We start from the raw sequence: 144179 nt of genomic DNA, 5'->3' as shown, positions 1-144179 counted from the left end.
GTTGCCTTCCTCTGCACACATTTCAGCTAATCAATATCCTCCTTAAATTGTGGCGCCCAGAACTGGACACAGTACTCCAGGTGTGGTCTAACCAAGGCTTAATACAGTCGTACCTTGGTTTTCGAACTGCGTAGTTCGAGAACATTTTGGCTCCCAAATGCCGCAAACCCAGAAGTGACTGTTCCTGTTTGCGAACTATTTTTGGAAGCTGCACATCCGACGGGGCTTCTGCAGCTTCCGATCGGCTACAGGAGTTTCCTGCAGCCAATCAGAAGCTGTGCTTTGATTTCCAAACATTTTGGAAGTCGAACAGACTTCCGGAACGGATTCCATTGGACTTCCAAGGTACAACTGTACAGTGGGACTATGACATCCCTTGATTTGGACACTTTACTTCTGTTGATGTTGAAAGATTATGTCCCCACTGTGTTAATGGAATTCTATTTGTGCGACACTGGATTCCGCATCATCACCACCTCCTCACTGGTATACAAGCATGCTCTGTGGTGTGCTCTGTCAGATTTAGTTTGACCTTTCCACCACTTACACTCAAGTCTTCCATCTGTTTGATGTTCTTCAACTTCACAAAAATCTAAAAAATCTCCAAAACAGTCACAGGGTGGATGCAACCCATCAACTGCTTCACTCAGTTTCCTACTGACCTATTCCACCTAGCCACAAAATAAAAGCAGCAGACAGCTTTGTGCACTCTTCATTAATGAACAGTTGGTCAATCCACAGATGCATGGAGATGCTCTTTGTGGCGTGAATGTAAAATTGCAGATGAAGTTACAGATAATAATGTTCTATCTTGTTAGGAAGAAGAAATAATCACCTCAGGCAGTATCTAAAGAAGTAGTGAGAGTCCATGACCTGTTAACAGAAACTGAAACCTCCCCATTTCATGTTTTTCGAAGTGAGACAATTAAAGGCAAATATGTAAGAAAAATAATTGGCCTGCAAGTATTTTAGTTTTAACTAGGGGACTGTTATGCCAAATTACCGTACATACAACCAAAATGTATGGTTATTGAACATTTGCTATTATCTAATACTGTATACTAGGGAATTCCCCCAACAGAGAGAGGTACCAATGACAGACAGCTATGTTGTTGTTGCTATGATTATTATTTATTATTTTTATTCTAGTTTTAGCTATAAAGAGAATTCAAACAGATGAGATGTTTTTTATTTTAATCCAAGTGCTAAATTAATGAGTACTTTGAAATTTCCCCAATTGTTTAACCATGGGATTGAGTACTTCCTTCCTTCTGACATGCATTTCACATGCCAAGTTAAACCATTGTTAGGGCCATCCAAAGATAGCACTTAACAAGTTCCAAAATGTTGTTTCAGATCATGGCTTAAGTGGGATCCTATGTTAGCTCTAACTGTAATTAGCATGGCTGCCAATGTAACGGGTAACTATGATTAAGCCTGGAAGTGGAGTGAGAATAAATACTCCAGAATCAGGGGGCAGAAAGACTATTCCATTTGACTGCATGGTTAAGTAAGTAATAAGCAGTGATAAGTCTGAACTGGCCCTTTCTCGCAATGTATTATGTTGTATGTTAGCTACTTCCACAAAGGAAATCATAGCACAGTTTCAGACAAACTGGCCATTCAAAAGTCAAACTCCAATACTTTCCACCAAATAGGGCCATGTGGCTTGAGCTTCTGAAAACAGATAGTCCCACACTCTCACTCTTCAAGCAGCAATTATCTGTAGCAGAAGTGGAGGAAATGTTTGCAACAAAAATGAATAGATTGCATCACTAATTACACAATGAAAATCCAACATTATGCTTACAGGTATGGTATCACAAACAGCTAAAGATAGTGTTAATATTGTCATCTTAACACTTCATTTCCCTATAGTTCTAAAACAAGTATAGAATGCTGTGTATGTAGTAACAATGCTATTGGTGTGATAGCATGGTGGGACTCAACTTCACAGCTGGCTGGTGGAAACTAACACTTGTGTACAAGATTCAGCAATACTTTTTAGACCCATGCCCAAAAGGTAACTGAAGTATGTATTAAAGCACTAATCAGATACACAATATGCTACTAAAACACACAATTTATTAACCTGCTCACGTAACAAGATTAAATTTTGACCAGTTACCCCATTCAAAACAAAAAATATTCAGCAGCTTGACATTATTCCTTATAATTCTGAAATGGAAATATGCATGTGGACAAAGAGGGTGCCCAATCAAGCTCTGGGAGAAGGTAAAAGCGGGCTACTGCCAGTGTTAGAAATTCAGATATATAAGCTAGGTACCAAATGGCACCTTAAATCTAGCTTACAGTTGCCACAATGGTCTATTCACTAGAGGATTGAACTAGATGACCCTTGGGGTCCCTTCCAGTGTTAGAAACTCAGATATATAACCTATTTGCCAAACAGCACCTTAAACCTGGGCTGTAGTCGCCACAATGGAATGTCTAGGTGCTGTACCCCTCAATGGGATGGTGATTTTAATTAATTCCATTTCTATACTGCTTTGTATTTTGAAGAACAAATCTCAAAGTGGTTTACAATGTATTAAAACATCAAATAAAACAATCTGGAATAAAACTAACTCAACCTTCAAGGAAAATATTTCTACTACTAATGTATTATTTTTACCCCGCTCATCTGGCTGGGTTTCCCCTGCCACTCTGGGCGGCTTCTAACAAAAAATTAAAAATACATTAAAACATCAGTCATTAAAAACTTCCCTAAACAGGGCTACCTTCAGATGTCTTCTAAATATCATACAGTTGTTTACTGTACTTCTTTGACATCTGATGGGAGGGCGTTCCACCGGGCAGGTGCCACTAACGAGAAGGCCCTCTACCTGGTACCCTGTAACTTCGCTTCTCGCAGTGAGGGAACTGCCAGAAGGCCCTTGGCGCTGGACCTCAGAGTCTGGGTTGAACAATGGGAGTGGAGATGATCCTTCAGGTATACTGGGCCGAGGCCATTTAGGGCTTTAAAGGTCAGCACCAACACTCTGAATTGTGCTCGGAAATGTACTGGAGTCAATGTAGGTCCTTCTCTAAGTGACATTTTGCTTTCCCCATTCGCCAACCTGGCGTCCAAAGATCTCCATATGGTCGCAACTGGACTCACACCAGTTGCAAAACGCACCTGCCTAATTTCGAACACTGGACTCCCTTACCAGCACTACAATTCTATGATTCTATGATGTCAATTACACTGCTTGCCTCTTACAACAATTCACGTATCCCAGTATGCATGAATGAGAAAAACACACAGTGGAAATGGTATTAACTATGGACTAAGGCACAGGTTTTTAAACCATGGTCTGTGAGAACCATTTGGGTGGCCTGTGGAAAGGCTGAAGCACAGTGAAATATACCTATAGCTGTGATGATGGAGGATCCCAGCAAGGGGTCCATGATTCGTGCAGCAGCATAGAAGCACAAGACATGCCCAGCCCTGCAGAGCTGCCTAGATATAAGCCACTAATCCAAATTTCACTCTCACATCAAACCAGGATGCTTTATATTGGGAACTGATACCAATATGCTTAACAACTATTCAAGAATGAATATGGACATGGAAATAAACAAACAGCATGGATACTGGCTGGAAAAAGCTACTGAGCGAGAGTGCAGAACTCTGAGAAGCATGGACATGTTTGTTCTCTATACTTCTTGGCAAGCAGCAACAAAAACTCTGCTCATTATACAAGGATTCATTTATCTCAAAGCAAAAATTATGCAACAGTCTGTAACTATTTGATGAGCATTTCATTAACATGGCCACAGGAATGGATTACACCTGAACAGAAGGAAAGCAAAGGACGTAGGTTTCTGAGGTAAGTCTGCAGCTGAAGAGGCAAATAAGGACAGGTAGCACAAAACCATTTATAAACAGGGGGAAACAATGGTAGTTGCTAGCCTACCCTGCTACAATCCCAGACACATTCAGTAGATGACTTGATAAAATGAGTATAAAACCAGATTCAGTTGCCTGCAAGAAGACAAGCATTGTTTTTATTTATATTTCACAATTCTCAAGTCTTTCCAAGTCATGCTTCAGTTCTCTGTAAAGCCATGCTGCATTCCAACACATTTCTTTGCTTTCGGGACATAGCGTCTCCATCAGAAAAGGACCTTGCACTCTGATTTCACAGTGAAAGAAAGGACTTGGACAGAAGGCATCAGAAATACTTTGCACCCCGATTTTAAAATATATTGGCAAACACAGGTTTTAAAATAACTAGGCCCCATAACTTAAGATTCTAGCCCCCGTTTTACCTCCATGAGGCAGTATGCTTCCAAATACCAGTTGCTAGAAACCATGGGAAGGGAGAGTGTTCTTGTGCTCAAATCTTGCTTGTGGGCTACAGGCATCTGATATGATTACTGTGAGAACAGGATGCTGGATGGGCCACTGGCCTAATCCAGCAGGGTCTTATGATGTTCCTACTATTTATTTTATGCTTTTAAACTAGTGTTAGAAATGAGCCAGGTGAGTTTTGCGACTTGCGTTGTGTCCAACTGCAACCATGTGGAGATCTCTGGATGCCAGATGGGCGAATGGGGAAAGGAAAATGTCACTTAGAGAAGGATCTGAAATATTTTCCTTGAAGCTTGAATCTGTTTTATTCTGGATTGTTTTATTTTATATTTTAATGTGTTGTAAACTGTTTTGAGATTTGTTCTTTAAAATATAAAGCAGTATTGAAATGAAAAATATTAATAATAAAAAATCCCACCAGAAAAAGAAAGGCACGTAAACATTCCGCTGTGGCGACCATAACCTAGGTTTAAGGTGCATTTAGCAATTAATTTATATATCTGAGTTTCTAATACTGATTTTGACTGCTCTCTCAATGGCACTTGTTATTATTATGATGTTTCATTTCTATGCCATTTTATATTTTAAAGAAAAAAATCTCAAAGAGGTTTACAACACACTGAAACATGGGCTCCTTGGAGAAAAAGGTGGGATATATAAGCAATAAATAAGCGCTTCTGCTTAGGAAAGCTGGAGAGGCCAGCCAGATGGAGATGTCAGTCACCAACTTGGCATCCAAAGATCTCCATGTGGTCGCAATTGGACCCGCACCAGAAGCAAAATGTACCTGGCGCCTGGCTAGTTTCTAACACAACTTCTCTGCCAGTGACAGAAGCAGCAAGAAGGGCAGAAAAGTAGTGCTGGCAGCAGCAGGTATGGAGACAGCAGTATAGCAAGGCAACACTTCTCAATAAGCTGAATAGTGGAAACCATATTAATGGGAAAGTATTTACCTTCTACTTTAACAAACTATACTATAACACAATCACAAAGTGAAATATATAAGTACAGTAAGAACCACTTTTTCCAAGACTATATCTGAATGAACTTCTACCTAATAGATTTAAAACAGATTTAACTACTCTTGCCATATAGAGACAAAATTGAAAGCAATCTCCTTAAAACTAACTTACTTTGAAATAAATTATACTGATTTTGGTCGCATTCCTCTGATTCTATGCCAAGGCTTCCTGCACGGAGATCAAAGATAAGCAATTCCTATAAACTAAATACAGATTAGGTACCCCCGCCCGTATGGGCCAGTCGTGTCCGACTCTAGGGTTGTGCGCCCATCTCACTTAAGAGGCCGAGGGCCAGCGCTGTCTGGAGACACTTCCGGGTCACGTGGCCAGCGTGACGAAGCTGCTCTGGCGAGCCAGCACCAGCGCAGCACACGGAAATGCCGTTTACCTTCCCGCTATAAAGCGGTACCTATTTATCTACTTGCACTTAGGGGTGCTTTCGAACTGCTAGGTGGGCAGGAGCTGGGACCGAAAGACGGGAGCTCACCCCGCCACGGGGATTCGAACCGCCGGCCATGCGATCGGCAAGCTCTAGGTGCTGAGGTTTTACCCACAGCGCCACCCGTGTCCCATAAATACAGATTAAGAAAGCACAAATACTAACTCTTTTGGAGTCGAACTGATCATTTATCTCATTGTACAGACGACAAAGCAGATGACAACTGAAGAGGTATACTGGGTCTCATCAGCAGTGTTAGAAACTCAGGTATATAAGCTCATTAAACCAAAGTTTCAATTTCAGTCACCAAAATGAAATGTCTAGGTGCCATTTTTGGCCAAGGCGGCTCTGAAGTCTTTTATTTTTGTCTTTTTCAAATGATGGATTGACTGTGATTATCTGTTAAACATCTGGCTAGTTCAGATGACAACCTTACACTAGGTTAAGAACTTTGAGAACTCACTTTATCCAGAGACAGTCCACATATACGGTAAAGGTACCCCTGACCATTAGGTCCAGTTGCGGATGACTCTGGGGTTGCATGCTCATCTCTAGGCATTTGTCTGCAGACCGCTTCCGGGTCATGTGGGCAGGATGACTAAGCTGCTTCTGGCGAGCCAGAGCAGTGCACGGAAACGCCGTTTACCTTCCTGCCGGAGCAGTACCTATTTATCTACTTGCACTTTGACATGCTTTCGAACTGCTAGGTGGGAAGGAGCTGGGACCGAGCGATGGGAGCTCACACCGTCGCGGGGATTTGAACCACCGACCTTCTGATCGGCAAGCCCTAGGCTCTGTGGTTTAGACCACAACGTCACCCACGTCCCTTAGATATATGGACTGATACATATTTTTCTTAATGTTGACAGACCAGGGCAGTGGGGGGACAATCTACAACAATTACGTGTAACATTGTTCACAGCTCCTGCCCAGGCTGCACAGAAAAAGCACTTTGGTTCCATAAATTCATTCTGATTGTGCAGATATAAGTGATAGAATTCTACAGGGTGGGGTATTAGTGTGTGAAAACAGTCAGGATCCAGTGATCCCTAGGCATGTACCTCCACATGATGGAGATGTCAGAAACCATCCTGGCACTTGGCTAATTTCAAACACTGCTCACCAGCTGCACTTTATATACTACAACAACCCACCAACCTTACAATTTTGGTGGCAGTTCTTAGTGATATGACAGACTCTGTGCAGGGACCGTTTAAGAAAAATTATGGGCAGATGCTTGAAAGTATGGGAAAAGCTACTTTTGAGATAGTTTTAAGATAGAAATGGAGCCATTCATTGACCATGAACTCATCAAGGTAATGGAAATATTGGTTATATACTTACAACACTGGAGCAGCTGATGAACAATGTAAGTCCAAACAATTAAGGGATAGAGTTCCTCTAAATCCCAGGATCTCAAAAACGAGCAAGAAAGTGCCTCAGAGAGGCATAGTGTCCAGCTAAGCTTCCCTTAGTACTACTACTTTGGGCAATACTGGCACTTTTCTCATTCATGTGGCCTTCATTTTACTTCTGAGCCAATACTGTCACGGGGTGAGACTGAAGAAAGTGGTCAAGTAGCTTGGCTGGGTTCTACATGTGTGGTTAACAGTTGCTACAGGAGAAACTCTGGCAGGGAAAATAAACTGGCAGGGCTGAAACCCACCGCAACTCCTACAACTCTCAATTATAGTGCTTGGTAACTGGGATAGTCTAACTACTAAGCTTCGCCCCATAATTCCTGGAACAACTTACTGATCAAACCTTTGTGTCCTGGCAAGATCATCTGAATGACTGCTCAGCCAGTCTCTCCCACTTTCCTTTCCCACTTCTCCTGATCTTATACTTCTGCTGACTACTACCTAGACTGAGGTTGCTTCCTGATGCATTCCTCGTTCTCATTTCCACCTCTCCTTTTCCTTCCTAGAAATGTATAATGTCCAGAACAATTAAAGTTATTTGACTCCTTTAGCAAAATAAAATAAAAACGTATCCTTTAGCATATAAAAGTGTGCTGTTCAGTATACTGAAGAAAATTACTAGGCAAACATGATTACCCAGAATTAGGACCGCCATTTGATTACGGCTTGCTTCCAGGTAAGTACACACAGGATTGGAGCATCAAAAAGATAAATAGCACGAGTTTTGTAGCAGTGTATGACCTGGTTTGTGTTTCAGTTAATGCTGGTGCATGATGCTCAAAATTCCTATTTTGCTCCTCCCCACACTAGGACCAACAAACCACAAATCTTGGCCTATTGTGTTGTCTAATCCAGGGCTTGTGGTTTGCACAAAGTACAAGTGATAGCAGAGTTTGTTCCTAGCTTACTGTTCATGGTGTGTTTTGGGGAAACGAACTAAGAGCACAGGTTTAGACAACACGTGAAGCAAAAGCTTGTTTTTATTGCTCCCACAGTCATGATCAGGAACATGAGAGCAAACAGTCTCCACTACCATGCTACTAGTGACATCAAACCACTTTGTTAGCAGCACCAAAGTGATCTCCACAGGGCAGTGTGTATGGAGATCCTGGGCTGGGCTGCCCAGAAGTCAAGACCTCCCCCCCAATTGCACCCTTGCTGATGTGGTCCACAGGAAAGCAGAGCAATAGCTTAGCTGGAGGAGTTGACAGAGGAGGCATACAAAGCACCATCCAACTGCCTGGATTTGGGTAGGATCTACTCTTTAGGCTTTTTTCCTCCCGCAAAGCAGGAGAGCTTTATGATCAGAGTTTTCCTTCTCTGAGACAGGCTACCTTCCCAGGTTGACAAGCCCCACCTGCCCCTCACTGCCCTCTACAGCAGGTGCAGAAACTGCATTCTTGACCACTGTACCCACTACTGCTTTTGTCCATTCAATTCACATGTAGGGAAAGTCCCTAATTCACCTAAGGGTTGAGACTCATCAGCTACCCTCACCAGGTTTAGCCAGCCAATCAAAGCAATTCCTGGGAAGCAGCTGCCGCCGCATGCTGACAGCTTCTAGGAGCCACTGGTGAAAACTGAGTGCAGGGTGAAGACCAAAGGTAGACAAACTACCCCAGAAGGAGGACAACATGTCTCTCACCAGAGGTATTACTCCTCCCCCAACATCCCCTATACCCCCATACATTAAACCACAGTTAAACATTTACTAAGGTTTAACATTAGGTGTGAACACACCTTTCTGGTCTGAAGCAGGCATAGGCAAACTCTGGCCCTCCAGATGTTTGGGACTACAATTCCCATCATCTCTAGCTAACAGGACCAGTGGTCAGGGATGATGGGAATTGTAGTCCCAATTTATCTGGAGGGCCGGAGTTTGCCTGTGCCTGGTCTGAAGTAAGAAGTGAAAAGGACAGTCATAAGGCAGAGGCCATGTCAAAAAGACAGCTGTTGCAGGGTACTTGCTTCTACTTATCTCCACACTATTTCAAAGGTTACAAGAAGAAAGCAGCATTTCACAAGCAAAGACGACCATTTGTAGTACATGAAAGTGTTGCATACTCTATACAGAATTGTGTCTTGACAATACAAATTGTCTTAAAACACATTTTACTCATTTCTTTAAAAACCTGATAATTTTGGGAACAACTTAAAAAAAAACAACTTCAAACAAGAGAACTGGGTGGAAATGCCTTATGTGGGAATGTACCATGCGTAGTTCTCATGATCATACCAGACTGGGACATTGCTATTTAATCATAAGGTAAGAATTGGAATGGCCCAGGTGCTTTGATGGATACTTAAATATTTAAACCACTGAAGATTCAAGAAAATCCTTCTTTCCCAGCCATTTATTTATTTATTTTCCCAGCACCCACGCAAAGCTGCAATCGTATAAGTAAATCACATGTAAGTTGTGGGTCTAGTACATAGAGTTTGACAAACTCAAATACATGAAGTCAAAAATCCATATTCCTAAGACCACCACTAAGTTCCACGTAAAGATATACAACTGGTAGGAACTAAAGATGGATTTACACTCTTAAGTAACCATACGTTCTGCCAGAACAGTACTACAGTAGACCACCTGTTCTGAAGACTCCTACAGTTATGGCTGCATGTGCCGTCAGAGGGGTATGAGTAAGGGTCTCCTTCAAACCAACGAGATTTAAGAGGGCTACACAAAAAACAGCAGAGTTCAATTTATCAGATTATTGTGTGAACTGAATACAAACTACAGCATTATTATAATTATTATGTTACGTTTGTATACTGCCCTTCATCCAAAGATCCCAGGCCAGTTGACAAAAGAAAAATGCAAAATGACAACAAATTCCATAACAAATCGGCATGTCAAAAGGATGCACTTTAGACACACTTCCACATGCCAGCAAATTCCTAGAATGCTGCTAATGCAGACTGAACTACATCCCTACCTGCATATAAGAACTCAAACGTGCTTCAACTGTATCACTGCCTCACTACCAGCCCTTTGCACTAAACTAAAGATAGCCAACGTGATGCGCTCCGTATATTGCTGAACTACAATTCCCATTGCTGACCATTAGACATTTTTATTTTGGCTAATATAACCAAGCGAAACCTCAAATAAATAAAGGAAATAAAAACTAAATGATTTAACCTGGGGAGATGGGAAATACAAGAAATTGTAGATTTGAATTACACTGTACACTGGCAAGCATACCTTTACATCGGTGTTAAAAACTGAGATATGAAAGCTAGGAACTAAAAGGCTCCTTAAACCGAGGTTATGGGCGCAACAACGGAATGTCTGGGTGTGCTTTTTTATAACAAGAATACAATACAAATGAATGAACTTCAGCTAAAATATTAAGTTCATTTTTCACACAGTCTAGTCCTCCCCCTGCCCACCCCCCTAATATTAAGAGGGTCTCTTCTCCAGTCTTCAAAGAGTAGCAGGAAGTGGGGAGGCAGAAAAAGATCCTCCTTTCCTTCCACTCTGTAATTTTAATTTGAAATCTCAGGTGCAGTACTGCCCCCAGAGCTCAGAAACTGCTTGCACTAATGAAATTCCATCACAAAATGTGCCTAGAACAATGGGAATTTCAAACACTGTTTCACCTATATCATGTCTACTTTGTGCATTATATTTTTCCTATATAGACATGCTGACAAAACACGTACACTTTTGACTTTCAAAAGTCACGGCTTTATGCATTCTTGAAAATATACAAAAATTATAAGTGTTTATGAAGCAAAATGGGCAGTTTTTATATAAGAAAATGTATGAAGCAGCTTTTGCCTGATGCACAATAATATCAAAGGCAATACAACCTTTGATTAGCTGGAATTCTGTAGCTGTACAATTGACCATCTTGTGTAGGCAAAGCCATAGTGAAATTTCATGTACTGTGAAAGAAACTGTGACCATAAGAAATGTTCTACTGTGATGCTAGTTTAAGCTGTTCCTCATGCATAGCTGCATGCTCCATGGAGTTCAGATGCAATTTTAAAGTCTAACAACCATAAACAAAAATGGCTAGTGGCCAATCCAAACACTCCATAATTTTTTTTTTCCATGGAAGCAGGTAATTTCCTTCCACATCATTATTACATGGTCCTGGGGCAGCAGGTTCACTTTCAGCAACCACTGGTATAATGAAAGGAATAAAATTTTCCTCTGAAAGCAAACAAATTTATTTGACTGTCCCACAGATAATAATTCACCCCACAACTATTATAATCTGCTGCAGGTGAGAGAAGGGATAAAGAAGAATCAGGAAGAACTACACAAGAGCCAGGAGGTCATAATACAGTGATAACTGCTTCAAGAACATATCTGAGCCCAGCCTCCATATAGTTGGGACTATTGCAGCTGTTGGGACCAGAGGGATATTAATTAAATTGTGATAAACTTTCTTGTTCAGTTCCAACTTTACTAAAGCACTGGCAAATGCATTCTCAGGAAAAAAATCCTCTGCAAGAAACCAAGAGGGGAAATTACCATCATTACAGAGTAATAAAAACAACAACTGCAGGTCAGGTTAGTGTGAGACTCTGCCTATGTAATAGGTTGCATGCTATATCCACACTGATTTACTGGACAGCACAATTCTAAGCTTGTTTATTCAGAAGTTCCACTGAATTCAATGTGGTTTACTCCCAAGTACGTTGAGTTTGGACTGCAGCCTTCACCTTGAAATGCACAATTTAGCATTTTCAGACTTAGTCTCTATTTCACTACTGCAACTGTATAACTTAAAGTGAATAATCACTTTGCCCCCAAAGAAGCCTACTAGCAACGTTGATCAATTTTTTAGGGAAATTGTTATATACTTTATTAGATTAAATTAAAATTGCAATAAGACAAGCATTCAGCTAAAAGAAAGCAAGGATGACCGCTGATTTTATCATAACACGCACTATGTATATGAACACTTACAAAAAGCATCCAACATTATATAAGGACCCATCTATACAAAAACCATTATCACCACACACAATCACTAAATATCCACTTATGTTACTACTACGTGGCCACTCTCTGCGGACTAAATAAATTTTTTTAGCTTTGCAGTTGTTCTAACAAACGGTAGTCTGTTCTAATCATGATCCACTTCTACCTAGTGAAGCTTTCCAGACCTGCTAAGAATGCAGCCCTCAAACCCCACCCCACTAAAGGCTCCTCATATTAAGTGCAGGGTTTCTACTGGACCACCCGTCTGCGTTATAATCCAAATCTACCGTTAGATCCCACTGAACTACATGGCACCGCTTTAAGGCTTTTGTTGATTTGTTGACTGCGGGGGCAAAGGTTGGGAAGGGAGAAAGAGCCATTACGTGTGGTCCTCACAGAGGCACAAACAGCGCGCAGCCGTTTGTACGTACTTAAATCGGGCAGTTAAGGAATCGGCCCCCGGCAACGCTCCGAATCGGGTCGCAAGCGAAAGATCCGCTGCTGCCTCTGCACACCGTTGCCAACTGCGGCCTTGTTAGGCGGGACGCCGCTTGCCGCGCATCCTCCGGGCCTCTCGCTATCAGGCTACACAACAGGAAGCCAATAAACGTGCCGGTCCCGAGCCAGGAGACCAGCCGGCACAGCCCCCCGCCCCGCAACTCGCAGGGGGCCAAGGCACGGCCAGACCCGCTCACGGGGGGAGCCAGGTGGGGGCGGCGCCGGGCAGGAGTAGCGGTCGAGCCAGGCCTACAGGAACCGCAACCTTTGGCAGGCAGGGCACGGAGCGGAGAGGCGGAGCCGCCTGCCTCGCGCGCGCCCTGCTCCGAGGAGCCGGTCAGACCGGCGCCCTCTCGCAGCGGAGCCTCCGCTAGCGCCGCCGCCGCCGCTTCCCTCTCGCCCGCCCCGCCGCTCTCCCTACCGGAGCCGCGGCCGCTACTACCGCCGCTTCCCCCTCCTGCTCGATGACAAAATGGCGGCGGCAGGAAGTACCATCAGCACCCGCCCCGCCCAGGTTCGCTTACTGCGCCACCCGCGCACGGGATCCGGGCGCCCTCGGCGGGAAGGCCCTCCGCCGTTTCGAATATGCATCCCAGCCAGCGGAAGGCCCGATGTGCAAGGGCGGCGCGAGGGCCGCCCACAACGCACCCCGGCCTCATAGCGGTACAGGCGGAGGGCACGGACATACTTACGGCAATCACGTACCCTTAAAGGGAGCAGCGAAGCAGCGCTTACGGAAACGGCGTAGCCACCATAAGCCTTCCACACCACCTACCGCAATCCGCGTAACCGTGCGAAATAGCGAGCCACATCTTGTTCCCGATTAACCCACCGTGAAACTTAGCCGTCCACCGCGAAAATGCAGAGGGGAGTGGGGTGGGAGAAGTCGCCCTGCTCACGCGCGGGCACGGGACACCAGGCAGCGTAGGCTGAGGAGGCTCGCGTAAGACCTTTGCGCAATAGGCCTCGACGCAAAAAGCGTAAGTCGCCTGACGCAACGGTCACATTACGCAATGCGGGTTACGCCGACAAGACAACGTAACTGAACAAGGAGAATACCAACCCCCGCAGCCTCTCCCGGCCCGGCCCAGCTCTTACCTGACGGCGGGCGGAGAGCCGGAGAAGGCCGCGTTGTCACCAGCCTCCTACCAGACCAAATCCAGCAAGGCCCTGAGTGAAGGGGAAGCGCCGCACTCCGTAGGAAGGGTCGGGGACCACGGCGAACAGACCAGGGCAGAGAGCGACGGGCAGCGGGACCAGCAACGGCGGGGCTGCACTGACCTCACCACGCAGCGCGTTACGTCACCGCGCAACAAGCCACGCCTCGCGCAGGGCACAGGACTTCGAATCCAAGGTTCCCTTACCTCACGGCCACGCCCCTTCGAGTAAGGAGCCCTCCGAGTGGGCGCCGGGAGGAGCGCTTCTCAGTCCCGCCAGGGAGACGGCGCGTGAGGGGTATCGTAAGGCAAGCGGCAGACGGAAGGAAGCCGCGTCGCCGCCGCCGCCTCGCGAGCGAATTATGGTGCTTGGGAGATGGGGCTTACCGCCCCACAAAGGTGCCGCTTGCTCTTTGAAGAACGTAGGAACTGCCGCTCTTGTCTCCAGTCCTTCCCCCCGCGCGCACAGCACAGATTCCCGGAAACGTGACAGAACAAACTTTGCTCGTTAGAGTTACAGATAGGTAGCCGTGTTGGTCTGCCATAGTCCAAAAAAAAAAAAAAAAAAGGAAGGAAGGATTTTTTTAATTTTGCTCGTTAGAATGCACCACATCCCCGTTTCTGATCTCGCCAGCGGGTCCAATCCGACCCCGAGGATAAATTTGCTACTGCCAACAGTCAGGCAATTAATTGCCCACGGAAGCATTTAGCAAAAACTACTATCGTGTCACATAGCTCTCCTGCTTGTTAGTTCGCTGACCGGCTTACTTTCGAGCTCTAAGGCTGTTGGTGCTCGATAATAATAATAATAAAATATTATTCCTCGGGGCTGGGAATTCTGTGGCGCTTCACTCTGCCCGGTTGCACGCATGGGAATGCGGCGCTATGACACATAGAATATACCAGCCTTTCAGACAAAAGCAAGCCCTTGGTGCACCACCAGTCCCGAAAAAGATGCTAAATACACATTGGAAAAGGCGACGGGGACCAGTTTCTTCTCTACAAAACAACCCCCAGTGGGAACCTCATCCGCAGAATAAGCTAGGCCCTTGCTCTTCCCAGCTCGTCCGGATTCTTTCAGCAGACCAGAAAGGAAGATTATAGAAGAGGGAGCCTTTGTTCACCTACTGGAGCAGAGGACTTGGATCGTAAGCTCTCATCTTTGATTCACAGCACCTATGGCGACATGGGCAAGCTGCCTTTAAGGTGGAAGCACATCGGAAAGAACCCTATCTATTTTATACTTGGTATTTCCCATGCATATATATGGGTGGGGGAAGAGAAGGCTCGACTTTTAAGCAGGTGAATCGTTCAGCACTCCCTTTCTTCCATGTATTCTGAAGCAGGAGGTCAATGATACCTATAAAAACAAGGGCACACCTAAGCATAGCCTTAGTTAAAGGTAAAGGTAAGGTAAAGTAAAGGACCCCTGGACAGTTAAGTCCAGTCAAAGGCAACTATGGGCTTCGATGCTCACCTCGCTTTCAGATCGAGGGAGCTGGCGTTTGTCCACAGACAGCTTTCTGGGTCATGTGGCCAGCATGACTAAACCACTTGTGGTGCAATAGGACACTGCGACAAGTGCCAGAGCACATTGAAATGCCATTTACCTTCCCTCTGCAGCGGTACCTACTTGCACTGGTATGCTTTCAAACTGCTAGGTTGGCAGAAGCTGTGACAGAGCAATGGGAGCTCACCCCATTGTACGGATTCAAGTTTTAATACCCTCAAGCAACACAGTTCATCTTACTTGTTGTAATAACTATTAAATGAATGGAAACTTCCCAGCTGCTGCTCTCGGGTAATAGGGCGTGTAGTGGACAGTGAGAAACATTTAATAGGAAACAGAACAGTGGCCATTTAGTAGCAGGAAAAGATCACAAGGTTGCCTATGAACTGTTAAAAGTATTGCTAGCTTTAGAAATGGGATGACCTTCTGCGTAATTCAAGAAAGGTGGCATCTGGGCTGCTTTCCAGACTAGAACTACAGCAGTCGGCAGCTATATCTTATGCGAAGGAAAGTGGCAGCTTACAACAAAACCCAGAAGTTACTTCAGCATTAAAACATTTGGGCTGCTTTCCTACATCCAGTTACTTGAGAGTAAGGTGGAGTAGTGGTTAGAGTGTTAACAGTGCTATTTTTCTATATATAAAAAAGAGGTGCTTGAACTCGCCACGAACGCCTCCCTTGTTTCTCTTATAATAGCAATGGCGCCCACCTGAGAAGTGCTGGAACTGAGTTCTGGCTGGGGAAAAAAGCTCTGTCAGATTAGGACCAGGTTTTAAGTCCCAACTCGGCCAAAAATGTGTGCAGCAGTAGCACACTCACCAAACTGAGTGTGGCCAGTCACTATCTTGACCCAACTATCTCACAGGGCTGTTGGAAAGATGAAATGGGGAAGAAGAAAACCTTGAGCTCCTTGGAGGAAAGGAGATATCTAAATGCAATAAATAAGCCCCATTAATTTATTTGTACCCGAGCGTACAAATAAAATAGGAGTGTCATGTCTACTGGTGGTGGTGGATTAGAGATAGGAATGCATATGTTAATGAGGTAGGTTATCTGTAATACTGGAATAGAACACTAATGCACCTATCATAGGAATTTGGGGAGCTGTCATATATTGAAGCAGATCATTAGTCCATCTAACTCAGTAATGAGTTATGCTCACTGTGTGCTCTCCCACTTACAAATGCTCCTATATAATGGGGGAAATGTTACCTTAGCCAGATAAGTTATGTGGGCTTTTTGTGTGTGATTTACAGTACAGTGGTACCTCGGGTAAAGTACTTAATTCGTTCCGAAGGTCCGTTCTTAACCTGAAACTGTTCTTAACCTGAAACTGTTCTTAACCTGAAGCACCACTTTAGCTAATTGTGCCTCCTGCTGCTGCTGTGCTGCCGGAGCACAATTTCTGTTCTCATCCTGAAGCAAAGTTCTTAACCTGAAGCACTATTTCTGAGTTAGCGGAGTCTGTAACCTGAAGCATATGTAACCTGAAGCATCTGTAACCTGAGGTACCACTGGAGTTGTAAGTTCCCTCACATATACAAAAGTTAACTGCTAGTGAAGACCATAAATTGAAGCTTAGCATATACAGTAAATGTCATAGCACCACAAAGAGATCTTTATAACTAAACAGTCTGCAGGCAATGAGAGAACCTGGTCTGGAGTTGAGAGACTGCTTTACCCACAAGATTCTGCAATAAATTAACAGATAAATGCTAATCATTGACTACATTCAGACAAATTTTCAAATTTGTAAAGAACATGATTGAACAATTATTCTGCTCCCCCCTTTCCAGCCAGCACCTAGCTCTAATCAAACGGGTTTTTGTCATGCATGCTTCATTACTTTGATGACAAAAGCAGACCCAAGGAAAACAGAGTCTGATTTGCAATATACTGTACTATACAAAGCACATGCCAAGGAGTGGTCCATCACAAAGGAGTAAAAGGAGTGTTCTGCTCTCAAGGAAGGAGAGGGGAACAAGTAATGGTTCATCCCAGGCAGGCCCATCGTGTATATGCACAGGCAAGCTTAGTCTCAGTAGAGCACCAGCTGTTTTGGCAGGAACCTGTTTTAACCTGTATAACCTGCTGAGAATGTCCACTGTTTAAGGTTCAACTGCACAAAGATGATTTTGTTATAGATGCAAAAGCTGCCCTCATGGAGGTAGACTACGGGGCGGGAATTACTACTTCTTAATGTGAAGTGGGAATTGACCGATTACACTGCTCTGAACTATGGCTGCAGTTACTTAAGGGAGGATCGCTCACTCTTCTATCTTAGCCTGATTGTCATGTAATAATTGGCAATTCCTTCATGCAACTTTCTATTGTTACCATTCATTTTATTCAGTGATAAACCATTAAAGTGCTTATTGAAAAAGAACGATTTGTGGTGAAATATAAGAATGGGAAGTTGCATGAATTCAAATAATGGTATCAATATTCATATAGGAAGCTTCCTTATACCAGGTCCAACTATTTGTCCATGTAGTAAGTACTGTGCTGACTCTGATTTGCAGCAGTCCTCCAGAGCCTTGGCTGAGACTGAACCATTTAACTGGAAATACCAGGGATTGAATCCGGGCTGTTGTGTGTGTGAAAACACATGCTCTACTACCAAGTGTCAATGCAAAGATAACTTCTAAGTAGTATCAAGTCAAAGTAGTGGGATATTCAGTTGAATGTGTCATATTCCCATCTTCTGGGAGCAACTTCCAGTTATTTGTGCTGTGTGAAGCAGTACTTTTATTTTTGTCTGTACTGAATCTTCCACCATTGTAACTTCATAAGGATGGCCCTGGATTCGAGTATGATGATGGATAAACTTTTCTGTCAACCTTCTCCACACGATGCATCATCTTATACACCTAAATCATACCCCAGCTTTTCTCTAAACTAAAAAGCCCTGAATGCTGTAACCTTTCCTTATGAGGACTTGGATAATTTTGGTTGTCCTTTTCTGAACTTTTCCCAGCTCTATAGTATCTTGAAATGAGGAAACCAGAACTGTATGCAGTACTCAAAATGTTGTTGCAGTTTTATTTTCAACTCATTTCCTAACGATCCCTGGTATGGAACCTTTGGTATCAGCCACAAGCCCGACTACCTCACTGCTCACCCTGGCTCTAGATTATCAATGAATGATTTTGATATAGAAACTGGATTTAATATTTATTCCTCTCCTTCAACCACACAGCAGAGATAATTTATTTTCCTTGTATGGTAGCTCTGGCATTAGCGAGTGTGGGATGTGTGTGTTCTAGACAGCAGTCAGTCAACTGCTCTTCTAACATGAGCAATAATGTGACCACATTGTTAAGACAGCACATGTTTTGGAGCCAACTAAATGTAAGATACCAGTTTTCAGTTTCAGAAGTTTATTTAACTGCTAAGACAAAAGACCGGGGTTGTTGTTTTCTTTACAAATAGTGCTCCATTCCACTCTTAAAGCTTTAACTATGAGCATCAATCCTAACACTCACAAATCTGCTTTTATTTTGCTGGTCTTGGTACTGCTTCAATACTCGCAGGGCAATATTTGGCAATTCACTCCATGAATGATACGTTTGTGATTTTTATTAAGAGGATGGAGATTCAGTGGTGGTATAACTTTTCTCCCTTAGGCTATGCCTCTGTACCAGCATAATGTACAAGCTGCAGCTTGCTAGCCAGAAAATCTGAAATAGTGCTCAGTAGAAATGATAACCCCAGTGTGATACACAATCATCTTGGTGCTTAAAAACAAGTTACAGATGCTGTTTTCATGCAATATTGCAAACTGGATAAAGAAAGTAACAGTTTTCAAGGCAGCAAGTCTTTTCTTTAGGAACTTAAATGAGCAAACATTTTCACAAGCAAGAACACACACACACTTAACTAATCTACTCCTTCATAAAGAAGAGGCCAAATTTCGTTTCCAAATTAAGCTATATTCCTTCAATACTGAAAAATGAACACCTGGGAGGAGCTGAATGATTAACAACTTTGCTTTTTTTCAAATCGTATTGTTCATTCTACAATGAATAAGTCATCAAACCTTTCTTGGGGACCTTCTACAACAATGAAGCACAAGACTGCTTCCATAACAGAATAGATAAATTCCTTTCTTCAAATCAATAACAAAATTGGCAGCACCCTAGAAATGCACATACAGGTACTGCACTGACATAAGATTTTTTTCCAGGGTGTATGGGGGGGGGGGGAGGGATTATACAGCTAAGCCAGTCAAAATCATCTTCATACAATCAATTTATACAATCATTTATATGGTCATTCCTATTGCAGCTCTGCATTTGCTACAATAACTGGTTCCTCCTTGGTGTCACTATTTTCAGCTGTTGCCATTTCCGTAGAGTTCCCTTCTCCCATCTTCAAATGCTCTTGTTCCTCCACTTGGCTTTCTGCTGCTCTCACTTCAAGGCTTTTTTGAGGATGGGCAGACAGTCCCTCTGTTGTTCCTACTGGCTTGATTCTCTCTTTTTCCTGCTCCTCCTCCTCTGCAGATTTATCTTCAGAAAAGGTTATAGTAGAGCAAGCTCTCTCATCCCCTTCTGGTTGAGCAGTTTCACTGACTTCAGTGGTTGTGATCTCATCTGCAGCACCCTCTTTTCTCTCTACTGCAGCACTTTCTGTAGCCTTTTCAGCTTCTGCCCCCTCTAAGGCTCCAGAGTCATCAACCTCTTGGTCAACGTTTTCATCTGTAAATGGGTCCTCACCCTGACAAAGGGAAGAAGCATATTATTACTTACTCACAAAATTGTCTGAACCTCCCTTAGACAGCCTCATACCTAGAATGCAGAAGTTTACAACTGAGTGATTGAAATTTGAGCACCCTCACTTCAAAGCACAATAGCCTTTCTTGCCTCAAACAACTTAACAGACTACATTTTTGCTAAATTCTTTCACATGAGCCTGCCAGCACCCTAAAGCCTGTGGTACTATTTGGAAAGCTGACAATGTGTCTGCCTCACAGGAGTAAGATTGGAATGCACTTTGCTGCAGTATATTTACTGTAGCATCAAGAGATGTAATTCTATAATAGAAAAATCCAGTGGAATCTTAAATAATTTTCAACACACCTTTTGAGCCTTCAGCTTAGAGGCAGAAACTGTTTTTAGGAAATACCCAGTTGAATCACAGCTATGAAGTGCTCAACTCTCTCGCCACACTATTCAACACTAGCAAGTCTAGATGCTGACATATGGCTATAAACCAATGATGGGTAGTCATACATTTTTGTGATCTCATTAAGCAGAACACTCTTTGTGTCCAAGAAACCTAAGGGAATACTGGGAACCACTCATACAGCAGTCACACCAAACTCATTCAGACTGAGGTCATGGCTTGTCACTGACCATATCAGGGTCAGTCCTCTCTTTTGCTCTTGCTAGAATTTCTGTTCTTTATTAAAGGAAACACCATATGGAAACAGCAGACACACTAGTGTTGTTCTGCTGATTCTCAAAACCAATGTCTGTCATGTACTGGGATTAAAACCATTCTCTCCCCCACCCCACCCTGCTTTTGTGGATCACTCGTGGCTGACCTGCAACTGATGTACAACGGAAAGGCAGCATGCCAGTGCAGAAATCTAGCCCTTAACCTGATCAAATTCAAGTGACAATTTCTGAACCATTATACTCATGAGGCACATGAGTTCCAAGTTCTCTTCTTGAGTCCTGCTTTTGCATCTATATCCATGCAGTCCCAACCCACAAAAATTGGGCCAGATACAGTACTGCCAAGGATTTCTGCACCTAGCAACTAAACATTTATATTTTATGACCCAGTTGGAGACTAACTGCCTCCATGAAAGAAGATCCATGCAGGTGAAAGACAAGTAGCGCCATCTTCTTTGACTGAAAATCAGCCAACCAGCTTTATTCACTGATGTTCTGTAGTTTCAGAGCTCTAGGCTCTACCCCGCGATTTGGATGTGTCCATTAATCGCCAATTAAAGGGGTGGGGATTCAAAGTCAAAAGCTTCCTCAGGAAGGGCAAGGTGCCAGCATCCTTTAAGGGAGGAAGTAATATGCCAATGTTCAAGAATAATTTCTTGATGCCAACTGCATCACCCTGCCTCCAGCCTTCCTTTCTTGGGGAAGGTGCTGAGAAGATTTTTGATGGGGCAGCTCTGGCATTACCTGGAATCCTCAGATTTCCTTCACCCCTCTCAGCCTGGTTTTGCACCTGGGTATGGTACGGAGACTGTGCTGGGTGGGTCGAAGATCTCCTCCTGCTGATGGACAAAGTTCAGGTGTCCATGCTGATTCTGTTAGACCTGTCGGCAGCCTTTGATACTGTTGATCATGAGGTGTTGCTGAGGCACCTGCGGACCCTAGCAGGGGTAGACGGAGTTGCGCTTGAGTGGTTCCATTTTTTCCTCCGAGAGATCCCAGAGGGTGGCACTGGGCAACTGCTCATCTGCCCCAAGGGCTCTCTCATGCGAGCTACGCAGGGTTTATTCTGTCACCCCTCTTGTTCAACGTGTATGAGAGGCCGCTGGGGGAACACAGCCTCAGTAAATAGGCCATCAGTGTCAACTACAAGCTGATGTGCTCAGCTTATTTTTTTCACTGGACCCAGAGAGCAGAGTCTCAGTTTTACTAGTGTCTGTCTAGCAGAGACTAGTTAATTGGCAGAAACTCAGTCTGGTTAAGACCGAAGTGTTGCCATAGGGACAGAGCAGACATGTAGAGGAAATGACAACATCTGCTCCCCCATTAGTTATGGTTGCCATGAGAGGGTCCTGTTGAATCTTGGGATGCTCCTGGATTCCCAGGTATAGGAGCAGCCAAACTTGTTTCTTTTCGTCTTCACCTGGTCAGATGGCTTCAGGCTTTCCTATCAAAAGTGGAACTCACCAATTACATATGGCCATGTATGCTACATCAGAAAACCCTCAATGGTCACACAGGAGTCTCCACATGACCTGCAAATACTCATCAAGGCTACCACACTTCCCATTATTGGCTCATCACATCCCTGCTTTGGAGATAAGTGGCGTCTTTTCCATTCTCAGCAGGGGAAAAGGCTAGTTTGATTTACAGAGCCATAGTGAAATATTTTGGAGAGGCCCTGTCTCACTCATGTCATGCACTGTCCAACAGTTGAGATCAGATCACCTGATGTCAACTTTCTCCCACATGTGATATTTGGAATAACACTGGGACTAACAAAATTTGCTTTGACTTTGGATGCTGTTCCCAAGTTAATTTTCTTTAACACGAAAACTGAAAACTCATTAGGGAAATCAGCATTACCTTTCTACTCAAGAAAGTCCACTCCATGCTGTGAGCAAGAAAAAAATGCTTTTTCTCAACCAACCAGATAAATTTTCAAGTGGTGCTTAGGTTGGGCACAATGCTCCCCCTCAACACAGCTATATTTTATATTAGCAGAGGGTAGCCTGAGGATAGTATTTATTTTGCTAATTAATCTAGTTGTAAGCAGCTATAAATTTCTTCTATACTGGCCACGTTAACACATCACAGTAAGCCACAGTAAATGGTTTGCCATAAAAATGCAGATCCCTAGTTTAGCATTATGCCTGAACCTGGGATTGTGGTTTGTTTCACTTCTAGCAAATCAGTGTGAATCCAAGGTTTGTTCTTGGTTTCCTAATCATGATTTGTTTGCTGTGAAATAAACCATGACCCCAGGTTTGGACATAATGCTAAACCAGGGACTGCCATTTCTCGCTTCTGCTTGCACTGCTTGGGGAGGAGTGAATGAAACCTGTATATGCATTCATTTTAAGCCTTTTAACTACAGTTTAGTGTAATGTGTGAATACAGCCAGTGTCTGCTAGTATGAGTATCCAACACATCTGGGAGGAGTGGGAGTGAATGCTAGAGAGGAAGACACTAATCAAGGCTCAGATTATACATAAGAAAGCAAAGAAATAATTTTGCTTCCCTCCATCTTATGTGAAAAGACACATGCAGCACACTCAGCAATATTACTGTAATGCTCTGTTGAGGCCAAGCTGAAGCTCCTGCGCTCTTGCTCTGTGAAAAAGCAGGACTACACAGCAAACATCCTGCTTACTTACTTACCTTGAGGTACTTTTCTAGCATTTTCACAATGTGCTTGCTATTCAGAACACTCTTAGCTACGTGGAAACTAGCCTTCTTGAAATGTTCAGCTGCCATCTAGGAAGTGTAGAAACACAAGTCAATATGATGCCGAAGTAGAAAATAAGAATGCTGCAATTCTGGTTATCTTCCTTATTTTACAGCCATCACTTTTGCGGCACTATGCACTCAAGACTTTGTAAAAGAAAAAACACTTAAGAGTAAATATGGTCAGTGAAAAGCTCTTGCCATAGACTTCCTGGTGATGCTTCTGCCTAGGCATTTTCAACTTGCGTTATGCTGGAGCTAGGGTTTTGTTCTATATTTGGAGTATTTCTATAAAATGACGAAAACAAAAAACAGCTCTTCCTCCAGCAGAAGCTTCTGCTGAATTGCAGTCCCTTCAACAAATGGAATAGCTTCAATGAACAGAAGGGCAACTCTGGATCCAATACACGGTAATCAAAATGACGGAAGTTTATAAAAAGTGAGTATAGGACAGGAAACTAGAATATGCTTTATATGAACTAATAGATTTATTTGGGCATCTTTACTACCAAAGGGGGCTTATTTCACTATCAGAAGTGTAACCAAAACCGAAATGAGGTTTCTATAGTGCTTTTATCCAACTGTTTATATTTAATAGTGCTTTACTGTATTGATATTTCATAAGGGAAACTTAATACATACTGCATAAGTACAGAACCAATTTGCACCTTCTCTTCTTACACAATGAAGATACGTTGGCTAAATTTTCCTTCAGGCCAAAGTAGAAGCCGTTATATCCAAGTTTCAGTTGTAACATGGCAAGTTACACATGTGTCATCAAACTATTCAAGCATCAAATGTAGGTGTAATGTATGTAGCCTATGTATTCCTCTATTCTGCCTATCACTGTTCCTAGCCCTATCACAGACTTACCGTATTTTTCGTCCCATAGGACGCTCCGTCCCATAGGACGCACCTAGTTTTTTTGGGGGGAAATAAAGGAAATCCCCCCCCTTATTTCCCCCCCAAAACCAGGTCGGGGAAACCGAACCAGGTTGAGGAACAGCGGGATGGCGGCGCTGCGCCTCCCTGTTGTCCCCCGAGCTTGTGGGGCTGGCCAATGTCTGCCCGGCGCGCGGGGCGCTCTGCTTCAGGGTGCCCCACGCGCCGGGTGGCAGGCTGCTATCCGCAGCGTGGGGAGCCCTGCGGGGAACTCCTGCAGGGCTCCCCATGCTGAAAATGTCTGCCCGGCGCGAGGGGCGCTCTGCTTCAGGGCGCCCCTCGCGCCGGGCGGCAGGCTGCTATCCGCAGCCTAGACAGCCCTGCGGGACCTCCCGCAGGGTTGCCTAGGCTGCAGGTGTGTTCCCGAAGCGCCGGGCGCTCTGCTTTCAGCACGCCGGGCGCTCTGCTTTCAGCACGCCTGGCGCTCTGCTTTCAGCGCGCCCAGCGCTCCGGGAAGCAGGCTGCTATCTGCAGCCTAGACAGCCCTGCGGGACCTCCCGCAGGGCTGCCTAGGCTGCAGATGTCTTCCTGAAGCCTGGAGAGCAAGAGGGGTCGGTGCGCACCGACCCCTCTCGCTCTCCAAGCTTCAGCGAAAGCCTGCATTCGCCCCATAGGACGCACCCAGATTTCCCCTTCATTTTTGGAGGGGAAAAAGTGCGTCCTATAGGGCGAAAAATACGGCAAGTCTTTCAGGGACTATAAGGAAAAATCAAGCACTGTAACTTTACTCATACGCCAATAAAGTTCTCCTCTTTTGTAGCTACAGGTGTCATTATTATGGTCTCTCAAACTGGAAAAACCATGCATATTATTGGCACTTTTTAAAAAGTAGAGTGTACATAAAAGAATGTTTTGCTGAAACCTCACGAAAGTGGTCTGATAGTTTTCATATTTCGAAAAGGAGATACAGAGACACTCATGCCCTTGAGCTAAGAGCCATGACTCACCCAGAAGGCATTCAAATCACCTGCACTTGCTTTTCCTATATAGTGAAATAATTCTTAGGTTGAGTCCCAGACATAGGAGAGGAAAGGGGGAGAGATTTTATGATGGCCATCAGGCAATGCCTTGCCCCACCCTCCAGCCTAAGAGCCTTCAGAATGGAGTTGCTCCCACAGGCATTATGTTTAAGTGTCCTTTAGTGAACTGAATAGAGTGGAAGATTATGAGTCATGGAGGTGGTGAGGGTGTGTATGAATTAATCAGTCCTAAGATAATTTTTAATTGCTATTTTGCTAATGTTGCTAATATTGTTTTATAGATAATGAATATTGTGAATCCTATAATATGCTTTTTGTTGTAATTGTGCTGTTTAGCTTTTTTTTAGTTCTTTTGTTAAGTGTTTTATGGATTTTAAATGTTTTATTGATGGTTTGTAATTGTTTTACTGATGAGTTGTTCATTATTCTATATGCTTTATGTTGCTATTGTGATTTTCTATTATGTTATTGTTATTTACTGTTTGTAAGCTGCTTTGCAATTTTTGTGAATGAAAAGCTGCACAGAAATATATTTTAATCTATGCTATACTATCATTTATTAGCAACCAAAAAGCAGGTTAGTCATGCCTTCATAAATAATTTTTCAATTGTAATTGAGAAGCAAATCCCAGATTTGGAAAAAGTGTCAGGTATGGAATAGTGATCAGTCGAATAATTTCTAAGCCTGCATTACTAAACACACTAGCAAGTAAGCCCCATGCAGTTTGTGGGACTTGCTAAGCAAGCACACATGGATTGCTTTCTAAATCAATGCACTTCATTAATCAATCATATAGAAAATACTAATACTGCTTACTCTGCGATTCCTGTTGTGATCAACAGACCTCAGGTGTCTCTGGAGAAGATGATGTTGTGCAGGAATTAGCATATCACAAGCCATACAATGAGCAGCATCTATCTTTTTAAAAAAGTGCTCCTGGCCAATTCCTGAAATGGTACAAACACAAATTAGATGCACACAACTGAACATAAACTACTAAAATGGTGTAGTATGTTATTTCTCAAGCAGTTGTTTTGACACCATTCCCAGAAATTGGCTACATTAATCATTTTAAGCATACAAACTAAGAAACAGTTGGTCAGAGAAACTAGAAGAGAATTCAAAGGCCGATGCAAGAAACTCACTACAGCAATAATGGTCATGCTATTAAAAAAACCCCAGCTGCTACTGCAAAACTCCTCACAAGCATTAGCTCGTCTGTCCCTATAACATCCTAGGGCAACATGACCCAAACATAGGGGCAACTATTACAATAATGGCTATAACCTTGTTTTTTTGTCGAAACATCTCTGCTCTTAATAACTGGGTACTCTCTTCCTCACAGCAACAGTTAACAGCCTGCCTAATCTATCAGAAGGTGGTGGACTCACCTTCACTGGAGATTTTTAAGCAGTGTTTGTATGGCCATTTGTCATGGATGCTTTAGTTGAGATTTCTGCACTGTACTTTCTAGGTGGTGGATTGAGAATTCTTAATAGGGTTCCACTTACCTTTGAAAGGATCTGGTTTTTGTTTTGGACCATCCTTCTCTGTTAGCTCTTGTCGGCGCTTCCCAATTTTCTTATTTCTGTTCACTATATATTTCTGGGGATTGTAAAGGAGAAAATACGTGTAATCAGATAAGTCACTGTCTCCAAAACTGAGTAAAAAGTCCAGCTAGAGGTGACATTGCAACTATACACTAATCACTCAAATTAGTGATCTCCAATCACTATGTAGTTCACTGGATAATGGCTTCTTAACAGTTCTGTTTCAATCTTTCCTTCACACTTTCAGGTGGGACTCATCAACTTAAGCCCTAATGACCAAATAGTTAGACACTGCTATCCAGAAACATGCTGCATGTAACAAATTACTTGATAGTAACTTGACAAAAAACCTAGTTCAGGCTTTCTCAACCTCGGCCCTCCAGATGTTTTTGGCCTACAACTCCCATGATCCCTAGCTAGCTGGACCAGTGGTCAGGGATGATAGGAATTATAGTCTCAAAACATCTGGTGGGCTAAGGTTGAGGAAGCCTGACCTAGTTTAAGAAAAACTTACAAAAATAACCACTAGCAATTCTTTGGGCATTAATCGCAATTACTGGATAGCAGAAGCAGTTCAGTTACCCGATAGTTGTTTTTGTTCACAACCTAAAATCCCAAATAAGCATACCTGCAGGAATTCTACAGTCTTGTCAGGCAGTTTGGTCCCAATGTATCGCAGGACCTCCTTGTGAAATTTGCTCTGTAGATGCTTCTCCATTTCTTCATCATCAAAGCTTCGGAATTTACATACAGAGCAAGCAAACTGGATTCTAAAGGAAGGCATTGAATTTGATTTTTAGTACACATTATTTGTGAAATTCATTACATGAAAAATAAATTCCATAAACTCAACTATTGTCCTAAGAAACTTTCTGTCTACCAGATTCCTTTGCTGCTTCAATCTAGGGTTGCACTGTTTGTTTATTATAGCAAACTATGCATAACTTTGCTACAATCTATTTTCATCTGGAGTTTACTAATATTTTGAAATTATCTTATAACAGCAATATCACAACATTAACAATGTAAGTTTTCATCACACAACACAAGAGTGCTGTAATTCTTAGGTTCTATCCACAGGAGTTTCCATATACTAAGAAAGCATCACTCCTGAAGAGCAGTCCATTTCAACCAAGTTTTATAAAACAGGCATAAGACATAAAACCTTCTGGACCTCCTTCACACCCCTGCTTGACTCATGTAATCCACCATTCTTCTTCCTCTACCCATGCCTCCAGGCCACACACACATGGAAAGGAGAAAAATGGGGGGGGGGGGAGGACTTGCCTTGACAAAACTACTCTAGGCAATTAAGGTTTTAAAGTTTCTCAAACTGAAGTGCCATCCTTAGAAACCACACACACACAAACACAGTTATGGAAATACTGAAATGCAGTATTAGTTGATATAACCAATTAACCTTCCAGAAGAGCATCTGCCTGTATTACAGAATTACACACATTTTGGAAGGGAGGCAGAAGGAAAAAATGTGTTGAGCAAGCCTACTTAATCTGGAAACAACCAAAGATATAATCAGCCTTGTAGACATGTATGGGATGCAAGATGAAGTATTTACATTTTGATAAATACAGAACTTTGGAAGTGGGTAAAGGAGGACAGAGGAGTCACATAAAACACTGGCATGGGCAAGTCTCAGCTGGCTACCATTAAGCAACCATTATTTTAATTAAATTATTAATTTCTACACTACCTTTTCAACTAGGTAGCCCAAAACAGTTCACAACGATATTTTCAAATTCTTACTATTTGTACATTTTATTAGCAATTTAAAAGACAATGTATGAAACTAAATTTTACATAGCAAGAGCCATTTGTTTTCCTTGAGCTGGAAAGCAAACTTGCAGGGTGGCAGCAAAAAAATTACTTTTGTAGAAAGAGACAGCCCAAGAAACTTTAGTGCATATTCCTGGAGAAACAACAGAATGTTCTCAATTACTGCAGCCATATTTTGAAAGGCTACATATAATGTGGGTTTAATTTTATGTATGAAGCAGGAATTTAAGTTAAAATGAATTTTAAACCAAAGATGTTTAAAGATGTAAGAGTTTTAATCTGTTCAGTTACCTGTCCATAGCACGATCACGCATTCGATCCCTCTGCCTCTGCTTCTCTTTTCTTTGTTTTGACTCTTCATCATCATCATCATCATCAATGCCATCACCAGATGCTACAGAAAGTTAAATTTAAGGCAGTTCTTTAAGAACTAACGTTCAACTGCATTACAATGTCATGGGATGAAAATATTGTACCTTCTAATCTCTTCTCTCCTCTTTCTTTGACTTGCTTTTCTAAGGGTCAATTAAAGATCTACCATGTGAAGGCAATAAAAAAGCACTTACCTCTATCAGTGTTTCATATGGCAAGTGTAATTAACAAATATTATTTACATTATTCATTAAATTGCACTTTTTCAACACAGCCATAGCCTCCCTCATGATATACAACATAGGCATGAGGGCTATTCTCATAAGAAATACTGCCACAGTGAAACTGCTTTCTGTTAGTCTTCATGCTTATGTCAGTCCTCTGAATGGTTCTTAGCTAGTGCAGTGGAAGAAGGTGGAGTGGGGAACAGTTACGCTCATATCCCTAGTCAACTCTGAAGTTCACTGGGTTGCCTTGGGCAAGTTAATCTCAATCACAAGTCAATCTCAATCACAGGTTGAATGGACACTAACATTTCTCTCTGAGCTTCTTAGGAAGACAAGAGATACATAATAAATATGTTGTAATAAACAAACAGTAACAGAAGCAGAAAACTGAAACAATGTAGTCTCAAAAATAGTAATGTATGTTTCAACAACACAACACACACTACAACTATAAGAAATACATCGAGATGTGTTGAAACAGCTGGGTATACCTATACAGTTCACTAATATCTTTCTTTATGTTTCTATCAAGCTAAACAAATGGCCCAGGGAATGGAAACTGGTTACTGAACAATGAACAAACAGCAAAATGGCATGTCAAATTAAGTGTTAAGTGCAAAGTGATGCACAGTGAATTTTAAAAGGGGTATCTTCACAAGAGGAAGTCAAAATTGTCTGCGACTATCCAAGACAGATCTTGGAGTTCTTGTGGAAAGCTCCTGGAAGAATCAACTCAATGAGCTGCAGCAATGCAAAGGGTAATCTATATCAAATTACAGTGGTACCTCTGGATGCGAACGGTTGCGATTTGCTGCTTCTGTGCATGCGTGTGACGTCATTTTGAGTGTCTGCGCATGCGACGAAACCCGGAAGTAACGCGTTCCGTTACTTCCGGGTCAGTATGGAGCGCAACCCGAAAACGCTCAACCTGAAGCAACTTTAACCCGAGGTATGACTGTATTATGGAAGTACTGAATATAGTAAGAATCAGAGTATTATTCAAGTTTGCAACAAAGCCATATTTAAAGGAATGTTTTTGACTCATCTCAAAAACAGTATTAAAACTGCAGAAGGTAAAGAAATGAGCATTTGTGATCACAGAGTTGAATCCCCTACAAGGTTGGGGGAAGCTAAAGAGTTAAAAGTTTTTTTAGCAAATAAAAGGAATTAAAGTTCAGAGGGCTGGCAGTTTACATAAGGCTTACTTCAAACTAAGCCAACCAATGGCCATAGTGTAAATGTGCTGTCTACAGAGTCTCTTGTCTCTGTCATGATGTATTAGCTAAGATTCCTGCATTGTAGGGGGTTGGACGAGATGACCCTTGGGGTTCCTTCCAACTCTAAGATTATATGAGAGGTGGTTTCAGCCACTTTCCTGCTGCTGCATTGCACAGGGCTAAGCCATGGTCCAGCTTAGAATATTGTCCAAACTCGGCCTTCTGGTTAATCTTGCTCCATATGAAATACAAACTGTAATCAAGATTTGTTCTTAGGTTTACACCTTATAAACCACAAGCCCAGGTTCAGATGATATACTAGGGCAAACTATAGCTTAGCTCAAGGCAGCACAGCAGAAAAACACCAGGTGAGGAGCCCAACAGCCATGTTCTCTTCTTCTGGAATCCTCACGCATCCATACTAAGTTACAAAAACCAGCTCATAATATGTAGATAATGCTAGAGCTTGGGACTGAAAAGAGTAGATTTTAGATTATAGTATTTATTTACCCAATTAATATGTTATGGAATTCACTATCACATGATGCAGTGATGACTATCAGCTTTAGATGACTTTAAAACAGGAATTATCACTAATTTGTTGAATATTGGCAAGAAAACTAAAAGAAAAAAAATAAAGCTGAGGATCTTAGATATAATATTTTCAGTTTTCAGAGACATCTGGCTAGTCACTGCTTCTAAGGAAGATACATGAATGCTACAATACTATCTCCCCAAAGGCGTTAATATTGATGTTACAAGTTTTTGAGTTCAAATTAATTTTAGCCGGTTGCATCTACAGTGGTACCTTGGGTTACAAACATAATTCGTTCCAGAAGTCCATTCTTAACCTGAAGCATTCTTAACCTGAGGCGTGCATTCCCTACATAGGCCTCCCGTGGCCCTGGAAGTGGATTGCGTTCATACTCCGGGGCAAAGTTCGCAACCCGGGACACCTACTTCTGGGTTTGTAAGTTTGTAACCCAAAACATTCGTAAGCAGGACTGTTCGTAACCCGAGGTACCACTGTAATGGCCTCCATAGAAGATCAGAATGGAATTCCTACCCACTCCACAATCCCTCACAACTTTCAAGTGGAAAGTTAATATAGGCCTGCCAAATGAAATAAACCCTACCTTTCCTCTTTAGATCTTCATTGCTTCTCTCATGCTCCTTTAAAAAAAGGGAGAGAGGGATTACGTAAAGTAATTAATTCTACATCTCTTAAAAGCTCAATGTAAAATATGTCAGCAGTCCAAAACATTCATCACTTTAAATGATCACTTCTGAAAATCCAGATACTTTTGAAAAAGTTACTTACACCTTTATCTCTTTCATCTCCTGATTTGTCCTCTCCTTCACCATTATCTGTCAATACACAAGACACCGTTCAACTACTGCGAAAAGTTCATTTTATTTTACAGTCTAAACATAGCACTCTTCTGGGATCATTTAAAGTGGAAGTCTGGTTTCCATCTGCTGAGAAATTTACTTGCTAGCATATATTTCCCAACTCTTCTCCATCTTACTACAGAGATGCAGGCCATTTATTTATTTGGTGAACTGTAACACTGCTGTAAAGTACTATATTTTATAGTAGCACATCAAAGAAGTAGGATTTATAATGACATATTTAATAAATGATTAGAATACAAATAGGTTGGTACCAAAGCAAAGGATGATAAAACAGGATACTGGTCCCTAGTGTAACAAAATCAAAATATTACCATTGTCAGAATAATCTCTTTCACTTTCTGTCTTTGTATGTTTGCTGTCTGGTTCATCTCCACTTTGGGATTGTTTCCGTTTGCGTAATCCACTTTCAAAATCTGAATGCCCACCAAAACGACCGCGGAATGGTCTCCTCTTTGGCTAGAAAGAAAAAAAGAGCAATACATGCTTGGCCAGTTTGTTGGCACTTGCCAGGAACCCCAGACTGCATTAGTTTCCTGCTATAAATGTCCTCTTTCACAAAAATACATTTCATGCATTTCCTTAGTAAAGAATAAAGCCCAACCCATGCACCCAAGGAACACCCATATATCGCTATCTCACAAGCAGGCATTTTTTCAAACAGATCATCTCAGTTCCAAAAAAACAAAAACATCACTATTCTGTCAATATCACTTCCAATTATTGCAATGAAAAATAAAAATAAATGGTGTTATTTTAAACATCCTACATAAAAATAAGACCATCTTCTCTTGTTGTTAATCACTGAACCAATCTGATGATTTACAACTACTGAAACAGCTATAAATGCAAGAGTTCCTAAGGTTACTGTGCTAAACTTACTCTGCCACGTGATCTATTGAAGCCATACGGCATGTTCCCAGGAAACCTTCCCATTCCCATTCCTTGCATTTCCATCATGCCGTAATCATAATCCCCATAGTTGCCATAGTCTCCGTAGTCTCCATAATCACCATAATCTCTATACTCTGGGACGAGTGCTTGGGAAAATAGTGATGGAAGCCGGTTGGGTCCAGGTCCTTCCATATTCCTTCCACCCATGTAATTCATCTCATTCCATTGTGCAGACATCCGTTCTGTACTTGATGGCATGAAGTGGTCACGATTGAAAGTGTTTAGGTGCCCTCGATTCTGGGCCCTCCCTCTGGCAAAGCCATAGTTGTTTCCTCTGTTGCGGGGCTGATCTCTGCGGTCACCAACATTATCATAGCGGCTTCCAAAAGATTCATTCCGATCTGATCCAACTTCATTATAGTCATAGCTGGTTCTGTACAGGTCACGATCAGGCACAGATGCTCTAGAGTCATAGGACTCATAAGACTCAAATCTGAAAGAGCTGTATTGCAAGCAAAGAATTCAGTCAGTAGTTTTAGAGGACTTGACAGGTAGCCCAAACAAACTTGACACAGATAAAAATTTGCATGCTGGAGGCCCTCTGAAACTTTATTTGCTTCTCTAAAAAGAAGGGGAAATAGCTTAGTGGTGTAGTACATGCTTTGCATGCAGAAGGTTCCAATGTTTGGCATCTCCAGGTAAAAAAAGACAAATAATAGGACTGAGAATGACCTTTACCAAAGAGCCTGGAGAACTGCTCCTATTCAGAGAAGACAACAATAAACTAGATCGATCAATGATCTGACTCTGAATAAAACAGCTTTATACGTTCACTGTATTGGAATAAGGAGCAATGCATTCTACAACAAAAGTAGAAGGAAACAACCTATCTTTGTTAGACAGCCAGGGACCCTTAAAAATTATGACAATATTTTCTATGTATTTTCTATGTGGTTTCAAGGCACTATTATGAAAACCCTGTTTGAAAATCTCTTGTGGCACACATCTGATAGCTGATGCCTCAACAAGAGAAGACAGCAGACCCTCTCTTCAACAGGTTGCCTTCTTTTGCATGAAAGCTTTGTCATCAGAAACTATAGCATTTAACTGTACCAATGTTAAACTACCACCTACACATCAAGTAATGAATATTGTTGTACCAATTCTTGTTTTTAACAAATTGAACAAGAAATATGTTTTTCAGAGATGAGGAGAATCTTTAGTTTACCTTCCCTGATCTTCCATGCCTTCCCCAGGACCACCGCTGCCTTCCTTTGACAGCATATCCAGACGCTGGTTTATTTTTGCTATAATGGAGTCAGAGTTTTCTGTGCCCACTGCCCCACTACCGTAATTTACAACTGGCATGCGAGAGCCCATCTCAGCACTCATTGTCATGTCGGTAGCTTTAGAAGCGTCCCAGGTAGTTGCAGCAACACTGGCAGCATCATAGTTGTATGGGGCAGCTGTAGTAGAGCTGCTGGTTTGGGCACCATAATAATCATAGCCTTCATAGCCTGGAAAAAAGGAAAGACAATAGTACAGTAAAAAGGGGGCTCTGAGTTTCAACTGTGGATCTTATCTATGGAAACCATCACCAAAGCCAACACTCATACACACCTGAAAACAACTGTCAGATACAAACATTAATAGGCCACCACTGTCCACTGCCACAAGACCAATGAAGAGTTATTGCTTTAGTTATGTGCCCACAATTAAAGAGGTGCAGATTTTAGGTGTGTTATTATCATTTTTCTTGTATAAAAGCAAATTTAACCCACCCCATGTTCCTTGAAAGAAGAGCAGTATAAAAGTTAAAAACACTACATGACCTATACCACACATTGTTTTGTATACTACAAGCTGAATTCTGCAGCAAAATTCTGCAGATTATTTTTGCGTGTGTTTCACCTGAGTTTGTGGCTGATGAGGCTGTTTGCTCAGGATTGAAGGGGTTAATTCTCTATTTGTGGCAGAATGGTACCTGAATATATTCTCATCAGGACAGAAACATGCCCATGACTGCCTAAAGTTCTGATTTCCTCAGAAGAGGTCAAGGCTCCCTCACTGTCCCCCTTCTGGAGCTCCCCGCCACTGTCCCACCATGGGCTCTCACTTTCTCCTCTTGTAACTTTCTGCCTCCTGTTCTCCCTTCAGCCTTGCTTCATTTGTCAATTAGCAGCTATATTAAAATCTTGGATTTTTCCAATGATTTCTATGAGAGGCTCTCATTTCCAACTCTGGGTCTAATTAAGAATAAATTTTCAATGTGTGGATAGGTTATTCCCCAGTTTACAATGAAATGGTTCTTTGTGCTGTTTTTGTATCTATATCTCTCTTCCTCCAATCCCTTTCTCTCCATCCACTGGACATGGAAGGGAAAAAGGGAATGGGGAAAAAGTATAAATACAATACTCAGCTTCCACTCTCCCTAAATCCTACTAAACTTCCCTTCTCTCTCGGTTAGCCTCTCTTGCATTCCTGCCAGTTTTGAAGCCTCCCTTCACCAGCCACTTCCATTCCCTCTTCCTCCAATCCCCACCGCCAACTTTTAAGATTCTGTAACTACTAAGCATGCTCAGCCTTCACTGGGCCTTTTCAGGGATCCACCCAGATAGTTTTGATTTTTTAAATATGTCTGCGCTTTTGCAAACCTCTGGGTTCCCCTAAGCATGCTGATACTCAATGGCCCTTTTTTGGCTACAAAGTTGTTGTAACTCTGGAGCCAAGTTCGGCTTTAGGAGGAGTGATGCAAATTCAAATACTACTTATATAATGCCTCTAAATGTTCCAGTCAGTTATTCTTGTTAATTCTGAGAAAATTGGCAAAATACTTAAGATAGTACCGCAAATAAAACACATACCTTGCCAACTTGCTGGATTTGTTGAATAGCCACCTTTTAAAGAGACAAAAGTTTACTTTTACATTAAACGCGTCAATCAAAGCAATGTTAACACAACACAGATTAAATTCTTTCACAAGGCAAGCAATTTAAAACAATTTTCAATGAATTAGTTCTTTGACAGCAACACAATAAAACACATGTGATGTGTTAAGGAGTTAAGTACAGATATATAGGCAATATCCACCATCATACCAGAGGACTTCCCCTTCCTCTCCTCTACCGGCAGCTACTCACACCTCTCAATCTACTCTAGAATCACTCAACTCTCTGGAGCAGATTTCAGAAGTGCATGGGGGCTGCACAGGGGGAGGAAAGGGGAAATTAGTTGCCCAAATAGCTAAAACCATTGGACATCTCCTATACAAAATAAAATCCTCTCAATATGTTGTCCACAAAGTAGAAGTTCAAGGCTGCTCAGGACCTTTAAAAAAATATTATTTGCGACCCATGCTTAAGAGAAGCACATTTATTTATAAACACACTTATGCTCAACATTCTTAAGGTTATCTTCTATTTCTTTTCTAATTTTTTTATTTTAGGAGATCATGACTTACCTTGAGTACTGGTGGCCTCAGTACCCCAGGAACTATAACCTGTAAGAGAAATATTGACTCATTAACTCACAGAAACACACATTAACTTCTCCCCTCCCAGACTCTCTCTCTTAACTACTTTCACATACAGCAGCTGTAATTTGAGTGAAAATGTGACTACTCAAACATGCCAATTTACTGTAGTTAGTGGTTTGCTGTGAAAGCAGCAATCTCATCCATTTTGCCTGCCTTCTCCAGCACACAAGGGAAACAAACTATGATCAGTAAGCCAGGGACAAACTGTGGGTGAAGACAGTGGCTTGTTCGGAGCAAAACAAACCACAGCTCCCAGTTCAGACATACCGCTACGCTAGGGGTTTTGTTTCACATTTAAAGATGACAAAATTATCATATTCACAGTAAATCACCCCTAATCTTCAGACCCTGCCCTTTGCACATTCTGCAGATGATACCAGACTGTATGCACACCCTGCTGAATCCAACAAAATTAGGAAAGGAACTAAAAGTAAAACTACCACCCCATAATGCATTTTTATACAAATCTATGGTGTGACTGCCTTTGGAATACCGCGTATAGATCTGGTAGCCTCATCTCAAAAAACGATATTGTAGATTTGGAAAAGGTTCAGAAAAGGCAACCAAAATGATTAAAGGGATGGAGTGAAAGGTTGCAACATTTGGAACACTTTAGTTTAGGGAAACGATGATTAAGAGTTGACATGATACAAGCTTATAAAATTACGAATGGCATGGAGAAAGGGGATAGAGAAAAGTTTTTCTCCCTCTTTCGTAACTCTAGAACTCATGGACACCCAAGGAAGCTGAATGTTGGAAGATTCAGGACAGACAAAAAGTACTTCTTCACTTAGTTAAAACTATGGAAGACACTTCCACGGGAAAGAAGAGATGGCTGCGAACTTGAATGCCTTAAAAACAACGAGATAAGTTCATGGAAGATAAGCCTATTGACGGTGAGTGACTAGCTACAGTTGCACAGGCCTTTTAACAGGCGGACGCCTCCCCTGGCGTCGACTGCATAGCAGGAAAGGGATTCGCTTGCTACCTACAGGGGTGGCAAAAGCGTTAAAGAGTCCTGCCAAGGAGGGAGAAGATGTTGGCAACTCTTAATAGCGATGTGGAAACGACTTCTCCTCTATATGGACCAAGCGCTAAGCCCAGGAAGCTGCGGGTGTCTGGAGGAGGGGGCAGGCCGGCTACAAAAGTTAAACCCCCACCCCCGGGGGAGGAGGCGAAGAGGCGGCACCTCGCGCAAAAGAATGGGGGGCAGGAACCGCGCGCTGGCGCAGAGCAAAGGGGTCGCCTCGACGCCATTTTGTGTCGTCTTCGGAAAAAGGGCCTAGTCCCGCCTTCCTCGCAGACCGCGGAGATTAGAAAGAGGCGCTCCATTCGCCAGGCCAATCTCCGAGAGGGGCAGCGCCGATGGCCAATCAACGCCGCCCGTGTCTCGCGGAGGCGGTTGAGAGCCACCAGGCCTAGTCGGTGCGAAAAGCCACCACGGTGAGGTAAACAGCCCTATCCCGAGCGAAGCCTAACCCGCGTTTGCCGGGTTTCCCGGTCCCTTCCCCCGCCCCTGCAGCGCCAGCTCTCACCATAGCCCTGATCCATGGCTTCCCTCTCCGTCAACCTGCGACCACGCAGAGTAATCTATACCCTGACTGCGCGAGCGTTGGAGTCCACCGCGGATTGGCTCCTCTTGCGGACTTCTGAGTTTCTATTGGTTGCGATCTCAAAGTCCTGCCCATTCGTGTTTCCCGTGAGCTGCTCCTACTCCCGCCTCCCCGGGTGAAATCCTTTCCCATTGGCCTGGCTTCTTAAAGCGACCGAAATTGCTCGTTTAAGAGAATTTTCCGGTTCCTGCTTAAATTGACGAGAGGCAACGGTGGAAGGAAACAACGCGGTGTATTATGAACCTATATGAAGTGGCCGCGGGGAGATGATCTCATTTGTTGCGGTGCTGTGAAATAACTTCGCTCACACACGCACAAAAAGAAAGCAGCTGCAATAGGGTGGATTATTTCCTCACCACCCTAGCAGAGACCTGCGCTTTTAAATGCATGTTGCATATGAAAAATTATATAGATGCGAGTTACACTCCTGTCCCTTTCGCAGGCAATGATTTTTTGTTGCAAAATCTCGTTTGGTATCGTGCCTTAAAAATGCTGTCTCTCTAAACTAGGACAATACTTCTTGTTAAAAGACTGGTTAGTAATTTAACTCCTACAGCCTTTCGCTGTCGTGGAATTAGGTAGGCACCTGCTGAATTTCTAGATGTTATTTTCCAGATGCGTAGGCATGCTTTTCTGTCCTGGCGAAACAGTCTTGTGGCATCTTAAATACGAATTAATGTAATACAGCATAAGCTTCTATAGGTCACCATCCATAAGTATAAATACATGTTTTATAGTATTTTAATAACAGTAGATTCTCTATCATTAAGGTGCACTTTTCCTGACAAGTTTCTGTGGGTAAAGGGCATAAGTATTTCAAAGCATTGCAATGGAAGAGAGCCTCAGATATAATTATTTGGAATTATATTAATTTCTATTACAGTTCCACTACTCCTGGCCTACCCATTTCTGACAGAATGGGAAGAGAGGTCTGCATGGAACTTTGTTTTTAAAAATAGCTGTACAGTGCTGAAGTGTTTTACAAGGATGCAGAGACCCCCTCTCAACCTTCTTTCCTGTTTTGGGAACAGAGGAAGATACATTATATGTCCTGTCCAGTATCACCTACAGTAACTGCAAATCTTCAGGTTTCAGACACAAATCTTTCCTCAGTGCTACTTGGAAAGGGCAGGTGTTTATCCTGAGGTCTTCTGCATGCAAAACATGTGCTCTAACACAGCCATTCTTTCATTTCCAACAGAGCAACTATCCATAATGCAGCTGTTACAGGCACAAAGATTGTAAACCTGCTGTTGCTCTATTTCCTAATCTTGAGACACACTCACTAAACAGTATGGGCCTTGACTGCTAAACCTTTCCACCACCACTTAATGATGACCTGATGGTGAGCTTGAGATGGAGCATTTGTTATATCCAAGTTCTACACAGAGTAGATCCCCAGTAATTTATGGCCCTAACTTAGTCTTGCCCATTAATTTCAGTGGGACTGCACAGAGCATCACTAACATGGGATGCAATCCTAACAGTTTAACTCATTTGTGCGGTAACGGCACCAGTACTTACAGAATTTGGTACAATGCAGATCTGTGATAGCACAGCATAGCTATAGTGAAAACCAACTGGTTGAAGAAGCACAATTTCCCCAACTATACAGAGAAAAAGCATCATAGTTTGTGATATCCTTGATAATCATATTGGTTCAACATTTAATCCTGGGTTTTTCCACCCACAGTCCAGTGTACTTTGTGCAAATCAGTACATTCATCCTCAGTGATAAGCATGATGAGGAAACAAATGAACAACCATTTATTTGTTATTTGCAACAGCAGAAATAAAGAAGAGATAAGTACATTGTTCAGTTATGATGTCCAGTTTTGGAGCTCCCCACTTCTCCCTGTAAAGCAGGCATGGTGAGCCTTTTTCAGACAGTGGGCCACATTTTAGGAGCAGGTGGGGCCAGAGGCAAAAGTGACTGAAGCAAGGAACATGACTCTTAACCTTTGCCCCCATGTTTGTACAATCCATGATGGCTAGGTATGCTCTTTTGTACAAAAAAGATTGTGTGATTTGTTCCCTATAGCAAATAAAATTGATAGAAGCTACACTAGGCAGTAGTGGAGGCTGTATATGGAAGTAGGTTAGACAGCTGCTATGAACCTTGCTCATCTCCTTTGGAAAAGCAGCTGAAGAAATTTAAGGACCTAGAAATTTAGCTGTGAGCATGCACAAGCCAATTGCTCCAAAATGAACCTGGCACTTCAGACACAGGTTGATCTCTAGACGAGAACTAAATTCTATGAAAAGAAATAGCAAAATCTATGATACAGGGAAACACTACAGGACTTACAAAGTAGTTGTATACAGTCGAGTGGATATAGAAATGGAGTCTAGCTTTTTCTGCAATTTACCAAGTACACATTTCAGTGAAAGTAATCACTGCTTTCCAGATTCAGCAGCAGCTTTACAAAATTCCACACACATGGCAAAGCTGCAATTAAAACAAATGCTCTGGCTATTTTTTTTAATCACTGTCGGGCAATCACAACTTGATTTAGTTTAGTTTTATATAGACAGAACACTGTAATTCATGACAAAGGATAACGAATTCTAAAACCGATGTACAAAATTGACATTTGGTACAGCAACACAGTCAATAACATTCAAGCAGGAGGCTACTTTGTACATATTTGAAGAGAAAGAAACAGAGACGTACATATATCATGAACAATACTAAAGAGAAACGGGTGCCAGGCCCAGACTAAAAGGCTTTAAAGAATTGCATAGATGGGGTAATTTCACCAGGTAGTTTTCCACCTCTGTTGCAGTGGAAGAAGCTATACATGGTGGAATTTTCCCTGCTGTGAAATTCTTAAATGTCAGAAATATTTTCCATGTTTTCTGAGAAGAACCAGGAGTATGGTATAGGTGAAGAAATAGTATTCATCCCCTAAAGAGATACAATGTTATGGCATTATCCTTAATTCACTGTCTAGCTGCGCCTAGAATTTACGGTAAAATCTGATAGTGGAGCTAACTTCTGAGTAGATACCAAAGTTCAATAGGACTTACTTGGACAAGTGTGTACAGTCATACCTCGGGTTACAGGTGCTTGAGGTTGCGTTTTTTCGGGTTGTGGACCGCCGAAACCCGAAAGTACTGTAACAGGTTACTTCCGAGTTTTGGCAATTGCGCATGCACGCCAAATTGCATCCTGTGTGTGCACAGACGCGCCACTGTGGGTTGCAAATGTGCATCCTGCACGGATCACGTTAGCAACCCAAGCGTCCACTGTATAGGATTAGAGCTTTAGCTGCCCCCTTACATTTCCAAAAAGGACCAATCTATCCTCCTTTTCACTAGTAAATAGCAGTAATGGAGTGTGATGGATGGATGAATGAAGTTTAATAAGGGATTCAGATAACCTTTAATAATTTTACAATCTAAGGCTCTTCCTCAGATCTTCAATCCCAACAAAGCCGCCTCTAGATGAAGCAGTTAGCACCAGGACAATTGCTGCCAACACCACTTCCTCTACTACCCTTCTACGATAGCACTTGATAGCCCAGCTATCCTCACAAAATCTTAATAACAGTGGAACCTCTAGAGATGCCCCTCAGACTCCAGTTTAACAGGCTTTGAATTAAGTTAATCCATAAAAGCCTCCAATTAAGGGTCAAACATGGCAGAGAAGTTTTAGGATCCAGATCCCCTTTTATTCTTGTTTTTACTGATTAACTACTAAATTTGAGATTTGCTCTGTTTAACCTTTCCTTCTGTGTTGTTTCACCTAAAGCTGCAACTTGCTTTGCAGGGAGTGGGTGTGTGAAGAATAGACACATTCAATATCATACCTAATTGACCCTAGGCTATCCAGACCTCATGCCTGTCAGTTTTCTCCCGATATGTCCCCACCTCTACTTTAGAGTTGTGAGACAAACATGGGGACTCCATGCTTAACCTGCAACTCTAAACATCTATCCCAAAATAGGTCCCACTGCACTTACAGAGACTTACAGCAGGATTCTACTAAGTTGTTGCAAGCACAGATGAGGTCTACTGGTGCAAGAGGACATTCACCTGCCACATCCCCCGCAAATCTGCTCTGGAAGCTTGGGAGGAACCAAAGAACAGGTTTAGGGGGAGGTGTGTGTAGGGAAGAGACTTTTTGGGTGAGCAGACCTCGTTCTGTGCATGCATATCCCACTTAGCACTACATTGAATTCCACCCCTTTCCAAACAAGCAAGTAAGCATGTTTATGTGTGGGCTGTTAGTGCAATAATGAAGATGAAATGCATACGAGGCTACTGAGGTTTTTAGAAGTATATATAAGCTTTAAAATGAATACCACTCCTTTTGGGTTTAACCACCTGATAAAAAGATGGCTACAAAGTAGGTTGGTACCACAGTCTGGCGCAGCCCACCCATGACGTGGGGTGAAGCCGCCACCTCAGGAGGAAGAAACCCCTGAGGTGGTGCCCACCCCTACTGGGGATGGAAAAGTTGATACCTATTTAGTGCCAGTGGTAAAGGTGGTGGGGTGGCAGAGCAGGACTCCCAGTTTTGCCTCAAGCAGCAGAATGGGACACGCTGTCCCTAACTAGTTAACATTTTTGTGCAACTCACACTTTTGCTAACGTGTACAGTCATACCTCATGTTATGGACACTTCAGGTTACGCGTTTTCAGGTTGCGGACCGCGGGAAACCCGGAAGTACCAGAACGGCTTACTTCTGGGTTTTGCCACTCGCGCCTGTGCAGATGGGCCAAATTGTGCCGGTGCCTGCGCAGACGTGGTGCTTCAGGATGCAAATACTGTGGGTTGCGGACGTGCCTCCATCACGGATTATGTCCGCAACCTGAGGTTCCACTGTACATTATCATTTAGGCAAATACCTAAAATGGCTTGAAGAAGGCAGCAATGACTACTTAAAGATTAGAAACCTATACCACAATCAGTGACTGCCATAATACTTCTAAAACTTAGTATCCTTCGCTAACAGCTGCTGCAGAAATTTCCTTCACTTACAGAGCACACACTTCATTTCAAGATGCCAGCTCAGATATGTAGAAAAGAGTTTAGTTCTATAATTTCAGTACTGTACACCCAATATTCATTTAATTCATTATCAGGAACATCTAAGACTTGATAAGGTACAAAACATAGCATACTGTTCTAAACACTTGAGTCATTACACATTCCTAAAGAAAAACTGTACTCTGAAGCCTCCTTCAACATTTCTATTTCTGTTGATTAAATGTAATGACTTTTGCAATTTACTAGCAATATTTATTTCCATATAGCTCCAGATGCTAGGTGTTTCAAAGGCTTAAGTTAGCAGGAGTGGTGTATGGCAGCAAGGCCTGCATCCTGTGGTGCAACAATTACTTCACTCACCCTTTTCCTTTGATGTAGCAGGAAAGCAGAAACAAAGGATCATAAAACCTTGTCCAGTCCACTACTTGATTTTCACTGTAGGAAGCACACATGTACTTGAAGAGAAACACACGATAATAAATGAAGGATGAACAAGAACAGTAGTAGTTGTAGCACTATTGCTTCATGGGGCAGAGTGTAACCAAAATAAACCTTGGGTTGTAGTAAAAAAGCACACACGTATCCACACACACACACACACACACACACACACACACAGAAGCAGTAGTACATTGCTGAGATTGTAGGATGATTTAGAATGAGACAACTGCCAAAGAACTGCATTGAAGGGAATATTTAATGTTTCTGTAACACTCTTCATCTTTCATATGGGCTACCATAGCCTTCATTTACAGAATAGCAATCTAAGGCAAGCAGCATAAATGATGTCCCCTAAACAACATCAGGACAAAACTCAAAAGGAGCAATGCTGAATTGCCTTTTACGAATGTGCTGGGATGCATTTATCCCTTTTTGAGGCTTCCTGCACATCCTTCATGTGGCTGCTTCTTCCAAAAACCCACATGTACAGGTAATCCTAATATTATCTTAATCCACTGGAAGAATTCATCCTTAAATAAAAGCACTGGAAAAACTATTGTGCTGACCCCCAAGTATTACTTCTGCATATTAAAAGTAAAAAGGTAGAGTAGAAGAATGCTACAGTTGCATGGAAGTTACTCCGATCGTGCAGAATTTAAAACCCAGAATTCTGCTATTGACATATCCAGACACGGCTGGCTAGGGAACAAAAACATCTTCAACTATATACAAAGTTAAAGGGGGAGGGGGGAGAAAATTAGAGGACAATTACCTCCCCCCAAAGTTGGAAGCCAATTAACACAATTTGGTTTTGAGTTATTTACTCAAAAAGGAGGGGGGGGGGTATTTTCCTAGTATAAAGCCACCTAAAAATTGTACTGCACAAAACCTAGCTAATACAATGAAGATTTGGTTAAAAAAAGCTATTTCCAAAAACACTTTACAGATAAAGGCTTTCAAGTGCTGTAACTAGGTGAAAATGTAGTCAATGAGAAACAAAGCTGCGTGCCATGTAGTGTCACAAATACAGTTATGGTTTAAAAAGTTTTAATGCAGAGTCTCAAAACGCTTCAACCTTCTGTGCAAGTTCACTCATCAGGTGGTTCCATATCCTCTGAAGGTATGAATCCTTTTCTTTCTTCTTTTTCTTTGTCTTCTTCTTCATCATATTCTTGCTCCTGCTCAGCAGCAAATGATTCCTGGGATGTGTTCAAATTCTGCTCTTCCATTTGTCCTGGTGGTGGTTCTTCATCATCATTTCCTTTGTTTTCTGCAGTACCTTCTTCAACTACGTCTTCCTCAGCCAGATTGTCTCCACCTTTGGTTTCTTCTTCAACCTTGTTTTCTTCACCTTCAGCTGCTCCCTCCTCCATATTTCCACTTGTTCCTGCCTCACCTTCCTCATGTTCCTCTTTCTCTTCAGGATCATCTGTGAAGGGATTCTCCCCCTGCAAAACAAATCAGAACCACCTAACACCCAGCATTAGACATCACACACTTTAAGGAACTGAGCAGTCTACAATATATAGCTGGGTAAGCAAGTTTCTGTTGAGTGGGGCCATCACATAAAAATAATTTTAAGGCCTTGACTATTGCACTAATTTATTTATTTTTGGTATGCTTTAAACTACAGAACCTGAAGAAAATCAAATACAAAAGTAACAAGAAATCAGGAAACTTTCATTCCTTTTCTTTGACTAGTAGATATAATCAAGTCTCTGATACAAGTGAAAGATCCCTGATCATTTTTGGGGGGGACTATGGCATTTCAACCAACAAGTGTCTCAATAATCTTTCTGAAAACAAGAATGTGTTCTCCATTATACAAGCAAACTCATTTCTTTTAACCTCCAGGATGTGACAAATTTAAAAAGTCATCCCACTCCAGTGGGTGGGTACATATCAATTTATAAAGAGTTTAAAAATATCTTGCAATTTACACAGCAATTACTGTTCATTTTGCAAAAGTTGTTAAAACTCTCCATAGAGTACAGTCTAGGTGTGCCCAATGCCCAGTTCACAGACTGACTGTGGTCTCCTCCCTTCTATTTGCAGCTACTTGGGGAAATTCCACATCCCATCATTTGTGGCCCTTTCCCACATCTTTACAAGAACATATAATGCCTACTGAAACCCTTCCAAATTGCATTGGAAATGAGAGAATGCCTATATAACACTTCCTCTTCCTGGATTCAGAGATGTCTTTCAAGCCTGCTGCAGCATACTAAGCATGCTACATGGTCCATCTGCATCTGTGGACCCTTCACTAGGGTGGATATCCTGGGGCTATTGCTGCCACTCTCAATAAAGTATTTTGAGGGGGAACACAATAGGAAAGAAAGCAAAACGAGAGAGAGGTGATTTTTAAAGTGTATACAGCAACTGGGTGCAAACAGAAAAAACCACTGTAAGATGCAGAGAACTGCATACAGTTGTACCTCGTTACGTCAGTCTCTGGTTGCGTTTTTTCAGGATACAAACGCGGCAAACCCGGAAGTGTATACTTCCGGGTTTCGCCATGCGCAGAAGCGCTCTGCGCATCTCGTGCATGCGCAGAAGTGCTCTATTGCGGTGCTCTAGTTGCAGACTTTTCAGGGTGTGAACAGTACCCCGGAATGGATCAAGTCCGTAACTAGAGGTACCACTGTAGTAAGAAAACATAGGGAAGTTAAGAAGTTGGAGGTGCAGACACGTACAGATGTGGAAATGGAAAAAGGAATGGGTTCAGTGGTCTGCAGAGAGAAATGAAGACTTATAAACTGAGAGTGCCCTTATAGTAAGGCATAGAGAAGAGAGGGTGCACTATGAAGCAGAGAGATAAAATGGAGATTAGCGGAAAATACATTAAAACTCAGTTAATATTAAAAAATAAAAGCTTTCCCATTGTTAACATAGCAATATGGCTCTTTTAAAGTTTTTTTTTGGGGGGGGAGTTGTATCCAACATGTGTGTGAGTGGAACAGACTTACACACTTCTTCCCTGAAGCCTTCCATGCACCCTCAAAATTTACATTAGAGGGATAGGGTACCCTCTGGAGCAGATTTCAGGAATGCATGGTGGCTGCAGGTAGAAGGAAAGAAGTTATACAGTGCAAGCATCAAGTTCGTTCATGCCACTTTGGATTCTGCCCATAATCCCTCTGTGGGCCGTTCTTATGTTTATACGTTTTACCTTCAAATATCGCTCCAATTTCTTGCTGATAAGTTTATTGTTAAGAATACTTCTTGCAACTACTAATGATGATTTTTTTGACTGTTCCATCATAGCCTAGAAGACAAAATACATAAATAAATGGTCTGCACAAAATGTACCTACATTTCATTATTTTTTATACCAAGACAGGCCTTCCAAAATACAGTAACTTTTCACACATTTTCATCAGGAACTATTTAATGTGGGAAGGAGACTCACAAACCTCCTCCTACTTCCCAAGCAAAATTGATTTTGACAGGTCAAATTTGGTGTGCAAGGCAGATCCTGAGAATGATCAGGCCTGTGGAGCCAAAAAGGTTCCCCACTCTAGACTTAGACTGTGGAAGCTGAGAAGGAAAAAATCTGCTTTCTCACCTGTCAATTCACTGGACCCTATCCACTGTTAATTCTGAACCTTAATATCCAACCAAACATCTGAGGGCAAATTTATATTTGGCAGTGTAAGTCTGTTTGTGGCATGTGTACCACACCTCTCCCAGTAAACATTGGGTAAGACAAAAGAAAGAGACATGTACTGAGCTGCAGCGATCAACTGATTCCACAACCTATGCCCACTGTGTGAAGCAAGATATACACACCTCTCTTTCATAAATTAGTGTTTAACAAAGAAGATCAAAAAGTCTACATAAAATTTTTATTGGCCAATGCACTTTTAAAGTTCTTTAGCTTAAGGATACTGAATTTCAGCGAACAAATTATCAGTTTGCAACTCAAAGACTTCTTAAAAAATTTAATGAAGCAGGTTTTTGGTGTGTGTGTTTTTTAACAAAACCAAGCAGGAGCTACATTTCCAGTCAAAGAACTGCTTGGAAGTAATGGGATGCCATTAGTGGCTATATTACTGCCAGGAGAGTAGCTATACTATATTGATATATATATTTAAAATAGATACTATAGTCTCTTAAGCATGCTCTTTAAAGAATATTTACGTTAAAATAAGCATTAAAGCCCCTAAATTATTCAATTGCTTTAGTCTTCATCTGCTTTTGCCATTATAAAGTTGAATGATGTAGTGATTGTTCAAGCTTCTCCAGTGTGTTTTTGTGGTGAACAGCTAATTCAACAATTCCACTTACTCTGCGGTTGTGGTTATGATCAAGGGACTTCAGATGTTTCTGGATTATTCCATACTGCATCGGAATGAAGAGGTCACAAGCAACACAGTGAGCAGCCTCCACCTTTTTTACAAAATGTTCCATACCTATGTCTGAGAAAAGTTAAAGAAGTCATAATATTACAGACTGTAGAATGCATATGGAAAACCCATGGCCATCTGCTGTGCGAACACAAACTCCTATAAGCCCCAGCCACCACGTCAATGGTGAGGGATGATGAGCACTGTAGTTCAGTAACCAGTGTTAGAAAGTGAGATATGAAAACTAGGAGCTAAATGGCACCTTAAACCTAGGTTATGGGCGCCGCAACTGAGTGTCTAGGTGTGCTTCTTAATAACAAGAATACAAAGCTGAAAATTAATAAACTGCAGCTAAAATCTTATGTTCATTTTTCACATGGTCTAGTCCTCATTTGAAGGCTGCAAAAACCAAAGCCATACTTCCCCTGCCTACCCCCCTAATATTCTTATGAGGGTCCCTTCTCCAATCTTCAGAGAGTGGTTGGAAGTGGGGAGGCAGAAAAAGGTCCTCCTTTCCTTCCAGCAGTGGCAGTTTTAATCTGAAATCTTAGGTGCAAGTACTGTACCCAGAGCTCAAAAACCCCTTGAATTAATTAAATTCTCTGTCGCAAAATGCACCTGAACAATGGGAGTTGCAAACGCTGTCAGCAACGTCTGGAGGGCTATAGGATTCCTATAGGAAACCTTTGATAGCAGGAAATATATATAGGAGGGTGAAATAACAGACTTCCATTCCTCAGGGGCAGTGGGGGAAATTCTCTCTCTAAAAAAGTACCTATCCTACCATACACACAATGACTGTTTTGCACACATAAGCACCCCCCTCGACTGTACCAAAGGACCAAAAAAAAGGGGGGGGGGTCATTCAATATCCATCTCAACTAATAGCAAAGTTAATTTAGGGACATCTTTCAATCACACAGAACATTACGGAATTGCTTCCTATCCTCTATCCTAGTTTTCTGAATGAAAACTGAACATTTTTACCCAAGAAAACAACAGTATGTATTGCTTTTTAGCTGAATTTTAAGACACCTACCCTGGGTAAGATCTTGGTCTTTGTAGATCTGTTGTATAACTGCATTAATATCTTCAATTGCTTTACGGCGTTCTTCTGTCTTCTTTGTTTTATTAGCAACATACTCCTGCATTGCAGAAAAGCTTATGAATACTCAATAGTGCATATTACCATACTGGCCTGGCCCAATGCACAACATGCTAGGATTACTATACAGTACAATCAAAGCTATGCCTTCCTTTCCTTTCCCCCATCTCTCTCAAAAGCAAGAACTAAGGTAATGGTGTGGATGTGTTGTGTACTGAAAAATGCAAGAGCAGCACAGATGAACTGAGAGATGCTGATGTTTTCTACTCTGACAGTCATCCAAAAGTACATTTTTTGCCCCACTTGAAATAATTAAAAACCAAATGACAAGGAGGGATTGGGGAAAATGAAGCAAAGTGCCACATCTAGCTTTGCATGTTAATATCTAAAGGAAAATGGAATGCTCAAAGGGAAAAAAAGCCGACCTGGAGGAAGTCAGCTGTTTGCTGGGGCAGCTTGGTTCCAACAAATGCAAAGTGTTCCTTGTGGAATTTGCTCTCCAAATGGTTGGTCATCTCATCCTCATAGAAAGTGCGATACTTGCACAACGAACATACAAACTGAATCCTGTTAAGACATATCAAATAAAGAAAAATATTTTTATCTGCACAACAGTAATTTGAAAACTTCCAGTTTCCTTTATGTAGTCAAGCTGATATAGTTTACTAGAGCAAAGAACTACAATACACTAGGTGTGCTTGAATAAGCAACACTGCTGTCTTATTCCCAATTGAACTCTTTATAGACCATGTATCCTGAAACTGTTGTTGGTGAATACGTGAGACCATCAGCCCTCCAACTTCTTGTTCTAACCCTACCAGCAATCCCCAAGACTGCACAGAACTTCAGTACAGCTGTGATGTAGAGCACTGGAAGGGCACTGGCTTATTATTATTATTTAAACAGAGAATTGCTTGTTTTTAAATGTTATACCTTTGAAAAACTTTTGAAAGTACAACATGAAACATCAACCTCCAACAACTTGTTGGACTTACCTTTCCACCATCCGATCACGATACCTCTTTTTTTGCCTCTCTTGAGTTTTCTTACCAGCTTGCAATTTGCGCTTGATTTGACTGATCTCTTCTTGAATGGTCATAGCTCCTACATGAATAAGATCAGTTTATTTTTAAAGAATATCTACTCATGGACCTTACTGAACTCCTGGGTAAGATTGGGCTCCAGGTTCCTAATCTACCTTCAATGAAGAGGCCATACTATAACTTATCTGTACACCGCTTGAATCTTTTTTTTAAAAAAAATAAAATAGTCTGTAAATTTTCTAAATGAATACATAAAATAATTCACAAAGTGCTAGTTTCCTGGAGTTTAATCAGACTTGGAAGCACAATTGCTACTTAAAGTTTTAAGACAAATATAATTGTTGGGAGACACAACTGTGGGATACACAAAACCAATTGTTCAGTGATGGTTTATATGAGAAGAAAAACATTTAGTTTGCCTCACAGGTTAATTGGAAAGTACTACATATTAAATAGGAATCTGCCTGGTCATTGGATAAAGGATAAAGTGTGAGTTACAGTTTAGACGAACTCTGAGCTTGATCCCACACAGAAGAATTCTCTTCAGGTTATTCCAGGTATAAGTGTTGCTGCTTATATTATTATTTTTTATTACATTTGTATACTGCTCTATACTCATAGATCTCAGTGCTGTCCACAAAATAGAATTACAGTATCAACAGCACAAAAATATAATAAAAAATAAGAACAGAAACAAACCAGCAACCTCTCCTTCTATATTATGAGTTTGTGGGGTTCCTGGACCCCGGTTCTAACACATGGGTGCCAAACACTGGATTTAGCAAAAGGTTGTAGTACAGGCCAAACCAGTTTCAAGTTCAGGAAAAAACCTCAGAGAAGAGCCATCAAGGAAAACAAAAGGAAGGTAATGGACGATTAACAAAGCAAATACAGTAGATGCTCGGGTTGCGAACATGATCCGTGCGGGATGCACGTTCGCAACCTGCGTCTGTGCACACGTGGGTTGCAATTCGGTGTGCATGTGTGACTGCCGAAACCGGAAGTAACCCGTTCCACTACTTCCGGGTTTCGGCGGTCCGCAACCCAAAAAAACAACCTGAAGCGGCTGTAACTCAAGGTATGACTGTACTCTGTGCTGGAGGACTAATGGGTGTAAGCCTCTCCTTCAAGTCATAGCTAGCTTGCAGGACAAAGGCCAGGGTTGGAAGGAGAGTAGTGGTATAGGATTGCAGCTGGGAATGATGTGAGGGAAAAGGTGGCAGTCAGTTAAAGGCAGCAAACTGGAGCAGGGTGACAGAGGGCCATGGCTGATTTCTGCTGGCATCTAAGACTGTGGGATGAAGCGAGTACATCTTGTAATGCTATAAGCGCTTACCATAGGCTCAGGTTGTATACATATGTAAATAACCATATATCCAAGAAACCACAGTCTTTGCTGTGCCTCATTTCCAAGGGAAACACAAATACTGGGTAAGTGCCTGGACTTCTATAATCTTGCACCACTCGGAGATTAGGATGATGTGTAACAATATTCAGCATAGCCAACTGGCAGATTTTTATTGCTTCTGGGAGCTATTATTTTTGAATAATTTCACTGTCTGGAAGTGATCTGCTGTGCATGCTGAAGGCATAGCCACATTGGTACTGGAAACTAGTTCAAAACAGTTATAGCCTACCTCCACAAATAGTCTAGGGAATTGCTAGAATTAACATCACAATGTAAAACTCTTCTACCTGAATATTTTGATCATTGTAAATTTAACTAATTGTGTTGTACTCAAGATACATGTATTATTAGGGAATACTTGCTAGGTTAGTTCTGAACCAACATGTAAAAACTGAAACTTGGAATTTATCAGTGGTTTATAAAATGCTCTAATACAATAATGCGTATCTCCTGCAATATTCCACACATCTTTTAAAAAAATCTTTATTGCATTTTTAAAAATTACAAAGAAAGCATATATTAAACATTACATCCAAATATTCAAAACTAAAAAGAAAAAATACAAAACAAGAAAAATATAAATATAAAAGATACAAACCAAAAAGAAAGAAAGGAATTAATCAGTACACCAAATTATTCAAAGGATACAGTGATTTGATTATTCTATACACCAAGTTCCCAGAAAGAAATTGCACAATATTCCACACATCTTGTCACAAAAAATAACATGATCACCAGAAGTACCCTAATGCATGTACATTTGAACTTACCTTTCTCAGAGTCTCCTTTTCTTTCCTCATCTTCACCTCCTTCTCCCTCTCCCTCCTAAAATGTAATTAAAGACAATGAAGCATAGAGCTGCACTTGCTTACAGGCAAGGTAACAACACATGTAGAACTAACCTTTACATCAAGTAATCAGGAGTGCTGCTAGCTACCAAGATGATTTGGGGCTTAGACAAAAAACAGCCACTGTTCATAACCACAGTACAAAATTACCATTTACTAGAAACATCAATATAGTAGGCTGTGATTGTGAGTATCCTTTAAATTCGCTGCAACAGTGAGCAATGAAAGAACCTGTAGCTGCATCAGAATTTGTTTAAGAATTTCATGTTCTATGAAACCTCTCAAAATAATATCTGCAATTAAAATTTGAAAATTGACACTAACTACATTTGGATAGTATGGACTGAAATAGGACTCCGCTCAGTTCTGCACTGATCAAACTATAACTCTATGCTCAAACTCTAAGCCAGAGGTAAGGAACCTTTGGCTCTTCTAACGTTGTTGCACTTTAAATCCCATCAGCCCCAGGGCACATGGCCAATGGTCAGAGATGATGTAAGTTGTAGTCCACCAATATCTGGAGGGCCACTCCTATGCCTTCTTAAGTTCTTAGCCATACACAAACATAGCTAAAAGGTGGGGGATTGTGTCAGCTGGCCTAACCCCCTTTTGCTGCATCCATCCTATCACTACATCTGCCTGACACCAGTGCAAGGAATGCCATATTACAGTAGGGGGCCTTATGCATGTAGGCCAGATCTGATTTGGGGAACACAATTTACACAAATCAGACCTACCTATATTGAGCTATATGTACACAAACCCCAACTTTAACATGCACTAACATCAGATGGGAGCAGAGTCAGCTGGCACAATCCCAATCACCTACAATGTATAGCCAGCAATGCAATCCGTATAGGGTTCACTCTCTATTTGCACACTAACACTTTCTGTCCATCCTATATCTGAGCACAACATAATAAATTATGTTAGTAATTATTTGGAAGCAGATGTATTTTGTAATAGATCTATATGTTAAATCTTCAATAAATAACTGAAAAAACACCAAGTATGTCTTCTCAGTGTCAGACCTGACACAAAGCAAAGTGAATGAGTTACCCCAGTCTACATATCATGAGAATCATTAAAGGAGAGCCAATTATCAACAATTTAAATTAATATACTACTTATTGTAGTGAGGCTGAGGAATGAGCTTGTGTTCACCTCGGGCACCAGTGCCTTGAGTCAGCTTTGTTCTTTAAACATTCATTCATCACCTAGTCACACTAGGTCTCTGAACAACAGAAAAAAGGAACTGTACATGGTCTCTCCCTAAACAGAAAGGCAAGCATGGCAGGACATCATTTGTAACTCTTGTTCCTATCGTATATGTATAAGACACTGGGATTATAAAACTTTGAAGCAAGACTAAATTCAGACTCACATTTTTAGAACCCTTCTCAGTAGTTTCTCCTTCAGGGCCCTCTTCTGAAAAGAACAACATATCAAGTAACAATACAGACTATAAAATGACTGTAACAGTGCAACCCTATATATGACTTCTCAGAAGCAAGTTCTACTGAGCTCAATTATATTTGCTCCCAGGTAAGTGGGTATAGGGTTGCAAGCCTGAAATATTTCACAAAAAGTTTTAATGAACATTAATAAAAAATAGCATACATGGCATCGGACACTGATACAGATTTCTAGAATATCTGGACTCTTTCCAGATCGCTTGTGGGGGGGGGGGGCAGAGGTACCTTTATTCATCTCTGGTTGGAATGCCAACTGGTTTCTAAATTTTGGACTAACATTTATAGGGAGATTCCAATATGTGTGAAAGTGTTATTGTAATGGCCCCACCAAGTTTCTCAGTTAAATCTCTAGGATGGCTGCTTCTGTAATTCATGCTCAAAAGACCTGCTAACATGGACGCTGGGGCTGCAATCAGAATCTTAATAACACAATGGTGAAAAACACCATTTGATACAAATGTATGAGGACAAACAGCAATTCCAGAGATTACCCACTATTTAAAGGTCTCTAATGGCTCAGAAGACCCTGAAAATTATATGCTATGTGGAAGGACTTTATTTCTTATACTCTTAGTACTGGTGAACAAAGTTGTCTGCCTGCACTGATGAGGGAAATCGGGTTGTCTTGATGCACCCTTTTCCTGAACAACCAAAGTATGATGTGAAGCTTATTTTTATATTATATTCCTGAAATCATTGGTTTCTTACAGTTTAAATAAAGTTTTTAATTATTTTAATGTTTCAGTATTGGCAAACTAAGGTGCAATGAAAAGAAGACAAGGCAGGAGGCTTCAGTGACTTGCTCTTACCATTATCAGAGTCAGAGTTGTCAGAGCCATCAGTTTTTGCTGCCTTACTGTCAGGCTCATCAGAACTGTTAGCCTGTTTTCGTTTATTAGCAGTAGGCTCATTCTTTATTCTTTTTTTCTATGAATTGAAAGAAAAGACTGTTTTTACTCACATGCACAGTCTAAAAGTTCTCTTATCACCAACCAAGAAATGTTCATTCATTCACATTTTAAGTTCTCTACACTCAAGAAAACTCATTTCAACAGGTACAGACATGCACACCTAAGACCTGACCTATTTTATACGAAACGAACGAATGAATCCCAGGTCACACTTCCTAGATATGACTAAAATCAAGTGATTAATCTTTTCGGTGCTAAGGCAGCATACTGAAGACAATGAGATTCCTAAAGAACAGCTTAAAATAAAGATGTGCCAAGCAGATGTAAGAGACAGAGAAGAAAAATGTTCCCTATAATAAAACAGTTTAAATTACAAAACAGACTCCTTTGCACTCAGTTCTAGGTAGTTCTCCTGCTGGGCAATGTTCCTAAAAATGGGGCAGAAAACAGGTGGGAGAAGATCACATAGGTACTTACTTTAAAATCTGCATCCCACATTTTCCAGTTTCTCCTCATTCGTTGTTTCATGCCGCCTCCTCCAAAGCGCATGTTGCCAGAGAAACTTCGCATTCCCTGGAACATGTTGTATTCAGGGAATAGTTTGTGGGAGAAAAGGGATGGGGGCCTATTGGGGCCATGGCCCCGTCCTCCCATTGGCACTGGCGGTTCATTCCACTGTCCGCCCATGCGCCCAGAATATGCAGAAGCCATGGGTCTGTTATTTCGCCTGTCTCTGGCCCAGTTCTGACCCCGGTGGCCAAAGTTGTCACGTGCTCTGTTGTGGTACTGGTCCCTGCGGTTCCCATAGGAGTTGTCATAGTGGCCTTCATAGGCATTGTCGGTGTCATGTTCAGCTTCACTGTAATCATAGCCGGATCTGTACAGATCACGGTCGTTTAGTGAAGGCCTTGAGTCGTAGGACTCATATGTATCATACCTGCAAGAATTGCACAGCAAGCAAGGAATCTAATCAGTAGCATATAGAGCACCATGTTAAAGTGTCTGCCAAAAATGGCAGTAAAACAGGTCACATTAAAGGAAACAACCTCTCATAATTGTTCTTGAGTCAAGATAATAACAAAGCTCAACTGAGGTTTTAACTCAGTATGAGAATTATTCCCTTGGGCATTATAGCAGTGGGGAAGGGCATAGAGGGGGGGAAACAACATAAGGCTACATAGAATTCTTGTTCTGTTTAGCCTCAGTCAATCATAGAAAGAGCATAGCACTCTGATCAGATTGACAAACATATCTTCAATTTGGGGGAGTCATACAAATTCTTAATTTTTTCCTTTTACTGGTTTCACACTCCAATCACTTCAGGTGTTCAGCTATGCAAAACAAGTGAAGCCACTGGATGCAAGGTCGGCTCCCACAAATTATTAGCAGTTTGGAAAATAAAGTGGTTTTAGTAAGAAGAAAAGAAAGCAGAAATCAGCTATATACTAAGAGATGCTTATACATGACATTTTGCCTGCAGGAAAGCTCAGTGCAGACAAAATATGTGAGTACACCTTACAATTCCATTTTCTATGCTCACTATAATGAGTGGCTGAGACAAACAAGTTGACTTGTTTCTATAAAGGAGAGCTTTGAACCAGCACAATTTCACAAGAATGTTCCATAAGCTGCAGAATAACTTTAAATTTAAACTACATACTATGCATGTAAAACAGTACAGAGGCTCTGAGACAAAGATGAAGTTGAATGCCAAAATCCACATTATTCCTGAAAGCATGTTGTTTCAATTGCTATGGCAGACCAAAACAAAGTCATGTTGCACTTAATAAACCAGTACTGGGCACAAGTGCAAAAATCAACAGTCAAGCTTTGTATCAAGGATCTGAAAGCAAGGACATGGAAAGGAAACAATGGCTGAGGAGGAGACTTTAAAAACTAACTCTGAACAGAAAGTGTCATTCTAAAAGCTATCAGGGTAAGCTCAAATATTCCATCTATCAACCCAAAGCTCTTGTGCCAATTTATAACATAGTACTACTCACTGTTGTAGCTGAGCCTTCTATGAAATTGTTTTACAAAAATATAAATCTATTTCAGTTTCCTGCTATTTAGTCTCTAATGCTCACCTAGGCTCTCAAGTGAGAATTAACAGTGCTGGGTTAATATTCACCTAGTATGATAGAACTGAAAATAGGGAGATGCATCACGCTGGCTTCCAAATGTGCAAGGGTTGCAACTTCAGCAGAGCCTGACAACCTGAGTCAGTATCTGCAAAGGGGAGATTAAACTTTTATACTCTTCCAGCACATGAAATCTGTAGTTTAAACACAGAAATACTATTTGGCAAAACTATCTACAACAATTACCTTTCTTAGGCAAGAGATGCTGTTTTAATGAGTGCAAATAGAGAGCACACACTACCAAAACCACATTTGATACTATGTAATCCCTTAAGGATTTCTGTAAATCTCCTGCATCTTCTATTTTTATGAAAATGTCGTAAATTAAAAACTGACACAATATCAGTAAGATATTAAGGAGAAGTGAAGGTATTTTAAAATAAAAAATATTAACATGCTCTATGATACTGTAAGCTACTTTTAGAACCTGGTAAACAAACAGTGACAACACAGAGAAAAGCAATACTGAATGCTATGCATAATTTACCCATTACAGTTAAACTAATATGCTTTGATTCCACTAAGCTGCATGAATGTACACAAAACAGGTTATAATACAGTGGCCCCTTGACACCTTTCCCAGAGGGAATAACACATACAATTTATTTAGACATAGTTCATTCACCTGATCTCTAGAAATGCATCCATGAAACAGGACTGTCAACCAATAAAACCCTAAATGTAGCCATTCTAGTAAAGTGCACCAACTGTCTGGGAATCGATGTCTCTAAAACTGTTAAAATCTCAGGTATAAATGTGAAGCAAATACTTCTGACATCTTTTTATACCATATATCCAGCTTAACAGCAATAAGCACCAGTCACTTCAACAATCCAAAGTAAACTTCCTTATGTATGAACAATAACTTAAGCAATTTATTAATGCCTTCTAGGGCTGAGAAATGTACTGAGGAAAGATTCTACAGAATTCTCTATTTACTTATTTTCTGTTACAGTTGGCTGGAGCAAAATCTTAAGAGAAACTTAAGTTATGGTAACCAGCTAAACACATATCCCATTAACGTTGATGGTACCTGACATACACTCTGTGAAATTAGTGACCTAACCAAAACTAAATGAGGTTGTTAAAACCTGGTATTCTTTCAGAATATTTCATTACAATTAATTTATCAACTGTTACAGTATTAACAAACTTTTCTCACTAAAAGATGTGTACAGTGGTACCTCAGGTTAAGAACTTAATCTGTTCTGGAGGTCCATTCTTAACCTGAAACTGTTCTTAACCTGAGGTACCACTTTAGCTAATGGGGCCTCCTGCTGCCGCCACGGTGCAATTTACATTCTCATCCTGAAGCAAAGTTCTTAACCTGAGGTACTATTTCTGGGTTAGCAGAGTCTGTAACCTGAAACGTCTGTAACCCGAGGTACCACTGTACAAGCACCTTATTTTCAAAGCTAAGGCAGAGGAAGTACAACTTGGCTAATTCTGTCTCCTCCCCACCCCCCAGCTCTGTAAGCAACAGCAAAGATATGAAGCAAAGAGCAATACTATCAGTCGGAGAACAAAGGGAACAGCTCTTAGGCAACAGCACATTAGATCAACATGTCTTTCAGAAACTGCCCTGATCTATAACTATTACTGAACCTTTTCACCTTTGTCTCTACACTCACCTGTCTCCACCTGAGCCATAATGTCCTCCTTGCATCGTGTCAGTTTCTAGATGAGACACCATATCTAAGCGCTTGTTAAATTTTGTTATTACATCAGCACTGGTGCCAGTGGATGCGTTATAGTTCATGTCTGTATCTGAATTAGGCATTTCCCAAGAGTTTGAAGTGGCCATACCGTACCCATAATTGCCAGAGTTATCCTGACTGTATCCATATCCATAATTATAGTCCTCGTAACCTGAAATGAGAAGCAGTCACTGAATTTTTTGGTAAGCATAGATTGCCTGCCATACATAAGCATCTAATGCAAGATTATCACTGTCAAGAATGCTCCTCTTCAGGATATAGCTGTGTCTAAAATGTCTGGACAAACATTTTCTGTAACTCCTACCAAATATTAATCTTCTTACCTATGGAAAAAGTACATAGCAAATTTCCTGCTAAAGTCAACCTTCATTTTTATCTCATCTGCAAAAGGGCTCAGCTGCTACAGCATTGGCATTATCTCCAACTATAGCACCATTAACAATACCGTCAGGTGTATCCTGATTGCTAGAGGGGCCCAAGGTGGCAGCCTCCATGAACAGCACATCTTACCTTGGATAATGATCCACCTCTCTTTAGGACGGGGGGGAGGGAGAGTTTTCAGGAGAGACACTCAGCACCTACCCCAGCATCTACAATTATTCATTTACATAAGAAATCTGCTGAATTTGTGGATAGCCAATAAAATATTCTCAAATCACTTAAAAAATTCTAGCAAGTGGCACAACAGTGTCAATAAGAAGAGAACCTAATTGCAAGACACCATATTTCATCTTCACACAATACTGTAAGGACACAAATTTAGAACTAAAACTGATTAAGGGTGGAAATGAAAATTCATCACATCCAGTAAAATAAAGTTATTCAAGCTAATAGTACTGACTACTTATAATTTATTTCATTTATGAATTGCTCCCCATCAGGCATCCGAAAGCCATTTACAATAGTAATTGGACTGCAGAATACAATGCAGAACTGGATCCCCAGCATGACTTCCATGATTTATATACTCCATTGTTACTATCTCCATACCCACACTTCATAATTTGAAACTAACACTGCATCCTATACATGTTTACTGGAAATCGTCCCGTTCTGTTCCAAGGGGTTGAATTCCTGCTGTTTATACAATTATAGCTTAACATTGTGATCCTAAATATGGTTGTTTGGAAGTAATCTCATTTAATTTAGTGGGGCTTACTCCCCCCAAACTCTATATAGTATTGCAGCTGAACTTCCTATGAAAGTTCATGATGCTTTGTTATTCTTTGAACATTTGGAAAAGAGCTAGCAAGCAAGCAGAATTCAGCTATAATGCTATGCACATTTCTTGTGATAAATCTCAATGAAGTAATTGGGCTATTTCTGAGTTAACATGAATATGATTATTAGCACGTGGGAGGTGGAAGGAGATAAATTAATGCCCAAATTAAACATACAGATGATCAAATATCAGCCATAAGTAAGAATCTGCAGTAGTGTCATTGACAAGGCCAGCAAGTGTAACATTGACTTAACAATATTGATGGATAAAAGGAGCATGAGTGCCAGAAGATATTAAAAGGAGGAAATACATCAAAACTGTGAAAACCGTTACAGTTCAACAATAGTTCTGAATTTACTTTTTGATTTAACTGTTATCCATATGGGCAGTCAATTAAGATTTTATGGTACTTGCCTCTATTTGTGCCAGAGTTCCAGTTTCCATAACCTAGAAAGAAGATACCCCCCCGAGGTAAAAAATCATGTTAGTTATAAGGTTATTATCAATCTATCCAAAGTACTATTCAAAATACTAAGCAGACCTGGCATGAATATTCATTGAATGACAGTTAAATCACAAGAAAAAGTTTAACAAAAATTGACCTAACTTCATTTCATTTGACAGCTTGTAATTGACATTTTTTTGATCTGTAGACAGATGGAATGTGCTATCTGCACTTCCCATGGTCTAACCTGCAGTCTACAATATTATTTTGTAGAACCCTTTCATCTGGTGTGTACTCTTGTTGCTAATAACGATAGGCTAACCTTGAGTTACACAGACTTGAACAACTATGGCAAGCACTGCCACTGAAAGGAAATCCCAGGCTATGTTTATAGACAGCATGGGGGGCGTAGAAAAGGGTGGTATGGTATGTTGAGATAGCAGAATCCTAAGAATCCAGCACTTCTGAAGGTTCAAGAAGCATCCAAACAAAGTTTGTATACCTTAGCAATACAGAGCAAAAACATTACAAAGCTATTGAGACCTATCAGCCTGCAACATCTTGTGAATGTATCCCACTAGTAACCTATGGCACCTCATTTTTCAATTTATAGTTTATTAAATTAAATTAAGCCATTTCAAATGCACATTTTTCATCCCTCAGCCTCCTGTCAACATTGCCCTCTGTATTCCAACTTTATCTAAAAGTTTCTCTTTCATTTCTGTCATCTCTTAAACATTCTACAGCACACATATACTCATGTGCATGAAAATTCTCAAACTGGCACAACACTAGGATAATTGTTTTTAATTACTTTATTGTAGTCTAATAAAAGTAAGGCTCAGACAGATTTACTTAGCGTTCATAAGGACATTGCTGAAAATATATATCAATATCCCCTTCAGACCTTCTTCACCTGCCCAAATGGTGGAGACTACTACACAGACAAAAATAGGCTCAATGATAATGTCATGAATCAATCCTGTTTAAATCAATAGCATAAGGATTACAAGTTCAACTGCATCCAGTGAAATCTCCATTTCAAAGCGCTCTGACCAGAAGTAAATAAGAAAAGGATTATTGCTAATTTACATTAGCTTGGAATATTAGGGAGTGAGTAATCATTTGTAGGCCAGTATATATGTAACGTACAACTATAGTTTAGAGATCAGGAGTAGGCCACAGGATCACATGCTCATTGTCTCTCCCATCTCACACATCATCCCTTCTCTACCCTCATTTATTTTGTGTAACTGTTACTAAGGGAGCGCCTAAGCATTATTTCCTTGGAACATCCATTAGCAGAATCACTAACAATCACATAACAGTGAACCATGGTAAAAGGGGATAATAGGGAATTCCCACAGAAGGTGTGAAGGAGCACATAAACAGACACCCTCTTCTCCATAAACCAAGACTATAAATGACAATGCACTGACCTTGAAGCAGCAATAACTACTATTTAGGTACTAATTCAGAACTCTGCTGCTTAAGGCCTTTTAACTTCAACACTACCCTTCTAAAAGGAATCAAAGTCCACAAGGAGCAAAGAGCTACAACGGCTAGCTGTAAAGCATGTATCACTGCTACAATCTCCTATAAAGAGGTTGAACTAGTACCAGAAGAGTAGTCCTCTGAAACCTAGCACACAGTCCTTTTACTAAAGATGAAAAATACACCAATTCTGAACAACTAGATTTGTATAATTAATCAAAAATATATTTGCTGAAAGATGAATTAGACCTTAAGGGACCTGCACTTCTTCAGAAGATACAGCAATATTGTGAGGCACAAGAACTTTTGTAGCCATTTAGCGGACACAGAATACAACTCCTATAGTACATCAGAATCAGTACAAGTAACTTGTATAGCCACTACAAATGGCCACTAACAGTGCACATCTCAGAAGTAAACCTATTGAGTTCAATGGACTTTACTTGATGTATGTATGTATGTGATTGTGGCTCAGCATTTTTGCCCACAATCTTAATTTGTTCAAGTAAGGGGATGACTGCTTTTACTCAGGAGCACTCTGTTCACAGTGAGAAGCACACTACATATGCTTTCACCCGTTTGTATTCCTGGTGTTCAATTCCTGGTGCAAAGTAAGCCCGGCACCTTGCTCGCTAATAAAATTTTTCATTTAACTATCATAACCCATTTGAAATCAAAACAGGAGTGATTAACTCTTCAGATAATCATCAAATTAGGCATATCTTTAAAATCTAAAGTATCTTTATTTCAGAACAAAGATAATGTGTCAAAACTTCACAGAAATATAGTATTACAGTATTTCCAGTACTGCTATTTCACTAGCACAGTAGACTTCTGCTTACACACCAGAACTTCCCCCTCCTCTCCCCTGCAATCCCCCCCACCCTCAGAATCTCCTCCAGAGGATGCTCCAGAGAAGATTTTGAAGATGTGGAGGGAGAGGAAGTCCCATGGTGCAAGTAGAACTCCAGACATGCAGCTGGACAGAACCCATGCTTCTCACATTCCAGTATCAAGTCCCTACTCAAACATTTGAAGCCAAAAATATGACTAATTGAGGTTAGTTAGAAACACATTGATCAGGGAAATGTTGGTCTCCCAGAGTGAGAGGCTGGGAGGAGAAAGGAAAGATCTCAGGTGAGAAGTGGGAGAAGCTACTATCTTATGTGGATGGTAAGGGTTAAGAACTACCTTTAAGAGAGAACTCCATACTCTATTTTTACCTTTACCTTTGATAAAAATATTAATGACTGAGAAAAATATTGACCATGGTACATGCTGAGGGAATGAATACCACCTGCATCTGTCACATATGGGACTTAGCAAGTGATCCATGGAAGAATTTCTATCACTTCTAAGTGCACCAAAGCTGTCCAAAGCAGCCAGCAAACTGTTTGGGGTTGCTTTTTTAAGTTTTCAGACAAAAATCAGTCAGGTTTGTCTTCAGTATGCACTAACACGCACTGGGGCACAGGTGCCAGACTATTTTAATTACATATAATTCCATCTGTAGCTGGGCAACCATACTGATAATGAAGAGCCTACCTCATATTTTATGAAATAGATTTGGTTCCACACTTACATAACCAAAGGGCTAGAAAGGCAAATGTTGACACCGCAAGTTCAGATAACCGTATAACATCGCGCATGCATAAACCTAAACGAATAGCGGGCAGCTAGGATTCAAGTGGGCATGCCACGTTCGCGTTTTTATTTTATTTTATTTAGAAAGCAACTCCTCTTTGGCAAATAGCCTTTCTAAATCCCAAAGAGTGTTAGTTGGTGGTTCAGCAAGGGGGAAACAATGGCAGTTATTCCAAGGGAAGCCATAACCGATCGGACACGGGGGAAGGTTCCCCCCCTTTTTTTTCTTCCTGCGCCACCTTCCCACACCCACTCCTATTATAACCGCTCGCAGATACCAAGCAGTGGGGTGCGCGTGTGCAAAGGCGGCAGAGACGCAAAGATTCATCCCTCCTTCCTTCCCTCCCACCCCGATTCTGAGGCGGCGGGCGCAGAGGAGCAATGCTGACATTCACCTTTCCCCGAATCCCCTCCGCACATTGGCACAACGAGGGGCGGGCGGCTGAGGAGGGCGGCGCACCCTGCGCGCACAGCCTGAAACCGTCCAAGAACCTCCCCGCCCCCCACGCGCCATTTCTTTATTTGGCGGGAGCAACGGGAAAACGACAACACCTCAGCAACCCACCCCCGCGGGGAACGGGGGTCACTGCAGCGTTGCCAGGAGAGAAGGGAAAGGCAGCGCTGCTGACCCCACCCCCCGAGATGTTGACATAGGGCCGGGCCCTGCGCTCCCTTTGGCCCACTCGCGGTGGGTGGGAGGAACCCGGCCCCCCATCCTCACGCCCGACAGGCAGCCGCCCTCTCCCCCCCCTCACCCGGCCCCCGACGCTCACCTGAATAGCTCATGATGGCGGTGGCGGCTCCACTACAAAACCACACTCCTCACACCCGTTACCTCCTGCGCCAGACGGCAACGGCAGCTTGCTAGCCCCGCCTCCCGACACTGTTGGCCGCACTCGCTCACCTAGCCGGTCAGCCATTGGCGGTTACGGCGGTTAGTCCCGCCCCCCTGGCACGCTATTGGGAGCAGAGGCCTAGAGCCCTCGTATTTCATTAGAGGCGGGAGGCATCGATCAGAACCACTTCGGTTAACCTATAAGGCAATTGCGGATGCCAATCATGTTCCGTCAGCGAATAACAGCACCGGCTAGAGATTTCCAAGAGGTCATTGGGTCTAAGCGGTTATCACTCATGAGCGGCGCAACGGCGGGCACTAATTTGTACTCATTGTCCCCAAGTATGCAGCGCGTCCGCCTTCTCTTGTTGCGCACCTTTCAGGAGGCGGGACCAACCAGCTGCTCCTATTGGTCAGAAAGAGAGAAGCTTAGTTCTCCTCTCTCTCGCGAGGGAGGGGGGTGGACTGAGGGCGGGGGAATAATCAACGAGATAAACTGGAAGGAATTCAACTTCTTCCGAATCTGACGGGCTACGGAAGCTCAGGAGGCACAACGACTACCATTTTACAGCGCCTTGTTATGGATAGTCTCCCCTCCCCACGTCTTCAAGCTGCGGCATCGGAATTTAAATACCGAGGGGGCAGGACAGCTCGAGTGTCAGTTGCCTGAACTGCTATGGCGGCGTGTCCCTTATGAGGGGGACAGAGCAAAGAGGGGCATAACACCATGGTGTAGCCTGCTTCCCCAAACGTAAAGTTTGATGTAGCAATTGAGCGCCTCTCAGTGAAAAACATCAGTGTACGATCGAGCACATAAACGGTTTCTTCTAAATAGAAAGAAAGATCAGGTCAGATTTCTCTCTCACCCACACACAAAATAATAATGATTTGACAGCCCGCCAATGCAACTGGTGGAGCCAGTGCAACCACCTGCATCGTATCAAACTGGACCTAACTGACATACACTAACAGGGGATGTAAAGGCAGGGCTAAAGTTGCTGAAAAGGTGGTAAAAACAGAGCTATGCAAACCAATGCCCAAAGGTATGCAAACCAGCGTGGAAGCCGGTGCTTCTTCACTGATGAGGTTCAGAATACCAAACACCTTGAATATAGACAACGCTTGGGCAGTTTCTTCCATGAAGGATGGTATCAGAGGTTAGGTAAAAGTCCTCTTCCCACCATCCCATTACACTTTTAAGTTATGGTTGCTGCAATGCAGTATTCTTTTCTAGAAGAGAATCCATTTGCAGAGGGATTCTGGTTTGAACAGGATTCAAATGGAAAGTGAGTTGCCTGAAGCGGTGAGCGGCAAGCTGCAATATCACAGTTGTTTCTCACCTCAGCCATGAATTCACTCCTTGGCTCTTGCTTCACCTCAGAGCTACAGTTGTAATATATGAATATCAGCCTATCTTGCAAGATTACCACATTATTGAAACCAAGTGTTTTGAACACTTATCACCTTTGATAATGTATAGCTATATATATTACACCATGTCTGATTATTCTGAATTAGAACAAACACCTAGTCAATCAGTACTGTACTTTATCTTGAACATAAGCCCTTGGCAAAGTGTCTGCCTTTTAATTTTCAGATAAATATGAAGAACAGAAAGATGGTCTCTTCTAACTCTATGATTCTAACCCATAAATATTTGATAATTAAAAGTAATATTTGCATAACAGCTGGATTTCCAATTGCTAATAAACATCTAAAGCGAAAATGCTATGGACTTAGCTACACCAGAGAGGGTTCCTTTTTGCCACCATATTTGAAAATGCTTGGTGCTTCATAGCTAGTATTGGAACCATTTCAGCTTCTTGGATTAGACATTCAAAATATAGTTACTAGGTTTCCTTCATAAACTCAAAAATTGGACACCAGAAGGTCAGAATAGAGGAACTGACAAAAGATTAAACTACAAAGTGGATAACTGCTTGATGACGCAATTTGATTTTTGAATGTTGCCACAGGCAAAAATAGTTATTCTGCTTACTTGTTATTAAAAAAGGACAAATTGAATAGATAGATTTTTACCAATGTCTCATTCGTTCCAGCTTGCACATACAGAATAATGCTGAGGGCAAGAATAAAACATCTACCACATGATGCTAATACTCATAGCAAAGGCACTTTTGCAGGCACTATTAAGCAGCCCTGGGTAAGTAACACACTCTAGATCATGACTTTCTAAGAATCCATTAGTTGGCATGGCATGATTTGAGCTGTTGGATGCCCTGCTTATGATCCTAAACTTCTGAGTATGCTCTAGGCTTGAGCCATAGTATGAAGCAATCTCTGATACTGGTATTTTGTTTCTAAACAATATCCTGATTTACTTACATTATCAGTCTACTGGTGGCTTTCTCTAAGGGCAGATTTCCTGACTTTAATCCTTTCGGCCTAGACTCTGATAATTGTTTTACATTACTAGATTGGCACCACTGCTGGAACACAATTCTAATCATACATGCTAGCACCTTTACCTTGTATTTTAGTAGGCTGTGCCAATTTCAACTCTTTTCTACAAAACCCAACTTCATCCTCTTCGGTACAGCCAAGTATCAACAGTGAACTAACAAATTCATGCATAGCCTTAAATTGTTTGAAACTATTTCATTCACTCAACCCTTCTATTGTCCTTGGTGTGCTGAAGAAAATAGTAATTCCTAAAGCTTTAAAAACAAATTGGCCTATGTTTAAGCTGTTGCAAGATCTCCTGCCTCATGGCTCCATTACTATGAACATGCTTTTGTTTCATCTTTCTCCTGCAGGGTCTCAGAGCTGCTGCAAATGCCATAATGGCCTGACTCCAGTGGAGTAGACCAAGCAAGTCATTCCTTGTCCTTTGGTTTATGTTCATCTTTTATTCCATTAATGTAGATTATAGCAGAAATTTGTACAGCATTGTGTCTACGAGCCTCTAGCTTCAGCCTACAAGGAATTTTTCTCCCAAATGAAGTACTCGACTGTTCCAGGAGTGTGGCATCCTTGATGAAATTTCCTGCACCCAAAGAAGAGCAGAGCCTCTTGAGTATGTGGGTCTTTTAGTGCTGAAGAGGGCTTAAGCTAAGGGCTCACTGAAGATCTTTACCTCCATCAGGACAACTGGGAAGGGATATTCTCAGATTTCTGACAAAGTACAAGCCTTAGCAAAAAACCAAGACCTTGTCAGACTCATTAAGGAGTTTGATTTCCAAGTATAGCTAATCATGTAAGCTGCTAGAGTGTGATATTAGCATTGTCTCCTACCATGCCACAATGCAGCATGAACCACTACTCTACCTCAGTTAACACCCTTGTTTTTACTTCATTTAACAAGATGAGAAACATTCGTATCACAACGTTAGCGTGTGGTAGAGCATCTGCTTTGCCTGCAAAAGGTTCCAAGTTTCTCCTGGTAGACAACACTACTGAGCTAGATGGTCTCAGTCTAAGTCAGTTTCCTATGTCTGTTCCTTTGTTTGAAGATTGGAGAAAATGGAAACATCATGTCCAACATTTTACGGTGCAATTGAGGGTGAAATTGTTATTAAAGACCCATTGGAAATGGTCTGAAACAGGCTATATCAATATCTGGTTGCAGGGACGGAATGAGCATAATGCTCCCTGGCTAAACAAACATAATACTGTAACTTCTCTGCCCCCCCCCCCCCCCTGTAAGTAGCGCAGACTCAGCCTTTTCAGAAAAAAATGTGGTCCTGAACTATCTCACAGAAAATTCCATATTTCCCTGTGATCTCCCTTCTCAACTATTTACATCTGCATAATTCATGGGCTTTGCCCCTTTAAGATAAGGCATTCAAGAGTTTTACTCCCATCTACAGATAATTTGATAAAAGGTTGAATGCAATGCCTCTTGGAACAAACATAATAAAGGGCAGCTTGTATAATAATTACCAAAAAAACCCACCCTCTAACAGGAATAAGATCTTTGCCTACTGGAACATCAAACTTTATTAGTGAGGCAGGCCCTTTCAAAGGAACACATAGTTGGCTCAACTCCAAAAAAAGAATATCAAGAGTACTGGCAAAAGGGGGGAATCAATTTGAAAGATTCCAAAGTTGCAAATGCAACCCAATTAAATAAATGTAAACTAATTGGCTATACAAGTTTTACTTGATTAAATCAATTAATGAAAATTTGCATATTTGTAAAAACAATATCCCTGAAGCAAAAGGCATGCTTTGTTTTAAAGATGATGCACACATACATGATATCAAGCATCTTACAAGAAGCATTCTTTCTGGTCATAAGGGAGAATGCTTCTTATAAAATGGTGCTTGCTGCCTGCAGTTCTAAAGGTAAAGGTAAAGGTACCCCTGCCCATACGGGCCAGTCGTGTCCGACTCTGGGGTTGCGCGCCCATCTCGCTTAAGAGGCCGGGGGCCAGCGCTGTCCGAAGACACTTCTGGGTCACGTGGCCAGCGTGACAAGCTGCATCTGGCGCTAATTATTAAAAGTATCACCTTTCCCCTTACAGTCTGCTAACCAATTTTCTGGGGAACCTATCAGTAGATTAAAAAAACTGCAACTGCTTAACCAAACTGATTATATTGTGCTTTAGGCAGTGAAACCTCTGGCATTAATTGGTTGGGTTAATGTGGCGGCATACAATTCCAGTTGTTCAAAGAACCAAACAGCTTGCATTGCTACTTCTGTAAGGAAGGGGAATGTTGTCAGTTTGGAGGAGAGTAGAACCTCTCTTCGGGACAGGTGGTAGCAGAAGTCCCAAGATACAAGGAATCTGAGGAACAGGGAGGCCTGAGGCTACAATGCTGAAGGTAAGGCTCAGAGTTGGGAAGCGAATGACAATGAAGAACTTGAAGGAAGGCTAAGTGACTAGAGATGAGACATGAACTTAACACACAAAGGGTCCAATCATAGAGGGAACTCTGAATAAATTTCACAATGTTTAGGATCAGGAGTTGTATGCAGGAGGGACGGTATCTCAGATCAGGAGGTGGAGGTGGAGATCAGATCAGGTGGAGGAGACAGGTGTACTACGCAGCCTGGTCAGGAGACAAGATGGCTAATGGACGCTGTCACTAGACTGCCTTAGAGGCAAATCTGTCTGTTGGGGACTAAGGTCACTGCAGCACTCTTTCCTGACAATCCTAAGGGGTTAAGGGAGAGCTGGATTATACATATTGATTTGAACCAAGCAGCCAATTATTTAAGCTAGATGCTTTCAGTTGCCTTTAATGCACTTAGAAGTGAAAGCCACTGTACAATGAAAAGCAGAGGTGTAATGCTTTCCTGTTAAGTTAATAGACAGGGGGAACATGGATAGTATTTGGCACATGGTAGCTGCCAACCAGCATTTCCCTGCTACCACTCTCATGGAATACTTTTCAATCAGATATGATGCTAAGGAAGAACACATCTCGGATGGGAGAGGCAATGGAAACAAGGCAGAATCAACCATGCATGCATCCTTCATGGCCTTTGATTAAAAGAAAGCAATAGGGATGGTTGCATGCAAGATACATTGTGCTACCCACTTCTCCTTCCATTTTTCAGGACAGTCAGAATGAAGCTGGCTGGAAAGCTATGGTGCTATTGCTACCCTTTAATTTAAAGTAGTGACAGGTATAATAACACCCTCCACACAGTGTTTTGGGAAGGCAGCTTTTAGCACAGGGAGTTATGTAATGTTTGGAACTATATTGTCATATTAGTCCCTGCTCTGGAAACTGGCCCAGTTATATATGGTGAGGAATTTGCTCACCAATGCATCATTCTGTGCTGCAAGATTTCCACATAACTTTATACGGAATGCCTGGACTGAAATAAAGGTTTAAACCCCTGCTTTGGTCTAAGAGGAACCCACTGCGACATATGGTGATGCTGTTACACTGTCTTGTGCTGGGACATTCTTCTGTATTATAGGCGCTGAATAAAAAAAGCTTAGAGTTGTGACTTTGGTTTCATAACATGACTGCTGCTCAGCCTGCTATGGGAGACCGAAGAATAAAAAGAGATTGTTTTAAAAATCAGAAACAGAGGAAGAAGTTGTACATGGCAGAATAGGCGCCCGCAACAGTGATGACACACTTTGATACAAGGATTTCAGTATCTGTTCTACAAAAGTCCTGTATGCGTTGGGGCTCAGACTGTATTGCCAGAGATGAGGTGAGATGTGGGAAATACATTAAACACAGGGAAAATTAAAGCAATTTTAAAAAAAAGCTTATACACCAATACACTTTTAAAGTACACCTTACCAAGACAGTGAGTCTGCTAGTTTAAGTTTTATCCTGGAGTGATACAGTCTAAGGTTTCTCCAGGAAACAGCTTCCACATCCACTGGCAGCTCTTGGGACACCTCTCTATAGAAACCACAACACATTCTCCACCTTCCACGTAAGTATACAACCAGAAAAGCACACACTCAGGATTCTCCTTTTGTTTCCAGAACAGGTTTAATCTAATATACATATTCCTAGGTACAGTAATAACCAGAATATGCCCATTGAAAAAGTTAAAAGGTAATTTGCCTCCAGACTCTGCTCAGCCTGGGATCCAAATAAAAATGAATGCTTGTTATTTCTACACAAAACTAGAGTTTAAAAAGTTGAGGTTCTATGAAGAGAGACGAGGACAGCAACAGTGAGAAATAACAGGAAAGCAGAAATTCCAGTAGGACCTACTGTTGCTGGTTTGGGAACTGCACCAAGTTCTTGCTAAAAAGGAGAAACATAGAGGCCCTCCACCTGCAAGAAGTCCAAACTCTTCAGGTACCCTTGGAAGGGACTTGCTTGTCCAGGACATGTCATCCCTGATTTCAGGCAGAGGTTATCTATGGGACATCATTACCCATTCTTCAGCCCAAGGCTAAAGACAGGAAAAATCCATATTTCTTTGCCAAAATCTCATTGCCATAACGTGGCAGAGCTGAATTCCCTACAGGGTCCCACATGAAACAGATGGGGATAACCAGGTGACATTGGGAAGTTATGGAAAGGGGAAATGTATATGGGTCAAAGAGTCCATGATTTCCCCTTCAATGCAGGTGGGACTGAGGCCCTCCATCACACAGTTAGGGAACGTGAACATGCACAACAGGATCCAACGTCTACAGAAACTAAAGACTTGTCACCTAAGGAGTCAAACATACATTAACTCTAGAGTCACATACAGAATCAACAGCTTTCCCACAGAACAAAGTGCTCTGTGTCTACCCTCCCAACTTGCTTGTGTCTGACCTCAAACAAATCCTCATGTTCACAACTTTCACTAGAACCTCATATTCACAATTCTCACCATCACATCTCTCACAGCCTGAACTGCAACAGAGCAAGTCCATGTTTCCTCACTGTAACAAGTGTGTGTCTTTGGAGAAACCTGCATTCACTGAAAGGACAAGGAAATTTCCGTTTTAATTTTGTGCAGATAAAAGCGAGCTCCAGTTTGGAATACCATTTCCATCAAAAAGGAGCATCTCCATTAAAAACAGCATCGTTAATTTAGTGCTCAAACTCTGGGACTGTTCCTGTGAACTCTCCGCCCCACCCAAAATCCAAGTTAAGTTTACAGGCGGGCAAAGCTGTGGAGCACGGGGGGGGGGGGAGGGTGTCAAATACTGCTTTCACCCTCATTCTGATAACCATTAATCTTGTTCATTTGGAAAGGTAAGAGAGAAACCCTGGAATGCTGGTGCTTCCTAAGAGCTTTGCTACTGGGCCTCGGCTACAGGTGGTGCCGCAGGCACATCGGTCCCACTTCGCAAAGCATCGGCCTTGGAGAAGTTAGTCTCCAAGATGTGGCGCTGGAGGTGCCGCACCCACTCCTCTTGGATGGAGAGGGGTCCCTGGAACTCCACTTCGCAGAACCTGCACAAAGAGAACACAAAAGTCTATTTGAACCAAGCTGAAGATTTGCTCATCTCAAAGCGCATAGGGAAACCCTCTAAAAGTAGAATGTGGGAAAGGGGTGTGTGGGAATTGAGGCTGCCTGCCCATCTCTTGCCCTGCCTCCAAGAGGCCAGGTTCAAGAAGATTGTTGCCTATAATAGGTTTAAGAGCAAACTGCCCACACTATAAAGCCATTCAAATTTCACTGCAGAAAAGGGCATTAGCAAAATGGAACAATGGCACAAACCTGCACTTCAGCGTGTAGATGTTGCCCACAAACTTCACCAAGGAGGTCTGTGGTGGCTTAGGAACCAAGGAGGGCACAGGTCTCACTCTGGGAGGTGGCTGGCGGACCTCTTCAACCTTCTGCTGCAGATCAGCAATCTCCTCTTCTCGAGGTGGAGGAGCCTCAACGGGCTTGGCCTGCCTCCGCTCAAACTCTAGTGAACAGGGGGGGAAATTTGTTTCGTTAGGATGCTGGGATATAGCAAACAGCATTGGCTGTGATGTATTTGGAATGAAAAAGGAACTTTGTGAAAACATTTTTATGAAGAAAAGAAGGGTGGGGCAGGAGAAAGTCTAGAAGTCATGCGGGAGAGTGGGGAAGCTACACGAATAGCATTGTCATGCTGAACGTCTCCCCATGACTAAGAACTTTACTTGCCAATCTGTTGAGGAATTTCTCTGAGGCCAAAGGTGAAGCTACCCAAAGCATTGGGGCCAATGAATAATTTGGGAATACTGAGAAATTAAATTGGTGCCTGAACATTCACTGCCACCACTCCCACCCCCCAGGAAGATACAGCTGCCGCCTCAAGAAGGCCTCCCGACTGCCCAGAAAGCCTTGTACCCAGATGGGCCCTGTGTTGAAAATCTGGGAGAAATGACTCACTGTTTATGTTATGCTGCTGATGCTCCTCCATCTTTACCAGCGACAGAGGTGACGTGACTGCAGGTCGATCACCGCCATTGCCGCCACTGCCACTGCCACCATCCACAGCTTTGCTAGGCTCACTGGGCACTATCTCCCCACCGAGGCTTCTGTTCGCCAGTGGAGGGCTGCCTGCCTGCAGGCTCAGGGGAGCCCTCTTCCCAGAAGCATCGTTGTCGCGCACGTGAGATGCATTGCGAAACTTTTTGGTGAAGGGCCGCCCACCTTGGATGTAGCTGCGATAGGCTCCGGCTTTCTGGGGACGATGCTTGATCCACTCACTCAAAGTCTCGATTGGGGAGCCGTTCACACACCATTCAGTCACTCCAAACTGCCTGAGGTGCGCACGAGCATGGCTGGCCAGCGCCTTGCGGTTCTCAAAGTAGAGGCCACACAGTTCACAGCAGGCTTCGGTGGCTGGGAGCAGAAATGGCAGGGAGCTAGACTGAGCAAAACCTTCAGTAAAGGACTTAAGCAGTAACAGTTCAAGTGTAGAGCACCAGGACTTATTTGCTCCATGGCACTACTCTTATTTCCCCACAAAGGATCCTCAGGGATCAATACCAACAGCCCGAAAATCCCACTTTGAAACTTCTAAGCACTGCCATCACCTGTAGCCCACAAGTCAAGTAAACCAAACCCCAGAATCCTTTGCCCATAAGTAGGCAAGATGCCCACTTTGGCCCTACGGCTGAAGACACGGAAGTTTACACCATTTACTGATTTGTCCAATGTTTGAATCCCCAAAGATAATGAAATAACTCTCTACCAGCCAGAAGACGCATAAAGGCTAGCTGATACCAGAGAAGGAGAAGAGGCAACGTACTACACCAGGGTTGTTGGCTAACTCTAAGCCCACTATATGTTAAAAAAACCCCTACCTATCAGGACACTGCCTTGCATCAAAAGGTTTTTCTAAAGGCTGTAGTGGAATACCTTTTATATGAGGTCCATATGTACATTGTTGCATCTACCCTCCCAGCCCAACAAGCCTGAAAGCAACTCAATTTCATAAGGGAAAGCCCTGAAATAGAATACCAAGGTTTATCAGGATCCCAACCTTACCCTTTCCCCCATTCTGGGGTTTGCACTTACATGTATGAGTGGGCTTGTCATGCACATGCTTGGCTTTGAATGGCAATTCCGTCTGGATGTAGGTTTTCTGCTTCACTTCACTGTGGCCGCTCAGCCGCTCATCTGGCAGTGGGCGCTTAGTGGAGAGTGGTGCCAAGAAGCCCTCTGGTGACTTGAGTGGTGACAGACTAAGCTCCCGACCAAGGTGTGGTTTCCCAGTCCTCCCGCCCAGCGGGGACAAGGCCAGGGGCTGCAGCATTTTCCCCGGGGATTTAGGATCAGCTCCATCCTCCCCCATGGGCTGCGGAAGCTCAATGCTCATTGTGTTTGGCTCTTTCTTTATCAAGCACGGCTTGTTCTTTTTCTTTATGATTTCCCGTAGCGTGTCGATGGGGGAGCCATTGACTGACCACTCAGTTACTCCCATCTGGCGCAAGTGAGATCTGGCATGGCTGGAGAGCCCCTTCCGGTTCTCAAAAAACTCACCACAAAACTCACACCGAATATCCCGCACGGGGTCAGCACGAGAGGCTGCAAAAGACAAATCAACATGCACAGAGAATTCTTTACACTCAAAGGCAAGTAATTAGCAACCAGTCATGCACCTCTCACAACCTTCTTATTTATTTCTGCAGTGCTTTTCAAAACACACACACAAAATGAACTACTTATCTCACTTATATCTGATAAGCCACCTATTTAATTTAAAGGCTGAACAGGTTCCAGGTCTGGGTCCTCCATGCCTGAAGCTAGCATGCTTCTCAACACTCTGTTAGTTCTAGAGTGACTGCACATTTGGAGACAGGAGTATCTGAATATTTGCATTTATTTTGCCAATGAGGAAACACAGAAAGTTTCTCACTGTACTAAGGCCCCAATCACTAATAGCAATCTTACAAGGAATCCATACAACATGGTCACAAGCTCTCAGAATCTCCAGTGCAGGAATGCATGAGCATAAAACTGATGCTACCTGAGATCTTGATTACTAGGCAGCAGCACCCTGTTTACTGAGGGAAAAAATCATGTAGCCCTAATTCCCAATTCTTCACTTTCACACCATTCCAACATGCATTTTTGCCCATCACTAAAGGCTTATGCATACAGCCCCTGTTGCTAACACTTACAGAGATTGAGTGGGGACATCTCCTCTCGTGGTGACCAAGCTCTATCAGATAGATGTGAATCATTATGAAGTCCCCCAGACATCATTTCCCGCTTGATTTCCATACGCAGCTGATCTTGTTTCAGTTTCTTGTGCAAAGAGGGAGAAGAAAGCCCAGGGAAGATTTTTCTAGCAGTTGGGGGAGAAGAGGTAGGAGAGTGCCCCAAAGGGCTCCCTGGCTGCTGTGCCTTCTTAGGCATGGGAGGCACATGGCTCTCCCCTGGACCGCGTGACTCCAGGGAGCCTCCAAGAACAGACAGAGCAAGTGATTTCTGACCCTGTGCTGGGGAGTTGGAGGTACTGGTCCGAGGCTGAGCTCGCCTTTTTAGGATTTCTCGGAGGGTGTCGATGGGAGAGCCATTCACATACCACTCAGTTACCCCCATCTGACGGAGGTGTGACCTGGCATGGCTGGAGAGCCCTTTCCGGTTCTCAAAATATTCACCGCAGAACTCACACCTGATATCCCGCACAGGTTCTGCTCCAGAGGCTGAGGAGAAAGAGGAGAGGAGAGACAGGCCATTACAGAGGCTGAAAAAGGGATTGGGCAGGGAGCAGGATGTGACGTGGACACCAACTAGGTTATTCCCTTACAAGGCAGTATGAAGCAGGCACATAGCACAAGGATTTCACACAAGACAAAGCTGATACCTTAACAAGATTGGCCAAAGGAAAAGAAATAAAAAAAAAAACCACCAACAATTCCTGTGAAGCATGAAAGCTGGGGTAGGATGTGGTCAGAGCAGGGGACACTGGATACATGACAGGAGACAGTGAAGAGCAGGTGCTGCCAAATTATAAAAAATGCTGAGAATGGCTGGTCCTATGTCATGAGATTAGCGAGGAGGTATACCAGAAGCTGTGTGCTTTCCTTCGCACCCTGATCAAGCTTTCAAAGGAAGATGATCATGTGCGTGCAAGGAATCGGGCATGAAGGCCAGTTTCTTCTCCATGATCCCACTGTCTCCTTCAAAACGAAGGGCCACCCGTCTGGATGAAAGTACATTTGCTGTACAGCTGAATAGGAAATCCCACAATGAGAAATGCTGAATACCTTTTCCCGTCCCAGAATTCAATGCCTTAATTCTCCCTGTCAGGAAGTTCAGAGAAGACTCATTTCCCAATGTGTGTCAGGGGAAGAACCACCAAGTGCTCTGTATTTGCCACCGTAAGCTTGAGCCATGCAGCCTCCTTTAGGTAATGCAGGACAGCTAGTGCAAAGGGGTGAAACACACCATTCAATATGGGGTGCCCATGGCTATTTAACAGCTTTAAAGCCAGCAGTATGCAGATCACACTTTGACTGGTCTCATCTACTCTCCCTGCACTGAGGGAGGGAAATAGCTGGAATCCCACCACCTGGAGGCAGTTGTCCCCTCCATCTCTGAAATGGGTCGCAGTGCCACTTTAAAGCCCTGGTAAAATTGGAAATGGCAGAAGCAATCTTCTTCCTTGCTCTGTAACTGCTAAGACATTAAATGCCATGGAGAAACACATCAGTACTGAGCATTTTGCTGACGCTAAACAAAGCCAATGAGTGCTGTGAAAAATGCAGCAGTCAATTTCAAACCAATGGCCACCAAAGGGCTCAGGCTATGTAAGATTGCACACTCTTCCCTTCAAACTGCTTAATTAATTCCCCTTCCATCTGCAGCAGATCAGATTGAATCCACACTTGTCTTGTGATACTCTTAACTGAAGAGCAACCATATAGCCTTCTCCTATCTGGGGCAGGGAGATGCCATCCATTTGGAGCAAGATATAACCGTGGAGAAAATACCCGGACAGGGAATAGTTAACTTCAGCACACGCACAGGCCAGCTGGGAAAGCTGCATTATACATTTCAGAAAAAGCTTTGCAAGAAAAGCATGTGGGCCAAAATGCTTGCTTCCCCAACCCTTTGCTGCTTATTGGACATGGTGGCAGGAAATGGCAAGGGGCCTGGATTTCTAAGCGTACAGCTCCATGTCACATAAACAAGACTAGGAAGGGGGAGAGGAAGAGGAGGGGACAGGAGCCAGTGCTGATAGAACCTACAGAGATTGAGTGGAGCCATCTCAGCATCTGCTGCCCAGTACGCACTGGAAGAAAGACCCTGTTTCCTTTGCAGGCTGGCCGCAGCTGACAGCCTGTGGCCATGTGGCTTCAACTTCTTGGATGGTGGAGGGGAGTGAGGTGAGAGTACAGATGGCTGTTTGCCCAAAGGCCTTGGTGCGTGTGCTTGTTTCATGCCTGTGGCAGGCGCTGCTGTAGCTGTGCTCTTTGGGCTGGGTCCATCAGAGCTCCCAGTCTCCCCTAATGTTTCTCTCTCGCTATGGAGGAGAGAGGGAGGGCGGCCTTTGAAGTCTTCGCTTTTGATGAGGTCATTTAAAACATCAATAGGAGATCCTTTAGCATCTGGATCGCTCACTCCCAGGTGTCTCAGGTGGGCTCTAGCGTGACTCGACAGCCCTTTTCTGGTTTCAAACCAGGCACCACATAACTGGCAGTCAATTTCTCTGCCCGAGTCACTATCTACAGCTGCGGAAAAAAGAACACATTGATCACAATAGATACAATCACACAACTGATGTGTCTCAAGTACCCGTTACAACCTGAAAAGGACCTTGTTCCTTTTTTTGTTCTAAAGGCCCCATTTCTCACTCCAGAAATGGTAAAGTGGTTTCCTAGTAGGATTTAGCAAGCAGCCCTAAAGGAAAGCCAAGTTATTCACCTGTACCCACTGATGCTGGCTTAACAGTTAAGCAGAAATTCTCTCAGAAGACTTGCATTTAACCAGATTTCCTTTTAGTGTCCCAGGTCATGTTTTCAAACACTCTCTTTCCTGAAAACATGATGCTCAAGCCTTTTCCATCTCAGCTTAAACCATCAGGCATTTCAGACACCAGTAACCTTTGAAAACAGCAATGTAAAAAACTGCAGAGTGTCAGACAGCCCTAGTCCCAGACTGAGCAAAGCTTCAAGCTGCCAGCTGGGTTCATACTGGAAAAGCAATGTGGCAAACAGAAAGAGTGACTTAAAAAATTAAACCGTCAATTTAAGAGGTCCAAAGCATTTGCATTTTTGCCTAGCATTTCAATCCTTCAGACTGAAGAATATTAATGTAAATGGTCATCCCCAACAATGGCACAATGTTAAATACAACACTTTCCAAACGGTAATTGTTTGTCATGCCTGTAAGGTCCATGAGGCTTCTTTGATCTGCTATTAAGCTTTGGGTTTGATTTCAAAATAAAGATGGACAGCAGTGATGTTCTCAGTGCTATGACTCTTACATAGTCCAGCAGCATGTGGTATAAGCCATTAGGAAGAAATGGGTTGAACCAAGAATTGACAGCTGTTATTACTCAATGAGGGCAGAACTGCCACTTTAAGAGTTTATTTTAGTTCATGCAGATTTATGCCAATTTCCGTCACAAGCAAATTTAAATTCCCAGGAATGTTCTAAGAAGTCATGTAAGCTATCTAGAAAATTGCAAAGTTTGTTGGTTATAAACCTCCACTTTCATATACAACTGACCGGATGAAACACAGTTCAAAATCTTATCAGCCAAGGCAGAGCCTAAAAGCAAAAAACAATAAAAGCAAAGAACAATAAAAGCAAAGGTTCTCGCAGCAATTTCTAAAATATGAAGTGCAGGTAAATTATCAATGCCTGGGGCAAAGAGTTATGTTTAGGAATGGATTACACCTCAAAATGGGAATGGGAAGCAGCTGTATAAATGGTGTTGACTTTCTCAGCAACTGTTTTTCAATTGTATGCTTGAGGAAGAATCACAACATATCTAAGGACTTGAGTGCTCAACTGACACCACAATATTATGTTAAGAATCTGCGGCTCATGACAATGCAGTTAGAGAAGAAGGCAAACGGGACTTGGAAAAGGAGCTTTTAAATTGAAGGTTCCCTGATGAAAGAAGCAGGAACTCAGTTGTGGGGTGGACAGGTCAGGATGTCATCCAACACTTCCTTACAACTGATGCTGCAGACTTTGTTGCTGCTGGGTCAATAGAAGGTACCACAATATACACCTTGTGCACTGTTATCTTTCCCCACCCCCAGATAGGACTGGCCTTGGTGCCTTGAGCCAAGCCCACCAGACAATTCCCCTCTCTTTACGATTCTCCTTACCTCTGCCTCAACAGACCAAGTGAGAACTCACTACTCCCTCACCAGCAACAGCTGCAAAACGGCTTTTAAAAAGGACTGGAATGGCAGAAGCAGTGCTGATTTTCTATGATTTTCCTCCAATGCAAGAGAACACTGTACAAGACTGAAGCAGGGATACTGGGTGGCTTGTGCCATTTCTGCCAGCTTTAATAGAAAACACTGTTGAATATTATAGCCCAAAAGAAGCATAGATTATGTTAGTCTCCAAACTCCAACATCAGCTGCAAGTCCACAAGCCTTACTATAGGCCCTGAGAAGAAGGGCAAACAGATAATGTACAACAGGGGAAGCAATGGCTCAGATGCAGCAGAAATTGCTTTTAATTAGGTACTGAGAGCACTAAATTCCTCACTCTTTATTCTGAAAGATTGCTAAGAATTTTGGTTTTAAATGAACAGCTATGCAGAAGATCTCAGAGGGTCTCTCAGTCTTTTCTTCTGATAAGAGTTTCGCTCAGGGCTTTGGAAAGAAACATATAGTGTCTATAGTTGTTCTCCCTTCAAGAGATAAACATCCCTACTTTCACTAGTGAGTTTAAAAATCTCCAGGCACAAATCAAAAAGACACATGGGAAGGCTTTGTGGCCCATCCAATGAATAAAATAAATATGACTGACCCTCTTATTTGGTTTCGGGGAAGAGCCAGTTGAGGAAACTTCTGCTTTTGGGAAAAGAGATTTACTAAAAAGGTGCCTAGGAATAATAATTTTTAAAAACTCCTGCTCACCCAGCTCAGAGAAGGGAAGAAACCCTTCGGGACAACACTAAAGGATCACAGTTCATCAGTTGTTCTAGAAATAGGAAGGGACACTTTTGCAGGAGATCAAACTTATGCAATAAGTCCTTTATGCCCTTCCTTTATTGTGGTGTATACAAGATGCCGTATGTGCGAATGAAGCAAGCAGCCTGTGCAGAGCCAATAGGTGTAAAATACGCCTTGGGGTGGGCAGCCCTACACTGGTTCACGCTACAAGGTAATGTGAAACACAAGAGCTCCCTGCAGCAGCAAACTGCAAGCCAGCTCTCCTGTTCACAAGCAGCATCAGCATCAAACAGACTCACTTAGATTTAAGGGGCCTTCTTCCTCCGGTTGTGACCACTGTGCTTTAGGAGAACTCTGCAGAGGGCTCAGCGGTAGCTTGGGGCTTTTGTCTTCGGGGGTCTTTGGCAGAGGAGAACCAGGCAGAGCAGGTGTCACTTTCTTGAGTATGGGAGATCCTGGCTGGGCAACATTCTTGGGGGTGAAACCTGGAGGGCATTTGATTGCTTTGTTTATAGGTGCCTCTTGCGGCCGTTCCGTAGCTTTGTTGGGAGGCAGCAGTGTCGGCTGTGAGGACCCTGCAGTCCCTTCTTTGGGAGAAGCAGATTTTTTGCTAAGACTTGGAGAGATGGGGCCACTGTCCACTTTGCCCTTCTGCTTCATCAGTTCATAGAGTAAGTCGATGGGGGCTCCACTGCTCTCAGACTCAGCCACACCGAGCTGACGTAAGTGAGAACGGGCATGGCTGGACAGGCCCTTGCGGGTCTCGAAGCAGACGCCACAGACCTCACATGTTGTGAGGTTTGGTGCTGGAAAGAGGAGAGTGACTTATTGAGACAAAGTTAAGCTGAACCCCACACTGCCTTTGCTACCAGTCAGTAGAGCACAAGCGCACACCACGTTATCTTGATTTGGACCCGGCTCCATAAACAAGCCAGGTATCATCAGTTTAGCATTGGACTCGCTAAATAGACTGGCTCTTTATTTTGCAACAGATGACTTCACTAAGCTTTAGTAAAAAATGGTGCTGGATGGTCAAATTCCTTCTGTAAAAATCAGCATCACAACTACTAGTCTGCCCTGCAACCATCACTTTGACCCGTGTTCTCACACAAAATTGGTGACATGCGCCTTATGCTAAGTCGGTGAAAGCCACACTATAAATACCCCCTTTAGTCTCCTTGTTCACAAAACATTATAATTCTTATTTTCAGTAACATTTCAAGTATCACGGCCTGATTCTCCTACCCAAATACAGTCAAAAACAATGAAGTCTATTCCATCAGACTGTAGCAGAGGTAAATATAGGAGGGCCATTTGATTGTCTGCTGAGAGACCCCTCTTTTCCCTGAATTGTTTCCATCCCAGCTGGTCATTATAAGAGCTACAATGTAACCTTAAGAATTGATGCCTGAATTTCCTCATTTTCCTCTTCCTTCCTCATTCATTTTTCCTTTGGTATTGTGTCTTTTAGACTGTAAGCTGTGAGCCTTTTCAGCCACAGAGTAGGGTAAAAATGCTTTAAATGGTATTTATACCAAGTGGCTACTTGTGATCATTTTAAAGCTGAAATCAGAAATATTTATCTCTTCTTGGTTTCAAAAGCATTACAATATTAATTCAGAAAGTTAGGATCCCTCACAGCATATATTCTACATTTCCTTTAAAATGAAGAAAAACCACAAAATGGCTATTTGGTTGTATACTGTAACAAGCAATGGGATAAATACCCCAACCCCCAAATCAATAATGGTACATAATGTTGGTAGATCATATTTGCATATGTTCATTAATTAGCTATTTGGTAAGCTCATTGCTGTTCCTCACAATGTACTTTCACATAAAGCCAAAAAAATGGAAAATACTGTATACTGTATTCACCACATATTGAAAAAGAAACATTTTATTAAACTCTCAGTATTTAACACAAACATTGCAAACTTTTGAAACACACTGAATTCTTTTTGCTATATTTTTCATGTGAACAATACTTTTGTTAGTCATGAAACCTTTCAAATTATTTCACCAAGAGACAGTGTAAATTATAAGCAGTGACACCACTTTATAAAACAAGTGATAAGCAACGGGTTCAGATCTGCATTAAAGTCACCTAATGGGACTGTCACCATCACATACACCATGGACAAGGCTCAGCAGCAACCTCAACAGAGGACAGACTCACTTTTGGAATCCTGGGAATCTGCCTTATTGCTAGAAGGTTCAGGAGACAGTGAGCTTCCTATTCTGTTAGGAATATGGTCTAATGACCCAGCCAGAGAACTTTTCTTCTGGAGGGCTGGTGACCCCATCTCTGCAGTGACCATCTCCTCTTCTTCCTCAGAAGCCATAACTACCAAAATATAAAAGAGAATATGGGGTTTGAGCTGGAAAATTAATAATGCAAAGAGATTAAGCACCATACAAGCTACATTTGCCTCATAGTGCCAGTTAAGAAAAGCAAAAAATGATTAATTCCTGCAAATGATTAAGTCTTGCAGAGTTCAATGAGACTTTTTTCCAGATTAAGTGTGTCTAGGATTACAATTTAACTAATTCACTAAAAAACGAACCAACACTAATGGCCTTTAATGATTTTAGCATTTTAAGGCATGATTATAATAAACAAGTCTGTCTTGCTAGATAAGAAGACAGAAAACATTGGTTACTCGCTGTCTGTTGGATGAGCTAAGCAAATTCCTTAGATTAATACAATAACAATAGTCACACATCAGCTAAACCACCAATGAGTTATTTTCTAGTTACAGGGTTTTTCAGTTGCAGGACAAAGCACCACACTGAGTGGTATTTACTGTAGTTATACACACAAGAACCCAGAATAGATGCAGGGGGAAATTGTATTGATGAAGAAACCAGTAATTACAAACAAAAGAAAATGGGTATAAATATTTTCAATACAGGGAAACATTTTTTGCCAGAGCAAGACAGTGACATAATCATTATATAAAACTGTTTCCAACAAGGAGCCAAGTGTAAACTAATCTCTTCTGATCCAACAACAGATACAGTACTGTGAAAAGAACTACAGTAGCATTACAAAAAGTCATTTAGCCCAAAACAGACAATGAGAATTTCTGAAGGTTCAATCCTAAACACCCTTACCCTGGGATTAGCTATTTTTACAGAGAATCAGCATGGGATTGTGGTGTCCAAATAAAACTGTGGAGGCTCTGATTCAAATTCCCACTCAGCCATGAAGCTTACCCAGTGATCTTGGGCCAGTCACACTCTTTCAGCCTGGCCTACCTAAACTAGCCTTATAAAGTGGTGAGAGAAAGAACCATGTATGCCATCCTGAGCTCCTTGGAAGAATGGCAGAATATAATTGTAATACTATATGTAAATATAAATAAATAACTTACTTCTGAATAGACACACATAGGCTCAAACTGCAAAAAAAATAGGGATGGGGAAGATGAGCAGAATAGGGAATCTTCTCCTAAGTAAGACTGATCCCAACTGTTGTTTTCTGGACAAATTCACTATAATTCAGAGATAATATCAGCTACAACTTTTTTTTTTAATTCTTCAAAATTATTTAAATATACAACAAAGTAGGCAATCAGAAACGCAGGTTAAAGCAGAATTACTGTATTCTATTGTTTATATTACTAGACTGGAGAGATTAAAAGACAGAAGTCAGCCATTCCGACCTTCAAAGTGCTGGATAGCCAAAACAGACACGAGATAACGTATTGCATTAAAAAATAAATAATTTCCAACCTATGTTTTAGGTATGCATATTTCTCATACTGCAATACAACCAATTCTTGGTGTCTTACTTTGGGCTTTTGACGAGTCAGTAACATTCTTTTCAGGATTTTCAAAATTCACTTTAATAATATGTATCCACAAGGGAGGTTAGAAAGTCAAAGAAACGAGAGCCGGTTTGCCTCGATGTGGATTATTCCCGTTCTCTCAGCGGACAAAAGATGCTATATTTATTTTTTTAAAAAAATGTCTCACTTTCGATTGCCAGCTGCTGCCGGAGGGCGCGGACCAGACGTGACAGGCGCTGGCCAGTGGCTCCGGGTGCTGCAGAGGCTAAACGGGAAGCGGCCGAAAGGATGCTGACCAGCGGGGAAGGCACGGCCGAGATACCCGGGTGCCCCGTTGGCGGGGAAGGAGGAGGAGAGCCGCGGGCTACCAGGCCTTGACAGGAAAGCTACCACGGACTCGGCTCGGAGAAGCAAGACGCTGCCTCCTGCCAGCCACCCAACCCGACCTCACGCCACCCCCAGAAAGGGACAGGCGCCGCGATCCCTGAAGGCGCAGACCGGGCTGCCCCAGAGGCGGCGGGCGAGGGGGGGGGGCGGAAGGAAAAGCAGGTCTCCAGCATGACACCTCCCGATCGGCCCTCCTGCCTGACGGACATGTCTTCCTCCTCGCCTTCCGGGGACTTACCGGCCTCGGGCGGAGGACCCGCGCTCGCTTCATCCTCTCGGGGCCGCGGCGCCGCCACCGCTTTTGTCGCTTTGGGCTGCGAGGGGGTGGAGGCCGCCATCTTGGGTCCGGCACATGCGGGGCGGCAGCCAGGCGGGGCGGCGGAGCGCCGAGACTCCAACTGAGCGCGATCAGGTGGAGTAGTCGAGCGCCGAGTCCACCCAAGAGAAGCCGGCCCAGCCGAACCAGGAGGAATCCACAGGCCCAGAGAGATGCAGCGAAAAGCACGAAGCGATCAGGGTACGGGTCCAGGCAAAACTACTCCACCATCGAACGACAGATTAAGGGAAAGCCAGCAAGGATGGAAGCCGCGCGCTTAAGGCTCCAGCAGACGAGAGCAGTAGAGCACCTAACTCTCCTGGCCACAGCTACGACGGAGGAGGCAGAAAGGGAAAGGGGGCCAGTTTGCGAGCGGGCAGGTGGGGAAAACAAAAAACCGAGAGAAGAAGATGCACTCTGTGGCCAGAACGCCTTCAGAATAATACTGCTGAAAGAGAGATTAAGAGCTTCACAGCAGACAAGCAACGTGAGGTGTATAAAAACGCTCTGCATCTTGAAGGAACAGTTTTAAAAACATTTTTTTCTATTTCATCATCTGCAAAACCACTTACTTGAATGGCCACAGTTTTCTAGCCCAAAACTACAAAATGACTCAAGTGCACTGAAGTGGTGGAGGATGTAGCTGTCACAGTTGCAACCTCAATCTATATACTAGTTAAACAGCAATTGCTCCTGGATAGGTAGCAAAGCAAGGTAACAGATTAATCAAAATACAACATATTTTAAAAATTACAACAGATACATAAAATAAGTTGTAATTTATGAAAAGCCCCCTTTTATCTCAAGGCTGAGAAAACAGGGTTTCCTTCAGATCCACTTATAAGGATCAACTGCCTAAAGAAGACTGTCTTCCCTTAAATCCCAATCAGATTTGGCACTTTGGACACTTCCTTGCATTGCAGTTAGGCTTTTTTCAGCTCCAAACCCATTTGTAACGGAGGGGCCCAGGTCATAGATACAAAGAAAGGTGACAGTTTAATAGAAGACGGTAAATTCCATCCCGGTTTTTTATTCCTTGCTTCAGTTGCACCTCTTCTAATAAACAGATCTTCCCTTCTTTATTGAAGATTAAGAAAGAAGAACCATCTCAAAAAGAATAAATATGCACTAAAGTGTGCTTAAAATCCAACATCCTCTCCATCAGTTCAGGATGAGCAAAGCTGCTTTTGAGCCGTAAGACAAGGGAGAGAAATATTTCAATCAGAAGACCATTTTTCTGAAAGTGAAATGTAATGCAAATATCGCCTCTCTTTTGTTGCAATCATAATCCCGCTTATCTGGGTGTAAGCCCTATTTCACATTTCTCTAAATTTTCTATTCCTATATTTAAATTTTCATTTCTCTGTAACTGTATTCATATATTTTTCATCTCCACTAATGTGAGTTGGGGGTTGAACTCATCACTAAGCAAATGCCTAGGGACAGAAAAAAAGGAACTACCTTTCAGCAGGCAAATAATGCATTTTCTTCACCAGCACTAGCTGCATAAAAAAGTGACAACTGATTTTAATAAAACTGTTAGGAAGGGGTCCTCTTTCCTTCTTCTGTAATGGCATATGCTTTTAGCAGCTGTAGAATGGACAGAATATACTTTGTGGGCCAGGCTGGGCTCATAGACCATATATGTTTTAACAGCACTGATCCAACCTTGTATTCTGTAATTTTCTTGGGTCTTCAGCACTGTTACAACATTTTTACTAAGCTTTGAAAATTGTTGATTCACTTCCTGTTGCCAAAGAAGGGGATTTTATCAATAGTAACAACTCAAGAGTTCTAGAAAATATATTATCTCATTGTGAGAATTGACACCCTCCCTGAAAAAAGAGGTAAAAAATTTAATTGGCTGCGGTTAGATGAAATTATCTAAAACCAGAATGCTACAGTTTAGGGTCAAGATTAAGAATAGGAAGTCCATATGGTTATGAGAAGTGGGTAAAAATAAGTTTTAAGTTTTAAGGTTTTTTATAAGATAAGATGAAAATAGATTAAGGTAATGTAATGACAGAATATTATGAAATATGGAAAGGATTTGCTGCGATAATTATTAACTGGGATACAAAAAAAGGGAGGAGGAGGAGGTCAAAGAAAGAAGGTAATGAAAGTTGAAGATTTGAGAATGATGGTTTTATTTTTATCTGTTTGTGGTGTATTTTTGTTTTATGAATTTGTATTATTGGATGTGGCTGTTTTTTTTCCTTTTTTTGTTTTTTTTCCCTTTCTCTGCTTTGTCTTTTTCTGTAATTTAAAATTTTTTCCCCCAATAAATATCATTAAAAAAAAAAAAAAAAGGAAGTCCAGATGATAAAATAAAAAATGACCAAGATGCTTTTAGCCCACATGCCACTCAAAACAAGGTCCATGCCTCTTTGGAATCTACAGACTTTGCACGAGTTAGAGACCCAGCCATCTATGTATGCAGATTTAGGGGATATCTGAAATACATGCCTCAAAATATATCCATGAAGGGTTTAGGTCACCGGGGGCTGGGGAGTAAGAAAGCATGGCAGTTAAGTTTCATTGTACACGACCTTCCAGTGGCTGGCAAAAAATGCAGAGATAGCGACAGAGTGACACAATGCTGGTCTGTGTTTTTGCCACACACAGAGGAGGGAAATAATGGTTAAAATCACAAATTCATTCTTTTTCTTTGCTAAGGTTACAAAATGAATTTGAGCCTATGAACAATTAGCTTCCAAAAAGAAGTTTCTTAATGTTGAACTTTCACAACGTCTATATTTGAAAACCTTCGCTATCTACAAACAAACAAAAATACCCCACAAGAAACCACTTCTTAAGAAGAGGAACATTGTTCCTCATGTTTCTACGGTTTATACACTCTGGGCATGTATTAGGAATCCACTTTATCCCGAGATTTATAATGAATTGGTTAATCCAAATGGGAGATTTCCCCAGGCTTCCAAATTACATAAAAACCTGCCAGAAATCTAATCAACCAATGCTACTTGCTTAAATAAAAATAAATAAATTATCTTGTTCTTTGTGGTGTTGCTTGGCTTAGTAAGGCCTTGAAAATATAGAGATGTCTGTATTTTATGGATACAGATAAATTAGAGAGAGCATAAAGTTCAGTGGAGTCCTACTCATAATATTTTAAAGCAAAAGGCATTTGCATTAAGATAAATAATGATTTGTAAAGGATGAGCTATAATTTTCTAATTGCAGGCTAGCATTGGTTTCAAACTAGATCTCCATTTTGCCTACAGAAAACCCAACTGTTCAACATATTACTGAAAACTGAGCTGAAGAAGAGAATAAATTCCTAGTATTTTTCATGAGGAGAAGCAAAACATTCTAGAGTTGCTTTCTTCACTAACATCAGACTCCATCTTCCTAGTCACTTTAGTCTCATTGTATTTCCATATTTTACATAATAAAGCTATAATGTAACTGCTGTCTGAAAATGCTGCCATTTTTCTCTGTACTCTAGTCAGGTTAGGCTAAACTACTTTCTATATTGGCTGTCAGTATGCAGCAGAGTTACATCCTTCTTGTTCTTAGAGGATCATCTTCCACAACTGCTTATAGTAGTGAAAGCAGAAGCACCAGAAGGTTTTATATAAAGATATGTCCTCAGATGACCATGTTCCTGACTGGCAGCTTTTATTTCTGATTACAGCTTCACTCTGAGGGAGGAATCAGCTTTTACAGGAGACAGAGCTGCAGCCACTCCTTCTTTGGCCTTCCCTCCTAATGCTGTGCATTCCAATTTACATCATCCTGAATTAGCATAGCCTAAGGTCAGGGATAGGGACGTGGGTGGCGCTGTGCGTTAAACCACAGAGCCTAGGACTTGCCGATCAGAAGGTCGGTGGTTCGAATCCCCACAACGGGGTGAGCTTCCGTTGCTCGGTCCCTGCTCCTGCCAACCTAGAAGTTCGAAAGCACGTCACAGTGCAAGTAGATAAATAGGCACCGCTCCGGCGGGAAGGTAAACAGCGTTTCCGTGCGCTGCTCTGGTTCACCAGAAACGGCTTTGTCATGCTGGCCACATGACCCGGAAGCTGTACGCCAGCTCCCTCGGCCAATAAAGCGAGATGAGCGCCGCAACTCCAGAGTCGGTCACGACTGGACCTAATGGTCAGGGGTCCCTTTACCTTTAAGGTCAGGGATTAGGGGAGTTATAGTCCAGCAATATCTGAAGGGCCACACATCTTTGACATACACAGATCTCAGAATCCCCTGGCCTTTGTCTAGCACCCAATACCTGTTCCTTTCATGATGTACAAATACAACCACCTTTTGAGATGAAGACTTGCAAGTGCTTCCATCAAGGGAAGTTGTTGGAAGTTTTTCTTTTTCTTTTTATAGCATAGTGATCTTGGCACCACTGAATTCTGCAATCCTTCTTCCACAAATCAGGAAAGTTTATGAAGCCATCCAGTAATTTTTTGGTCCATGTTCCCTACCTTGTTTTCAGTAACCTTCTCTTTTACTAGGAGCTGAGTAAGTAATGCCAATTTAGCTGTTTTATTTCATTTCTGAATGCATCCAGAATGACAAGGCATCAAAGATTTTGTTCATGTCACTGCTAACCTTAATGAATTCGACTAGCAACAGAAATCCATGAATGTTTGGTTTCCCATAACACAGCATGATACTTTTCTGCAGTCAGCTTTCCATTACAGTCTCCACCATAATTTCCTATAGGCTGTATTGCTGTCCTCAGTACTGTAAGAATGTTAAGTAAATTGATAGGTAAATTAATAGGTATGTGCATGCTGATGACACCATATGCAGTTTCTGACAGTTGTTTGTGTGTTTAGGCAAATTTTCTAGCTACATGATGTCTCCACTTTGCAAAGCCAACTGCTGATTTTTCACAGTTCTTAGTATAGATTAACTCATAAGAGTTAGAAATGCACACCATTATTCCCATCCGTTGCTTTTTATCAGTAGATAAAAACATTTATTTGCAGAAACGTCCATCTGGCAGCTTGTATATAATGAATGATATATTGAGGGCTAGTAAACATGTTAATTGATTATTTATTGCATTTATACCCTGCTGCTTTTCTAAAGGGTGACTTAATTATGGCTTCCAAGCAGTCTCTCATCCAGGCAGCTCACAGGGCAAGAACTGCTTGACTGTGGATAGGCATTATGTGCCTACAGACCTGGAGCCAAACATATAGCTTTTCTTCATTTCACAGTGTAGCAATGCCTGCAAAATTTCTTTTGAATCTGCCATTTGGCATTCCTTGCATTTGCTAAATGCCATTCCACAGATAGGAGGACTTGTATCGGCTCCTTAACACCAAGGCCACTTTGTGGCAATGCACACTCACACCTTTTTCTTTAGACTTCAGTAAACAGCATAGACAAGATGGGATTTGGGATCAGAAATACATTCCAAGTCCTATAGATGAAACTATGCAGAAATCTATTTTCTACCTTAGTTAGTATTACAGATCACAAATATGTCACTTGCTAAATACCATGCGCCTACAATGTAACAGTATCCATCAATTCTTCAAACCAATGAACGAAGTTCAGACTACTGGCCGAAAATGGTTTAATACTGCTGGTTATATAAAGGTTAAAGAATACAAAATAATAGGAATGGGATGGAGATTGAAAGTAATTATACCCTTGTAGAACTGTGTATGTGAAGCGGTTTGTCGTTTAAGTAACATCCATGACAACTTTAGTAGAGTCTCTTTCTGCCCCATGAAAGTTTTTCCAGTGAGAAAACCTCAGAACCACACCCAGAGTAGACAAGCTGTTCAGACAAAAATCTAATAGTAAGAACCTAAGTTGTCACAGTTAGAAATGGGGGTAGCCCAAGTCAGAATAGGCTGGCCTGAAATGTAGCCGAATGGCAAGGATATGACATGGCAACATGATGTATTTTCCTATTTGTTTTAGATTTAGATCAGATTTTGAGGCAAACTTCATATTATGACTGGAGAAAATAACTGAACACTTCCTACTATAGATGGGAGAGAGATTAGTCATTACTTTTGATCTGCAGTCTACTTTTTCATCAGGGGTGCAAAACCTGAGCACCTAGTTATGACTGGCTGCTTAATAAATTGGTCTGGTGATTTGCCTAGGAGGTCAGGAAGAAAAATGTTACCCAACTCATATGCATTCCTATGTGGTCCTGGTTAACACATCCACTTCCCATAGAATCAATCCTCTCACTTAACAAACTATCATTATTTATTTTCTCTTCTATCCCACCCCCTTTACAGCATTCTTCTTTGACTTAATCTTTTTCTGCTCTGTTCCTCTTTCATCTTCACTTCCACCCAATATTTTTCTCATTCCCACCCACACACCAGTTCTAGGCTTTGACACTTTTGTTTCCTTCTCTTTGCTCCCACACTATGTCTTTTATTGAGACATGTGTGTGTTTATATATACACTCCATTATCTCAAAAGCCTTCCCTGAAGTAGGACTTAGACCAGTCTATGACTTCTGGGAAGACTTGGGCCACTGCATGAAATCTCAGTTAAACACTCAACACATTAATGGAAGGCAAGATGGACACCAGAATCCATCCTCTCCCTGGAACATCCAGATGTCTTCCTCTCCATGGGCTCCTAGGAAATGTCTGAATCCTGTGTTTTACTACTGCTTATCACTATAGTTCATAATAATCACCATCACTTCCTTCAGGTTGTTCTGTAAAGGTTATCACCAGGCAGGGTTAAGGAGGTAGCATGCTTACTAAGATTAGTACTGTTTCCAGGATGCATGTAAAATTCTGAAACTGCTTACCATCTCTGAAGGGCTGCATGGGCTCATCTCCCCAGGAAGGAGGGAACGGGGAGAAAGGTGATTGTGAAATGCTGCATTCAGATATGGGGGTCGTGCTTTTGCAGGGCCCAAACCCAAGCATCTCTCTCTCCTGATTTGGCGATGAAGGATCTGTTCCTAGTGCAGACTGAAGCATAGGGTATTCTGATGAATTGGCTAGTAGCTCCTTCAAAATGTTAATTGGTGAGATGGTGAGCTCCCAGTTAGTGATTCCAAAATCCCTCAGGTGAGCTCGGGCGTGGCTGGATAATCCTGCACGTGTGTCAAAGCCAGCCCCACAGAATTCACATCTCATTAAACTGAAAGTACTTGGATCAAAGTTTGCAACTGTGAAAGAGGGGATAATAATCAGTGTCGTAGTAAAACATAAAGAACAGGCAATAAATGCTTTCAAAGAACCCCCACTAGATAACATGATTTTTTTAAAAAAACCCAAACTATGAAAACTAGACATTGCAAAGATGCTATAACATCTATTGTTGAGAGGGAAAATATGGGAACATACATACCCATCTTCAAGGAATGAAAAATATTAGAAAAATTGAAAAAATTATAAATTGAATACATACTACCTTTTTTCTTCTTCTTTTGGAAGGAAAATTTTTGCTCAATAGCTTTCACTTCTTCTGCAGAGATGAAGTGACGGACATTGTAGCTCACACCCACCCTGTTCAGGTGGCCCCGCACGTGATTGGCTAGGCCAATCCCATTGTGGAACCTGTCAGGACAGTACGGGCATTTCCTTTCCTCATTCTTCAGCATCAATGAATCTGCATCCAGAAGGTCATCCAGTTCTAAGGAGCTTTCTAAAGAGGAATCTAATAGGAAGACGCCTAAGGGAAGGGATTCATCCATTCCAAACTCTTGGGAAGGAGGCAACATCTTTTTCTTGAGAATCTTCATCTTGGGCCGCTTCATCTTTCTGGGATAAATATTAATCTCATCAACAAGAACAATGGGGACCATGTGACGTAACTGATGCTGCTGCCCCGCTGATGCTATTGGATAATCTGTTGCCTTCAAAGTGCCCCTGAAATTCCTTTTGAGGTCCAAAGCAGATTGAGGAATAGCAACAGGCCTGAAATATCTATTCTCTGCTAACTCTATTTCTGTTGCTAAAGGGAATTCTTCTTCCATACTCCTAATATCGCTTATGGGTAACCATTTGTGCTGGAGTTCCTCCAGCCCACCTGGGTGGCTTTTGGCATTCTCTCTCTCAGTCTCAAGTGGCGGTGCTGTGCTTTTATTCCTTATTTGTTTCAGGGCATGCGGAGAATAAGCTTTCGCTGAGGTAAGAGTAGACAAGATCTTATGTGAAGAGCTATAGGGAGCTCGTTTCCTAGCCCGAAACCCAGGCATTGGGATTTCTTTTTTATTAGTGCCATTGCTTTTATTAAGTCTCTGGTGGCCCACTGTGAAGCCATGAAGGGATTCATAGTGGGACGTGGTTTCACAGTGGGACTGGGGGAAATGTCTGCCTGCTTTGCTCAAATAATCAGTTTCTGAAAATCGGCCTGACCTGCTAGGGCTGTAGGCATCCCTACTAGTTCCAGGCTGGTTTACATCTGCTTCAAAAGACTCCATGTTCCAGGACAAGTGGGAATGAGCATATTTCATGTGTTCTTTTAAAATGTTTTCATTTGGGGCTGGAAAGCTGCAAAGCATGCAAGTGCTAAGACCTTTGTTGCTACTGTGTGCATGCGCCACTTGAGGTACATGATCATTTGGCCTGAAATGTCTACTATATATGTTGTGCATGGAGCTGTCCCGTGGATCACTACCACTGGAACTGCCAAACAAGTTCACATTCTTCAAACTTTGATCTTTCCTCTCCTTGACATGCATCTTTGCATGTTGGACAAACACCTTAGAGGAGTTGGTTCCAAACACACACTTTGGGCACTGTAGCCTGGCATCACGGCCTTCATCTGGGAATTCATTGAGCTTCTGAATTTCCTCAATGATTTTTTCTCTGGACTCCTGATGGAGTCTCCTGTGCTGCTCTAGAGAACCAATGTCCCCAAAAGCCCATCCACATTCACTACAGGTCAACTGACACTGACCTCCAATGCCCTCTCTGCTTTCATCCAGCCCTAGTCCCCTGTTATGCTGAAGCATATGGTCCATCAAATGTTCCTTCATCTTAAAATAGATGCTGCATTCAATGCAGGTGTACACAGCTGGGTCCTCTTCCTGCGCTGCGCCATCTTTCCCCTGCTCCTCCACCAGGGCGTTGCACATATAGGGTCTTGTGTCATCATAGGTGCTGCAGGAAGGAGATTCCACAGACCTCAGAGGAACACGTTCCGAAGCATCTCCGGCATTAGCAGTCCAAGCATGTTTGCGGACAGAAAGGTCTGTGGCTGTCTGATGCCCCGACATCTGTAATGCCCACTCGGCAGTGTTCGCAGAACTTACTTCGGCTAAATCGGAGTCCATTGCCTGCCCCTTCCTGGGGGAGAGTGCACTCTCAACAGTCCTTGCTTTACTTGCGTGAGGATTTTGCATTTTTCTAAATACTGGCAGAGCTAACAAAGAAGCTTCTCGTGCAGACTGTCCCCTAACGGCCAGGTTTGTTGCTACATCTGTTGGCTTATTTACATTTCTGTAGGGAGGCCTTAGCCCCTCATTGTGCTCAGAAAGCCAGTCAAGCCTCCGAAAGCCCTTCTTTCCCAACCCTTGCCTTTTGTCTAAGTGCTCTTTGCTGAAGGCTTCTAGCTGCTTTGGTTCATTGCTATGGTGTCTTTCATCCCCACTAACAGTCTGTGCTCCAGGAGGGGGTGGTGAAGTTTCCACTGCTGCTTTGCCAGGGTCTAACGGCTCAAGCTCCCCTTCTAGATCATCCGTATTCCTTTGCACAGTTTTTATAATGTTAGGTTCCATTGCAGAAGTGGGTTCCTTTGGATAAGAATTATTTTTCTGTGCTGCTTCCTTGGAGCTTGCTAAATCCTTCAAACCAGGGAGTCTTTCTAAAGTGCTTTCTTTTTTGGAGACACTACCCATTGTCTCCCGTGTAGAGCAATGCCACAAGGCAGTCGTGCTTCTTTGATCTGCTGAGCCCCTAGATTTTGCTCTGTAACAGCCTTTCCTGGATTTTAAACGGTCTTCTGCCTTGGTGCTGAAAAGAACAGTCAACAAAAATCAGCTACAGGAAATGTATTGAATTGTTGCTCTAAAAAGATATATGCATTTATAATCATGAACTATTTATTGACTCTTAAGTCACAGCTGAGATCATGCATTCTACATAGCCCTCCCTTTGCTGCTGCATGGAAAACTGGTGTGCGTGCAACATTTCAAATGCCTGTATACACCTCCCTGTGCACTTCCATCACTCAAACAACAACATTCTCAGATGAATCATTCCTCTTCACAAAAGGCAACACAACACCTCAAAGCCCTACTCTATCAGCTCAACCTGTTGGTGGCTACTGCCATTTGGATCCCCTTCTCTTAGCACTTTCACCTCAGTGGCTATTCTATCTGGCTACTATGTAACCAGAAAGTTTTTGAATTAAAATTGGCTTTTTCTGAATTCTCCTATTTTACCCTCATTATATATCTTTCTCTTTTCATAGTATGGCCTTTATATTTTAAACCGGAAGGCATAGACTGTGACAATTTTAATTTTTTGTACCTCTCAGAGCCAATTTTAGTCACTTTATCATCATAAAGAGACAGGACTTCGTATATCTTTCTAACTAGATAATGCTATCTAAAGTTTACATTGTCCCTTCATAACCAGCCCATTTTCTACTATTGTTCAACTATCCAAAAGAAACCTTTCATTTCCAGCACTGGCAACAGCCTTAATTTTGCTAAGCGACTTTGTAGTACTTGCCATTGGGTTATGAGCCATATTCATTAGCGGTGTTTTTTGTTGCTGTTGTTTTCTACCATTTACCTCATTAAAGAGATATAAAACTTGCCATTATGGTTCTGGAGCAAAGTCACAGGGCCAAACTACAAGTTATGTTAAACATGCTTGTCACTTCCCGGATTCTTTTTTTTTAGAAAAAGCAGCTGTACAGCAGGTTTGTTTTCTAACTCTCTTTTCTCCATGCCTTTTCGGACAAAAAACCCCTGTTCTCCCCATCTGCTATTGGCTGCCCAAAAGCACTACTTGCAGTAAACACTACTTTTGTGGTGCTTCACAGTCCAGATCCAGATTAGAGCTTCACACTTCTACATTTTTGGGGGGGAGGGGAGAAAATGCCCAGCGCTAACCATGATTTTAAAAATGTTTGGTTAACGTAACATGCCACTTGGATCTGAAGCTGTCCCACCTCCTAGCCATTGTTCCATCATTGTTTTACTTTTTGTACTTTCAATTTACACCATTGAATCTCTGGACTCATTCATTTTAGACTCCTTGCGCCTTTTGGATGCTAACTTCTTTCAGTAGAAGCTATGTTTGGATTGTTTTCTCTCTGGGCTAAAGTAAAAACAGACTTGTCTGAAATGAACTATACACTTCATCGGAATTCCATAATGCAAGTACTTTCAACATCTTCCTTGGCCAAGGTCATCCCAGATGGCAGGGAAAGAAAACAAGAGCACTTAACGGAGCCAACATATCCTCTGCCAAGCCCATAGAACAATGAAGAGTAGAGAAATCCGAAAATGAATGGTTGAAGCTTCATGCAACATAAAGGCCTAGAGACTGAGCTCACACTGCAGTCTTATGTGCCTTTGCTAGGCAACAAGTCTCACTGATTTATCAGATTTTATTTTCAAGTTTGTTTGTTATGTTTATAACCATCTGCTCATTGCTCAGCATTGAATAGTCCCAGGATCAATAATCAAGTGGCAAGTATATGTTCTTTCAATTGATCCAAGGACCTGAACAGCAAGCTTCTCTGACTTGACTATGACCCACTTCAAAACGAGAACCCAGGGAAATTTTCCAGAAAGGATTACATGAGTGAAGGCACACATGTTATATTGAATGGTATTATACTAAGCTTGATGTTGCAATACAAATGAAAGACCTTGGGAACTGGCCCACAGAGATTAAAAATGCCAAGCCCTGTAATTCTTCCTCTAGCAATTTCAACACTTACCAGGCTTCCTTCTTGCGAGTTGTGTTTGAGACAACAGAACAAGGAGAAGGATTGGGCTCATCTGCAAGAGAGAAAAGGTAGTAGCATCATATGCCTGACTTGTGCAGCATACCGGGGCTTCAAGTGTACTTTACAAAACATGTAATGTTATAGCTATAAAGCTTTCCAAGCAACTAAACCCACGCAGTTTGTGTCCCTTGCTCAGGGCGGGTTTGGATTAGTATGGGATTTCTAACCCACACTGTTTAATCCCAAGCACCAACAATTTGATATACAATCATTCTAGCAGTTAAGCAGTTTAAAATGAAACAAGATAGATGTAAAATAAAGCACGTCCAAGAATCCATCTTATAAGTAGTAAAAAAACAAACAAGCACCCATTTTAGTGCCTTAGTATCAAAATACAAATTTGCTTCCTCTGCAAAGTGAGATAATTTCAACTGAAGAAAAAGGGAGTCTCTCTCTCTCTCTCTCTCTCTCCTCCCCACCCCACACAAACTGCTGGTGCAGATGGCCAGATCCGAATCAATATCATAGCTGTGGACAAACAGTTAAAGTCACCCTACCCACCAACCCCCCTACCACCTCTTGAGCCAAACTGGACCACCACACTAGAAATTTGTGTTTCCACACTGGAAAGTTGGCTTTCTTTTGTGCAGAAAACAGGAGTGGATGTGAGAGACACACAGCCCTGCTTACACCTGGTAACACATGGAGGGTGTGCTAAAGCACACATTATGATAGTATATCTTGACCTGCTAGGTTTGCAATGAATGCTTCAAACTTTGCCCACACTCAGGCACTTCCAGTTCTGTGTGGAATGCAGGCTTGATTCATCCCAATCTTCTGTTACATTGGCAAAAGGAAGCAGCCACCAATATCTGGCCAAAGCTTCCACTGAACACTTTCTTTTGTTAGAATCCATACACAGCTCTAGGACCCAATTCTATGCCAAAGTGCAATGTAATCTGGTTTAATTCTACAAGATTCCCAGCAAGATGCTCTGCAGTGGGAAACTGTGTGTTGCTGAAGCCACAGTGCATAGGATGGCGCTTTATACCAAGTCATACCATTGGTATGTTTAGCCTATTATTGTCTCCACTAACTGGCAGCAGCTCTCCTGGATTTCAGGCAGGAGTCTCTTCCAGCCTTACTTGAAGGTGCCAGGGGCTGAACCTGGAACCTTCATCGTGTAAATCCGATGCTCTACTGCTGAGCTATGGCTCTTTCCTCAAAGAGTCCTTTCCTTGCCAGAACTTGACTGCTTATAAAATGGCTTAAGGAGAGGAACTACAGAAGTCATATACTGGACTAACTAAAGGTGGTTTTAACATGATTCAAGAACCAAACTTGGCATGTATATTTCACACCCATTTTGTCCCCAAATGGTGGAGCAACAGGGTTTTCACTAACTTTCAACTGATGATAAGAATTTAACAATACCTGGATGTTAGTCAAATAAAATGGCGATGAAACTGCAAACAGAACCAATTTAATAAATGCAGAACTCAGAAGCACTAGGGTTATAACACTAAGACCCAAACTACACATGATGTTGAATATGTGTTTCACATTTAATGGACAGGGCTTTGTTTTGTTTTTCAACAAATAGCATTGGGGGGGGGGGAAATTACTGGGATCACAGATTGGGAGTTTAACCCTTCTACCCCTGCTGTAATTCTAAGAAAAGTTGCTCTCTGACGCTGTTATTTATTTTGACAGGGAACAAGTGCTGGGGAGAAAAAGAGTTGGAGTTTGGCCATAACTCAGCAGAGGATTTGCTGAGGCAATTTCTACAGTTTTGAGAGTACCGGCAGGTGGAAGGAATGGTGGCATCTTGCTGACACACATTGCTACAAATAAAAAATATTTTTGCTGACATACATTGCTACAAATAAAAATATTGTTAATATGTGGCTCTAAAGGGAAGAGGCGCATTTGGCAAAATGCCAGAGCTTACAGGGTCAACCAAGTGCTACTGGAGAGCCCAGGACAGGAGTATCAGGTTGAAACTGAAAAAGCCTGAATCCGCACCCTCCATTTTTGTGACTGAGTCTTCGTACATTCCTTCCTGCACCTGAATGCCTTCATGGACTGGAAATGCAACGGCATCCCGGTTATATCAGGCATTGTTTACATTTGTAGTGCAATGAACATGAAAGAGATGAAAATAAAAGAGCAGGTTTTGTATTTCGTACTAACTGTAGGCAAGCTTTACAATTCAATGTGATATTCACTTGCAATGATCCTAGGAAGGAAAAGTTGCCCGTTCCAATCCAGGCCTAAGACAGATATAGCATTTTATCAGTGTGAGTTTGCCTTCAGGCCAACTTCTCAGCTTGCCTCGTATACACACGTAACACATAACAGCAAGTCAAACAGAAAGTTCAACCTTGCCAGTTATGCTTCATGTGGGCTATTCCCTTAAAAAAAGAAGCTGCACATACAGATAAAACAGAGATCAAAGATTTAAAAAAAACCCAAACCAATAGCAAAACTAATCTGAGAATTGGAAAGGAGGTGTGTACAAGGCAATCAGTGGCATCCAGAGATTAATCTCCCACACTTAAACGGAAATACTTTGAACAACTGCAGAATGGAACACTTTTCCAAAACCTGTCCCAGGAGAAATGGTTATGTTTGGACTGAACAAACCGAGTGCTCTCCCACTAGTCTAAGGACATACAAAGAGTTCTTTTGGACCACATTAAAAGCCTATCTATAGGGACACGGGTGGCGCTGTGGGTTAAACCACAGAGCCTAGGACTTGCCAATCAGAAGGTCGGCGGTTCAAATCCCTGCGATGGGGTGAGCTCCCATTGCTCGGTCCCTGCTCCTGCCAACCTAGCAGTTCAAAAGCACATCAAAGTGCAAGTAGATAAATAGGTACCGCTCCGGCGGGAAGGTAAATGGCGTTTCCGTGCGCTACTCTGGTTCGCCAGAAGCAGCTTAGTCATGCTGGCCACATGACCCAGAAGCTGTACACCGGCTCCCTCGGCCAATAAAGCAAGATGAGCACTGCAACCCCAGAGTCGGTCACGACTGGACCTAATGGTCAGGGGTCCCTTTACCTTTTAAAAGCCTATCTAGTCCAGCATTCTCTTCCTGCTGTGGCCAACCAGATGTCCATGGGAAACCCACGAGCAGGACATGCGTGCAACAAATGTGCATATAATACATTTATCTTCACTGTCAGACTTTGATTCAAGATGCACAGCCATGCCGTAACTTGGATGGAAGCGTATCTTTTCCAAACAGCCTCTGCTTCAATACGTCCGTGAAAGAGAATGAAAGACTCTATTATACACCATCTTCAAGCCAAGATATGGAGTATCTCCAGATTTCTGTTACAAACCTGATGGAAATCCATGCCAAAAGAGATAACACCTCTGGAGTTTTAGAGCACTGCCTGTCCAAAAGTTCTTCACATTTTTTTAGAGTGTTTTGCAAGGCAGCAAAAAAATGAAATTAATATGTTGGTGGATAAACAGCAGGGTCCTGTTTGTTCAGGGGGAAAAGATACCAAGTAGGCTAGTTTCACTTGAAAGGGAGAAAAGAAGCTGGAGAGAACTGCAATCTTTATAAAGGGACAAAGAAAGGTAAATTTTGAAGTATTAAAAATATGGAGCTGTTAAGGAAAAAGCAGTAGAAGTACAGATAAAGAGAGAAGGACAATGGCAGAGGTGGATCTTAGGAATTCTTTTGTTCATGAGAGCTCTAGCATTTCTATTTTTAGAAACCATCTCCTTTAGAGGAAAAACAGAACGATTTATCTTCTTACTGATGAGCACAAAACTGTACTCGGTGCTGCAAGACCTCATTTCTTGGAAATAGCAAGAGATGAGGGAATTTAATGTCTTGATCTTAGGAGGCGAACATTTTAACCTCTCTGGTAATCCAAAATAAATGTTGCTTCTGAATATTCAAGAATGGGAGTCGTGGGTTTTTAGAAAAACAACACACACACACACACACACACACACACAGCACGCATCAGATTTTCCCTTTAATCACAGCCACAGTTTCAAAGCTAGCAAAGCATCCTCATAATCTAAATAGTACAATCTGATCCGTTTTTTCAATGAAAGAATAGATATAGCAACCTAGTTTTTAAAATGATGCAGAAGTGCTACTTATCTGCCGTCTTATCTGCCATTATATTGGTGTATGCTTTACTGTTTTTTTGTGAACCGAGTAACAGCTACAGTCCTCCAACTGACCTCTCCTCTAGTCTGCTCTGATGCTTCGCACAAACCACCCTGCCAGGCCCCCATCAGGTTCAGAGTCTTGAGCTGTTCATAAGATCCAGAGCTGTGTTGCTTAAGAAAATACAGTGGTACCTCGGGTTAAGTACTTAATTCGTTCCGGAGGTCCATTCTTAACCTGAAACTGTTCTTAACCTGAAGCACTACTTTAGCTAATGGGGCCTCCCGCTGCTGCCGCTGCTCTGCCAGAGCACGATTTCTGTTCTTATCCTGAAGCAAAGTTCTTAACCTGAAGCACTATTTCTGGGTTAGCGGAGTCTGTAACCTGAAGCGTATGTAACCTGAAGCGTATGTAACCCAAGGTACCACTGTATTGGTAATCCTTATATTTTTTTCAAAAGACACTAACACATCAAACAATTCCAAGTTTACCTTCCTCTAAGCCTGCACTGCTTTGGACTTTGTCCGTTCAGCTCACACTATATCAACCTGCATTCATTTCATGTGGTTCTAAGCACCCAGAAAAAAAAACTGGTTCGCATTCTCCATTTTCACAAAGGAGCTGGAAATTATCACGATCTTACAACCCTGATAATGCAACATTTTAATCAAAACCTTATTCTCAATGGCCAGTAGTTGCTTTGGCTCCCTCAAATTGTACACTTATTTCATAACCATAAAATCTGATGTGGTTTAAGAGTATATGAATGTCGCTGGGATGCACTTTTCAAGCCTACCATTTTCTTTAAACATGTATTATGATTGATCCTATTAGAAATATATATTGTTTAAACCCTTTACTCCTTTTAAGTATACGTAGTTGATTTAATATCTTCCTTCAGATTTCTCACATACAGTCATACCTCGGGTTGAATATGCTTCATGTTGAGCGCGTTTGAGTTGCGCTCCACGGCAACCCGGAAGTAATGGAGTGTGTTACTTCTGGGTTTTGCCGCTCGCGCAGACGCTCAAAATTACGTCACGCGCATGCGCAGAAGCAGCGAAAAGCGACGCATATGTGCGCAGACGTGCCGTCGCTAGTTATGTTTGCTTCTGGATGCGAATGGGGCTCCGGAACAGATCCCGTTCGCATCCCGAGGTACCACTGTACATTTTGCAAACACGAGAAGCACATTTCCTCACTTTACACACATAACTCTATCTCCATTATAGCTACTCTGACTAGTGTGGGGGTGGGGTTGAGGGTATTCCTCTGATTTACACTTCATTCATCCTCCTAGCGGTGCAGCAATAAAACTGCTAGCACATTTACAAAGCTAAGCAGGATCCAATAAGGTTTCAAATTGGCGGGCAACTGTGTGTGTTGAGGTTCCTGCATTGCAGGGGGTTGGACTAGATGACCCTAGAGTCCGTTTCCAACTCCACAATTCTACAATTTTATGATTCTTAGGCATATTTTTTGAAAATAAAATTACTAAAGCCAACTTTAATACTGATACATGAAGGATCAGGATTGAGGTTCATGGAAAACACATTGGACATGAATCACCATTATTATTACATGAAGATACATGAATTACTATGCCTTGAACATAAAAAATAAATATTTGGATAACATATGTTAAGAGCATAAAATGTAAAACAGTGGTTAAATGCTCAAAAGAATTAGCATATCACCTTACTGTCCTTCTTCCATAAGATATATTTTATTATTTTAAAAGATTTATAAACTGTTCACATTATAAAATATCAGAGCGGATGGCAACAGAGAGATCACATCCAAGCCTAGCAGGGACTTTGGAAAATTACCCCAGAAGATCAAACTAGATGACATCAACAATTTTGTGTGTTTGAATACAGGACAGGCCCAATGGCACGGAAAGAGGGGTGGAAGGGAGAATCTGGTTTTAAAAGCAATGAAGGGTGTGTGTGTGAATGAACACTGAATCCTCACCCCACCAAAACAGAGAGCTTACCACCCCGCACTGTCCCTTTGGGAACTTTTCTCCCAGCAGAATTTCCAGTATTAGAAGTTGCCCTCGCTAAGAGAAAAGTGTTTGAGGAGAGAAGCCACAGCTCCTTCAGCCACTTGCTCCTTCTCCTTTTAAGACTGGACCCCCTGTTTCTATGTGACTGAAGCTGTTCCAGGTTTAAACATACAGAACGGCGGCTGTCACATCTAGTTCGGCCTAATCTATCATTTGCTGGGCATATCAGCATGATCTTCTTTAAGGGAATCTGCTGCTGCACCATATCATTTGTTGCTGTTAGTAATAACAAAATGCCTCTATAGCGGCAGCATTCTGTCTTTTCCTTTTTACGTATAAAAATAGAGGAGACGATAGATTAGTCATTTGGCATCCACTCTTTCCCCCCAAGCTTTTATAAATTCTGCAGGACATTTTTTTCCCCTGCAATGGCTTTCCTCAAGTGCAATCTGACAATATGCCATTCATTCCAAGAGATTTAGCCTTAATGAAAAAAAAAAACCTTTTCCGTAAATCACAAGGAAAAGTCAAGTATTACGCTGCAAGTAAAACAATTTTATTAGTTATCAGGAAAAAAGGTGTCGCGACTTCAAATGTGATAAATACTATATTTATATAGCCAGCAACAGCACAAGCAATTATAGATAACCTAGAAAACTACAGTCTCAAAAATGGGGTCATAGAAATGGGATACACTTCAAATGTATAATACTGGACATGTCACCAGAACAAACACATTTTTAACAAATGTTGCAGAAAGAAAGAAAGAAAGAAAGAAAGAAAGAAAGAAAGAAAGGGTAGTTCACAAACCCATGTATGTCATTTGACATTCACTATCTCAGTTTATTGTGTAAAAGAAAAAAAGAGCCACGTTTAGGCAATAGAAAAGCTCTGTAATGGATTCAGTGAAATATTTCTGGTCTGTGGGGCCCTGTGTACAGCCCTTTTGGGGAACTCTATTCACCTAAATACACGTGACGGTGTCCAAAAATACGATGGAGCTCAATGCAAAAAAATGAGTTAATTAGTAACATGGGTTATCTTTTCCTGAGTCCAGATCGCCTGGTGTGCTGTTTTTTAAAACTAAACAAAACAGGCCACAAGAAGATCTGGTGTAAAGGTATAAAGACAAGGCTCATGGCAATTGGCTTACTAAAAAGGAAAATGTGCAGGTAATGTTCTATCCAATCAAAGCATGGCATATTGGACCCAGGAGACTTAATTCAGAATTATGAGCCTCAGAAATAAATAGCACGAGCAGGCACAGAATTTATCTGTCTTCCCCAATGGGGAATCTCTGCTTGTATTTAACAGGATGATTCCACATCAGTAACTTCAGCCTGAAATATAAACTCATTGGGTTTTATCCAATGCTAGTACTATTCAGAGTAGACACCATGAAATTAATGACCATGACTTAGGCCCATTAATTCCAATGAGCCTACTCTGAGTAGGATCCACCATTGGATGGGGGGGGGGTCACACTACTCAATGTTTCACTCAGCAGTGAATATGAGCACTTAACCATCCCTAACTTAAGGGCCAAGCAGTTGACAACATCACTTCTGATTTATCCAGACAACCAATCAAAGCGTGCTTCCAGCTACATTTCAGTTGGGCAGTTGCACTATTCCTAATTCAAAGGTAACTTCTAACCCACTACTTCAAGGGGCTTACAAACAGTAAACAACTAAATGGTAAAAAAAAACCCCAAAACCGAAACACAATAAAACACAACAAGGGTTAAAGCCACACAGGCAGGGACAAGACTATGCATGTTATATGCCAAAGCTTAAGACAAGGGAAGTATGATATTTCTACAATTATTAAAATATAGGTTTATGCCTTTGGTTACGTCTTGTAAACTGCTGTAAACACAAGCCTTTTATCTAAATGTAAATGCACCTTAGAGAGGTAATTAGGGTGCAATGCACAGATAAACTGTGCAGAGGTGTGACTCCCCTTCCATGCCACCACAAGGGGCAAAAGTCCTTGCAAACCCCAGGTATACACAGCTGCCATGCAACCAACTGATGCTGGAGTACTCTGAACAGCTCCTGGCTAGGCAATAAGATGGCATGGGCTTATGGCCATCTGGCTGGAAGCCATAGCTATTGATTCCACCAGTCACTGCAATTTTGCCACCGGTTACAACAGGTATCTGTGCTTCACAGTGTCCCGACCTCAAGTAAACTCAGGATTTGACAGAACAGAGGAAATTAAACATAAGTATATCAATGGCACACTGCAGCTCTGAATGGCTGAGTTGCAGATCTGGTCCCTGGGTACTTTGAATGCCAAAATAACTTTGATATGAAACTTAAGAACCTCCTCAAGGCCCTTCCTAAAGCCTTTGTGCAATATGTTTACAAGCCTTCTTGCAAATACATAATAAAATAAAAATAATGCAGGCATGGAGAAAGAAGAGTTAGTATCTGTCATTCTAAACATCACAAATACTACGACCCAACAGAGGCCTACAGCATTTGCACAGCGACAGAGCAATCATGCTAGGAATTAATGTTCTATCTGAAGGGAGGCTTTGCAAAATATTGTGTTTCAAGTGCTGGGATAATATGACATTCCATGATGGAAAAACACAGACTAGAGGGAAGAGATGTGGACCTGTGTGCAATGAATAAACAACAACAATGTGCATTTATTATGTAATAAGTTGCTTGTGAAGAAAAGTTCTGACTTTGGTGTTTGGCTGGAGTCGCACCAATTACTTTTTTGCTGAAAGAAACCAGCTTGATGTGGCACTGCTGTGGCGTTCTTTGGAGAACATCAGATCACATCACTGAAAATCTAATGAAGCAAACTAACTTCCATTTAATTAAGGGCTTATATCATCCACTAGGGACGCGGGTGGTGCTGTGGGTTAAACCACAGAGCCTAGGACTTGCCGATCAGAAGGTCAGCGCTTTGAATCCCCGCGACGGTGTAAGCTCCCGTTGCTCGGTCCCTGCTCCTGCCAACCTAGCAGTTCAAAAGCATGAAGTGCAAGTAGATAAATAGGCGGGAAGGTAAACGGCGTTTCCGTGCACTGCTCTGGTTCGCCAGAAGCAGTTTAGTCATGCTGGCCACATGACCTGTATGCCGGCTCCCTCGGCCAATAAAGCGAGATGAGTGCTGCAACCCCAGAGTCAGCTACGACTGGACCTTATGGTCAGGGGTCCCTTTACCTTTTATCATCCACTAACAAGTAAAAGTATCATTTGCTTGTTTGTTTTTCAATGTTTTCTAATATTTCTTACCCATCCTTCACCATAGTTTCGCGGAAGGTGGAGTAGAGGTAGAACAATTCAGTGGTTCCTCTGGATGGAAACGGGATCCGTTCCATAGCCCCGTTTGCATCCTGAGCAGAACGCATCCTGCGTCTGCGGGTTGCGATTTGCTGCTTCTGCACACGACGTCATTTTGAGCATCGGTGAAACCCAGAAGTAACCCTTTACGGTACTTCCGGGTCACCGCGGGACGCAACCTGAAAAGATTTAACCTGAAGCGTCTTTAACCCGAGGTATGACTGTATTTGTTACAATTACAAAAACAAGAAAACCCATTCCAACCAGAACAGAACAATATAAATTCAGCAAAAGTGGTGTGTCCCACAAAACAAAATACAGTGGTACCTCAGGTTACATATGCTTCAGGTTACATATGCTTCAGGTTACAGACTCCGCTAACCCAGAAATAGTGCTTCAGGTTAAGAACTTTGCTTGAGGATGAGAACAGAAATCGTGCTCTGGTGGCGCGGCAGCAGCAGGAGGCCCCATTAGCTAAAGTGGTGCTTCAGGTTAAGAACAGTTTCAGGTTAAGTACGGACCTCTGGAACGAATTAAGGACTTAACCTGAGGTACCACTGTATCTTAAATGTCAAAGCCCAGAGTAAAGAGGTGCAGTGAAAGCTACACAATGAAGGTGCTAGACATACCTCTGTGGGAAAGGAGTGCCACAGTTTAGGGGATGCCACAGTGAAAGCCCTCTCCCAGGCCACATATTCTGCACTTCTGAGAGTGACTGAACTCCCATGAGAGCCCCTTCTGCATATCTTAAAAGGTCTATAGGGCTGGAAGGGGTGGGGTCAGCGGCGTAGCGTGGGTTGTCAGCACCCGGGGCAAGGCAAGTAATTTGCGCCCCCTAACCCCTAACCTGCCGCCGCTGCCAGCTTCTTCTTGCTGGTGCCTGGTCTGGTCTGGTGTGGTTCTCTCCCGCGCTCAGCGCTGCGCTGGGCGGCCGCTGCACTGTCCCTCCCCCAGATAGTCCCTCGCTCTCTCTCCGCACCGCACGCCTGGCACCCACCCCCTCCACAGTGGGCGGCAACCCAGCGGCTCGGATCGGATTCGCACAGCCAGCACTGCAGTGAGAGAGAGTGAGTGAGCCAGGTAGGGGCAGAGAGCTGCGAGCGCGAGCCCCCCCAGATGTTGCGCCCGGTGCGGCCGGCCCCCCCTGCACCCCCCACGCTACGCCACTGGGTGGGGTTGCCATACAGTGGTACCTTGGGTTACATACGCTTCAGGTTACAGAGTCCGCTAACCCAGAAATAGTGCTTCAGGTTAAGAACTTTGCTTCAGGATGAGAACAGAAATTGTGCTCCGGCGGCGCGGCAGCAGCAGGAGGCCCCATTAGTTAAAGTGATGCTTCAGGTTAAGAACAGTTTTGGGTTAAGTACGGACCTCCGGAACGAATTAAGTACTTAACCCGAGATAACACTGTATTTCAAAAAGTGAAAATCTGAACAACGTTTGGAAAGCTGTTGAGCGACATGGGTTGCCATACATCCGGATTTCCGCCAGACACAGTTTATGACCGCATAATGGTCTTTCAGATATTTGTGGCCTACATCTTTTATCCACCAAGTGAATGTACAATTTAGATAATTGCTAGTATCTTGTCTGTCCATTATTTCTGTTTTAAAGGAATACTTTACATTAGATCACTTTCCATTTGCTTGGCTGGGGGGTGGAGTCATGTGTACAAGGGTTGAGTTCTTTCTGGTTCCTCATCTTGGAGAAACTTCTCTGCTACTCTCTAATGTGCAAACTTGTCTAGTTGTCTAAAATGGATCATTGGAAAAAAAGAGAAGAGTCCAGAGGTCTTCTGCAGAACCAGAAAGCTGTTGGAGTAGTAGGTACACTGCAAGGTTTCCATTATGACCGACCATAAAGAATGCTTCTGATGAGAGCACTATCAAACCAGTCTGACGCTTAGGTTTCAAATGACAGAGAAACCCCTCAAGCAATCAGGTTAAATGCAGGGTGAATGTTAATTGTTGTATAACTGCACCACAAATGAATCAGAATGAATGCTCAATAAAACCAGATTTAACTGCTGTGTCAGCTTTATATGAGCAAATCAGGGTGAATGCTTAATAAATAGGTAATCTATTCCTTACTCCTCTTTTCTCAATTCCCCCCCCCTCTCTCAGTCTCTCAACATTCTGTGCTGCTGACTTATTACTGGGCTATTTTGGAGGTGCCCCCCCCCCCCGATTTTTTTTGTATATTTGGGCTATTTCAAGTCTGTGACAGTACTTCTCCTGTGCACAAGCATGGGAAGGCTCAGACTGGTATTAGTAAACTGATTAGGCACTCAGAATTGTACTGACAAATCATAAACACAACAACAGCAACCATGTCTCCCCCCCCCCACACCCCAAAAAAACACACCACATGGGAACATGGGGACAGGTGTTTGTCAAAAGCACGAGCTAGGCTTGGTGCCAAGTATCCGGTCAGCAACTTTTGTTAATTCAGGTTTTTAGCTGTAACAGCACACCTTTCCTGCCTAAGGGAGAGAGCAAAGAGAAAAGCCAGAAGGCATGAGTAGACAACTACCCTGATTAAGTATGATCTAAATGCTCAGGACGCGGGTGGCGCTGCGGTCTAAACCACAGAGCCTAGGGCTTGCCAATCAGAAGGTCGGCGGTTCGAATCCCAGCGACAGGGTGAGTTCCCGTTGCTCGGTCCCTGCTCCTGCCAACCTAGCAGTTCGAAAGCACGCCAAAGTGCAAGTAGGCGTTTCTGTGTGCTGCTCTGGTTCGCCAGAAGCGGCTTAGTCATGTTGGCCACATGACCCAGAAAAACTGTCTGTGGACAAACGCCGGCTCCCTCGGCCAGTAAAGCGAGATGAGCGCCGCAACTCCAGAGTTGTCCATGACTTTTAAATGCTTATGACCACAGAAGCACCTGAAATACTGCAGACCACAAAGAAAATCCAACTTGCAGAGTTTTTCTGGGGGTAATGGCGATGGCGAAGGCACTAATTTTCTGACCAAATAAGAATATTTAGCATTTGCATGAAGGACTTATTCTCTGAGCGTATCTAGACATCTTCAGGCCAGACTCTATTTTGCAAAGGTGATTAAAGGAGACACATATCCAAATAATCATTCAAAATGTGCTCTAGCTACATTTTGCCATTTGCTGAGACAATGGCATCATTTATAGGCCAAGCAAAATGGATGGAGGAGATTGGGTAAGGGAGGAACAGGCTTACAGCAGGGTAAGAAGCCTTGCCAAGGTCAGGGAAGGATTGGGATTTGTTTTTAAATTGCAGGCTGTGTACTTCAGCCCTAGAAGTGGGGAACACTCAGACATAACAAAAATCTACAAAGTCAGGAGAAAATCTTCAACAAAAAGCCGACGCAAGCACTTTTACAAAGCAAAATGAAACTAAAAGTGTATACAAAATAGTGAGGGGAGGCATTAGATGAACTTGTGCTACATTCATTTGTAAAGTCAAGGTCACAATCCAACAGCTGTCTACAATTCTTGTTCAATGGCAGTTTACACATCACTAGTTGTCTGGTGAGGGTAGAAAGAAAAAGATTGAATTTTCCCAATGAAGTAAATGCAGTACTGGGAAAATATAATTTCCCCACAGAAGCGCTCTTTGAGGGAGGACACCGGGATCCTGCACAACAACTAATGTAAGAAACCACTTTCAATTCGCCTCAAAAAACTGGGTAAGCCTTGAGATTTGAAGATTTAACAGGTCACAACATCTCTGGAATGTGCATGTCTAGAATTACAGAAGAAACCTATTTGCCTGGCGTTATAGGTCAGAAGTCAAGGCATTCTTTACTGCATTCTGTTGTATCAAGAATCCCCTCATTACAGCTTTGCTTGCGTCCCAGATTATTCTTTTTTCCACCATATTATTCATGTTTATCTCAAAATAGTCCTTCAAAACTTTTTGGGCCTTCTTGGTAATTTCCTGATCTCTAAACAAATTGTCATTCATCTTCCATCTAAAGGATCCAGTTGGTAATAGTGTCATATCCATCTTTACTGCATTATGGTCGGAGCAGGTCTTTGGGCAGATTTCCACTTTTCTGACCTTAGGTGCCAGGCCTCTAGAAATCCATATTTGGTCGATTCTTGTCCAGGTCAGTTGGGCTTCAGAAAAGAATGTTCCCTCTCTTCCTAGTGGGTTCTTTGTCCTCCAAATGTCAATCAAATCCATATTGTCAGTCATTTCAAAAAAGGTTTTAGGTAGTCTGCCGTCTTTTGTAACATTTTGACTTTGTGACTTGTCCATGTTAGTTGATACGACCCCATTCATATCTCCCATCATTATGATGTTGTTGTAGTCTAGATAGTCCAGCATTGTCTCCTGCAACTTCTTGTAAAATTCCGATTTCCCTTCGTTAGGTGCATAGATTCCTAATATCAGCAGTTTCTCTCCTTGATATTGTATCTCAATAGCCAAAATTCTTCCATGTTCATCTTTAAATAGGAATTTAGGTGACAGGCTCTCTTTTGCATATATCACCACGCCTCTCTTCTTAACTTTGCCCGACGATACAAATTCCTGGCCCAATCTTTTATTTATTAACACTTTTCTGTGGAGCCTCGTCACATGTGTTTCTTGTAAACAAATAATGTCCAATTGTTCTTTTTTTAATATATGAAATATTTTCTTCCTTTTTTCCGGAATGTTACAACCATTAATATTCCAGCTCAACAGTTGCAGAGACATCCTGAATTATCTGGTTATTTTTCAAGGGGTGGTATCTTGTTCTCAGGATCTTCAGGTTCCACAGGTGCTGATGTTGGTACTGGCGTTGCCTCAGGCCCAGAAGGTAGTTCAATTCCTTTTTGAAGGTCCTCTCCGTATGTAGACAGGAATTTGTCTCTCTCTTCCAGTGTTCTTACTTTAACCTTTCTCCCTCTAAAGGTAAAAGATATTCCTTGGGGAAATTCCCACCTGAATGGAATTGCGTTGCTCCTTAGTAGTTTAACAAGTTCAGAATAGGCGGCTCTAAGATCCAGCAGTAGTCTTGGGATATCTTTATAGATTTCAATTCTTCTATCCAAAACCTCCAGTGATTTTACGAAATGTAGTCCCAAGATCTTATCCCTTTCCTCCTTTGATCTCAATGTTATCAAACAGTCTCTGGGCCTCTCCTTCTTTATAAATCTTCCAAGTCTGAAAGCTGACACGATTTTAAAGTCCTTTTCTTCCAAATTCCAGAACTTGGAGAATTCTTTGGTCAAAAACTCAGTTAGATGTCCTTCTTCTGCCTCTTGTAGTGATCTAATCCTTAAGTTGTTCTCACGATTTCGCAGTTCTATCATGGAGAGATAAATCTGATGTTCCCCAACTTGTTTAGTGAGTGGTCTTACCTCTTGCTCTAAATTTTCTAATTTTTGTCTGGTATCTTCAGCCAATTTCCGATTTTCTGCTGAGGCCTCCGTTAACTGTCCAATTGCTTGTGCATTCTGTACCACTTGTGTAGTTAATTTATTTAGACATTCTGTGTTTTTGTCAATCTTTGCTGATTGCGCATCTACTTTCTTGTCCAAAGCTTCCAATTTTTCAAAAATTTTGTCTAGAACAGAAACAGATGCTCCTGAGGCCATATCTTCCAATTGTAACTGCTCTGCTTCGCCCTCTCCCTCCACTTCTGAGGGCAAAGTAGGTACAGATGATCTACGTGTCTGTGAGGCTGAGGTTAGAGTTGTTAAAGTTGTTTGTTTAGCTCTCCCTCTTTTTCTTGTGCCACTCATTCCAACGTTATCTGTCAGTCAAGGTCACACTGAGTTATTCCCATGGGAATGGAAAGGTCCAGAGCAAGCAGACAACAAGGGAATCGAAAGTAAAATGTGCATGTAAAGTCACTGTTTTAATCCAATCCTCTAGAGGGAGCTTAAAATGTCTTTCAGAGTCTAATTTAATGTCCAAGAACCTTCAAATACAAATGTTTAGCAGAGTTTATAAATGGTCACTTTGTTACAGACAGTGCTTATTTATCTCCAAAAAGAATGTTTCAAATTTAAAAGGTCTCAATACCCTCAGATTGTTTCAAGTTCCAATATACAGTATCCAAATCTGCAGTACTGACAGCTCCCTTAGTGCTCAGGCAGCTCCTGACTCTGGGTTTCACCTTCTAATTTGTAATCCAATAAAAGGAGGAAAGTCAAGTGCAAGTAAAAATCCCAAATCTTTAGCTTAAAGTCTTTACTTTAAGATGCAAGTTCAATAGATGCTTAGATCTGTAAAACTTAGGATCTCTTTCTTTCAGCCTCCACTCCTCCAGCTGATTGCTTTTTTCAAGTTCAATGGCTGCGGAAGACGGACTTCCTGCTTCCACGTCTCTCCGCTTTCAGCCAAGTTCAAGCCAATTTAAATTTTCCCTTTAAAGTCTCTAAATTCAAGTGACTCAGTCTTTTACTCACAAGTTAGTTGCTTTTCGTCCGAATCCGTAATTTAGCAGGAAAAGGGATCAGCGCTCACCGACAGTAGCAGCGCGGCTTCGCTCCTCAGGCTGTGAAGCAGCTCTCAGCGCCGCAACCCCCCTCCGCGCTCCGGAGCCCCTTACGGGGTTCCTTCTGCGCTTGGAGGGTTGCTCAAGGCGCCCACCGAGCCTCAAGACCCCAGGCTCTTGCCGCCTGGGGTTTTCCAGAATGGGTCTCCGCTTCGCCGTAGCGGACGACCCGTTGCCTGCGGAGCCTCCTCTCCCGTTCAGAAGAGGACCGCCATTGCCGTTCGCGCCGCCCCCGGAAGTCCAAAAATTTTTGGCCTTCAAAAATACCGGTGGGAACAAGCTGGTATTTCTTCTCTCTGCTGAATTAACTTTTTTCTATGAGTAGAGCTAAAATTTGGTCAAGATAATTTTTCTAAATGTCATGAAATGCATGCAAAAAAGCTATTACCAAAAGGTCATCCAGTAGTGTAGTTGCATCACCATAAGGATTTTTAAAGATATAAGTCTTGCAGAAAATCAGAAATGTTTGTATTAATCAGAAATGTGCCAGATATATGCAACTGAAAGCTTTTAAAAGGGATGAGGAGATTGAGCATGACTTGCAGTGATTTTGATGGTATCTTGGCTGTCTCTGAGTGCAGATCCAGGTCATTGAGCCTGAGCTTCCACAGCCATGGCCCAGTAGATATGTTCTATGCTTATGAAAATAGTTAATTCTCTTGCTAACTATGCAGTTTTAAATGCACATTTTATACTTGACTTCCTTTAGTAATGTTTTCTTTTGATTTCTTTTGTTATCTTTGCTGTGTTAGATGTGCATTCTGTAGTTGACCTCCTTTGCAATGTTTTATTTTTAAATCTTTAAGGTAATATTTTAGTTCTCTATTAATTATGTTGCCTTGAATGTATACTTTGATGTTTTAATGCGTTGTTAGCCGCCTTGAGTTTTTTTCATAAAAATATAAAGTGGTATAAACATGAAATGAATAAACATGAAACGAATAGGAAACATCCTGGCTCTCACTGACAAGTGACAGTCAAAGAAATCACACTCCCAGCTCTGTTTCTTCCAAAGTCGTAAATCAGATTGGTACATAGGCAAGGCACTGGTTACAAGGTTTAGCAGGAGCAAGGAAATTATAGCGACATGGTTAAGCACCAGCTAAGACTTTGATCCAACAAGCAATGTGCCCCTTGCATCTTCCTTTTGAATAGTGAGGTGAACACAGTTCTTAGCATAGCAAACAGCTGCAGTCCTGGGACAGGGTAAGTAAATGGGCACTCAGATTCCTATGAGTGGGCTGGGCCTTCAAAGCTTGTCTGAGCTGGCATCTCCATGGAGGCAGAAAAGGAGTCGACACCAGCACAGCATCTGACTTATTCTCAGTCATTTCCATAGAAGGGGGAAGCTCTTCACTGACAGGAGGCGGCACCAAAGGCAGCTCCACAATAGGAGAAGTCTGACGAGAGGCATCAGATACCACAGGGGAGGAACACTTCCTTGTCAACCCAGTTGATATCTCCTCTGGATCCAGATGCTTACTCTTTGGATCACGGGCCCCTTCCTTGTATTATGACATTTCTTGGGAGCACAATTTTGCTTCCTCCAACCTGCTGGGAGCCTCCCTGAGTCATCAAGCTCCAACTCCGCAAACTCCTTCCATTCTTTCATAGGATTGAACCATCCCCTCCATAACATCTCAGTGGAGCTCATTAAACACAAACTGTTAAAACACAGTTACGAGTGCTGCTGCAGGCATTATAAATATACAACGCTATTGCAATCATGCAGTCATTCTTACTGAACTACTATTCTAGCTTGATGGGTCTACTGTTCATCTTCTCACACTGATCACAAACTTGGCCGACACAGAAACCATTAGGTCTTGGAACACTGCACTAATCAATTGCAAGCTTAAATGCTTTATCATCTTTTGGTGGGGCTCCCAACCATTCATAATCAAGGCACGTCAAAACCACAAGTCCATTTCCAGGAGCTTCTGTGGTGTGCTGATGAGACATTGCTATGACCCCAATGAAAAACACCACCACCACAATAGTGCCAGACATGGGGTACTGTAAGTGTGTGGGCAAACTGAACAACCAGATGCACAAATAATTAGTAACATCCCTTCTTTCCACTGTCTCAGCCCACAGATCTCAAACTCCCTCACTGTTGGTTTTACAAAGCCTGTAAGATTTCAGAAATGGATCTGAAGATGTGGCCTAAATGTTAGGGGGCAGTTGCTTCACATTCTGGACCCCTGAGAATGCTTGCTTCAACATTCATTGGTCACCAACTTCAAGTGAACATTTTGGTGATTTTTGGCATCCAGAGCTCTCTCCATTTCCTGCTGCTCCACAGTCAAAGAGCACATCCTTTGTCAGATTTAAAACTTAAGCATAACAAACTCAGAAACATAATGGCAAGTTCCTCACAGAAGGAAGCTACAGATACAGCCGCTCAGAAGAAAGAGCTGTGAGTTTATGAAAGAGACCTTTGTGCGCTGACAGTCAGAGTCTTTAAGAGGCTGGCAGATCTGAAGCAGACTCAGTGTGACATCAGGATAAAAGCAAAAAAAGTTCTTTCAGGCAGCAGAACACATATTATAAGACCACTCTTTTCACTTCAGCAAGCTAACCTGAATACCTCCCTCACCATCAGATGGCAACTGAGACTCTTCTACTTTCACCTACTCCCACTGAGATCGTGTTGTGGAGGAGCAGATTTGCCACCAGTTTCTACAAGTCATTTCCTATGTTATTTGGGAAAAATGTGCAATCAAACCCTGGATCAGTATTGTTCACATTTGTCTGCCAACATAATAACAACTGTTTTAAATGACTCCCAAAGCTTTTACAAAATGAGCTTGGAGTGAGCCATCTCACGGCATCTTGTACTTTCCAAGTATTTGTCTGAAATTAACTGGAGCAGAGGTAGTCACTCAAATGAATGACCATTTGAGTCTATAGAAAGGTAAAGCTGAGCCAAAATCTTTACTCTCAATCAACCTAGGGTGGAGGTGGTCAGAGGATATCAAATTCTACAGTAAACAGAACACGGATATTGCAGTCAGGATAAGTCAAGTAAATCAAGCACAAGTCCATTATTGCTGACAATATTTTGGGGTTTAAACACAACTAAAAATTATGGTAGGTAGTGATGCTACACCAGGAAGGGGGAAATCATTTTATTTTGGTATTTGCATCCTGCTCTTTGAAGGCGAAATGCCTTCACAAAGTGGCTTGCCAATAAATGCTTATGGCACCAACCACAATAGATAGGATGAGATTTCATTTTAAAGGAAATGGGGATAGACAAGAACCACAGCTACAACTATAGTTTCTGAGTCAATTAAACAGAAGCTGACCACACATTTTCAAGCTAGTTATAAGGCTAGTCTAAGGATGAATATTGTCTGCCATCTTTATAAAGCAACCTCTTAATTACAAACTCTCATTGACTACAGCTATGCAGTAGAAATCTCCAGCCTGCCTAAACTGGCATAAGGGAACTTCATAATGGTGCTTCCAGACAAGGGCTTAATATTGTAAATGGGTCATGGAATATCACAAATTGATTATTGGCAATATTTAAAAATAAATAAATGTTGGATTTATTCAGAAAGGGTAAATCCGGATTACATGGGTGGGGACAAATATGGGCTGGCATTTTGTTATCAATGACATCATAACAAATTCCTTCTGAAGATGAAGGGGCTTTCAATAATTTTTTTTAAAAATAAGTATTTATATACTGCTTAATTACCAGAGTTTGTGGTATGGCATGGATGCCTGCTGTTCAAAGAAGAGATAGGGAAACAAAAATGCCACTGGGCACATCCCTAAAGTAGTTCTTTGGATCCCAGCCTATGCAAACTGAACAAATTTGTATTTATTTTCTTGCTTTGGGTTTTATTCTGACACTGGTATATCTGGTGAGAGACATGAAGCTATATATAGCAGAGTCATTCTGTGTCCACAGGAAGTGCTGTTTAATCTCTCTCTGGCTCCAGAAATTTCAGACATTGCTCACACACATTTTCGAGCCTATCTTTGCAGTCTTAAGGGCTAGAAACTTGCATGAAAGGAAAGAAATGACAACATGAATATGCAATATGCTAGCTTGTGTGTTCAGTGTAAAAATCCTATCTTTCTGTGCTGCTGCAGCATCACAATACTGCCCGCCCCCTTATAAAAAAATACCCGCGTTGACTTGGCATCAGATACCAACTATCTGTATGCCTCTTAAAGAGGCCAGATTTTCATTTTTTGCAAACCACAGTTTGAAACAGACGGAGACCTAAGCTGGAAACTGGCCGATAATTATGAAAGTCATTTGGAAATTACTATGTTCCCCCTCTCAAAGTCCTAAATTTTCTTATAACTAATGCATGTGCAAGATTCCTTTCTGAGATGTAGATTAGTTTTCATGAGGCCACTTGGGATTTGTAATACACTGCCTAGGCAACTATGGAGCGCTCTCTTTCCTTCCTTGCAAGTGGCGTGTGATGCCACTTTGTCCCTTGATTAGCTGTTGCTCTATGTTTGTAAGCATGGGGCAGAGGCAGGAAGATGTGGCCGTGGTTGGAGCACTGGCACAGGCAGAAACACTTTTACTTGGGAGATGAGTGGTGAATGCTGTTCAGATGCAGACACCTCTTTTCCCCACTGGCCTTCTTCATCTCCCACCCGATCTTGCAAGTGGAGCCAGATCCAGGTCAGCAATTTTGCAAGTTTTCTGGCAGAAGTGGAAATCGCAGAGGCAGGACTGGTTGATGTGGAGACTGAGAAGAGAGTGAGGTCTGTGCTATGGTGGGGCTGGGGCAGAGGCTCACTCCAGTGACCGGATAATAGCTAGTTGTGTCAAAGTTAGAGTATGCCCGTCTTAGTTAAACGAGAGCTTCAGCGAGAAACAAGCTTAAATGAGGAGGGGGATGAGTGACTGCTCTGTCCTGTTTAATGTAACCGTCCAGAAAAGTGTAGGATTAGGATTTTCAAAATCACTACATTTCCTGTCCCCAACACAACAGCCAGGCTTGTGATGTGTTTTTCTAAATGTTTACATGATGCATACAGCCCAAGGGAGGACATGTGAGTTATTTTATCTGGAAAATTCCTAGCTAAATTGATTGCTTGTGTAAAGACTTCAGAGCCACAGTATTGCTCAGGAAATTATATAGCCATTTTTAAGAGTTTCTAAATTTTGAGAACCAATGCACCACCCACCGACCTTTCTGAGTGCTTCGTTCAAGAAACAGAGACTACAATCATATTATATAGATGCATATTCTTGTAAATTTATTAATTTTAATTACCAGTAGAAACCCATATTTAGGGGCAAGGCATTTTGCCAGAGAAGCTACTCAGTTCCCAAAATATTTGCTGGTTTTAATATACTAGTGAGACAACAAGATCAGGTTTTTCTACACCCTCTCAACAAAAGCTTAGAAACTCCTACTGAAAGCAGGCTACAGTTCTACAGAATTACTTCATCCAGAGGTGGTTGTAATAAAGACATTGAGAGAATAGGGGACAAAATGACCAGGCCCATCACTGGAGAGAAAAGAGGAAAATAAATAGGCTTGCCATACATCCGGAAAATTCAGGACATGCTCAGAAATCGGACGCCCAAAATGGCGTCTGTGGCAAATTCTTTGGTTTTTTTCCTGGGGTTTCTTTGCAGGGCACACAGGGAAGGCTCCAGTTGCCCATGGTGCCGCTGCTGTTGGCACTGCCCGCTGCCTCCCTTGTTTGGCTGTGCATGGCTGCCCTGTCCGGGAACTGCTTCTCTGAGGCATGCGTGGTGCACTAGACGGCAGTGGCGCAGTGTCCTGAGCGCAGTGGGCTCTTGCCTGAAGGAGCGTCTCCACCCCCTTCCTTCTGCCTGGATGCTGAGGTCCAGCGCCGAGGGCCTTCTGGCGGTTCCCTCATTGCGAGAAGCAAAGCTACAGGGAACCAGGCAGAGGGCCTTCTCGGTAGTGGCACCACTGTATTAGCACAAACATCTAAGGGTTAAACTGCCATGTTTATTTTGGAAAATTCTGAAATCCCTTTATTATGGCCAACTGGTAGGTCATAAAATAACAAGGAACCTTCCGAGTCCAGCAGAAATTGTCATAAGTCTAGAGGGTGGTTATGAATAAAAAGCTAGCTTGGAATTGATGTCAGCATTGGTTACAGGGATTGTCGTGAAAGGAATGCACTTCATCATTTACCACTCCACCACTGATGGCAGTACTGCCTATCATCGGGACCTTGACAATATTTATTCCTGAAAGGAACCTATGAACATGGCAATCTCCTAACAAACAAATGCCAGTGGTGCAACACAGTACAGTGGTACCTCGGGTTACATACGCTTCAGGTTACATACGCTTCAGGTTACAGACTCCGCTAACCCAGAAATAGTACCTCGGGTTAAGAACTTTGCTTCAGGGTAAGAACAGAAATCGTGCTCTGGCAGCGCGGCGGCAGCGGGAGGCCCCATTAGCTAAAGTTGTGCTTCAGGTTAAGAACAGTTTCAGGTTAAGTACAGACCTCTGGAACGAATTAAGTACTTAACCCGAGGCACCACTGTATGTTGTTGAGAAAAGAGCAAGTCACAGCATCAGCCATGTCCAAGCTAGTTAATACTGCTGTATAGCCCAAGAAGATGATATAAACATGAAGTGTCAAAAACAGAATTTCTTGTGCAGGGGTGACCCACTCCTAACCCACAGGACTGACCGCACCCCCCCCCAAAAAAAAATCCACCCCAAGAGCAAACCACAGCACAGGCAAATAAAATAAAATAGATACAGTGCTGAGGTAAGGCTGTTGTTTCATGCTATACATATTTCTCTGTCCTCCTTCATGACTAACAGAAACAAAACAAGCTAGGTAACCAGGAATAAGCCAACACCACCATTTGTGAATTTCATACAAGTTGTAGGATTCAGCTCTCCTTGGCATACAATACAAGGAACATTTGAGCAGAGTTTTCATTTTCTTTTAAGCACTTCAAACGTACAGATGGGTACCCAGCCTCCAACGAACTCAATGATTCACAAAACAGCAGGCGCAGTGGATGTCAAGGCGTTATGCTGCTCATCAGTAACAACATTCAGTGAATGCCTCTGACACATTCCGCACTGTGGTCACAACAGTAATTCATGGAACTCTCTGGGGGGAAATGCTGTGTTTACAGAGTCACGTTTACTTACTGTACAGTATGTTTGTTCTTCGTAAGTAAGTGCTTCCAATGTCTAAGTTCTTTTAGAAAATGAACTCTGCAGTCAGAATGAGCGCAGATTCGCCTGCATTCCTGTGGAACTACAGAAGTGTCCGATGTCACCTCAGCATATTCCTATGTTGTGCACGTGTCTCATAGACAAAGAACAACACAAACAAAAGCAGAGGAAAATGGCAAATCAGCCATTTGTAGCAGAGGGGAAAGTGGCAAAGCTCAGGAGGAGCAGGAAGCATTGCACCTGTTGCAGCCTTCTCATAGTCTCAATTACATTCATGGGATAAGGACAATTTCTGTTGTATGTACTTCTTTTAAACATTTGTCTTTCACAGTTTTCCTTGGAATGTACCACTGCACTGTGCTACAGGCTATTACCTTAAATAGGCATAAAGAGGACTATCAGTTAAAACATGCATGCCCAAACGGCTAAACAGCAAAACAGCCATTTTTACTTGCACAGTTGGCATATGAAGTCAAAGGATACTATTAGGGCTTGACAAACCTATGATATAAATACTTCAGAGTATTAGTCTGCATAAAACAGTTAATGGGCTAGGGCTTTCTACCATGCACCACTTAAATTCAGACCCCTGTCTGTGGTGCTGAACTCACAAGTTACAACTAGACTGCTGAACTCTTGAGATCCATTTTGATCCTCTTCCTATATGTCACAAGCAAACATATTACAGGCCACTTCACACATTGCACTGAAGGAAGTGCACAGTCTTCTACTTGGATGCAATTAGTCACAGGAACAAAACCATCTCGCAGTGGCTTCAGACAATTCTCTAGGCTGATATTTCTTCACTTTCATCTCAGAGGCCTGCCTGGCCTCTACCTTTTATCTACTTTGAAAGAAACAAACCTGTAAAAGTTGTTTTGCTTTGTTTTTTTAAGAAAGTGCCTGTCATTACAATGCACTGGACTTACCAGTCACTTTACAGGCTTCCAAAGCAGCATCTGGCTGTTGATGAGTAAATGGTGTCAAAAAGCTGGGCTCCTCTTTACGGTTACGCATCTCATCCGTCACTTTCCCCTCGAGTAGTTTCTCTGAAGAACCAGGGACAGTCTTCTTGAGAACAATCCCCCCTTCCTTTGACGCCCCCACCAAAGCCACACTTTCCAGAGATGTTTTTGCATCTTTAATAAAGGCAGTTATTCTTTCTTCACCTTGAGGGCACTCAAGGGCAGCAAAATCCTCTTTTTTTGACACCAGGGACATTGGCGCAGTATTTTCTCCATCATCCTTGTGCTCTTTCTGCTGTTCTGATAAAGTAGTGGGAATAGCTTTCTCCATTCCTTGTGGATTTCACCGTGTCAATTTGACAAACCAAACATCAAGGCTTTGGGTGGATTTGCATCAATTACTGCCAGACAACCTATAATAAAAAAGTGACAAAATGTTCAAAAGACTGAATTTCACACAAGCCCTTTTCAGACATTTTGGTTAAGATGCAGTACACTCAACAGCTTCTGAATTTATATAACAAATGCTTTAAAAATTGTAGCTAAGGCCTAAGGACAGCTCACATTTCTAGAGTGGAGCACAGCAATTCCTATTTCAACAGACTAGCATGCTACAAGAAAATGGAAAATATGAAAAATGAAAAACATATTAACCTCAACTTCACTGTAGGACAGAGGGTGGCCAACCTGCAGCATGTGAAACAGGTAGTAGTAGGTTGTAGCATGCTCAGACTGGACAGGAAGGCTGGCAGGTCTGGCCATAACCCAGTAACAAGTCTGAATCAGTCCTGCAGTGCCAGTTCAGTCCCTGACTCAGCAGCCTTGAAGCCACTATAACCTTTGTGAGGGATTGCAAACTTGTGGGCCTCTAAATGTGGTTTGTCTACAGGTCTCCTCATTTCTGACCACTAGCCGTGATGGCGCCTGAACATCATGTGGAAGCCTACAGGTTTCTCACACCACTTCTAAGTGGTATTATATCATGCTTTGGGCTTTCTCTTTATTTGGCAACTATTAGCCATAACTGCCATGTTCTACCTCCACTGCCAAGAGGCAGTATGCTTTGAATGTCACTTGTTGTGAACCACCAGTGGGGAGAGTGTTACTGCACTCAGATCCCGAGTCTAAACTTCCCAGAATAGGCCCCTGGGTTTGGCCAGAGTGCTGGACTAGGTGGTCCTTTGGCTTGATCCAGCTGATCCCTAAATGTTCTTTTTATCACAATCAAAGAGTCATAGGGGGTTTCCCCCCCTACAACTGACTAGCATGACTATCCCTCTGGAACTTGCCAGGAAGATTGTCCACAATGAATTATCTAGTTTGGTATTTAAGAGTAGGTCCATACCTTCACTATAAAATAACAGCGGAATGAGCTCTATAGACTTCTCCACATCCTTAATGAAAAATGTGTCTTAACCACATTTTAGCCATTGCCAAGATGTTTCTGAATGGGAACTTGAGGCACTAATAGTGCTGCAGCACAAGCATTAAATTGTACCTCTGCAATCTATGCTCACAAATCACGTCATCTCGTCAGAGGAGAATGGTTGCATTGAGTGCAAGTGAAAACAAGAAAGGGTAACTGTATGACATTTATGTTCACCAGGTCCACAGGGATACCCTACTTCCCTTACAACAGTTTTCTTTTATCTTGGCTGTTGGACTACATCTCCCACCAACCCTGACGGGAGTTGTAGTCCAACAGCATCTGGGGACCTCACTTTAGAGAACACTGCCTTACACGACACCTGATAGGATCCACAGTTCAACAGCTGTAATGAGATGCAAGGGCAAAGCATTCCACATAAATAAGCAAAAGCCATTACCATCATGGGGTGATGGGAAAGAGAGGAATCTGCTGAATTGTGGGCTGGTCTGCAACAATGAAGCCAACTCAGATCAGCTTCAACAGAAATATAATAAATAATAATAATAATAATAATAATAATAATAATTTGTTATTTATATCCCGCCCATCTTGCCCAGCCACTCTGGGCAGCTTCCAACAAAATATTAAAATACAGTAATTCATCAAACATTAAAAGCTTCCCTAAACAGCATTCACAGCATATTGATGCAATTCACCTTTGGGATATCATAATTCAAGGGATGTGCTCTTGGGAATTTTCTTTTACCTTCCTCCGTATACTCATAATGACTATGCCTACACATAAGATTTACACTGTTTGTTATCGAATTATGTGAAATCTTCTGTTTTCCAGCTAGCTACTATGCCATTTCTTATCAACACTGCTGTTTCTAGTTTCAGGCCTACAGAACTGAGCTAAACCCTCATAAAACAAATTTTAAAGCAAGACATAATGGAGTTCATTGTGGGTTCAGGCAATTCCTTCAAACTGGCACTGTCACATTGAACAAAATAATATGCTGAAACCAATTTCATACACAGCAAGAAATACAGAACTCATTAATGTATTTTGCACATGTCCTATTAGTTTAAATATATTTATATATTTATTAACAAGAACCCCTATTTGTTTCAGAGATCCCAATTAATTCTCAGCACAGAAACCACCTTTCTTCTAGAACTGGCTGTGTATATATTATCTCTCACGCACATCCACTACATGCTCTTGTCACTGGGCCCCTCTTACGAGTCCTATTATCTCTTCAACTACCCCACACCCTGACCAGTTAAACTAGCTACCAGTGAGACACAAAATATTTTTGTCCAAATTTATCAGTTCCAATGTCATTCTACATTAAAACTGACTGGGGAGAACACATGCCATGAACATACAACTTGCTCTCTATAAAACTTTAATTTCAAAATCATTATTTTGCACTCCGGATTACCTCACAACTTTCCTCAGCAATTAATATGAAATATATTACCACATACACACAATCCTCAGGTAAAGGACACATAACAAACAAGACAATGTCAATGAATCACAGTATTTGGGAATCTACTGTTAACAGCCCAGTCCATTTCATGTTTATATGGGACCCATCAGCTCAAATTCCTAAGTGTCCCTTCCATGCACAGAAGGCTTTTGATCCAGGATGGAATCTGCTGGCAGTATGAAGTTGGTCTGTCGGTCTGTCTGTATCTTTCCCACTCCCCCAGCAGCCCCTCTCCTTTTCGTTCAGGTAGTTCCCCAACCCTTCAGTGAAGGGTTCAGAGGGAAATCAGCAAAGTTTACCTCTCATCCACCTGCAAGAGAGTCTCATGAGCAGAACCCTAATCACAGGATGATCCTACCAGCAGAAGGGAACTCCTCCATATTCAAGCCATCGGGTTCACTGAAACTTAAAGCTAAAGGTAAAGGGACCCCTGACCGTTAGGTCCAGTCACAGACAACTCTGGGGTTGCAGCACTCATCTCGCTTTATTGGCCGAGGGAGCTGGCGTACAGCTTCCGGGTCATGTGGCCAGCATGACTAAGCCGCTTCTGGCGAACCAGAGCAGCGCACTGAAACGCCGTTTACCTTCCCGCCGGAGCGGTACCTATTTATCTACTTGCACTGCGTGCTTTCAAACTGCTAGGTTGGCAGGAGCTGGGACCGAACAACGGGAGCTCACCCCGTCGCGGCTTACTTACAGGTAAATGGGCCTCAGGCTGAAAGCCTATACTCACTTATCTAGGAGCAAGCTCCTTTGAAATGGGATTTGTATTTCTAAGTAGACATTGGTTTTCACATACATGTACATACAGTGGCAGCTAAGAATTCTATACAGACTTTTTTCTCTCAGGCTTCCCAATACTTAGAGAGGGTCCCCCCCCCAAAAAAAATACACTTAATCAAACTGTGAAAGAACTTTATGTTAAAATTCAAGCCAGAAAGTTAGCAACAGAAAAGAAGTGACCACAGTATGCTTCAAAAGCTTAAACCCCAAATCAGAAAGAACTAAGTAATTACAAAACAAAACGAATTCATCAGTCAGAGATCTACCTTCATTTAAGAATATTTTAGCAGAGCAGACATAAGAGGCCCTTACATGTTGCCTGGTCCACAGGCATCATGTTATTATATTACTGGCTACTTCTATAGAGCTCAGATTTGTTCTCTTTCTACTGTACTAGCTAGAATCTAGAGCCAAGATGCAGAATGTCCATTTGGAACCCCAAGAAGTGCTGTAACTTAGCAGTGAGCACTGAAGAGTGTGCACAAACCAGTGCAAGCAACAGAGCAACAAATGTAGTTACCACTAGGAGGAGATAGATGCCCAAAAGTGGTGATAAGTGAGGCTATGGCAATCTAAGTAAACACATGTGGCTGGTGCATGAGAGGTGCAAGATAAAATACAGGAGACAACAGCTTAGCAAGTCTTTTTCCTCAAGGTGACAAACTTGTTGCACCTTTCTTCCATACAGGCTGTTCCTGGATGACACATTCACCAGACGAGCCACAATAATCACCCTGAAACATGTCTTCCCAATCTGTCACACTGTGGCATGTGCCAGGAGTGACCTTGTAAATCCAATATTAGTTCACAAAGATGCTACAGAAGAAGAGCAGCAACATTAGGTCTATATACATAAATACTTTGCCCGGCATCATCATCATAATCATGAGAGGCAATTTGGTTCTCAAACTGCCTGCCCTATTAGGTACTTCTTCTGGTTTTGAGGCTGAAGAACTAAACAGGCCATGCCACTAACAAGCTACCTCTGACAACTATCATTGCACAGAAAATACTGGCCAAGGTAGACTGATGCACTGCCAGAATTCCTTCTGTTGTGCACCTTTGCCAGGAGAAAGCAGAGCAAATTACTCAAGGAGGAAATTATTTTGGCAGTTACTGAGTAATTAATTTTTCCAAAGTGACAGTTATTAAAAGCACAGTTCAGGCACTCAAAATATAATACAGAAACTTCATCATTTGCCACAGATACTGTAGAAAAACACAGACACAAAAAATGAAAAAGAATGGGATTAGTTCCACAGAAAGGTTTCACACAGCAGTACAAGTTCACAATTTTAAGATTATTATAGTCTGGATCCACCAAAACGTGCTGGAGCAGTACAATTATCAAAACCACTAAAATGAAACTAAACTGCAATAGCATGTAAGTTTACCGTTATATTTTTCCTCATGTTAGAGTGCACAAGATTGCAGCCTAGGAATGATATTTCTGTTTCTAGTGCCCAAACTGTGTGTGTGTGTGTGTGTGTGTGTGTGTGTGTTTGTGTGTAAAACTTCCTGGTTAGCAGACCACAGTTGTCATGTCTTGTTGAATGCCTTTATGTACCACTTTCTGTCACAAGTGACCTCTAGACAGTTTAATTTGGTGATAAGATACTTTGTTGGTACAGTATATAGAAGCAATGCAACTTGAAAGAGAAAAATCAATCTGATGAAGAATTTAAGAAAATCATTTAAGTAACACTATCCATGTACAAGTTTCTTTACAGACATTACTCTGGGGAGACATTCCTCAACCCCAGAGAAGTTACAATCTGAATTTTCCCATTGTGGCTTAGGCAAGGTGAGCAGAGAGAGAGACTATTAACAGATCCAAGAAGAGTTTTCAAAGAATCTAAGAATCTTTTCAGGAGCTGTGGTCTCTACCCTCCGAAACTATGATAATTTACACAAAGAAGTGCTCTTTGGGCTCTCTTTCTCTGGCAACATACATAGGGCCATGTTCACAGAAACCCTTCCACATATATTATTTTTCTGAAGAGGCTAAATAACCTGCCTATATTGTTCTATACCTTGCTGCATTTCAGCTCAGAAATTCATCTTCAAAACATAAGGAGAGTCTGCTGAATCAGGCCAATGGGCCCACCTAGTCCAGCATCCTATTCTTACAGTGGCCAACTGGATGCCTGTGGGAAACTCACAAGCAGGATTCAAGCACAAAAGCATCCTCCCCTCCTGTGGTTTCCATCTTCATCATAAACCATTTAACAGAGCTACTATTACAGTAAAATGTTATGAAGCGTTTTAATAACTTGGTCACAATGAAAAAACCATGCATTCAGTCATTCAGCTGCAATCACAAGCCTTCAAATACACAAGGCATAGCTAATTAACAACTGCCTGAACATGCAAGCAGACTGAGTTCTAAATTTTATAAAAACAAGCCTTTTAAAAGAAGTTAATTCCACAGTGCCAAATGCATGCATACATATGAGCCTCCAACTATTACTTAGCAGGTCTTCCCATTACATACATTTCTGCAGTAACACATCATGGAGGAACCAATAAGCAACTGTTAGAGGCCTAGGGAATACTAGCAGGCAAAAGAAGCCCCGTTTTCCATCACCAGTCAAGCCATCTGCCACCCACGAGAGGCAAAGAGCAACTCTCCAGGGTGTGCAATCAAATAGTAAACTCTGTTTCTACCTGTCCCCACCAATTTACTTATCTTTTAATATTTCTATACAGTACTGCTTTTCAGTTTATTCCCCCCACAAGTAAGTTTATAACAATAAAAATAACCATATACTAAAAACAATTAGTGTCAAAACTATCCAACAGAAATAACAATATACATACTAGACAAACCTCTTTGGCAGAGAACTCCATAAGTGGAGGGCCTTCCCCAACCAGGAGAGACTTCTCTCCAGTTACCACTCACCTCATCTCACATTATTCCTAAAAGACTCCCAACAGCTTGCTTGTTTTCCTGCCTGCGTCTCTATAAGAAACATGAAAGCTAGGAGCAGAGCAAAGGAATCTGATAGCTTTAGTAAACTCTAAGCCTTAGCTGGACTTTTCATCTCTTATTTGACCTAAATCTGTAACTTCTAGAAAGGCAAACAGTTACATGCCTGCAGTAAGGGAGACTTGGAGTCACTCTTCACTATCAGTCTGTTGGGAGTAATTAAAAAGGTACCACTGACAAACCTTTACATATAGGATGCCCTATAAATGCCTGTTTTAGTTCTTTTTAAGAGTTTTCATTCCTTTAGGATTACAGCAGTCCTCATACACTGGCCTGACTTGCACATCACACTAAGCTAAACCATGGCTTAGCTCAACATAGCAGCAGGAAGACTGGAAGAGCAGCAAGGCAGTCACATCTTCTCTGGAAGCCGACACACCTACATGATCACATTAAGTCATGGTTTGGCTTAGTGTGACATGTAAACCAGGTCACTGTGTCTTTTAGCTGAGCATTATATGGGTATCATAGAATCACAGAATTGTAGAATTGGAAGGGATCATGAGGATCATCTAGTCCAACCCCCTGCAATGCAGGAATCTTTTGTCCAATGTGAGACTCAAACCTCTGATGCTGAGATGAAGAGTTTCATGTTCTACTGACTTCAGCTATCACAGCTACAAGTATTAATTGGTTAACTGAACTAATCAATGGCAATGAATATTCATCAGAGACTGGTCAGATGAAATAAAAAAAATAAAAAAAATCCTTCCAGTAGCACCTTTAAGACCAACTAAGTTAGTTCTTGGTATGAGCTTTCGTGTGCAAGCACACTTCTTCAGATACACTTTATGTATCTTATGTTTATTTTGACTATGGCAGACCAACACGGCTACCTATCTGTAACTGGTCAGATGAAGTGGACTAGTCCACAAAAGCTTATGCTATAATAGATGTTAGTCTTTTAAATTGCCACAAGATTATTCATAGATTTTGCTGCTACAAATTAACATGGCCATATCCCTGAAACTCATCTAAAACTACATAGGCAAATGCATGTAATGTGGTGGACTATATATTTTAAGGTTCAAATAGTTCATCCTGAATGTTATAACTTTTCCAAATTCCAACAGGCAGCACTGAACCTTTCTTCTGGCCATGTTCAGTAAAGCAATCCTTTGCTGCAGGTTATTAAGTCTCATTTTACTGCTTTTTGCATGTAATTAAGGGAGGTATGCATTTGTTCTCACTCCAAATCCCAACACCAATGGTGCCAAAAATCAACAATACATACTACCTCCCTGAAAAAATATTCACTATGCAGTTCTCCTATCTCCGTCACTAAGCATGCCTTTCACTCTCACTGTACACAGGTTAAGAGGCATCCAAGTACTCTCAACAGTTCTGGCACTACCTGTTCTATTTCACCTTCAGCATCCCACTACTTCCTTTCCAATGGACAGTGCCAGCTGAAAATACGGAAACTAAGGTCTGCAAATGACATAACCACTTAACACAGGAAGACATCTGGGTATGGTAAAGATAAACACAATATAATAATTTAAGCAGAAAATGCCTCACCCCATATTAACTTCAAAACATTTTAAAGTGCACCAATATTGTCCAAGGCTTCATATTTCATAACCTGATAGAAACAATGCTTACTCAGCACAGTCACAATAATTTCTATTGGTCTTTCTTCCAAGTAAGTAGGTTTAGGATAATAGTCTTAAGCACTGTCCTAACCAATTCTTTGATTTGCTGCAGCAGCAAACCTTTGGCAAATTGCCCAAGTGAGAGCACGCACCAAATAAATTGCCACTATAAATGGATAGGAAACTTACTTCTTAGTAGACATGTATAGGATTGTGTTGCAAGTCCCACAGAGTGCAATGGGGCTCACTCTCTCAGGTAATCAAGTACAGCAACTTAAAGAGGGGGAGAAGAGGCAGAAATCTGACACAAAGTAGACCTATCAAAGACAAGCTATGTCTGTGAGTCCTCATCCTAATGGGTGCAGCAGTTCCGTGTATTGCACTAGTTCGAGCTCATCCATTTCTCACAAGTATAACTTCATGTAACAGCACATGACAACACAGAGGAACTGTGCCAAGGAGAAGACTGTGGCTTCTTTACAATAAAGCCCCCAAACTCTTGGATCTTTGGGTCAAGCAAAAGGCAGGTGTCCTCTCTTGTCCCACCCACCTCGAGGCTCATTTGCTCTCCTCCCAGAGGAAACACTGACTTACCGGCTTGCTGAAGAACCTCGGGAATCATTCATGCCCCCACCCTAAGCACCACCACCCCACTCACCCACGCAGAGGGTGTGTGTCCCTTCATGAGCATCCCGCTCAGTCTCATCACCTGATGCCAGGTCCGGATGCCCATCACTCCACGCACACCTGTGACCCGCCTGCCGCTCGGAAGTCCTTCGACGGACACCTTCCCCCTTCCCCGGCACCTGTCCGCCTTCCCGGGCGCCTCCCCCCAGTCACCTGCAACCCCCTCGGGTGTGCCTCGCCGCCCCAGCCTCCTTGAGACCGGGCACCTGCCACCTTCCACCTGCCCCATTCAGACTCCCCACCACTTGACCTCCCCACTCCTCTCCGCTCCAGGGGGGAAGAGCAGCCGGAGCTCCCGCCCGGCTCGTGGCCTACCTGTCACTTACCTCCCTGACAGCAAGGCTCATTCACGGGCGCTCCTTCCCTCCTCCTCCTCCTCCTCCTCCCTCCTTCCCTGTCACTTGCCCTCCTCCTAGGCACCGCCTCCTCGTCCCCTCCTGGCTCCATCCCCTCCGGTCAGGTCCTCCTTTCCCAGCCTCGCCGGGGCGCACTCACCATCTTGCGCCCAGTGCTGCCGCCGCCGCCGCCGCCCCGCGCTGGGTGCTCAGGGCTTTCTCGTTCCCCCTCGGCAGCCCCGCTGCACCCTCCTCTTCTGCCCTCCACCCGGCTCCGGCCTCTTCAGCAGCAGCAGCCGAGGCCGCCGCGCCGGGGACATGGCTCCTTTAAATCCTCCTCCTCTCTCTCAGCTTCTCCCCCCGCGCCACCACTCCCCGCTCCGTCCCACCAACTCCCTCCCTTTCTCTACCCGGCCAGCCCAGCTGCCTGCGCCGCTCCCGCCGCGCCCCCCTCCCCTCTCCTCCTTCCGAGTCGCGACCGCAGAGCGTCTCTAGCAACGCGACGGCAGCGGCGCCATGTTGGGAGAGGCAAAGCGAACTCTTCCCCCCCACCTCTCGCTCCGGGATGACGTCATGGGGCTGCCAAGGCCAGGGCCTCAGGCAGCTATACTGCGCGCGCGGGGCAGGCTGGGGTGGGGTGTCTGAACTAGCTAACGGGCCGGGGCACTGGGACAGCTGTGGTGACCCAACTTGCCCAGGGTCAAAGCTAATACCCTCCGAGCTGTGGCAACGTGGCTTCTCTCTTGGTGGCCACCTGTATCCGGAAAAGAAAACCAGGCGCGGGCCACGTTATGTCCAAAAGCCCGCGGCCATTGGGGAGGAGGGAGAGAGGGCAGTGGGCAGGTGTATTGGCGCTTCTTGCCAGGAGTTACGCCTGAGGAGACCGGCTGGGGCAGTCGCCTCGGGAGGGAGGGAAGGAAGGAGGGAAACCTGCATGGCTCCTTTCTCGTTTCACCGGCCGGCGGCTCCTGTCACACGACGTCCAGAAGCGCTAACCTCGAATACACTTACTTCTGACTTGGTCCAGCACGCATGGCGGGAAGGAGGCGCCCCCCCTATCGGAGAGTCCTATTGCTAACCCTCCTCAGCGTCCCGAAATCAAAGCGAATGGGCGCCAGAAGAACCCATACATACAAGTTCTTCAGTCTTTGATATGAGTGGGGTTTAGCTGGGTGGCAAACCTAAAAGCGAGCGATCCGGCCGCATTAGGCGTCCAAGCACCCAGGGCGAGTGGATGTTTCGCCACGCAGGCGAACGTCCGTGTTCCGAAGTGAAGGCGGGACAGCTCACCCCACCCTTGTAAACACCAATCAACAATACTGATAATGAAAACGTATTTACTCTCCACGACCAGAGGAACTAGACGTTCATTCTTTGAAGCTGTGCATTAACGCCGCCCTCTTAATTTTGGATTTTTTTTGGTTTCACTTTGCTTTCATTTAATCCAGAAATAATTAAATAATTGAATAAAAATAAAAGATCATCAGAGTTGACTGCCAAGTATGCATGCCTGCGGGGTTCACACAGGCACTGAAATCAGGATGCTGGACTAAATGGGCATTTGGCCTGATCCAGCAGCTTCTTATGTAATTATAGGATTACAACTTTAGTATTAACAGAACAGAAAGCAAGCCTGGCCAGATGAAAATCCTGCACAACCAAGAGACTGTGATTCCTATAATAAAATTACCAGGGCTTGTTCCAGTCAGCAGATCTCCCCTCTGTACATTTCTCCAACATTATTACACCATCCAGCATTTTCCAAACATCTAGCCCATGATTCCAATCTCCTGTTTTGTCTCTCTATGATCCTCATGAAACCCACGCTGCAATACTATTTAGGTTTACTCAGAAGTCCCACTGAATTCTTTGAGAGGCTACAATCCTACACCCGCTGAACTTTTTGTGACTTCTCTCCTTGAAAATGCCTCCAGTAATTGGACTGGAAAGACGGCATCAGGAAAAGTGGGGTGGGGGAGAGACCCAAATTGCCCTTACAATATGGGGTTGCATTGTGGGCATCATAAAGTTCCCTCAGACAGTATGGCAAGCCATTAAAGCCATTAAAAGAAAAGAACACTGGCAAAGTGTAAAGGTAAAAGACCCCTGGACAGTTAAGTCCAGTCAAAGCTTCAAGCCGAGGGAGCCGGTGTTTGTCCACAGACAGCTTTCCGGGTCTTGTGGCCAGCATGATTAAACCGCTTCTGGTGCAATGGAACACCATAAAGCATGGAAACACTTTTACTTTCCTGCCAAAGCAATACCTATGTATCTACTTGCACTGGTGTGCTTTCGAACTGCTAGGTTGGCAGAAGCGGGGACAGAGCAATGGGAACTCACTCCGTCATACGGATTCGAATCGCTGACCTTCCAACCAGCAAGCCCAAGACGCTCAGTGGGTACTGGCAAAGTAAACTGATATTCACACCATGTAAGTGACCTTGCTTCCCAGACTGCTGTGCTTAAAAAGACCTCATAGATGCTTGATACCTTAGAAGAGCTGATAATTGTCAGAATAAGATATTATTATTTATTATATCTCTATATTGCCCTTCAGCCAAAGATCACAAGGTGGTTCACAATATAGGTCAAAACCAGTGCTTTGAATTGGGCCTGGAAACTACTGTAATTGTCACCCAGGGCAGTTGGGCCAGGATTGATGCAATATGCTCAAACCTCTTGCCCTGGTGAGCAACCTGGCCGCCAAATTCTGCACCAGTGAAGTTTCCAAACCATCTTCAGAGGCAGTTCCATGTATAACAGTGCTATAGTACAGTGCTTTGGTTCAGTTAAAAGTAATGTGCAAGGGCAAATGCCGAAATAAGTCAGGAAGGGAGTCTGTTAATTGTAGCCACAGGTCACTGACTGGCCTGACTCTCTGCTGTCTTTATACCACTGACATCCCCATTCCATACTGTTACGAACTAAATAGTAACTGTTAGGGCCACTGTGGTCAGAGCTGTACAGTATCTATAAATAGTTTATTGTATTTTATAGTATTTCTATAATTTGTAATAAACCTAAAATAGCTTTAATCTGCCCATTTTGTGACAATGAAGTAAGTCTTTAGACCTCATGTGCTCAACTCACCACTTGGGGGCCACATGCAGCCCTTGGGGACCTTCAAGTGTGTCTTGCATAGGTGACCAAGCAGCCTTTACTGCTGAGTGTTGCTATCTCTCTGCCATGATTGGGCTTCCATATATATAAGATTTTCCCCAGCCCGCCGAGCAGCTGTTTGGCAGGCTGGGGATAGTGCAGTTCTGATGGTGAATATGATGCACAAGGTGGGGAGGAGGGCAGGGGCTGTCCACCACTGAGATGTGCCTCTGCGCTGCCGTGTGTGATCATTTGGGGCAAAGAAGTTGTGCACTACTGAGATATATAACCATATGCATTTAAATATTAATAAAGATTCAAAGAGATTCAAATAAAGCAGGTACACTTTAAAAAAATCATTTATTACATAGCATTCTGTTGAGGTAAATTAGGGCCCAGAACCATCCAGAAAAGGAAGTGGGTAATTACTGGAGAAAATCAGTTTATCTTCACAAGATGAAAGGAAATGGCCAAATGTGTGGTTGGTTGGTTGGTAGGCAGCAGTTAAGCATTCATAATCTGAGAACTGAGCAAACTGTTTTTTCATGTACACAGAAAAACAGACTCTGCTCCAGCTATAGCCAGTCATGACTAAGGACCTTTGAAAACAATGGAAAGAAAATCACAACCCTTTTGCTTTTCATGTGACTTAGACCACATGCATGTCTACTCAGAAATACTGTAAGTACCACTGAATTCAACTGTGTATCCCTAGGTAAGTGTGTGTATAGGGTTGCAGCTCAACATTACCTGGCGTGAAGCTAATAAATCTGGTAAGAGAGCAATTAAATTTTAGTTTTAAAATTTGCTTGCGCTCAAATTTATAGCATGATATTTTTAAACAAGTCTGGTTTAAAGAAACATTTTAATCATCGAGTTTCATCTACCCTGATTTATTATGTGTTCTCAGCACTCAACATTTCTGCTTTTACCTTGCCCCACGCCTTCTTTCTCTATACAGTGGTACCTTGTGTTAAGTACTTAATTCGTTCTGGAGGTCTGTTCTTAACCTGAAACTGTTTTTAACCTGAGGTACCACTTTAGCTAATGGGGCCTCTTGCTGCTGCCGTGCCGCCGGAGCACGATTTCTGTTCTCATCCTGAAGCAAAGTTCTTAACCTGAGGTAATATTTCTGGGTTAGCGGAGTCTGTAACCGGAAGCGTATGTAACCTGAAGCATATGTAACCTGAGGTACCACTGTATTCTCTATTCTCCCATAACTGCAACTGCCTGAGCACTCACTCAGCCTCACCCTCCTTCCTGCCTGAAACCTCCACTCCAAAAACAGTGCTATTGCATGTATTTTGAAGCATAACCTTATTATTGTGCAAATGACAATGATGTAATAGTCTACAACCTGCTCTTTTTTGGGTGATGTTCTTTTAGTAATGGTTATTAAAATTAATGTTTCTTTTTACATTATCCACTCCTCTGGTTTCGCACTGCATACTCCTTCTGAAGCTCTTCCAGTATGAACATAATGTTACACGCAGCGCAAGATTCCAGGGGTATCAGTGCTCTTACCAGGGTCTGTGTTTCCTTTTGGATAATAAGGCACATTGCCTTCATCATTAGGGAACATTCATGTTCTTTTCCTCATCTCCTTCCAACATCCAGTGATCTGAACTCAGAACCTCTGGATGCAGACTGCCTGCTAGCATAGGCAAAGGGATCCCTACATTTTACATACGATGACTATCATGGATATCATAATTTAATATATGGCTGGTGGACAAACACCAGGACACAATTTTTCTAAGAAAGGATGGTGGGTGATCTAAAGCTGCTGCCTGGGTGTATTGTACAGATCTTGGCATCTTGTCAAAGCTAGAGTCTGCCAGTAATTATCTGATAAGTATACTTCCCTACACCTCATTAAACATCTTTGTCTGCTGACCCAATGGATCAAATGAGCTTCTTGAGGACAGCTCTCATGTGCACTAATCCAATAATTTTGACTTGCATAGTACAAGTGGTGCCGTCTGCGGTTGTTATATAACTTATATCCAACACAGCAAACAATAATCTTTAGCCTTTCCCTTCACGTGTCATATAAAATGTTACAGCTCCATGAAAGCTCTTTATAAGAAATTGTTGCAGAAAGAGAAGCAATCTTTAATCACTGGAGCTTGAACCTTTCTAGAACATAAACTGCAGTTAACGGCTTGATGGGTGGAAAAGATGTACATTCAATATGTTGTGCATTTAATCAAATAAATAAAGTTTTTCTAAACAATGTAAGGTAATGTTCTTAAATATCTTTAAATTTAAGTTTTCTATTCTTTCCATTATGTTTCATTAAGTTTCAACATTTTTAACATATACATTCAAAACACAATTTCTTCTTTTCTCTTATTTTTCTCGACTTCCCACCCCATTTCCCATGAAGTTGTTGTTTCTCCCCTTCTGCTCCCCCACGTCTTCTATCTATTAAATCATAACCACAATATTATAATCTAATCACTTCTGTTGCTCATAGCTCAAATCCTGCTCGTGAGTTCATCATACAGCCGTACCTTGGAATTCATACAGAATCTGTTCGGAAGTCCATTTGACTTCCAAAATGTTCAGAAACCAAAGTGCGGCTTCCGATTGGCTGCAGGAAGCTCCTGCAGCCAATTGGAAGCCGTGGAAGCCCCGTCAGACGTTCGGCTTCCAAAAATAGTTCACAAACCAGAACAGTCTGCGGTGTTTAGGAGCCAAAATGTTCGAGAACTAAGCTGTTCAAAAACAAGGTACGACTGTACTATATTTCATTAAATAGTCCAAAAAAGGCATTCTTCCATAAAATACTTGTCATTAGATTTTCTTTAAATTTTCTAATGCATAGCCATTATCTTTTAGAATCCTTAAAAATGCAGTATTACTTTTTAATTAGATGTCATGTGTAAATGTTTGGTAAACATAACCATCTAATTACTTATTCATTAAAAGCCATATAGTTAATTGGCTAAGACTGCAATTCTATACCTACTTATTTGGTGGTAAGCTCCATTGAAACTAAGTTAGATTTATATTTGAGTAGATATGTATAAGATTGCACTGTAGGGTGTGATAGTCCTGACTGATACGAGTTTACATTCAGATTTCAAAAATACTTTACCAAGTAGTAATACTCTGAGCTGAAATTGACCCTTCCCGTAATATTTTCTTGTGTTAACATTTTAAACAATAACATTTATATTCTGTATTTAGATTTGAATTATTTAATTTTAGATCATGAGCATGTGGCAGGGACTATAGGTATTTTATTTACATATAGCACCTAATACATTTTCGTTGGTTTCATAAATAATGCATTATTATGAAGATTTAAAAACTATATTGTTAATGCTATCAAGCTCCAGATATGTAACTTTTTAATATGCCATTTCCCCCTCAAACGTCACCCTCTGCCATCTCTGTTTAAATAGCTCCTAAGGTACACAAAGGGTCTTTGTGGCACTTTTTAAAAAGGCTATCACACTGGAAATAACCTGAAAACAGTGATTCACGTACATGTACCTTTCCAACATCTTCTGCAGTGTAGATTGATGCAAAGGCCTAGCAACCTATATTTTTAGATATATCTATCCAGTGGTTTAAATTTTGATCTATACTACATTTCTCAATATAATTGGTACATACGCCTCCCACAAATACAGACTTCTCCCTCAGGACTAAGTCAATTTATGTATTAGGTGCACATTTGCTTAATACTAGGTCCTGGTGAACTCGGTGGGAATTATTTCTGAGTAAACATGCATAGGAGTGGGCTGGCTGAGTCTGCAACACATGTATCTTCTGTCTCACCTTTCTAGAGCATTTGGAATTAGGACATAAGGAGAGCACAGCTACCTGTTAGCCTAATTAGAGAGAGGAATTGGCATTAGGGACAAAGCCTCACACTACACATACACATAAGTTCATTAATGAGGCTCTTGAAATTCCACAGTGCTATTTCTTCCTTATCTGTACTGTACATTAAATGGACAACTTAATGAAATAAAGGGGCTGAACATATTGCCCCTGCAATCCTATATAAACTTGAAAACTTTGCCCCGGTAATCAACTTATTGATACCATACAGACTGACTACATCTTCTTTATTGCTTTTTAAAGTAATGTTTTGATCTTGGGGGGGGGGGGGAGTCATTCAAAAATATGAAAACCACTAAGGGAGAAAGCATAGCTGTAGTATTGTCTCATCTGCAGCAATATTAGTAAGCACAGAACCAAGGGAAGAAGACTGATAAGGTTTTCAGCATCTGTCCATTCTGTTTAAATTACAGCCCAGTCCTATATTTTCTGCTGCGTGATCAAAAAGCTGATAAACAGCCATAGGATGCTGACTTGGAGAGGTGCAAGTGCTGGTGCAGCAACAACAGCTCTTCGCAGGTGTAAACACAGTTATGCTGCCACCAAGTGGCTGCCCAAAGGGCTTTACACGTACATATCCTGTCCTGAAACGGAAATACTGTGCGGCTGTTTTGTTTTCAGTTTTCATATCCTAATCCTACAATGTCACCTCAGGGTTTGATGGTATCTGCAGAGTTGAGACTGTTTTTCATGGCCAGTTGCTCTGATTTATCTTAGTTATCTTAATTAATTAATTAATTAATACCTTAATTCTTTTCATACAATTACGGGGCAAATCCACAGATAAGAGAGTCAAGGACACTGCGATCAGGGAAAGCTCCCTTGCCATCTCAAGGTTACTGACGATATAAAGAGATCCCATGTGAAACACCAGTATAACAGGGGAGCAATGTACCCCTTTCTAGTCCAATATGCTCACAGCCACTACATATTTACCAAGCTAAGTGATCCATCGGCTGGTAGATCATAGTGGTAGAGTGGATTGTAATGGCACTGTAAATTATCTAGTGCCTAACTCTGCTGTGATGGACTGTGTGCTCTTGAGATGGGACACTTGAAATAGCTGTGGTAAGCCAAGTAAGGCAATCGGTCCATCTAGCACAGTATTGTTGACATTGACAGGCAGTGATTCTCCGGAGTTTCAGGCAGGAGTGAGGCAAAAATTTAGTTACATTTGATAATGCCTGTGGCTATAGAATGTGGTGTTTCCAATTCAAAAGCAACAGGTAGCCATCCTCGCAGCTGGTGGGTACAATAGTAGGTTAATTCAAGCCCGAAGCTGTGCTAGCTCTTTTTGAATCATTGTCAGGCACTGAGTATGAGTAATCAAGGGCTTGGTAAGACTTCAGGTGGCTTGAGAAAGGAAGGCACTCAGGTGAACAAGCAAGGAACCATGACTAGAGCCTTCATTTCTAAGACAGAGGGCATGCTCTAACTTGAGTGGGCAAGTCAGATAACAGACCAAGAAGCTATCTATTAAAAGACATATGAAGGCAGCCCTGTTCAGGGACGTTTTTAGTGTTTGATGTTTTATTGTCTTTTTACTGTTTTTGGTTGAGAGCCATCCAAAGTGGCTGGGGCAATCCAGTCAGATGAGCGGCATAACAACAACAACAACGAGGGACAAGTGTCAATGAAGACAGAGGAGCAGTCTGGTAAATGCAAAGCAGCGGCCTGTAGTCTGTCTCAACAATAAATTGCTCAGAAGAAGGATGTATGGCAAACCTCAAGAGTAGGAAATGTGGTGGGATTGGAACATAGGAAGCTATCTCCTATACCTAGTCAGACCACAGATCCATCTCGCTCAAAACTGTCTACTACGAAGCAGTTTTTCAGAGTCTCAGACAGAAGCCTTTCCCAGTTCTACCACAAGATGCTGGGGATTAAACCTAGGCTTTTGTACACAGAACCTGTGGTCTTCCATTGACCCACAGTAATTCCAATACTGTACATTTGATCACCTAACCTGACCCAAGCACAGGAAGTTTGTTGGGCAATAACAGGGGCCCCCAGCTGAGCCCTGCAGTCTTTGATAGTAACTTATCTTTCCCATATTATCCAATGAGTGGGGTCATCTGGAGTTCTGGAGTACCTTGTCAGCAATATGCTGATGACATACAGCTCTACTTTTCCTTTGCATCTGCAGGTATGGCAGTGGATGAGCTGGAATATTGTCGTGCCTCACTAACAGACTGGATGAAAGCCAACAAACTGAAGCTCAATCCAGATAAGACTGAAGGTAGGAGGTTGCCTGCACTTGACGGGGTTACACTCCCTTTTAAGGAGCGGGTATGTAGTTTGGGGGTACTCCTGGATCCTTTGCTATTGCATGAGACCCAGGTGGCCTTGGTTGTGTGGACTGCCTTCCATCAGCTTTGGCTGGTGGCCGTACTGCGCCTCTATCAGGACATGGATATTCTAACTTCTGTGGTCTATGCTCTGGTAACCTCTAGGTTAGATTACTGCAACACATTACAGTGGTGCCCCGCAAGACGAATGCCTCACAAGACGAAAAACTCGCTAGACGAAAGAGTTTTCAGTTTTTTGAGTTGTTCCGCAAGATGAATTTCCCTATGGGCTTGCTTCGCAAGACAAAACGTCTTGCGAGTTTGTTTCCTTTTTTCTTAAAGCCGCTAAGCCGTTAATAGCCGCTAAGCCGCTAATAGCCGCTAAGCCGCTAATAGCCGTGCTTCGCAAGACGAAAAAACCGCAAGACGAAGAGACTAGCAGAACGGATTAATTTCGTCTTGCGAGGCACCACTGTATGTGTAGGGCTGCCTCTGAAGGTGGTTCGGAAACTTCAGCTGGTGCAGAATTCAGTGGCCAGATTACTCACTGGGCAAGACGGTTTGGGCATATTACACTAATCCTGGCCCAACTGTGCTGACTAACAATTAGCTTCCAGGCCCCTTCTTTGTGTGCCTCCTCTGTGAGAAATCTGGAGGGGGGCAACACAAGAACAGGCCTTTTCAGCAGTGGCTCCACACTTGTGGAATGCTGTCCCATGTAGGCTTGCCCGGCACCTTTGTTGCATATCTTTAGGCATCAGGCAAAAACTTTCTCGTGGCACTGTGGGTTAAACCACAGAGCCTAGGACAGAGCCTAGGTTGGCGGTTCAAATCCCTGCAACGGGGTGAGCTCCTGTTGCTCGGTCCCTGCTCCTGCCAACCTAGTTCAAAAGCACGTCAAAGTGCAAGTAGATAAATAGGTACCGCTCCAGCGGGAAGGTAAACGGCATTTCCGTGCGCTGCTCTGGTTCGCCAGAAGCGGCTTAGTCATGCTGGCCACATGACCTGGAAGCTGTATGCCGGCTCCCTCAGCCAATAAAGTGAGATGAGCGCCGCAACCCCAGAGTCGGCCACGATGCAACCCCTAATGGTCAGGGGTCCCTTTACCTTTACTCTTCTAGGTCTTTGGCTTATTAAACAATCTACACATCACTCTAAGTCTGTTTGTCACACTTTGATAGTGTAATCTCCTCCTACAGTACATGATCCTTTTAACTGGAGATGCCAATGATGCAGCCCAAGATTTTCTGCATACAAAGCTTGCCCTGTGCCGGAGCTTCGGGCCTTCACCAATCCATACGGAGATAGAATGTGCATGTGATCATTCTGTATATCCTTATAGAAACTGTTGGAGCTCTGCTTAATTCACAAAATGTACATAGCGAAAAGTTCACTTGAAATACTTGCTAGATGTAGTTATTCTTTCACCTACTGTTCAAGGATCTGCTTCAATCATCAAAGGTCTCTCCTACTGAGGATTATATTTGTGCTTTGTGAACTCTAAACTAGCGCAATTTTAAAAAGTAATTTTGCACCCTCTGGCAGGCAGTTCTGCCTGAGAGTTGAGGTCTACGTTCGCTGGTGATGTATTTCATCAGCAGCGCCACTTCAACACTGGCAGAAAGCTAGGCAACCTCAAGACTGGTGATAACTCTTAAAAGATCAGGCCCCTGAAACAAGAGCATGCAATTATTCAATTTCTGACATTTTAAAAACTAGGCAAACAATATACATTTTATTTAAATTAATGTAATTGTAGAGCAGAGTGGTGAACTGTTAAAAGGTTAAACAAATAATGCCTGCCACCATTACATTTCAGTTTTGACATTGCAGTACACTATTATTCTACAAATTCACAGGAGCCCAGATGTGATTAAAGGAAATTACAAGCCACTCCTATTCAGGTCAAAGGCAGATTGGGATGGAGATGACTCCTGCTAATATAGAGAGCAGAAAAGTCACAATGATCAAATCTCAAACACAGAAAATGCTTGAGTTTCTCTTCCACTTCTGTGCTCCCAGACTTGTCTGCTACTTATGCAAAACGGAAAAAGCAGTGATTTCCATTAACCATTTAAACAGCATTCATTGAATATAACTGCTATGTAAACTGGGTTTTCAGATTGTGCTGGTGGCTGTGTTTATTTCAGAACAAATAAGGATATTCCTGAGGTCACTGTGGTGATGTGTATCAATCGTTATTCTTCACATTTGTATTAGAAGCAAAAAATGAGACATGGTTGTATTTAATTTTTTAAAGAAACGCTTGCTTAGTAGAGCACATACAGCAATTTCCATATTAATAATAGGGGCGGCACATGAAACGACTTCAACAATTATTTTAAATTGCCTGGATTTCAAGTCGAGGCTGTTCCTTAACCTGCCCTTGGCTCAGTTGTATCATGCAAAGTCTTGCCTTTGAAACATTTGTCAACTCAAAATGGCCTAATCTAGTCCCTGAAATGGCATTTCATTGATTTAACAGCCCTATGTTCCAGTACCAATTGTTCTGCCTGCCCCACCCCCAAGGCCCTTTTCTGTATTTACAAACACACTCTGCCTAGGTCACTGCCCAGACACTGAGGATGATGTCATCTCAAAAGCACATGTCTTGCTGCAGCATCGAGGTTTGTTAATTCCTCCCAGAAGGGGGCTGTGTAAAGTGCAGATTGAACAGGAAGCAACGGAGGGGGCTTCCTGAAAGCGAAGTAGCTTACTTGTGTATATTATTCAGGGCGCCAAGACTATATAATTTAGTTAATCGGAGATTATTGCACGGCGTGTTACAACCTCCATAAGCAGCTTGACGCCCAGAGCATTGTGGGTAGCATGGTTTGTAAACCAACTGCAGACATTTGTGTTGGACAAAATAACAGGCAAGGATTTTTTCAGACTACTGGACTGGAATTTGCCCAACAAAGATAACTGTGAAACGAAGGATGTGACAGAGAACATACATATGACAATTTGTAATGCATTTTATTTATAAACTGGCTGTACATTATGTGAATCAATAAGAGATTCTACAGTTTATATAGAGACATACCAAATGATCACAGTCTGGGTTGGTCAAGGATCACAACTCTGTAGCAGAGGGCACGCTTTGCATGCAGATAATCCTGTGCTGCATCACGGGCATTTCCAGTAAAAGGATCATGTAGTGAAGGTGACTGGAATGCCTTTGCCCAAGACTCTGAAGGACTGCTGCCAGTCCTTATTGCACTAGACAGAGAAGTAGTTTGACTTAGTATAAAGTCTCATATGCTCTATTTTCCCTGCTCCTGTCCCCCATAATATTTTGGTATCTCCAGACTGTCACTATTTTGTGGGAAGGATATAAGCCTACACCAGAAAATTAGGTTTGTGCAATTTAATCCAATGTGCTTTGTCACCCTACTGCAACAAATAAACTAAAAAGAAAATACAGAGAGAGGCTTTTTGCAGTTAGGAAAGTGAGTGGGAAAGCACCATAAAGTGTGGGATGGATGAATGAATGATTACAGAGAAGATGAATAAGTACCTCACAAGCAAATCAGAATGATTGCTGTGTTATATATCTGCCTTGCAAACAAATTAAAAGGAATGTCCAATAAAGACCAGACACAGTCTAGCCTCCACGCAAACTTTGTGGAAACAAATCAGGATAAAGCCCTTTGAATCCCATTATTGGCAAACATGGCCCATGTTTGATAAAGAGCCCCATTTTAAAACATATTTGAGACTAATCTCTTGCACATACAAATACTTTAAGCTGTGGTTCCTCCTTTCTTGAACATAAAAACAGAGCAGGTAGGTTTCTCCCTAGGTGTGAGCTTGTCTAATATAATGTAATATCCCAGCACTCACTGCAACCTAAATCCTGCAAATGCAATCCTTAGCTCATGCAACATCTAACTTATAATTGTGCAATGACAGCAGCAAAGCAGATTGTTTTGTGAAGCTTTTAAAATCTGAATGGCTGTTTTGGAATACTAGCATTATTCAGAATATTTCAAAGTGGTCTTTGGGATTGAGCGAGAGCACTTTATGAGCTCCAGTTCAGTCTGCAGAAATCATGGGACACTTCAGACACCTTGATGAAATTCTAAAATCAGGTGAACTGAGTCACAGCATCTCTAGACTCTGATTTAACAAAACAGTTGCACTAGTGGGAGCCAGTGCAAGGAGTTCTGCTAATGCAAAAGGGCTTTTTATTTTATTTTTATTTCCTGATGTGCTCCACCCCAAATCAGCTGCGGAGGATCAGGAGAACTCCCAGAACAGTGTGCGTGGGGATGGAAAATTATTTGGTCGGGGAAGGAGAAATGTTTGCTTGTACTGTATACAGTGGACACTCTGGTTGCAAACGTGATCCGTGCGGGATGCACGTTCGCAACCCACAGTGGCACGTCTGCGCACGCATGGGTTGCTGTTTGGCGCTTTGGGTCCGTAACCCGAAAAAACGCAACCTGAAGCGTCTGTAACCCGAGGTATGACTGTATTAGAATACACAAGAGCTGTATAATTTTCTTTTTAGTTTGAGCTAAACCCACAATTAAACATACTTTCCATTATACTAAAGGAGATAGGTGTTGGGAATTCAGTAATATGACTTTGAATTGTTTTTAATTGAATTGTTTTTAATATTTAGGGAAGGTTCAACTCTATTCCTTTTAATTGGCCTTGTACGTAAAGGCATTCTGAATTCAGTAAGTTCAATTGATTTCAGTTCTAAGGAAGTGTGCCTAGGATTGCAACATCACACTGCTGCCCTGAAAATACTCGGAATGAGATCTCCTGCCTAGGACCTATGGAATTCAAGAGTATAATGTATCCAAATCCTATGTAGAAATAGGTCGCAATATTAAACTTGCTTGCCTGGGGATGTCCCATTGAGACTAACTTCTGAGTCAACATGTGTATGATTGCATTGCTAGGATTGTGTTACCAATGTTCACTAATGCATTCTGTAGACCCAGTCAGGTTGGAGAGCTATTAAAATGCAGAAAGTTCATTTATGTGTTGTACAATAAAATCAAGAACCACAGCTATGTTCTTGAAGATAGATTCTTTTATTTTTGCAAAAAAACAACAACCCTCATTATTTTGGTTTAGGGTTCATATAAAAAACTAAGCGTTAAACTAAAAATCATTAAAACAACCTTTAAAACAACCCATTGCAAAATATAAAAATTTTAGAAGCAAATTTAGTTCTAAAGGCATTTTTATTTGCTGAATAAAATATTGACAGAAAATGTGCT

General features: G+C 42.3%; 4 protein-coding genes and 1 long non-coding RNA gene across 22 annotated transcripts in view; 1 reads left to right on the top strand and 4 right to left on the bottom strand.

Annotated features, from left to right (window-relative positions):
* Positions 1-13934, bottom strand: part of BRD4 (bromodomain containing 4) — a 76338-nt gene extending 62404 nt beyond the window's left edge. For 2 of the 5 annotated variants that reach the window (XM_080996520.1, XM_080996524.1), the window contains exon 1: positions 13739-13934. The gene's annotated coding sequence lies outside the window, so the exon portion shown is untranslated. Of the gene's footprint in view, positions 1-12573; positions 12825-13061; positions 13114-13164; positions 13268-13738 lie in introns of those variants that run through there. The other 3 variants (XM_080996523.1, XM_080996522.1, XM_080996521.1) reach the window with 3 other exon arrangements.
* A 4736-nt stretch (positions 13935-18670) lies between these two features.
* AKAP8 (A-kinase anchoring protein 8) lies at positions 18671-38012 on the bottom strand. Of its 5 annotated transcripts, XR_013983430.1 has the most exons (16): positions 37894-38012; positions 36284-36322; positions 35688-35720; positions 34052-34340; positions 32812-33325; positions 32244-32388; positions 31838-31884; positions 31653-31689; positions 29177-29215; positions 28992-29094; positions 27535-27676; positions 26868-26961; positions 26173-26303; positions 23368-23463; positions 21454-21647; positions 19787-20026 (listed from the first exon to the last, which is right to left on the bottom strand). XR_013983430.1 is itself a non-coding variant. In XM_080997055.1 (15 exons), the coding sequence occupies exons 1-15, from the start codon at positions 37907-37909 to the stop codon at positions 19586-19588; spliced, it is 2166 nt and encodes a 721-aa protein (XP_080853181.1). In that variant the 5' UTR covers positions 37910-38010; the 3' UTR covers positions 18671-19585. The 5 variants fall into 5 exon arrangements, 4 of the variants coding, with proteins under 4 accessions (XP_080853181.1, XP_080853182.1, XP_080853183.1 ...); XM_080997055.1 differs by lacking the exon at positions 21454-21647 and having other exon boundaries at positions 18671-20026; positions 37894-38010; XM_080997056.1 differs by lacking the exons at positions 21454-21647; positions 29177-29215 and having other exon boundaries at positions 18671-20026; positions 37894-38010.
* A 5634-nt stretch (positions 38013-43646) lies between these two features.
* AKAP8L (A-kinase anchoring protein 8 like) lies at positions 43647-64146 on the bottom strand. The gene is given in 14 exon segments (XM_080993761.1): positions 43647-44856; positions 46581-46676; positions 47699-47829; positions 48797-48902; positions 49288-49429; positions 49858-49966; positions 52084-52138; positions 53546-53589; positions 54446-54563; positions 55025-55484; positions 58320-58557; positions 60043-60075; positions 63985-64020; positions 64023-64146. Coding segments are annotated over 14 exon segments (2037 nt in total). The 5' UTR covers positions 64132-64146; the 3' UTR covers positions 43647-44496.
* Positions 64147-64283: 137 nt separating this feature from the next.
* LOC308470680 lies at positions 64284-67609 on the top strand. Its single transcript, XR_013982544.1, has 3 exons — positions 64284-64894; positions 66107-66210; positions 66824-67609. It is a non-coding gene; the product is annotated as an uncharacterized lncRNA (long non-coding RNA).
* A 2841-nt stretch (positions 67610-70450) lies between these two features.
* Positions 70451-130848, bottom strand: WIZ (WIZ zinc finger). Of its 10 annotated transcripts, none has more exons than XM_080993540.1 (13): positions 130706-130848; positions 120402-120850; positions 96375-96435; positions 91881-94429; positions 91273-91638; positions 82189-82356; positions 80309-80815; positions 77115-77597; positions 75039-75566; positions 73933-74442; positions 72799-73254; positions 72154-72346; positions 70451-71885 (listed from the first exon to the last, which is right to left on the bottom strand). In XM_080993540.1, the coding sequence occupies exons 2-13, from the start codon at positions 120766-120768 to the stop codon at positions 71729-71731; spliced, it is 6345 nt and encodes a 2114-aa protein (XP_080849666.1). In that variant the 5' UTR covers positions 120769-120850; positions 130706-130848; the 3' UTR covers positions 70451-71728. The 10 variants fall into 10 exon arrangements, with proteins under 10 accessions (XP_080849666.1, XP_080849665.1, XP_080849663.1 ...); XM_080993539.1 differs by lacking the exon at positions 130706-130848 and adding an exon at positions 129855-130063; XM_080993537.1 differs by lacking the exon at positions 130706-130848 and adding an exon at positions 129686-129739.
* Between the last annotated feature and the right edge of the window lie 13331 nt (positions 130849-144179).

Source organism: Podarcis pityusensis (assembly GCF_964106645.2).
Source record: "Podarcis pityusensis genome assembly, chromosome: 2".
NCBI classification, from domain to species: Eukaryota; Metazoa; Chordata; class Lepidosauria; order Squamata; family Lacertidae; genus Podarcis; species Podarcis pityusensis.
This window is presented reverse-complemented; position numbering and strand designations above follow the sequence as displayed.

Coding starts and splice junctions, on each gene's coding strand:
- AKAP8 (XM_080997055.1), bottom strand. Junction 31,690..31,837: donor GAGATGAAAGAGATAAAGGT/GTAAGTAACTTT, acceptor CTTTTTTTAAAG/GAGCATGAGAGAAGCAATGA. Junction 29,095..29,176: donor AGGAGAGAAGAGATTAGAAG/GTACAATATTTT, acceptor AACTTTCTGTAG/CATCTGGTGATGGCATTGAT.
- WIZ (XM_080993540.1), bottom strand. CDS start 120,768: ATGGAGAAAGCTATTCCCACTACTTTATCAGAACAGCAGAAAGAGCAC. Junction 96,436..120,401: donor GGAAGCCTGTAAAGTGACTG/GTAAGTCCAGTG, acceptor TCTCTCTTGCAG/ATGAGCCCAATCCTTCTCCT. Junction 71,886..72,153: donor ATCTACACGCTGAAGTGCAG/GTTTGTGCCATT, acceptor CTCTTTGTGCAG/GTTCTGCGAAGTGGAGTTCC.